The 144,179-nt window shown below is 36.5% G+C and overlaps 1 pseudogene; it reads left to right on the top strand.

Moving 5' to 3' along the window:
- The first annotated feature begins 60,581 nt into the window (after nt 1-60,581).
- On the top strand, nt 60,582-62,419 carry LOC132494149 (zinc finger protein 343-like; annotated as a pseudogene).
- The last annotated feature ends 81,760 nt before the right edge of the window (nt 62,420-144,179 follow it).

Genomic DNA, 144,179 nt, shown 5'->3' with positions numbered 1-144,179 from the left:
GTTCTCCAAAAAGCAGTCTCCCAGAGTTGAGCATAGACTGTGGATGTTTATTAAGGGACTCTTTAGAGATCAACACTGTAGAACGAAGGGTAAAGAGGCAAGATCGGGCACAGAGAGAACTGTGTTGTAGCTAATCACCCAAGGAGCTCTGAAAGTGAAATATGTCATCTGACTTATTTAGCACTGCGCTGAAATGGCCAAGCCATTATACTTCCATAAAGGTAAGTAGTTAGTTGTGCCCTACACCTAAAAAGACATGATCTAGAATTTTCTATGTGAAATGTCACAGAATGATTGAAAGGAATGAAGACTATGTATTTATTAGTCTAAAATATTCCATTTTGTGTAAACTTTGCTTTTTAGAAACACAGTTTTTATTTTTCAAAGTATGCAACCATTTACTCATTTGCATAAAAATTATTTTTAATTAAAACAAAGATTCAGTGTTATCCAGAAACAAAAAAGAAGTTAAGAGTTTGCCAAAAATAAAGGAATAAACCTTGAGGAAACATCTTTGTTTTAGAGCAGATATTTTACCAGAAAATGGTCTGGTATCCTAACCTTTACCATAAGAAATTAGTAAAATTTTGTGGAATTAAAAAAATAATAATATGGAATTTTATTAAAAAGAAAAAAATGTGTTTTTCCTCTTTGTCTTTTATTCTTTCCTGTTGCCGAATCAAAGCTGAATGTTAATTTTATCTCTATAAGAGATGACATTTGTGAAAATAAGAAAACAGTGTCTAGGTCCTTCTCCCCCAAAACACAACACTTTTATTTGAAAAGTCAAGGTGACATTCCTCTCCAGATAAATTATGTATGATTTTGGAAATATTCTCTCATTTCTTGCAAGATCTGTAAGTTGAAAAATGTGAAAATAAAATTTTCTTGTGATATCAGTGAGCACTCAAGGTCTCTTCAAAATAAATGTGGCTATTGAGAACAACCTATAATTATGGCTGGCACTTTGTTTATTGTAAAAATATAACTAAGTAGGTATTATAATATACGGGGACATAGGATAATATGCTTTCTGAGGATCACAGACCAGGATAGTTTAATATTCCTTAAGAGTCAGGGAGAATAACACTTGATGTTGTTGTCGTCTTGCTTTGTAAAACATATTTATCCTGTCAGAGTAATTTTAAATCTTATTTCATTCTCTTTACCTTCTACAAGGCCTCTAACCAGCATGCTGCTAGATAATAGCTTTACATCTCTCTGCTCTGCCCTGCAGTAGAGAAGCTAATAGATTTGGTGGAATCCTGTTTTCTCAGTTTCCCTCTTGGATTCAGTCAGTCTCTCAGGATCTATACCCTTAATTCTAAACTACTTGGTAATCCCTCAATATTTGAGTTTTGATCCACTCAGAATTGCTCTAATGGAAAAATGAAAAGCTCTGTAGAAATAATGGAACTGGTTGATCCCTCTCCTCCCCATATCTTTCAAGGAACATATGTGCTGAAATAAACTGGTTTTATGAAAAAGTTGCTGCAGAGATTCAAATCAGTAAGTTATTAGATGTTCAGTGAATGTTTCTTTTGGAAAAAATATGTAAATACTGCCAGATGCCACTGTTTTAGGCAGCATTTTGCTGGCACTAAAGAAAACCCCTGGGGCTCTTTTCATGCTATGTCTTATTGGCTCAGCAAAGAAACCCTAGCTTTGCTTTGTTACTTTTTAATAGTTAATGGTCTGTATATTGAGACAATATTGAATATTCATAGCATACACAGAGACCGAAGATGTGAGAATAGAATTATGGTTGGGGAACGAAAAATGGGAAATGTGTATAGATTAGAAAAATATACTAAAAATACACATACTGAATGTATTGTTTCCATAGCACATGAAACTAACTGCATCAGCCCCCTGGATATTTACTTATGCACAATTGAGATGTGGGTAATGAGAGGAGAGGAAGTTATTTGAATAAAGAGAAAGTAGAAAATAATAACAAGCAGTATGATTTTTATGACAGTTGGCAAGAGCTAGTCTCTGGGGTAAGGCTGAGGAAGATTTGGGGCTTCGAGTAAACAACATCCTAACAGCTTACACACACCATCCAAGGCTCATGACAAGCTTCTGGGGAAGAGGAAGGGCCACTCAATATGGGATCTTATGTTTCCTTGAGGAGAACAATTTATCAATGTAAGATGGGGTAGTGGCAACTGAAGAGAACAGAGGATCTTCAGAAGGGCTTGGGGTCTGTCATCACATGGAAAACTAAGAGAACTTGAAAGGAGCCAAGCTCCAGAATCACCAGGAGCATATCCTACTGGTACCAGTAGACAAATGCTAAGTCCCTTGGAATGAGTAACTAAGCTGGGCCACGTGAACATCACATATTGTATTTCAAATTGACCTGAGAATTAGAATGAGGGAGAAGGGACCAGAGTCCCTGTCCTACCCATTCCATCTCACAGCAAGCAAATAAAACAGCAGATAATTCTCATAGCTAATGGCTCACCAACACTTCACAAAATGAAAGTGCTAAGCAAAGACTGAAAACATTCCACGATTAACAAAAATAATGGGACACCAGCAGAAAACATCCTAGCAAGAAAAGTACAAGGCAAAAACAACTTCAAATGCAAATGTGAGATGAAGTATAAACCAGAAAGTCTTCCCTTAACCAAGCTGGTTAAGAAGTTTCACTTGTTTTCCAGTGAATTGGAATTGGAAGTCAGTATCAAAACAAATAGCACATCTGCTGTGAGCCATGATATATTGATGTATATAATAAACACTAAGCAGTGTGCATTATGAAATGTGGATTCAACTATCCTAGCAAATCTTTTTGTTTTCATCAAAAAGTTTCAAAAGTAAGCTGCCAAATACTGCTTTACTGTTGTGCATTTACTGTTGTGCATTTATTGTTCATTCTGAAAAGAAAAAATAATTGATATTTTAATACAGAGGATGTTTTTATATAAAGAGACCTACACTGTATAAACCCCACTAAACATTTATAGCAAATTATAGAATATGAAAAAATATGTAAGGCTCTAACTTATAAATGTTTAGTAGGAGTTTTTAACCTATTTGAATGTGATATATATATATATATTATATATAATATATATATTATATATATATATTATATATAATATATATGCAGTTAACAGAGTAAAATTAAACATAATTTAACATGGCAAACCTAATTGTACTATTTCTAATGTTACTTTGCACTTTCTCCCTTAGAGGAAATGAATATGGTTGATAGAGTACCTGAGGGACGTGAGTATATCCTGTCTGATTATCCAGTTTGGACTCTCCGTTGTCCTTGTCCCACACCTGATTTTCTTTTTTTTTCTTTTTCTTTTTCTTTTTTTTTGCGGCATGCGGGCCTCTCACTGTTGTGGCCTCTCCTGTTGTGGAGCACAGGCTCCGGACACGCAGGCTCAGCGGCCATGGCTCACGGGCCCAGCCGCTCCGCGGCATGTTGGAATCTTCCCGGACCGGGGCACGAACCCGTGTCCCCTGCATTGGCAGGCGGACTCTCAACCACTGCGCCACCAGGGAAGCCCCCACACCTGATTTTGATCGAAGGCCAGCCCTCTTCATTAAGTTGCTTACTAACAAGTATATTAAAATTTATATCTTGTCAGCATTTCCTCAATATTTAATTGCAGCCTAATCACCAACTCAAATTTAAGACTATTATTTTTTATTCAATGTGTCTAGAAAAAAACCCTGACAATAGTTATTTGTGAATGGCATCTTGCATTTTTGTTAATGTCCGCTCATCTTTCTCTGAAAGATGCCATCTGTTGTGTGCCTTTGTCCCTATCCAGATGCCTGGTGTCTTTCCAAAACAGCCTTTGAAGGTGCTGTGGTGGGTAGAGTGAACTATGGTTTGTACTTGGCTCATTTCGGGAGCAAGAATGACTTCCATCTTGGATATGAGTTGGAAATGATCCTCAAATAGGCAGTCATGGACACCTTGAAGCTTCACTAACTCATATTTTTCTGCTACTTGGGGATTTAATATTTAACCACTTCAAGCTCATCATTAGGGTACACAGCGATTACAGTCACACTGGTTGTAAGAGGGTGAGAAAGCACTCGTAGCTTTATACTGTGACAATATTTGGTGTACAACACCCATTTTCAATTACGGTCCAATGAAAAGAGTTGGTACATGGGTCCAGAGCTTCTTTGTAACAGAATTCTAAAGTTTATGCCAGCTCCCAAGGGGTCATAAAAGTTGGCTAAATATTTGTCTGGATTGTACTTACCCCTATCTATGGCATGTTCTTCTTCAAATTGTTCTGCCGTGGAAGAAGGGAACTGTTGGTCTCTTCTCTCCTGTGTATGGCTTGTTAGTTTCTGAAATTTGATTAAACTGAGTATCTTTGTTTCCTCAGCTCTCTGTTTCATGTTTAAAAACTACGACTTGGTAGCGTACCCAGTTTTTTCTAGTGTTTTGGAGAGAGTAATACTCATTTGTGACTCTGCACCTGAATCGTAAACAGAACTCCTATCACAGTTATTTTAAAGTTCTTTTCTGGTAATTCTAATATCTGACCACCTGTAGATCTGATTATGTGGATTTTTTTCACTTGATTGTGTCACATTTTCTTGCTTCGTTGTATATCTTATGACATTTTACTGTGTTATAGGCATTGTGTAAATTTTTCAGAGCAGAATTCATACATGTCCCTTGCTAGGCTCTCAAGACTAGAAGAGGAGCCCATACATTCCCATACTTTATGCTTTATATCTCAGCCACCAGCTGTATGAGATTGTATGAGATCTCACCAATTGTATGAGATCTCTCTGATTTTCCAGCTTTACTTTTAGTGTTTTTTTTTGTGTGTGTGGGGTCCCTGTGGGGTCCTATTTGCTCTTCAAACCCATTCTCATTGTTCTGCATCTTGGGACATATCTCTCCACTCTACAGCTCTTTTCCAGACTTTTAAGGGCCACTGAAGTCCAGTGAAGGCCTGGTATTCCTCTGGGGGGAATTCTTTCTGACCCCTGTGCACTGTTCAGCATTTAGTGAATGGACACAAAAGTTATAACATCACATTTTTAACTCATAAAGGAGCTGAGGACACAAATCTAGATGAACAAAATTTCAGAAAGTGGTAAGTCCTTCCTAGAAGAGACCCACTAGTGCTTTCATGACCCCCATCAGCTGCTGTACTATCTCCTCAATTACACAACTGGAAATAATTATGCATAGTTATACTTTCATTCCCTAACCTCATGATTACAAGAACCGACTCTGAGTCCATTTCCACACTTATGGTTCCATTGAATGAGCTCTGACAAGGTTATCAGGGCCCTACATGTTGATAAATGCAACAGGTATTTTCAGTCTTCCTTCATTACTTTTTAGTCATATTTGATATTATAGAATATTTCTTCTGCATGAAATACTTTCTTACTTAGCTCCCTGGTTATAAATTTCCTCCTTATTTTATCTAAACTCTCTAGCTAGTCGTTCTTATTTCTTTTGCAGATTTACTCTATCTACCTGTTATGAAATATTATTCAAGCTCATTCAGTAATATTCTTCTCTCATTATATACTATCTCCCTAGGCAATCTCATCTCTGTCCATGGCTTAAATTATCACTATATACAGATCACTCATGAATGTAAATTTTCATCCCAGAGCTAAATTTTCAGCCCTAGATAGATTCATTCAATAGTCCACTTGACATTTCCATTTGAAAGTCTCAAAAGCACTTTTATAAAAGAAACATATGTTAAATTGAACTCCCATCTTTTATGCCTTTTTCTTTCTAATATTCTCTCCTTCATAATCAAAATGCACAAATCAGAAATGTAACTCTTCTTTGACACCTTTCTTATATAAGCCAGTCCTAAGTCTTATTGATTTGCCTTCCTAAACTTTAACTGGTTTGTCCACTTCTTTCTAACTGTACCACCGGCTTCCTAATTAAAGCAAACACCATCTCCAGCTTGGATCACTGTAATAGCCTCTTAAGTAAATTCCCTGTTAATCATCCTAACCTTTCAAATATGTGTTCTACGCTCTTACCAGACTATTTATTTTTCCTTTCTTTAATATGTTATTGGTTTCTTTATGCATGTATGCATATGTATAAATGTGTGCTAAAGTATTGGGGCTGGCCAAAAAGTTCGTTCGGGTTTTTCATTTTACAAAAAACCTGAATGAACTTTTTGGCAAACTCAATATAAAGAAACTAAATATAAATGATTTTGTTTTCTACCACAGTCTTTTTCTTTATAGCTCTTATGAATTTCCTCCCTCACCCTCCTCTCCATACACATCAGTCCTGTATGCCCTCAGGTAACCCATGTAGACCTGCTAGTATGCATAAAACTTTCTTATTTTCCATGTTCATGTGATCACTTACAAACAATATGCATACACATATCCATATACACACATATAAACACATAAGTTTTTTGCCATTGTTTTATACAACTGTGATTATATCATAATTTTCTGAATTTTTCATTCTACTAAATAATAACTTGTGAATATTCCTATAAGTCCATGATATCTACTTCATATTCTTATAAGCTCCATTATTTTCCATGATTAGGATATATCACAATTTTTCTAGCTATTCCTCTATTGAAGGGGATTCTCTTTGTTTTCATGGTTTCCCTCAGAGTGACCTTTCAGAATGTGAACCTGACATGTCTACCCACAGCCTACCCACCCTAACTCACATAACCCTTTAATGGCCAAAAGTCCCTATTTCTTCTTGCCCTTACCTATTGACCACCACACTTTACTTCACAGGATGCACTCCATACTCGGTAATTTCATTTCCTTGAACTATTCCATCTCCCTCTCCCACATGGCTTTGGTAGTACATGCTGTTCCCAGTGGCTGGAATAAATGCATCTCTCTCTCAATCTATCTCTTTCACTCTCTTTCTCTCTCTGTCTCTCTCTCTCTCACACGCACGCACACACACACACACACACACACACACACGTTTGCTTTATTAATCCAATTTTTTCCTTCAGACTTTTAGCTCAATCATCATTTCTTTTCTTTCTTTCTTTTTTCTGCCCCTCAGGAAAGGCCTAGTTCTCATTATCTCTTCAGTTCCTTGGAGCAGCCAACTCTTCAGGCTTAGGAAATAAAAATGAAACCATAAAGGAGAGTAGCATCTGCTGGATTATTTATGCCCATATCATTTCTTCAATTCCTTAAATAGGTCATTTACCCAGTTAAATGATCCTGTAGCACCATGCAGCTGTCTGTGGTAATTAATATTGGAACTTTACATTGATTTATCTGATTATTCATTTATGTTAATGTCCTTGAGGAGACAATGATTTCTATGAGTGAAGTTTTGTTTTGTCTGATTTTTTGGTAATTTTTCTTATCATTGCATTGGACCACCAAGCACCTAGCACAAAATGTTGTATATAGCAGTGTTCAATATATATTTGACAAATGAATGAGTATAAATGCACACAATGAAAACAGTAAACTATACAGAAGAGCTAAGAAACAGGACTATTGGAACCACAAATTTATATTTAGACTAGAGGTATGAGAGACTATAATAAGAATAAGCTGGCCCTAAAATTTTACACAGTTGCCAAAGCAGATGTGGCTTTTAATGGCAAAGTAAAAAGAGAAACATTAGAGAAGATATGTATGTTCCTAGAGAAAGAAGCTTCTTTCCCAGCACTTAGCTCCCAAAGAAATAATTTTACCCAGAATTCTTATTAATAATAAAAATTTTAAGGAAATATTTTCTCCATCCACTTTTTGGGGGACTTGCATCTCTCTGATATAACAACAACAAGAGCAATAACAATTAGAAGAAAAACGTATGTGGCAACCACTCTGAGATTATGCAAGTGTTTTTTTTTTCATCAGTATCTTATTCAACCATTTCAACAAGTCTATGAAGGAGGTATAATTACTATCCTCATTGCAATCAGGATTCTGCATCTGAAGTACACAGAAGCCAAGATCCTAAAGCTAACAAGTGTTGAAGATGGTATTTTTTAACTTGTCAATTTGTGGTGTCAAAGCAATCGTTAGTAATGGTGAAGAAAACAGATAGCATATATAAAGTAAATTCATAAGAAATCCAAATATGGCTTGCTCTCTAGTTCCCATTTCCTTTCTGCCCAAACTTCTTTTCTAAATATAATTAAATAATAAGTAGTTGAGGGACTGGTCTATATATCCCCTTTATTTCTTCAACTTCATATACTGATTGCAATCATTATTAAAAAAGTAAAATGGGGCTTCCCTGGTGGCGCAGTGGTTGAGAGTCCACCTGCCAATGTAGGGGACACGGGTTCGTGCCCCGGTCCGGGAAGATCCCACATGCCGCGGAGCGGCTGGGCCCGTGAACCATGGCCGCTGGGCCTGCACGTCCGGAGCCTGTGCTCCGCAACGGGAGAGGCCACAACAGTGAGAGGCCCGCATATTATAAAAAAAAAAAGTAAAATGGAAATATGAATGTAATATGAAAGAAGAGAAAAATAAGGTAGTCTAAATGATTCACACTGTAGTGAAATGTATACATATTCCTACTCTAAAAAATATTTTGCTTGATAATTCCTAACTTACATCTAGTACAATAGAGAAAATTATTGAATCACCATATAAAATGCTTCACTTGCTCTCTAAAATAATTAAGGATAATTTGCTTAAATAACGATTTTTGCCCTACTGTAAAATCTATGAACCTAGAGAAAGAACTTTGAGATATAGATGTCCAATGCAATGATTAGACAAATAATTATAATAATATTAGCTATGTATTGTGTTTGTTGTGTGGTAAGGACTAAACAATTTATTTGATCCTTTCAACAAGCCTACAAAGAATTTATGTATTATTATCACCATTTCAAGGTGATGGAAATTTGGGTTTAGGTCACAGAATTAATACATATGTAGGACATACAGTTACAAAGCTAAAACTTAAATTCTGTAGGCTGACTTGAGAACACAATCTCATAAACACTGCCAAAGGAGTGGAAAAAAACAGCAAAAAGCTAGAGAATGAAATTCCTCAATGACTCTCAGTCAGCTTCATCTCTTATCTTTCTATAAATCACAGTTTATCTCATAGTCTGATTATAAGTCTCACCTTCCTGCAGCTATTACCACAAATTGTCCTGCCCTTTAAACACTTCTCTACTATTCCAATATCATATATTACTTTTTTATTTTGATTATTACAATGGTGTTACCCTTTTGTTTAAGAGGAGCAAGTATGTGTAGAAATATCAGTGGACTCCTAAATGTTAAATAAGTTATTTAAATTAGAAATATAGACATAGATTTCCAAGTAAAGGTTACATTATTATATTAAGAAACAGCTAAGGCAAATGTTAACAGTGGAGTAAACAAAGTAAGAAAAAATTCAGGATGTGGAATCTGGCCAGAAGAGTAGACAAAAAGCGAGAAAGCACTGAAAAATGGAGAAAAAAATGAAATTTCAAAAACTGGTGCTTGTATTGCTTTTTTAGTTTACTGACTACTTTCACATCATTATCTCTTTAATGTAGCTGGTTTGCTTTTTACAGGTGAAGCAAATTCAAATCACCGTTGACTTGTCCATAATAAAGATTAAAACAATACATGATTTCAGGCCTTCAAATCCAGATGATTTAGTAATTTCGATAGGGTTCAATTCAACAAACATGATGTAATATATACTCTACAAAACATTGTATACAGCATTGCCATAGATGATGATGATAATAATAATAATAATAATAATAATAATAGATATAGAACCTCAGGAGCTCACAATCACATAAATAACTCATGTAAATAAATTATTTGATTCAAAGATCATCATAAAGTTCATAATAGAAGTGGAAAATATATTACGGAGAAATAAGAGGCATATGAAAGTTCTTTGGGAAGGCATCTTAGGGAGTGTAAATGTGAGGGGACATGAGAAAAAAATTGCATTACTTACACGGAGGCAAAGAATTATTCTAGGCAGAAGTAACAACTTGAGCAAAGAGCCAGAGGCAAGAAAGGGGAACAAGGTTTCAGAGGATAACCTGAAAGGCAGTACGACTAAAAACACCTGGGGCTTGAGAGTATAATCAGATTTGGGATTGAAAGCTAGAGAAGGGACAAAATGTGGAGGCTTCGAATGACAGGCTGAGGATTTTGAACTTGACATTTTGCCCAGAGCCAGCCCCCGGCTTACTTTTGTAAAACTCAGTAGAGACAACACAAATACTAAGGAAGAATTAGAATGGAAATATTTCTACCCACTTTACGATTATCCAACTATTGTCCAATGTTTAATGTTTCAGAACACACCTTTCCATGGCTTTGAAATGTGACCACAAAGAAGCTGACAAGCATATCCCTTAATACTGCCAAAGCTAAATTCCTCTAGTGTTATTTGTTTTGGAAAAGTGGGATAATCAGATGAAGGATCTAAGACACTTGTTATTGAATGACAATACATAATGAAATTCCGAAAGTCATCTTTTTCTGGTTAAAAAAGTCATCTATACAAAATTCACTGTTGCTGCCAATTATTTAATAAATGTTGGGGGTGCAACTAATCATTATGAAAAATCCAGAGCTTAAAAATCTGCTAAAATGAAGACACAGTGCATTATCCATTCCCATGTGTCATACCCCCTAATAGCCTGAACAAAAACAGCTGTGAACATAGTACAAAAAGCAGAAACCTTGAAGGGAAGAATACCTAAATACTCTATCTTACTTCATACTTCTTTGTGATTGAAGAAACTAATTTATGAGTAGAGAAGAACTAAAAATGGAAAAGGAAACCTAAAGCTTTTGAAATATATTTTGAGTAATCTACTCGGTCTTTATTTAACAAACACAAATAACCCTTACAGAATGCTTGACACAGTTCTAAGAACTAATATTATTTTGCCTCTTCAAGGCCAGCAGGAGGACCTTTCCTTCCAGTCACCTAAGATCACGGGATGACTATCCCATCATCTTTGCCATATTCTACTGGCTTGAAGGAAGTCATAGGTTCTGACCACACTCAAGGGGAGGGGATTATACAAAGGCATTAGTCATTGGAGGTAATCTTAGAATTCTGCCTACCCCAAGTATGTTGTCCTAAGATGGTTTCTCAGTCTTTTATGTTTAGAAACTTCCCGAGATGAAAAATAAATGTTTTCCAGTCCCTATTTTTGACATTCCTAAAAAGGATTATCACATCTTTTTCTCTCCCTTAGTATAAAAAATTGTATGTCCCTTCAATCCTTTTTTTATACGATTGATGTATGAATCCTCTTCAGATTTTAGATGTTGCCAATAATCATTACAGAGGAAAAAAGTGTTCAAGAAAAACAGAAATGAGAATTACTTTTTCAATTTTCTAATCCATGTATCTTAATCACATGTATTGAGATATAGTTATGTTATTTAAACATATAATTCTAAATATATCTTCTATTATTGCTGTATAGCCAACATATAATCAGTCAAGATTTAAAGTCTCAAATTCTGCAATCTCTAATTAACAATTTTAAAGCTTGCTTTTCCTGAATAGTACTTCAAAGTAGGGACACAGAACACACTTGAAAGCCACTATAGTATATGCCCCACCCAATGTTGACTGTCCTAATATTACTCTACCAGGATGGCAGTCATCTGCTCCTCTTATGGCAAAATATTACCTTTGAGAAATTTAGTCTCTTGATTTTGACAAAACTAGCCAGGAAAAGAGTTTCAACAGAACAGAAATAGACTGAAATAAAAAGGGATAAATTCAGGGATGGGGCAGGAATTGTAGCCTCGGAGCAGCACTAAACTACAACAGTAGCAAAACGAAGACAGTATTGGAGACGGAGGTATAGAATCTAGGAAGAACAGGCTCCTAGTCCATATCTTTTTCCCTCAAATCTAGCACTTCCCCACTTGGCTTCTTTTAAGCCTGAGATCTCCTGAAATATCTAACATACTGTAAGTGTTTCTGTGTAAACTTCTAGCAAGACATTGTAGGATCCCCATATTCTGGCTCAGATCTACCCTTCCAGCCAAAAAGCCCTCAACTCATTACCAATGCTCTGTGTTCTAGCTACACACATCATGTACCATTATACAAATAGGCCTCAATCTTCTCATCTGTAAAATGGTACCAATCTAATAAGTCACCTACCTTATTTTGATTTGCATTCTACATTTCCATTCCAGGGATAATAAGAATCAAGTGAGGTTACAGCAGCATTCCTGCTTCAGCAACCAGGTTTAGAATTAAACTTTATAGAAAGATAACTCTTATTTCCAGTGCAAATGTGTTGAACCTTGAAAGAAGAGGAGAAAAACCTATTATTATAGGTCAAAAGAAGAAGTTCAGAGGAAAGCCTGAAAGGATAGCTAGAAGAAGCCCAAAAGCAACCAAAATGCAAATAAAGAATATTTGCTGTGTGATGGGCTTGTGCTTGTGACTAGCTTCCTGTTGAGTAACGTCATAAATTATAATAAATTATGCTAGCTGATATAATTAAGATATGTTAAACTGGATTATGAAATATATATATATATATATATATATATATATATATATACACACATATATATAAATAGGGAATTGGAAGAATTAGGGATATATTTGCCTAGACAGTCATGAGAAATTCAGCAGAAAGAATAAGCACTTGAGCACTTGATATCTTGGAAAGAGCCATCCAGTCCAATCAATGCCCCATTTTTCAGGTGAGAAACTCAACACCAAGAAAGTTGAAAATTGCTTGAGATCACATAGCTGAAATTAAATTTGAAGTAATACATATAAAACGATAGAGCAATACTCAATTCTAGGAACATTGCAAATACTCAACACGTGCTAGCAAGGGCTGCTTTTATCAGTACTATTATTATTAATGGTTATACAGTTGCTCTGTAATCCTGTGTCTAATTCCCAAAATAATGTTCTTTTCATCATGTCTTATAATTGTTTGGCTGGTCCTGCTTATACACTAAACTTCTTTTAATATTTGTTTAATACTTAAAATTGTATCTAACAGTTTTCTCTCCTACTCTACCAGAGTCAATATTCAATCCATCCTTTGCAAAACTCCTGTATCTGTATTGCAAATAAATTTAAAACAAGACAACTTATCAAGGTTAATATTGTTTGAAAGGGATTTATTTATTATTTCCACTCTGCATTTATTATTTATAATTAAAGAAAGTACATATTTGGGGTAAATGACAGCTTTCCCATGACAGAATTATTATGGATTTAACCCAAAGTAAGAGCTAGACTAGGTTAAATTTAAGTATTTTTATTTAAAATGATCAGCATTTGTTATCCCAATGAAAAGATGCTCAATATCTAGATTTTTTATTTCTCTTGTGGAGAATAATAATCCATTAATATTCCACACTTAACAAATTTAACTTTCAAACATATGGTACCTTCAAAATTAAAATTCCAATCTGCAAAGAGTGATAGAAATCAATAAAAAGGAGAATGCAACCAAAGTTACCAAACTTTGAACAGATTCTTTTTTAGTTTATTAAACCTCAGCTGAAGAAAGTAGAATCTAAATTGTCTACTATTTAAACTTAAATAGAAAGCCCAACATAGCTCAGTTTAAAATTATATTCACCCTTCAAAACCAATTATAATTGGTATTTTCCATAAAAAAAAGAATAAAAACTAGTTTTTAGCTGGGACCAATTGTATACCAGACACTTTTCCATATATTCTAATTTAATCTGATTGACAACATGTATGAAAAAAACTGGACTCAAAAATGTTAAGTGTCTTCACAGAACTAGAACAAAAAATTTCACAATTTGTATGGAAACACAAAAGACCCCGAATAGCCAAAGCAATCTTGAGAAAGAAAAATGGAGCTGGAGGAATCAGGCTCCCTGACTTCACACTATACTACAAAGCTACAGTAATCAAGACAGTATAGTACCAGCACAAAAACAGAAATATAGATCAATGGAACAGGATAGAAAGCCCAGAGATAAACCCACACACATATGGTCAACTTATCTTTGATAAAGGAGGCAAGAATATACAGTAGAGAAAAGACAGCCTCTTCAATAAGTGGTGCTGGGAAAACTGGACAGCTACATGTAAAAGAATGAAATTAGAACACTCCCTAACACCATACACAAAAATAAACTCAAAATGGATTAAAGACATAAATGTAAGGCCAGACACTATCAAACTCTTAGAGGAAAACATAAGCAGAACACTCTATGACATAAATCACAGCAAGAGCCTTTTTGACCCACTTCCTAGAGAAATGGGAAGAAAAACAAAAATAAACAAATAGGACCTAATGAAACTTCAAAGCTTTTTCACAGCAAAAGGAAACCATAAACAAGACGAAAAGATAACCCTCAGAATGGGAGAAAATATTTGCAAATGAAGCAACTGACAAAGGATTAATCTCTAAAATTTACAAGCAGCTCATGCAGCTCAATATCAAAAAAAAACAAACAACCCAATCCAAAAATGGGCAGAAGACCTAAATAGACATTTCTCCAAAGAAGATATACAGATTGCCAACAAACACATGAAAGAATGCTCAACATCACTAATCATTAGAGAAATGCAAATCAAATCTACAATGAGATATCATCTCACACCAGTCAGAATGGCCATCATCAAAAAATCTACAAACAATAAATGCTGGAGAGGGTGTGGAGAAAAGGGAACCCTCTTGCACTGCTGGTGGGAATGCGAATTGGTACAGCCACTATGGAGAACAGTATGGAGGTTCCTTAAAAAACTAAAAATAGAATTACCCTATGATCCAGCAATCCCACTACTGGGCATATACCCTGAGAAAACCATAATTCAAAAAGAGTCATGTGGGAGCTTCCCTGGTGGCGCAGTGGTTGAGAGTCCGCCTGCCGATGCAGGGGACGTGGGTTCGTGCCCCGGTCCGGGAAGATCCCACATGCCGCGGAGCGGCTGGGCCCGTGAGCCATGGCCGCTGAGCCTGCACGTCCGGAGCCTGTGCTCCACAACGGGAGAGGCCACAACGGTGAGAGGCCCGCGTACCGCAAAAAAAAAAAAAAAAAAAAAAAAAAAAAAAAAAAAAAAAGAGTCATGTACCAAAATGTTCATTGCAGCTCTATTCACAATAGCCCAGAGATGGAAACAACCCAAGTGTCCATCATCCGATGAATGGATAAAGAAGATGTGGCACATATATACAATGGAATATTACTCAGCCATAAAACGAAACGAAATTGAGCTATTTGTAATGAGGTGGATGGACTGAGAGTCTGTCATACAGAGTGAAGTAAGTCTGAAAGAGAAAAACAAATACCGTATGCTAACACATATATATGGAATCTAAAAAAAAAAAAAAAAAAAAGGTTATGAAGAACCTAGGGGCAAGAGGGGAATAAAGAGGCAGACCTAGTAGAGAACGGACTTGAGGATATGGGGAGGGGGAAGGGTAAGCTGGGACAAAGTGAGAGAAAGGCATGGACATATATGGACCAAATGTAAAATAGATAGCTAGTGGGAAGCAGCCGCATAGCACAGGGAGATCAGCTGGGTGCTTTGTGACCACCTAGAGGGGTGGGATAGGGAGAGTGGGAGGGAGGGAGATGCAAGAGGGAAGAGATATGGGGATATATGTATACGTATAACTGATTCACTTTGTTATAAAGCAGAAAGTAATACACCATTGTAAAGCAATTATACTCCAATAAAGATGTTAACAAAACAAAACAAACAAAAAAAGGATTTCTGAAATCATTAAGAAAGATTATGGTTGATCTATTCATATTAGATGATGCATTAAGCTCCCATTGCAATAGACCTCTGCACACCTCAGAGTTTTGTGCTTATGATTTTCTTTAAAATTATATGTGTGGCAAAAAAAAAAGTGTTAAGTGTCTTAACACAAGTTAGTAAGTAATGTAGTTGGAATTCAAACCTAGGCCTTGTGCCACCTTTGAAATTAAACATTTTAATTACATGTTCTTAAAACATTTCTCTCTTTAAAGTGGAATATAATCATCAGTAATTGCTTATAATAGTATTCAAAAAAAGGTTAATAGTGACTGTACCTTGAGTATATCTATTCCACCATACACTATAAAATGTGTTTTGTATAGTAAGTACATGACAAATAGTTGTGTGTGTGTGTATGTGAGAGGCTGAGTGTTTTAATGAGTCCTTGAGGGAGAAATTTATCACGAAAGATTTTAGAATCCTTGTCCTTGATGCTAAGGAAGGGAGCGAGATAAGCAGTTGGAAATCAGCACAATGCTTATCCTTTTATGTATTTTATTTATTTATTTGTCCAAGAAGATTTTAACATTTCTCTCAACTTGACTTAAGCTTTGGACACGCCTTTTTGTAACTCTAGGACACTGACCTCCATTTTCTTAGAGCATTTACTTTAGAAAAGCTTGTCATTATAAGCCATTTCTTTGCCCATTTGAGATTTAAATCTTTTGAAAGTCTCTCCAGTTTTTCGGGCAAGGGATGTCTTTCTCAAGGACCTGGGAGGCATCCCTTTGAAATGTGGTCATCAAGGAAGATACTCCCACTATCTCCCAGTCCCTGTGAGAGGGTAGGAGCCTAACTTTCAGTGGGTGTCTTGCTCCAGTTGTAAAACTATCTTTTGTCAAAGATAATATGCTTACTTTTCCCTTGAGTGAAGCCAGTTAGGAAACACACATGGCCTGTGTTCTCCTCACCTCTCTGTATAAGAGTTCTCCCATCCCTGGTTTCAATGGAGCTGAATTCAGACTGAGCTCTAGTCTCTTTCCTCTCTTGAAATTGCCTTGAATAAAGCCCTTTTTGCCTGGTGCAATTTTTGTTCTGGCAAAATAGGAAACTTCATTTCCCAGAATCTCTTGTCAGAAGAATTCTGATTAGATGCCACCAGTGAAAGGAACTCATCTAAGATTTTCAATGCCGTAGGAAAGCTCTTCTGGCTGCAGCAGGCAGATGCATGGCCTTTTGGTCAGAGATCTGGCTATTCCTCTGTGAGTTACCTACTTCAATGCAGTAACATACTGTGACCACTCTTGGTAATTTCCTGGTGTGGGGTAGTAGTAGCAACTTTCTGATTTGATGACTTCATAACAGGACCAAAACCAAACACTGTACTTTGTAGACCTTTGTCACAAGATCAGTTCATATGATCTGATCGAAGGACATTCGAAGCCATTGAAGTAACGAATACATCTGAAGGTAGAACTAAAGCAGTGATCCTCAAACCTAGCAGCATATTGGAATTATCTGTTGAGAATTTTAAAATACAGATAATTTGGTCCAACCCAAATCTAATAAATACAAACATTTAGAGGATAATCACTGTGGAAAATGAACTGTTAAAATGCTTACCAGGTAGTTTTGATGTACATAGTCTTTAAGTAGCAAGTCAAACCATTGAATTAAATTTTCTTTTCATTTATTTATTTTAAGAATACAAAAAAAAATACCAAACCCATAAAAACATATCAACTTTACTCTAGTTAAGTATTTACAGCAAGTAAGGTAAATTCCAGGACTTTGCTTGGCTATGGAATTCTGCATTGCTAGTATTAACACAGAGGTATCATTTTTTTCTAATTCAAATTTATCCCTTCTTGGATAGCCAGAGATTGAGATTTCATTACTTTGAGAAAAAAAAGTTCTTGATTTGAGTTAATGTTGCAGCTGTTTTTTTTTCATGCATACAGTAAAAAGTATGAGAAACTATAGTAGGCCAGGCTCTATTCTCTTTAACTATGATAATCTAGAATCATTGCTCAAAAACATCAGATCTATATGCCTCAAATCGTCAGGAATTCAGCCACTCAAAATTCTGCTGACTCTAAATTTCTACTTTCAGTGACAATACAATATGGGGAGGAAGGCATACTACACACAGGCAGGTGTACATCTCCTAACACGCCATGTATCCCAATCCCTGCCTGGATTATTGCACAGTCAACAGCACCTTGGGGACAGTGACCACTCTCAGCCCTGGCTCAATACTTTTTCTACCTGTTTAATGAATCTGTGAAAATCATTTCTATATATTTTACAATTAAGGCTCTTCATGATGAAAACTCAGAAATGTGCCAAGTACACAGAGACGCTAAATGGAGTGAAGAGAATTGGCAATAATTTGGTACAGGTTGTGAGGAAAGAAAACTTTTACTCTACAGATCCAGTTAAATGTAATTTAACAGATGCCCTTCTGTAAATATAGTAACTTTTCATTCTGCCATCTGTGCTATAACTTGCTGAGTAAAACCATGCATTTCCCAAAGGTTTTACTCCATTTACTAGAGGTTACCCTTGTGGGGTTTGCATGTAGGCTTTCTCTGGATTCCAGCTGTTTTTCATTCCGCAAGCATTCAACTTGTGAAATAGGAGGATCAAAGGTCAAATTTAGTTAGTTTGAAATGTCATACCTAAATAAGATCACATAGAGCCTCTGCTTCTCCAATCCCTTTTTTTGTTAAGTTAAACTTTTTAAAAAATTTTGAGATAATTATATCTTCACATGCAGTTTGAGAAATAAGTCAGAAATACTATGCACCCTTTATGTGGTTCCCCCTAATGATAACATCTTGCCAAACTACCACAATCCCATTTTAACATTTGTAATAAAGATCACTTGTTAATAGATTATAGGATTCAACTTACCTACCAAATCTGTTAGTACAGAACAAGAATCAAATGTTTTTCACTGATGTACAATCGCTGAAAACAGAGTGACCATTGTGACTCACTCATTGTTGGAATAACCGGTCTTTACTACCCAGAGGGCTGCGTCACATAGAGGCAAGGAACCAGGTTGTAATTAGATTTCAATTTCTTCACTAGGTAAGGTCCTGCGTATTTCTATAACTGATGACTAAAAATACCATTGGAATTAGCTCAACCTAACATTCAATCTCTGAAATAAAACTGGGACCCATTTTTATTCCTTTGCTCAACAAAAAATTGTTTTAAATGATTTGTTACGAATTCCAAAATAAGTAATCCATACATCTGTATTTCCAGTCTTTGGAACACAGATTTTTTTTTTTTAATTTTATTTTACAAATTAAATCAGTTATACATATACATATGTTCCCATATCCCCTCCCTTTTGCGTCTCCCTCCCACCCTCCCTATCCCACCCCTCCAGGCGGTCACAAAGAACCGAGCTGATCTCCCTGTGCTATGCGGCTGCTTCCCACTAGCTATCTACCTTACGTTTGGTAGTGTATATATGTCCATGCCGCTCTTTCACTTTGTCACAGCTTACCCTTCCCCATCCCCATATCCTCAAGTCCATGCTCTAGTAGGTCTGTGTCTTTATTCCTGTCTTACCCCTATGTTCTTGATGACATTTTTTTCTTAAATTCCATATATATGTGTCAGCATACAGTATTTGTCTTTCTCTTTCTGACTTACTTCACTCTGTATGACAGACTCTAGGTCCATCCACCTCATTACAAATAGCTCAATTTCATTTCTTTTTATGGCTGAGTAATATTCCATTGTATATATGTGCCACATCCTCTTTATCCATTCATCTGTTGATGGACACTTAGGTTGCTTCCATGTCCTGGCTATTGTAAATAGAGCTGCTATGAACATTTTGGTACATGACTCTTTTTGAATTATGGTTTTCTCAGGGTATATGCCCAGTAGTGGGATTGCTGGGTCATATGGTAGTTCTATTTGTAGTTTTTTAAGGAACCTCCATACCGTTCTCCATAGTGGCTGTACCAATTCACATTCCCACCAGCAGTGCAAGAGTGTTCCCTTTTTTCCACATCCTCTCCAGCATTTATTGTTTCTAGATTTTTTGATGATGGCCATTCTGACTGGTGTGAGATGATATCTCATTGTAGTTTTGATTTGCATTTCTCTAATGAGTAAAGATGTTGAGCATCCTTTCATGTGTTTGTTGGCAGTCTGTATATCTTCTGTGGAGAAATGTCTATTTAGGTCTTCTGCCCATTTTTGGATTGGGTTGTTTGTTTTTTTGCTATTGAGCTGCATGAGCTGCTTATAAATTTTGGAGATTAATCCTTTGTCAGTTGCTTCATTTGCAAATATTTTCTCCCATTCTGAGGGTTGTCTTTTGGTCTTGTTTATGGTTTCCTTTGCTGTGCAAAAGCTTTGAAGTTTCATTAGGTCCCATGTGTTTATTTTTGTCTTTATTTCCATTTCTCTTGGAGGTGGGTCAAAAAGGATCTTGCTGTGATTTATGTCATAGAGTGTTCTGCCTATGTTTTCCTCTAGGAGTTTGATAGTGTCTGGCCTTACATTTAGGTCTTTAATCCATTTTGAGCTAATTTTTGTGTATGGTGTTAGGCAGTGATCTAATCTCATACTTTTACATGTCCCTGTCCAGTTTTCCCAGCACCACTTATTGAAGAGACTGTCCTTTCTCCACTGTACATTCCTGCCTCCTTTATCAAAGATAAGGTGACCATATGTCCGTGGGTTTATCTCTGGGCTTTCTATCCTGTTCCATTGGTCTATCTTTCTGTTTTTGTGCCAGTACCATACTGTCTTGATTACTGTAGCTTTGTAGTATAGTCTGAAGTCAGGGAGCCTGATTCCTCCAGCTCCGTTTTTGGTTCTCAAGATTGCTTTGGCTATTCGGGGTCTTTTGTGTTTCCATACAAATTGTGAAATTTTTTGTTCTAGTTCTGTGAAAAATGCCATTGGTAGTTTGATACGTATTGCATTGAATCTGTAGATTGCTTTGGGTAGTAGAGTCATTTTCACAATGTTGATTCTTCCAATCCAGGAACATGGTACATCTCTCCATCTACTTGTATCATCTTTAATTTCTTTCATCAGTGTCTTATAATTTTCTGCATACAGGTCTTTTGTCTCCTTAGGTAGGTTTATTCCTAGATATTTTATTCTTTTTGTTGCAATGGTAAATGGGAGTGTTTCCTTGATTTCACTTTCAGATTTTTCATCATTAGTATATAGGAATGCCAGAGATTTCTGTGCATTAATTTTGTATCCTGCTACTTTACCAAATTCATTGATTAGCTCTATTAGTTTTCTGGTAGCATCTTTAGGATTCTCTATGTATAGTATCATGTCATCTGCAAACAGTGACAGCTTTACTTCTTCTTTTCCCATTTGGATTCCTTTTATTTCCTTTTCTTCTCTGATTGCTGTGGCTAAAACTTCCAAAACTATGTTGAATAAGAGTGGTGAGAGTGGGCAACCTTGTCTTGTTCCTGATCTTAGTGGAAATGGTTTCAGTTTTTCACCATTGAGGACGATGCTGGCTGTGGGTTTGTCATATATGGCCTTTATTATGTTGAGGAAAGTTCCCTCTATGCCTACTTTCTGCAGGGTTTTTATCATAAATGGGTGTTGAATTTTGTCAAAAGCTTTCTCTGCATCTATTGAGATGATCATATGGTTTTTCTCCTTCAGTTTGTTAATATGGTGTATCACGTTGATTGATTTGCGTATATTGAAGAATCCTTGCATTCCTGGAATAAACCCCACTTGATCATGGTGTATGATCCTTTTAATGTGCTGTTGGATTCTGTTTGCTAGTATTTTGTTGAGGATTTTTGCATCTATGTTCATCAGTGATATTGGCCTGTAGTTTTCTTTCTTTGTGACATCCTTGTCTGGTTTTGGTATCAAGGTGATGGTGGCCTCATAGAATGAGTTTGGGAGTGTTCCTCCCTCTGCTATATTTTGGAAGAGTTTGAGAAGGATAGGTGTTAGCTCTTCTCTAAATGCTTGATAGAATTCCCCTGTGAAGCCATCTGGTCCTGGGCTTTTGTTTGTTGGAAGATTTTTAATCACAGTCTCAATTTCAGTGCTTGTGATTGGTCTGTTCATATTTTCTATTTCTTCCTGATTCAGTCTTGGCAGGTTGTGCATTTCTAAGAATTTGTCCATTTCTTCCAGGTTGTCCATTTTATTGGCATAGAGTTGCTTATAGTAATCTCTCATGATCTTTTGTATTTCTGCAGTGTCAGTTGTTACTTCTCCTTTTTCATTTCTAATTCTATTGATTTGAGTCTTCTCCCTTTTTTTCTTGATGAGTCTGGCTAATGGTTTATCAATTTTGTTTATCTTCTCAAAGAACCAGCTTTTAGTTTTATTGATCTTTGCTATCGTTTCCTTCATTTCTTTTTTTTTTTTTTTCTTCTTTTTTTTTTTTTGCGGTATGCGGGCCTCTCACTGTTGTGGCCTCCCCCGTCGCGGAGCACAGGCTCCGGACGCGCAGGCTCCGGACGCGCAGGCTCAGCGGCCATGGCTCACGGGCCCAGCCGCTCCGCGGCATATGGGATCCTCCCAGACCGGGGCATGAACCCGTATCCCCTGCATCGGCAGGCGGACTCTCAACCACTTGCGCCACCAGGGAGGCCCTCCTTCATTTCTTTTTCATTTATTTCTGATCTGATTTTTATGATTTCTTTCCTTCTGCTAACTTTGGGATGTTTTTGTTCTTCTTTCTCTAATTGCTTTAGGTGCAAGGTTAGGTTGTTTATTCGAGATATTTCCTGTTTCTTAAGGTGGGATTGTATTGCCATAAACTTCCCTCTTAGAACTGCTTTTGCTGCATCCCATAGGTTTTGGGTCGTTGTGTCTCCATTGTCATTTGTTTCTAGGTATTTTTTAATTTCCTCTTTGATTTCTTCAGTGATCACTTCGTTATTAAGTAGTGTATTGTTTAGCCTCCATGTGTTTGTATGTTTTACAGCTCTTTTCCTGTAATTGATATCTAGTCTCATAGCATTGTGGTCGGAAAAGATACTTGATACAATTTCAATGTTCTTAAATTTACCAAGGCTTGATTTGTGACCCAAGATATGATCTATCCTGGAGAATGTTCCATGAGCACTTGAGAAAAATGTGTATTCTGATGTTTTTGGATGGAATGTCCTATAAATATCAATTAAGTCCATCTTGTTTAATGTATCATTTAAAGCTTGTGTTTCCTTATTTATTTTCATTTTGGATGACCTGTCCATTGGTGAAAGTGGGGTGTTAAAGTCCCCTACTATGATTGTGTTACTGTCGATTTCTCCTTTTATGGCTGTTAATATTTCCCTTATGTATTGAGGTGCTCCTACGTTTGGTGCATAAATATTTACAATTGTTATATCTTCTTCTTGGATTGATCCCTTGATCATTATGTAGTGTCCTTCTTTGTCTCTTCTAGTAGTCTTTATTTTAAAGTCTATTTTGTCTGATATGAGAATTGCTACTCCAGCTTTCTTTTGGTTTCCATTTGCATGGAATATCTTTTTCCATCCCCTTACTTTCAGTCTGTATGTGTCTCTAGGTCTGAAGTGGGTCTCTTGTAGACAGCATATATATGGGTCTTGTTTTTGTATCCATTCTGCCAATCTGTGTCTTTTGGTGGGAGCATTTAGTCCATTTACATTAAAGGTAATTATTGATATGTATGTTCCTATTCCCATTTTCTTAATTGTTTTGGGTTCGTTATTGTAGTTCTTTTCCTTCTGTTGTGTTTCTTGCCTAGAGAAGTTCCTTTAGCATTTGTTGTAAAGCTGGTTTGGTGGTGCTGAACTCTCTCAGCTTTTGCTTGTCTGTAAACGTTTTAATTTCTCCATCAAATCTGAATGAGATCCTTGCTGGGTAGAGTAATCTTGGTTGCAGGTTTTTCTCCTTCATCACTTTAAGTATGTCTTGCCACTCCCTTCTGGCTTGTAGAGTTTCTGCTGAGAGATCAGCTGTTATCCTGATGGGGATTCCCTTGTGTGTTATTTGTTGTTTTTGCCTTGCTGATTTTAATATGATTTCTTTGTGTTTAATTTTTGACAGTTTGATTAATATGTGTCTTGGTGTATTTCTCCTTGGATTTATTCTGTATGGGACTCTCTGTGCCTCCTGGACTTGATTAACTATTTCCTTTCCCATATTAGGGAAGTTTTCAACTATAATCTCTTCAAATATTTTCTCAGTCCCTTTCTTTTTCTCTTCTTCTTCTGGAACCCCTATAATTCGAATGTTGGTGCGTTTAATGTTGTCCCAGAGGTCTCTGAGACTGTCCTCTGTTCTTTTCATTCTTTTTTCTTTATTTTGCTGTGCAGCAGTTATTTCCACTATTTTATCTTCCACCTCACTTATCCGTTCTTCTGCCTCAGTTATTCTGCTATTGATCCCATCTAGAGTAATTTTTATTTCATTTATTGTGTTTTTAATCGATGCTTGATTCGTCTTTAGTTCTTCTAGGTCCTTGTTAACTGTTTCTTGCATTTTGTCTATTCTATTTCCAAGATTTTGGATCATCTTTACCATCATTATTCTGAATTCTTTTTCAGATAGACTGCCTATTACCTCTTCATTTGTTAGGTCTGGTGGGTTTTTATCTTGCTCCTTCTCCTGCTGTGTGTTTTTCTGTCTTCTCATTTTGCTTATCTTACTGTGTTTGGGGTCTCCTTTTTGCAGGCTGCAGGTTCGTAGTTCCCGTTGTTTTTGGTGTCTGTTCCCAGTGGCTAAGGTTGGTTTAGTGGGTTGTGTAGGCTTCTTGGTGGAGGGGACTACTGCCTGTGTTCTGGTGGATGAGGCTGGATCTTGTCTTTCTGGTGGGCAGGTCCACGTCTGGTGGTGTGTTTTGGGGTGTTTGCGGACTTTTTATGATTTGAGGCAGCCTCTCTGCTAATGGGTGGCGTTGTGTTCCTGTCTTGCTAGTTGTTTGGCATAGGGTGTCCAGCACTGTAGCTTGCTGGTCGTTGGGTGAAGCTGGGTGCTGGTGTTGAGATGGAGATCTCTGGAAGATTTTCGCCGTTTGATATTATGTGGAGCTGGGAGGTCTCTTGTGGACCAGTGTCCTGAAGTTCGCTCTCCCACCTCAGAGGCACAGCACTGACTCCTGGCTCCTCAATTTGGGATGATTTGTTGTCTATTCATGTATTCCACAGATGCAGGGTACATGAAGTTGATTGTGGAGCTTTAATCCACTGCTTCTGAGGCTGCTGGGAGAGGTTTCCCTTTCTCTTTGTTCTCACAGCTCCTGGGTCTCAGCTTTGGATTTGGCCCCGCCTCTGCGTGTAGGTCGCCGGAGGGCGTCTGTTCTTCGCTCAGACAGGACAGGGTTAAAGGAGCAGCCTCTTCGGGGACTCTGGCGCACTCAGGCCGGGCAGGAGGGAGGGGCACGGAGTGCGGGGCGAGCCTGCAGCGGCAGAGGTCGGCGTGACGTTGCACCAGCCTGAGGCGCGCCGTGCGTTCTCCCAGGGAAGCCGCCCCTGGATCCCGGGACCCCGGCAGTGGCAGGCTGCACAGGCTCCCGGAAGGGCGGTGTGGACAGTGACCTGCGCTCGCACGCAGGCTTCTTGGCGGCGGCAGCAGCAGCCCCAGCGTCCCACGCCCGTCTCTGGGCTCCGCGCTTTCAGTCGCGACTCGCGCCCGTCTCTGGAGCTCCTCCACGCGGCGCTCTTAATCCCCTCTCCTCGCGCACCAGGAAACCAAGAGGGAAGAAAAAGTCTCCCGCCTCTTCGGCAGCTCCAGAGTTTTCCCGGACTCCCTCCCGGCTAGCTGTGGCACATTAGCCCCCCCCAGGCCGAGTTCTCGCCGCCAGCCCCAGTCCTCTCCCTGCGCTCCGACCGAAGCCCGAGCCCCAGCTCCAGCGCCGCCCGCCCCGGCCGGGGAGCAGACAAGCCTCTCGGGCCGGTGAGCGCCGCTGGGCACCGCTCCTCTGTGCGGGAATCTCCCCGCTCTGCCCCACCCAGGTATGTGGGGAGTTTCTTGCCTTTTGGGAGGTCTGGGGTCTTCTGCCAGCGTTCAGTAGGTGTTCTGTAGGAGTTGTTCCACGTGTAGCTGTATTTCTGGTGTATCTGTGGGGAGGAAGGTGATCTCCGCGTCTTACTCTTCCGCCATCTTACCCGGAAGTGGAACACAGATTTGTAATAAGTCTTTTTGGATGTTTACAATCAACATATTAAAAAATAGTTTTTTATTTGATTTTTTAAAATCTTCAAATTTCAAGGAGTCAAATAATTTTTAATATATATATATATGAAATAAATGCATATAAAATATAAGTACTTATCTATAAAAGAATTATGACACTGACAAACTATTTATTCACAATATGTATCATGGAATATTACTCAGGTAATTCAGAATGCAACTTACATTTTTCAAGCACATAAACTAGTTTTCTTGGCTTTTCTTGTTTTGTCCATCAATTACACACATTTTTATTTTTTTTCCATTGTGCCACTATAAGAAAGAAAAATAAAAGTAAAATATACATTAGTAAATTTCGCTCGTTAAAAACTCTGGGAATTAAAATAGACTAAAATTAAGATGCATGATTCCTTCGAGATTTAGTATAATAATTCGATAAGCCATAAAGGTGAGTACTTAAGCTTTGGTATTAGTCAATAGATTGAAACGATTGGCTAATTGCAGGGAGAATGCTTGGATCACTGGAAGACTTCATTATTCCCTGCATTAGCTTTCTATGGCTAAATTACTGCAAACTTGATGGCTTAAAACACCACAAATTTGTTATTATCTTATAGTTCTGTAGTTCAGAAGTCTGAAATGTGTCTCACTAATGCTGGCATGGAAGCATTCCTTTCTGAAAGCTTGAGGGGAAAATCTGTTTCCTTGCCCTTTCCAAGTTCTCGAGGCTGCTTACATTCCTTGTTCATGGCCCTCTTCCTCCATCTTGAAAGCCAACAACTATGGAGTTGAGTTCTCAAAGCACATCACTCTAAATTCTTCTGTAATCATATCACCCTCTGTCTCTTCTACATCCTTCTCCACTTTTTAGGACCCTTGTGATAATCATCCAGGATAATTTTCCCATCTCATGATCCTTAGCTGCAAAGTCTCTTCTGCATGTAAGGTAACATATTCATAGGTTCTGGGGATTAGAACCTTGACTTCTTTGGAGCACCATTATTTTAACTACTGCAGTCCCTGAACTGTATGCATTGCTCATTAATCCAACATGAATTGAGTGCCTATTATAAGCAGAGAGCTTTAGGGGATTAAATAAATCTATGCTATAGTCTTTGTGCAAAAGTAACTTCCAGTTCATTTAGGGGAAAAGGGCTTCCACTCAGAGAAAGGAAAATGATCCAATAAATGTCTTCACATTTAAACCTGGAGTTATACTTGACACTTTTCCTATTCTGTGCCCAACTCCATCTATTCAGTCAACAAGTCTTATTGATTTTACCTCCTAAATATGTCTTCAATCCTCTGCCGCTACAACCCTGACCTTACAGTATTTGCACTGCAAGGCATTAAAGACAGGAATGCTGTCTCTCTTCTTGACAGATTGACTGCAGTAAGCTAAAAGACTATCATTGATCAGGAGGGTTATAAATAGTGTCTAGGTTAGGGTAGCTGGAATAGAAATTAAAAGGAAGGCATGACTTCTGCCATAGATTATATCACATTATACAGTGTATTTGTGAGGAACTACTGGGGGTTTTTTTGTTTTTTTTTCCTGTATAAAAACCCTTTTAAGTAAATTAATAATCTTCTGGAAAAGAAATGTCAGTGTTAAATACCACAATGATTTAAAAAATGATTGTGCTCTTATCCTAGTTTAGGAAATGGAAATGTGCTGCAAAGACAAGCCTTCAAGCCAAGTTCTGACAGTGCTGTGGCTCTTTTATCCCATTTTGGAATAATCTAACCAAGTAACTGTAGGCAAATACAATTGATATTCGGCATTTCTAATTTTATTAGCTGGGAACAAGCCTTAGCAAACTAAAAGCACATGCAAAACAAAAAAATATGATTTTCTTAGCAAGGTGTTATTGGTAGAATTGTGCCTTCCCAACAAATTTATATGTTGAAGACCTGACCCCAGTACCTCAGATGTGACTGTATTTGGAGACAGAGCTCCCTCTCCTGTTTGGGTCACCACACTAGGGGTGTGGGTCCTGGCCAGACCATATCTCAGCCCCTCCTACTCATCTCAGCGTGGCTTCTTCTTTCTATCCTTAGCTGTGTAAAATCTTTTCGCTAGTCTTCAGGTCATTCTCAGAGATAGTTGTTCCATATGTAGTTGTAGTTTTGGTGTGTCTGTGGGAGGAGACAAGCCCAGGGTCTTCCTACTCTGCCATCTTGTCCCTGCTCAATCAGAGCTTCCACTTTTGAAAGGTGCTGAATGAGCAGGAGAGAATGGCTGCCTTACAAATTGTTCTTTGTATATGTCAAACAATGAAACAGGTTAGGCTTTGTAAATCTTTTACTTTACTCATTCTTTTTAGCCACTGCTGTATATAAAATAGATAAACAATAAGGACCTACTGTATAGCACAGGGAACCCTACACAATACTCTGTAATGGTGTATATGGGAAAAGAATCTCTATAAAAGAGTGGATATATGTATAACTGATACATCTTGCTGTACACCTGAAACCAACACAACATTGTAAGTCAACTACACTCCAATAAAAATTTTTAAAAATGGCCTTATAACTGCATCCCATTCAGTAGTAGTTTTTAAAGTTTTCTAGTATATTAATTTCCTGACTGCCATAAAAATTCCACAGACTGGGTGGCCTAAACAACAGAAATTTAAATTCTTACAATTCTAGAAAATAGAAGTCTGAGCTCAAATTTTTGATAAGGTTTTTGTTCTGAGTCCTCTCTTCTTGGCTTGTAGATTGCTCTCTTCTCCCTCTGCCTTCACGTGACATTCCCTTTGTGTCCTAATTTCCTCTTTTTTTCAGGACACTAGACATATTGGATTATAAGCCACCCTAAGGATCCCATTTTAACTTAATTACTTCTTTAAATACTCTGTCTCCAGATTATTTTAATTTTCAAATGTCATTACCATAAAAGAAGAAGAAAGAGTAATAAGAAAATTTCAGGAAATAGGTAATTTGGTGGAAACATCTGGGGAAAAAGGTGCTTTAAAGGGTTTAATGACCTTTCATTCCTTCGCTAAGTGTAACTAATATTTGTTCAGTACATGTTATACTCCACACTGTCCTACATACTTCACATTTAATTTTAACAACAACCTGTGAGATAGGTATTGCTATTATTATATACATTTATAGATAAGGCCCTCATCTCCAGTCTAAATGTACAGAGGCAAAAACTGAAAAAGCAAAAATATATTCAAGACAAAGAACTTGTCCACGGAATCTGCACTGGTCTTTTTGAACCTTTTTGCCTACACATTTAATTTGCCACTCAGATGGCAAGAACCACCAGTGTATATATGTCATCAACAATTTATACTTAATTCGTCCAACTTGCATTCTCTCCATTACCAAAAGTATGCAGCCAAACAGTTTCCACCTCCATTTGATATTTCTGTTTTAGAAACAACAGGCTGACACTAACCCACACTTACCTGGGTGCAAGTGCTCCATATTGTAATCCTTGCTAGAGGTATCAAAATATACGAAAGATAAGCATTCAATTATTTTTAGTTATTTAATTTCCTTTAGGACCATGAGACTGATAAGAAAAGAGTCTTATTTGGAAATTCTCCACATCTTGAAATTGTGAATTAAAAGTAAAAATGTTGGGCTTCCCTAGTGGCGCAGTGGTTGAGAGTCCGCCTGCCCATGCAGGAGACACGGGTTCGTGCCCCGGTCCGGGAAGATTCCACATGCCGCGGAGCGGCTGGGCCCGTGAGCCATGGCCGCTGAGCCTGCGCGTCCAGAGCCTGTGCTCCGCAACGGGAGAGGCCACAGCAGTGAGAGGCCCGCGTACTGCAAAAAAAAAGTAAAAATGTCAATTGTTTAGCAAGATTTCACAATATTTATGTATATACACACACACATAAACCTTGGAAATGATACACAATATCCATGATTATCTTCAATCAAAACAAATTTCAAACTTGTTCTTTTATCACAGAGGTTTATTCTATAATGATGACATATGACTTCATGATTGGTATGGGAAGAAGGTAAATAACAACAATTAGTCATTTGGCTTTAGTCTGAATCTTTATGTTTTATTCATTCCTCTGACAAACTGGTATGCTATCTCTTTGCTAATAATAATTATTTAATTTACTATTCAGTACTTTAACTTTCATGATGAGAAATATGCCTTCTTGATTTTTTGTTAGTCCTAGGTTTCTACCTCTAACTCCTTCATTTTAAAACATTTTGAGATTTGTCAAGCACAGAGAAAATATAGAAATTATATAACAAAGAATGAGATACTGAATTTCTATTCTGTTTGCTATTATTATTTCTAAATATATATTCTTTTCCTTAGAGGGAACTAGTATCCTGAAATATATGTTTATCATAGACATGTATGTTTTCCCACTATTAATCTACATGTATATATGCATAAATATATTATTTTATCAAATATAACACACCAAATATAAGATATACCATCATGTCGTGTACTACCTAAAATAAAAACACTCTGAAATTAAATATGACTTAAAATCTCAGAATTCAGAGATGCCAATGTGAAAAATATATCTTATTTTTATGATGGATGGAATATATTATGGTCTGTGTGTTTAATTTTTTCATGCTATCTTATATTTTTATCACATCATTTATCATCCTGTTATATGATTTTCAATTTGCATTTTCTCTGTACATTACACTCATGAAACATATTCTTATCTGCATTCATATACTTAAACCGATTTTATGAAAATATTTATTAATTCCTTTAAGAACGAATAGTTAAACATTTCTTGCTTTTTCTCTATTATCAGCAGTGCTTCAACAAAGTTGTTCTCCATGCTCCGTTGTGCACATATTTAAGATATTTTCTGGAGTACAAACCTAAAAAAAAAAATTGCACATTTTCTCCACTGAACTCCCAGACCAAATAAGGTCACATTCTGAGGTACTAAGGATTAGGACTTGAATATGTGAATTTTTATGGGAAACAATTCACTCCATAATAGTAAGACTAGGCTTACTTGTACCTCCTTGTCATCCTCCCTCTCCTATACCAGGGCCCAAACCAGTGGCCTTTGAGCCCTCTTAGAAGGAAAGAACACAGTAGGTTGAGTTTGCAGACATCCACTGTCACAGTGACAGTAGCCTTTATCATGTAGGTTTGACACCCATTCTGGGATAACTGCCCTTGGGAAGACGCCCAACCAGGTACAAATGATATCAATACGCAGGTACACACACAAAAAAGAGCAAAAAGTAAATGCACCTCTTGATTTTTCTAGATAATACACAATTGTTGATCAAAGTACAATAATACTTATTTGTATCTTCACTGATTTTTAAAATCAATCTTGTCAATCTTGATAGAAATTTGGATATTTTGTAAATAAAACAAATTTTGGATTTGATTTTTAATTTCCAAATATGTGGAGATTTTAAAAAACTTTTTACTCCTCTATGTTTTATAATTTTCATAACACATTTTGCATCTGTTTATGCATCCCTTAAATAATTGTTGGAATTTTAAGCTAATTTTACTGCTTTTGTCTCTTTACCTCATGCCTGCTTTATAAGTGATTGATCTAAACCTATTATATATTTACCTTTTCCAGTGAGACTTTTATTTTTGTATGTTTTCCTACTACTAATTAGTGGCATTTCTTTTCAGCTTAAAGAAGTCCCATTAACATTTCTTGTAGAGCCAGTTTAATGTTGGTGAACTTTTTAATCTTTTGATTATCTGGGAAATTCTTAATATTCCTTCAATTCTGAATGATAACCTTACTGGGAAGAGAATTCTTGGTTGAAAGTATTTTTCTTTTGGCACTTTGAATATGTTATGCCACTCTATTCTGGCCTGTAAGATTTCTGCTGAAAAATCTGCTGATAGCTTTATGATGTTTCCTTTGTATGTAACACATTGTTTTTCTCTTGCTACACTTAGCATTCTTATTTATCTTTAACTTTTACCACTTTAATTGTAATGTGTCCTGGTATGTGTACTTTTGTGTTCATCTTATTCAGAACTCTCTGGCCTTCCTGGTTCTGGATACCTGTTTCCTCCCCCACATTAGGGAAATTTTTAGCCACTATTTTTTCAAATAATTTTCTGGCTTTTTATCCCTCTCTTCGGGAACCCCTATAATGTGAATGTTATTCCACTTGATGTTGTCGAAAGGGTCCCTTAAGATATCTTCATTAAAAAAAATAATTTTTATTTCTTTATATTTTATTTTGTTGGTCTGTCTCGGTGAGTTCCATTTCTTTGTCTTCCAGCTCACTGACTTGTTCTTCTACCTCATCCAATCTATTGTTGAACCTCTGTAGTGTATTTTTCAGTTCAGTTATAACTTCTGTTCAGTATTTTTAAAATATCTTCTATCTTGTTGTTGAAGTTCTCACTGTGTTTGTCCCTTCTTCTCCCGAGTTTGATAAGTATGTTTATAAACCTTTGAACTCTTTATGAAAAAGATTGCTTATCTACATTTCATTTATTTTTTTTCTCAGGTTTTATCTTATTCTTTTGATTCAAACATATTCCTCTGTCTCCTCATTTTGCCTAATTCTCTATATTTGTTTCTGTAAGCTACCTCTTTTATAAGTCAGCTACCTCTCCCAGTCTTGATGGAGTGGCCTTATATAGGAGATGTCTTATGGGGCTCAGAAGTGCAAACCCACTTGGCCACCAGAGCCAGGAGTTCAAGGGCTGGCCCTTATGTGGGCTGTATATGTTCTCCTGTTGTGTCAGGGCTGCTGCTGTGTGCTGGGGGGTGGGGCTGACCTCTGGAAAGGCTGTGGGCCTGGCTTCAATGGCTGCCAGGCACTAGTGGCAAGGGTTATCACCTGGTCAACTGTGAAGCCTGGCTAAGACCTGGGAGGGAGCAAAGCTCTCACTGGAGTGTGTCCACTGGCAGTAACAGGTTAGATGGAAAGTTCCAAAATAGTGACCACCAGCACAGGTAGTAGCAAGTTAGAGATTTAAAAATGGCTCCTGACACCATCTCAGTCTCCAGGGAGCATCCCAACTGGTTCCTGCCTCTTTGTCAGATGCTTCAAGATTAGTAAGTAGATCTCCTTTACCTATGGTCCATGTGCTTTTCAATCCATTGTTTTTGCACAGGTTTTCAGGTCAAGTGAGTGCATGCTTACTCACGCACTTTGAGTGGATTTTCCATTCCCTGTAGTTCTGTAGTTTTCCTGGACTTATTCCCTGTTCGTTTTCAATACCAGCTATTATAGAGGCTCATCTCTCCTGTGCCAGATTTAAGGGTTGGGGTGCCTTATGTGGAGCTCGAATCTCTCACTCCTCAGGAGAAATAACTCTACCTTTGTGATCTTTCCTACGTGTGGATTGCTGAGGCTGGTGTGTAGTTTTTTTTCTTTAGCATGACTATATCTCTGTTTCTCCTATACATCTCAATGCTGTCTTTTTACCCTTTGTTGTGGAGACTCTGCTCACTCAGTTCAGATGTTACTTTCAAAGGGAATTATTCCATATGTAGTTGTAAATTTGTTGTGTCCATGGTAGGTGAATTTGAGATTTTCCTATGCTGCCATCTTGAATACTCCTTTTACTTTTTCAATCTTTATTAATTTTTGTGGGTATCTATGGATTAAATATGAATATAATTTATTCTTGCAAAAATAATTTCTATCCTGGCCCACACTTAAAAATTTTTCACTTTCAGATATAGCTGTCTATTAGAAGCAATAACATTGACATTTCTACTATGGATCACTTTTTCCACATTATATTTGCAAAGAATATAGCTTCCTAAAAAAAGGAAACTTATTAAATGTTTACTTATTATCTTAACTGTAGGTCCAATACCTCTCAATGGTTTAAGAAGAAAAGAGAAACTTTTTATCTTTGTTTTTGAAAGAAGCAATGATTCCATATTTGAATTTATTTTTTAGAATTAACATTTTTGGGGAAAAAAGCAAATCTTTCCCACTGGCTCTGTGGGCCAATTTCATATTCAGAACATTTTACATAGATTGCTCCAGAAATTTTCAATAACTAACTGGGGGATATTATTTATTGTTCTGCTAAAAATAACCAGATGTTACTCATAATATCTCAGCATTTATTGAGGGCATAAAGGTTATCACAATTAAGTGCTGAAAACAACTGAATTTGAAAATATTTCAAATTTGAAAATATTTCTATTGGCAAAATTCAGTAGTTCAATAACTGAACATGAAAGAAATGCCCTATTTTTCTTTCTGAAATATTATAAACATCCTGACAAAGTAATTTGGAATAAATTTAACCTTAAAAACAAACAATGATAATTCCAAGTCAATATGAAAGCTGATTACAAAATATTTATATTACTCTCTTGCCTATATTTACCTTTTGCTCTTTAGATATTTTTGGAAGGGACTACCTCAAATTGATTTGCTTTCCAGAAATAATAAACTGTTATGTAAAATACTGTAAACTGTTATGTAAAATGCTGTGTTTATGGTTTTTTCCTAGTCTTATTTTGCTCTGTATTTCATTCTAAATAGTTTCTATTGCTATGTATTCAAGTTCACTAATATTTTCTTCTACAGTGGCTGATCTGCTTTTAATATCATCTATTGTATTTGCTATTTCAGACAGTATTTTTTCTATCTCTAGAAGTATGATTTAGATCATTTTTTATATTTTTATATTCTTTGTTCAACATGTTCAATCTTTCCTCTAACTTCTTGGACTATATGTAGTTCAGGTTATAGTTGTATTTTTATAATAATTGCTTTCATCTTTCTGTTTACTAGTTCTATCATCTGTGTCATTTCTGGGTCTGTTTCCATTGATTAAATTTTCACCTCCTTATGGATTGCATGCTTCTTTACATACAGATCATTACATACAGCTGCTGTGAATTTTGTTTTCTTGGTGTTGGGTATTTTCATAACCCTATAAACATCCTCAGTCTTGTTCTGAGTCACAGTTAAATTATTTTGAAAAATGTTGAGCCTTTGGAGGTTTGTTTTTAAAATCTGTTACATGAGACCAGAGCAGCCATGAGTTTAGGACTAATTTTGCCAAACTACTGAGTCAAAACCCTTTTGAGTACTGTACTTAATACCTTGTGAATCATGAGGTGTTTTGGTGGTTTTTTGTTTTTTTACATTTTGGCTTGTAGCAAAAATAATAATTTATGATTCTGGTTTTGTTTCAGATTAAGTGGCAATGCAGTTGATCCTTGAACAACCTTGGAGCTAAGGGGGCCAACTTTCTGTAAAGTCAAAAATCTGTGTATAACTTTACAGTCAGCCCTTCATATCCATCCATGGTTCTGTGGATCCAATCAACTGTAGATCCTATGGTACTATAGCACGTATTTATTGAAAAAAGTCTGATACAAGTGGACCCATGCAATTCAAACCTGTGTTGTTCAAGAGTCAACTGTACAATTCTTACTGGTTGTTTCACTGGCCTGGGATGGTTTCCTCACCATTACCTGCTGATCATTTCTCAGCTAAGGGCTCTAAGGTGACCTTTTTGCAGATCTCTGGAGCTCTCTCTGTATAGCCTTCTCTTCTATGGTATTCTGCAAAGCAAACTCTAGTGACCTTGACACCCAGTTCTGACTTTCTCAACTAAGCAAGACCACTAGGATCTACCAAGGTTTCCCCTACCTCTGTTGCAGCCTGGAACTTGCTTCAGGAAATAAAATGGGACAGTTGTATGACTTATTTCATTAGTTTCTGCTCTCTCAGGGATTATTCTCTGCACTACATGATATTCAATGTCTAAAAAAACATTGTTTCATATTTTGGTTTTCAGTTGCTTCAGAATAGAGTATAAATAAAGCCCCTTTTACTTCACCTTGGTCTGGAGAGAAAGAATATTAACAGTGACTTGACAATATCTCCTATGATCCTGCCATAATATGAAGCAATCATTTGTTGAAATTATGTGGTTCTTTAGATTCTAAATAATTACATTTTTACCACAAGAACTTTTAAAGTTTCTTTTCTTCATGTTGGTTACATGTCCCCGACATCTTCTAATTTTAGTTCACTATGGATATTGTCTCTGTTGGGTTCCTGTTACTTTTTAGTTCAATGCACTACAGCCACTCTCTTGAAACCTGCATAATCCATAGGTAAAATATTACAAAGAGTTTAGGTAGTTTGTTATTCTGTCCTTCTAAAACTACTGCTTTTCTCTTGCTTCTCTATCACACAATTATTCCTTGTTACATTATGTTAACATTTTAATTAGTTTTTTATGATATTTTAAGCCAAGCGTAGGCAAACTACCACTCAGAGACCAAATCTGGCCTTCAAATTTTTTGTAAATAAAGTATTATTGGAAGGCAGCCATATTCTTATGTTTACATATTGTTCATGGCTGCTTTCGCATTTCAATGGGAACACTGAGTTGCTATGACAGAGAAATTTTCACTTTATACAAAATGTTTGCCAACCCTGTTTGAATATGTAAGTAGTGTGTGTGTGTGTGCATGCGCACACGTTTGTATTTATTTTTCACATATCAGAGCCAAAATTGTTTTGAGAGTTAGTATCGATGTATCTGAATCCAAATTTCAGCTCTAAAGCTTATCAGCTATTTGATTTTGGCCAAATTATTTTACCTGTTTCAAACAACCTAAATTCAAAATGGGAATATTTATACCTTTAATACTTATAATTAAGAATAAATGATAAAATGTGTAGAAAGTGTTTCATTCACAGTACACATTCAATAAAGACTCTTATTACCTCCATTACTAGAACGAACCTCATGAAAAACAAAACAGAAAATATATATGTTTCATCATCATTAGAAGATTGGAAGTTTGTCTTCTTTCCTTTATGTCTAAGTGTATGATGTTAACCTCTAAATTCTTAAGTTCTTGTAAGAAGCAAGTTTCTCATAGAAAATATTAAATATGGACCTAATGTTTAGATTGAGACATTTGGGCAAATTAGATGACTTATAGCTGTGGGATATTATGAAGAGTCTCCCTATAAGCCCAGATATGATTTATAGCAGGAATCATGTTTCAAAAATCCTTTGTTTAAATGTAGAGTAGTCTTCCCTCTCCCTCTTTTTTTTTTTAAACTTTATTTATTTATTTATTTTTTTGCAGTATGCGGGCCTCTCCCGCCGCAGAGCACAGGCTCTGGATGTGCAGGCCCAGTGGCCACGGCCCACGGGCCCAGCCGCTCCGCGGCATGCGGGATCCTCCCGGACCGGGGCATGAACCCACGTCCCCTGCATCGGCAGGTGGACTCCCAACCACTGCACCACCAGGGAAGCCCCCTCTTCCTCTTTTTTTAAGGTTTATTTATCGTTCGGTGTACATTGTGTTAGATACCCAGAGACATAACAAGTGAAAATGTCATCTGTGAGCTGAGCTATATCATATCCATGCCCACACCATTTTCTGTACCATCACCCACCTTCACCTTTTAAGTGCTAAAAATCCATTCTCATGTTTGAGTTATTTAAGCAGGACATTTCCCTTAATGGCACCTTCTCTCTGTGTGAGAAAAGATGGGTAAAACTGCCCTAGTCATGAGTATCCTCTAGGTCCCTTGGGACTCAAAAGACTTTGAAAGTATTTCTCTCTACAGTTCTGAAGAAGAAAGGTTTGGGGCAGGCCACACGGGCACCTGTTCTTCCTCCTGGCACATTTGTTCTGCAGTGCACAGAAGACTGGAAGTTTGATGTTTCCTTTTCTTTGTAAATGTGATGCTCAGGTGCTGATGGCTGAGCTTTTAGCTTCTGTATCCAGTCTAAAGTGCCAACAGGGAGACCATGAAAAGCTAAATTGAGAATTGTAACTTCAGAATACTGAAATCATTTGGTGGGGAAAGCTTTATTTTCTCCTATGCTGCTTTACTTTCCAATGTTCTAAAACTGTGTGCATGACATGATGTCAGGCATACTCTGAAAAATATATTTGTAGAAATAAAGACAATATTTTAAAATATACATTTATATTGCTTACGTATTTGGATCCAGACTAAGAGAAAACAAGAGAATGAATAGGCTGATTTGTTTAGGGATGGCGACTTTTTTTTTTCTTATTTTGAAATGCCTTACTATGTTTCATAATTTAAAAAAAATACTTCACAAAGTGTACTTTTAAGATGAAATGATAAAAGGTGAAATTGTTTTCTAAAGAAACATTGTACTCTATATTGTGCATATAACTTTAAAATACCAATTTAATTTTTATTAATAGGATTTATTTTTAAAGTTTTCTTTTTAAAGTTTTCTCCTCAGTTTCAATTCAGCCTGTTCATAAATCCTTGGAAAGTAAAATTTGATACCTATTTTTTTCACTACAAGCCAAAAAAAAAATCTTGACTTTGTTTCTTTAAAATATTTTACCAATTAACTGCTCACTTATTATTGATTTAATGAATGGGAGGATATCTGGGGTTCTGTACCAAAACCCATAAGCCTCAGCCATGGCTGTTCATTGCTTTCAATCAGGGATTATTAGATTCAGAACCCAAAGGGATGTTAATAGACTAGTAATTCCCTTGTCTTGCATCTTGTCAGAAAATCAGCAATAATAGCCAAGGTAGAAGATGTGGCTCTGCATGTAGCATATACTGAAAACACCTTTGGCACGTGAACTGTTACAGTTCAATGCAATTTAGTTGCAAAACAAACAAACAAACAAACAAAAATGGATATAATCCAACTGGGAATTAATAGATAAAACAGTGTCTCAGAAAAGAAACAGGGACTCCCTTGGCCACCAAAGGTACGTCTTTAGTATTCCATTCAGCTCCGGCTGATGAGTTTTAAGAACAAAACCAAAGCTGAACCCATTCAGGACAGTGAGGGCATTTTGAAAGTATCATTTTGAAAAATAAATGTGGGAACTAGGCATGTGTAACCTGAAAAAGATTAAATGACAGGAGGAATAAGTTGTTGCCTTAGTCTCAAATATTTGAAGGATTACATGTAGCATAAAGTTGAAAACTGTTCTTTCTGGCTTCAAGATTGTAAAATCAAGATCACATGGCAGAAGTTTAGGTAAATGAATTTGTACTCAATAAGAGTTAGAGGTGCTTCCCTGGTGGCCAGTGGTTGAGAGTCTGCCTGCCGATGCAGGGGATACAGGTTCGTGCCCCGGTCCGGGAAGATCCCACATGCCACAGAGCAGCTGGGCCCATGAGCCATGGCCGCTAAGCCTGCGCGTCCAGAGCCTGTGCTCCACAACAGGAGAGGCCACAACAGTGAGAGGCCCGCGTACCACAAAAAAATAAAAATAAAAATAAAATAAGAGTTAGAATTCCTCTGCTAGCCAGGGGCAAAAACTGTAGGCTTTGATAAGTAGTAAGTTCCCCATCTCTATTAGATCATCTCTTGTCAGGGATATATGTTCAGAAGAACTGAGAGATTGTCAGCTACTTTAGATTCTTTGAGATCCTTTCAAACTCATGGAATATGTAATCTTGAAATCTGTTCATCAGAAAAAAGCAAAAACTTAATTTATTTCTGCATAAAGTCACAGGCCCTGATTCTTCAGGTTTTATGCTTATTCCACCTTCAGTAGTAGAAAGGCACTAAATAAGGACATAATCACAGAATGAATGTCAATCTGATTGGATCTTGACTTTTAAAAATGTAATTTTTTGACTTTTCAAAAAACTCTGTTTTTGTGATACAGTAAAGGGTGAAAAGGAAAATTGAAGGGGAGCTGGAGGCTTTAAAGGAGAATAGAGGCTTGGATAGAGCAGCACCTCTATTCACCCCATGATGCTGTTGAGCCTAAGGTTGTGGCAGATATTGGTAAAGAACTTTGATTCTGAAGTCATAATGATATGAATTCACATTCTAACTTTCCTTTTTCTCACCGTGTGTCCTTAAGCAATGTGTCTCAGCAGTCTTAACCTCAGATTTTATTCATCTGCAAAATTGAAGAAGAAAATGTATTTCTGTATTGTTATTTTAAAAAAATGAGATATAACTTATAAAGGGCTTGGCACTTTTAGTCCTCAATTATTATTGCTATAGTACTCTTACACATGAACTATACGTGCCTTTATACCAATAAATTCTCAACTTTGACGATACAAATACAGTATTTACATTGGTGTGTGTGTGTGTGTGTGTGTGTGTGTGTGTGTGTAGACCAGATCAACAATTATGAATTTTAGTGCATGTAGAGAGTGGAAATATACATTTTTTTTTTTTTTGCTGTTGGTAAGGGAACTTGAACCTCTGCTAATCAGCAAGGAATAATCATCTAAAAGAATTACCCTATCTAAGTAGAAAATAAAACGATATTTTTCATGTTCCCAAATTATGTTGAATGCTTGTTTTCAATTATTTTGAGCCAAAGCATTCAGATTAAAGAAATGCATTTGTATATATGGCTAACCTCATCTTCCTGAGAAAGAAATGCTGGTTAAAAGTAGATATGATTACTTTTCTTTGAGTTTGTTCTTCCGTTCAATCCATCTACAAGTTCCTGTTTCAGTCGTTTACTCAGTGGTGAATGGTGCTCTTTCAACTGACAGAATACGTTCTAAATTACAGTTTCAGCAGCATCAGCAAAACTGACAATACGGGGTTTCCCTGGTGGTGCAGTGGTTGAGAGTCTGCCTGCCAATGCAGGGGACACGGGTTCGTGCCCCGGTCCGGGAAGATCCCACATGCCGCGGAGCAGCTGGGCCTGTGAGCCATGGCCGCTGAGCCTGCGCGTCTGGAGCCTGTGCTCCTCAACGGGAGAGGCCACAACAGTGAGAGGCCTACGTACAGCAAAAAAAAAAAAAAAAAAAAAAAAAAAAAACCTGACAATACAAATCAGATGATTGTTAAAAAAAAAAATCTTATATAAATTTCCAACCTCCCCCCAAAAAGGGTTAAAAGTTTGATGAAATAATGTTCTGTTATATGTAAGTCCTAATGAAAAACCATAACATCTGTCTTTTTAAAAAGTATTTTCCCGTGCCTAATTAAGCAGCGTTGTTTAATTTAATAAATTATGAATGATCATATTACAGGGGATTCTAAAATGGCTAAGACCTGCCCTCAAGAAGCTAGTCTAGTGAGAGGGGAAGATAATTTACAAATATATACAGTTCAAGATATTATATCAGAAGGGGAAAAAACTAAGCAAAGTTATACAGATTCAGAGAAAGGAGGCAATGCATTTACTCAGTTAATTTAATGGAAGACTTCACGATGGAGGCAGCATAGGATGGACACATGAAAGAGTGTGAAATGTAGAGAGAGATGAAGGAATGCACTCTAGGAAGAGTTGAGTCTGAAAAAGGGCTTTAATGGAGAACTCTGTTTAGGTTACATCAACCATTCTCCTGTGGCTAGAAAGACTTTGGGAAGCCTGGAAAATTAGTGGTCCATACCAAACCCCTCTCCTGATTTAAGTAACATTCATCTCTATCATTAACCTTATTTACCAGGCCCGTTGAGGTTTTATTTTAGCTCACTACCCACCCTCTTCTCTTAGAGCACCCCTCCTGTGCTTACTCTACACAAACATAACCACTCCTCCCTCTCTCCCTCTCTCTCTCTCTGTCTTATTTATTCTCTCATTTTCTCAAATGAGAAAATGGGTTTGCAACTGATCTCATAAGTTCAAAAAACTTGGCTTGAGCTTCTCCCAAAACTAAGATTCCTTGCATAGATCTCGGTGGTACAAGGCAAAGACACAGGGGCTCTTGGGGAGCTTGCACCTGAGATATCTCTTGGCCTTCAGATAGAAAAAAACCTGCATTCTATTTCTCTTGCTGCACTGTATTACTTGCCTTTAAAATTTTTATACAAGAATGCCCTGAGTTGGTATATCTATGAAGAAGCCAGGCTTCATTTCAAAGACTTCAACAAGATTTTGAAAGTATGATAATCAGTTTATGATAATACTAAATTGGACACAGTATTTTTCTGAAATGTAGGGAAAAAAGTCAAGACAGGATTGAAACATGAGAAAAGTAGTCCCATATATGGAGAATGAATTTTGGTGGGAACATAGTCATGATATTATGCTTAGCAGGCAAAAGTGTATGTGTGTGTGTGTGTGTGTGTGTGTGTGTGTGTGTATTTGGAATAACTGTCTAGGAATAAAAACAGTAGAAAAACAAACACATAAACACAAAAAAAGTCTGAAGGTATAGTTGACCACAATTTAAATCAAAATATATAAAATTGTAAAGCTTTATGACATTTCGCAATAATCATAATCTCTGTGAGAAAACCATTTCTGGATAAGAAGCAGAAAAATTATTTGCTCTAGTTGTATTTATAAGCTGTTAGTGCTAGAGTATAAAATTCTGAAAGACTGCTATAACTAGAGAAAATAGGGTAAGAATTGATTGTCACAATGGAAAGATGGAATGGTCCATGTAAAACTAGATGTCAGATAGGAACTCTCTCTCTACAAGTGAATAAGAAACTAGCGTAACATTTTTATATACTAACAGGGGATTTGAAGGTACTAAACTTGACCATAATCTTTCTCTGCTTAGGAAAGAGAACAAGTTTCAGGACAGACACCATAGATGTAAGGAAGGTCTAAAGTGAATGAGCATTCTTTTCATGCCGAGTTACCAGCAAGTGCTTAAAGCCTCTTGGTTTCAAGCAGTTCTGAGATTCTATAGATGAAATCCTGATATCAGTGGGCTTTTCTCCTCCTGAAAAATACATGAGGAAAGTTGAAAATTTCTCCTTCAAGCAGAATACAGAAAAATCTGGTAGAGAGGGGTTGATGTTCAGTGTGAGAAATGGATGCCTTCAAACTAAGGGATGGAATTAAAGTCAAGCTTCTACTGAGCGTGAGTCACCATGTAAGTGCTGGGGATACCAAAGGAATGAGGCACAATTCATGCCTTCAAGATAGTTGAAGAAAGGTTCAGTTCCCACATCACTATTTTTAGGTAAGCAGATACTACAGTTATCTTAATATCTTTTGAAAATTTTTCCATATTTTACAAATCTATCAACTCACATTTGACTCAGTACTAGCTTTCTTTTTTTCTGTAAGCCAATACCTTTATTTTACATTATAAAGATTATGGTGACACATTTTAGATTTTGTGCACTGGGTGTCTAGATAAGAAGAATAAGTATCAAATTGGGAAAATTTGAGAATTTGGTGGGGAGAATTTACATTTGAATAAGTCTGTGTCTAATCAATGTCACCAACTGCTGTTTGGAAGTGACTGACAATGTGAAACTTAAAAGTGCAAAAATCAAACATGACAACAGCTCAACCAAATAAACCAGGAAAATACTTTTGTTTTTCTGGTGGATAACAGAGAATTAACTTTTTGAGTGAAATCTAGAGAAAGAATTGGCATAGCTGAAAAAGGAGAAAAAATGGTGGCAAATCCAGTTAATTAAGTAGTTGATTAGTTATTTGCACAGAGGTATGGTTTGGTTTGAAATGTTAAATACAAGAATTGTAATAAACATTCTATTTTGAACTTCCGTGGTTTCTTTGAAATGTAAGTGGAAAATATAGCTGTTTAAACATAAACTAATTATATAATAGCTAACTAGAAAATAATGATTCAAGTTGAGAAAAGACCACTGAAAATACAAGGATGAAGCTCTTCACAGAACACATGAGAGTCATACATCAGACTCATTTTTTTTCAGTTTCATTTGTTTTCTGAGTCTCTTCAAATCATTAATACATTTACTACAGTAATTCTTCTTAATGCTTTGTTTATCTTAATGGGCACTACTTGTGCCTTTCTAGAGCCTTGTAAGAAGCCAAATATTCATTTAAAAGCCATGGTAAACTCATAATCTTTTTCCTTCCCTCCTCCCTCCCTCCCTCCATACCGTCCATTCTTTCTTTCTTCCTTCCTTCCCTCCCTCCCTCCTTTCTTTCTTTCTTCACTTTCATGATAGCTGCAGCTTATCCAGTTTTAATAAACTTTCTTTTCTTTTCATTATTTTGAGATAAACAGGAAGGCTCACTGGGGATTTCTCAAAGGCCAAATTACAGAGCAAGTTTTGGAAAAACAAACTTTAAAAGCAATGCATCATATATGGCATCATATATGCCTGCCAATGTATCCAGCAAAATAACTTTATAATTATTATATATTCATGGTTATTTGTATTGTTAGATTTAAGAATAAAAAGACATGTGAAGACACATAATTATACTTATTTTAAAATCAAGTCATTAAATATTTAGTTCACTGATTCGTTTCTCAGGTGTAACATATCAAGTGGAAAAATTACACACAAAAAAAAGAAACAAAATCACTTCCTTTCAAATAGCACATAAAAATAATTACTGTGATTCATAGACTGCAAATTCTGTGACAGGCATTGTGATAAGCCCTCTACCTCTCTGTTCTTACTTGATTCTCTCACTTAGTAAAATAATTATTGGTTTACTCATTTCATGAATGAAACTTTTCAAATTTTAAACTGAAATTCAGATTGGATTTAATATCAAGCTAATGTATTAATTCACCACCACATTCAGCTAAAAGGAATAAATGAAGTAGCTTAAAATAAGGATTTCATTTGTTATCATAGAAAAAGAAGTCTGAAAGTAGGCATTTTGGGACTAGTACCATGGCTCCCTGCTGAAATCAGGATTCGGGGCTTTGTTTTTTCTATAAACCCATCCATGACTACTGTGCCCATTGTTTCATAGTCAAAAAAATATTGCTTAAATTCTAGAATTTAGTCTTCCTTTCAGACAGAAAAAGGAAAGGGCAGAATTTGGCAGTTTCTTGCCAACTGAGTCCATGTCCCCATTTTAAGATCCTTTCTCCAGCTCTTTCTAAAAACTTCTACTTAAGTATCAGCAGCCAGAGATGTATCACATAGTCAGATGTAATTGCGAAGAAGGCTGGGCATTTTGCTACTACAGAAAATATCAGGATTCTAGTAAAAAAAATTTTAAAATAAAGGGAAACAATATATTTTGTAGGAACCAGGAGTCTATATTTATAAAAGAGCAGAACTAGGATTTGAAGCCAGGTTTTCTAATGTCAAACTCAGGCCAGATAATCACCACATTACAGAACTTCCCTTAGTTGCTCTGGTCTCAGACACATGATAAAACTGGAATGGAATGGAATAGAATTCACCCTTTTGTGAATCTAATAACTGTCACAAATGTCTGTATATCTACAAGTAGGGAGTGGAACAATTGGGGAAAGCTGCATAAATATAGTGGATCATAATGGACATATGAAGAACTTCTTTTTTTTCCATTTTATTCTCCTAGAAGTCTTATAAAATATTTTCTCTTTGCCAGACTGACCTTAGTTGACTGAACTAGTTTTACTGTCAAAGAAAACATGTCAAGAATGAGAGAAATATTCTCTTGTAGGTGAAAGATATAATTTATTTTAGGTCCTTTCATGAAGTCCAGGGAAACTATAGCAATGTTAATTTATTAATATTTCCATTCCCAATTTTTATCAGGCATAGAAGCATATTTCTGCAAAACTATAGGAGCAAGGTTACTATAAATGCTCAAATTGCTCTGGTTTTAGTGTTTGATTCCTTTGCCCTACAAATCCATATTCCTGACCTTGATCAATCCCTAAATCATGGTGGTATTGAAATCATTACAGGATCATTAGGGGCTATTTGTTTTTTCTTGACCCTTGCTTATAAAACAAGCCTCTTACATGATGTATTGAAAAAGTACACTAAGTAGCAAAAAAGTCATGTGGAATTAAGTTAGGTAAATGTATCCTGACTGCAGATAAATACATTTAAAAGAAAATAATTTATTTTTTTAAGAAAATCAGTTGTAAGGAATATTGCAGTTTAGAAAATCAACTTCTGGGATTCAGGGAAGATGGTGGAAGAGTAAGATGCAGAGATCACCTTCCTCCCCACAGATACATCAGAAATTCATCTACACATGGAAAAACTCCTACAGAACACCTACTGAACGCTGACAGAAGACCTCAGACCCCCCAAAAGGCAAGAAACTCCTCACATACCTGGGTAGGGCAAAAGAAAAAAGAATAAACAGAGACAAAAGGATAGGGACGGGACCTGCACCAGTGGGAGGGAGCTGTGAAGGAGGAAAGGTTTCCACACACTAGGAAGCCCCTTCGCGGGCGCAGACTGCGGGTGGCGGAGGGGGAAAGGTTCGGAGTAGCGGAGGAGAGCGCAGCAACAGGGGTGCGGAGGGCAAAGCGGAGAGACTCCCGCACAGAGGATCGGTGCCGACCGGCACTCACCAGCATGAGAGGCTTGTCTGCTGGGCCACTGGGGTGGGCGGGGCTGGGAGCTGAGGCTCAGGTTTCGGGTTTCAGTGGGAGCGCAGGGAGAGGACGGGCTGGCAGCGGGAAGAGAGCCTGAAGGGGTTAGTGCACCACGGCTAGCCGGGAGGGAGTCCGGGGAAAAAGACTGGAGCTGCCGGAGAGGCAAGAGACTTTTTCTTCCCTCTTTGTTTCCTGGTGTGCGAGGAGAGGGGATTAAGAGCGCTGCTTAAAGGAGCTCCAGAGATGGGCACGAGCCGTGGCTAAAAGCGTGGACCCCAGAGACGGGCGTGGGATGCTGGGGCTGCTGCTGCCGCCGCCAGGAGGCCTGTGTGTGAGCACAGGTCAGTGTCCACGCCCCCTTTCTGGGGAGCCTGTGCAGCCCGCCACTGCCAGGGTCCCGGGATCCAGGGACGGCTTCCTTGGGAGAGCGCACAGCGCGCCTCAGGATGGTGCAACGTCATGCCAGCCTCTGCCACAACAGGCTCGCCCTGCACTCCGTGCCCCTCCCTCCCCCCATGCCCCTCCCTCCCCCCAGCCTGAGTGAGCCACAGCCCCCGAAGCAGCCGCTCCTTTAACCCTGTCCTGTCTGAGCGAAGAACAGATGCCCTCTGGCGACCTACAAGCAGAGGCAGGGCCAAATCCAGAGGCGGGGCCAAATCCAAAGCTGAGACCCGGGAGCTGTGAGAATAAAGAAGGTAAAGGGAAATCTCTCCCAGCAGCCTCAGAAGCAGCGGATTAAAGCTCCATAATCTACTTGATGTACCCTGCATCTATGGAATACGTGAATAGACAACGAATTATCCCAAATTGAGGAGGTGGACTTTGAGAACAAGATTTAAGATTTTTTCCCGTTTTCCTCTTTTTACAATGACTTATCCCAAATTGAGGAGGTGGACTTTGAGAGCAAGATTTACGAGTTTTTTCCCATTGTTCTCTTTTTCTGAATGTGTATGTGTATGCTTCTGTGTGAGATTTTCTCTGTATAGCTTTGCTTCCACCATTTGTCCCAGGGTTCTAACCGTCCATTTTTTTTAATAATTACTTTTATATTTTAATAACGCTATTATATTTTATCTTACTTTATTCTATTTTACTTTATCTTCTCTCGTTCTCTTTTTCCTACCTTCACTCCTTCCTCCCTCCCTTCTTTCTTTCTTTTTCTTTCTTTCTTTCCTTCCTCCCTCCTTCCCACCCTCCCTTCCTCCCTCCCTTCTTTCTTTCTTTCCTTCCACCCTCCTTTCTTTCTTTCTTTCTTTCTTTCTTTTTCTTCTCTCTTTCTTTCTTCTAATAATTCTTTCTTTCTACTTTTTTCTAGCTTTTATTCTGAGCCAGGTGGATGAAAGGCTCTTGGTGCTACAGCCAGGAGTCAGTGCTGTGCCTCTGAAGTGGGACAGCCAACTTCAGGACACAGGTCCACAAGAGACCTCCCAGTTCCACATAATATCAAACGGTGAAAATCTCCCAGAGATCTCCATCTCAACACCAGCACCCAGCTTCACTCAACGACCAGCAAGCTACAGTGTTGGACACCCTATGCCAAGCAACTAGCAAGACAGGAACACAACCCCAACCATTACCAGAGAGGCTGCCTAAAAACATAATAAGGCCACAGACACCCCAAAACACACCATCAGACGTGGACCTGCCCACCAGAAGGACAAGATTGAGCCTCATCCACCAGAACACAGACACTAGTCCCCTCCACCAGGAAGCCTACACAACCCACTGAACCAACCTTAGCCACTGGGGACAGACACCAAAAACAATGGGAACTACGAATCTGCAGCCTGCAAAAAGGAGACCCCAAACACAGTAACATAAGCAAAATGAGAAGACAGAAAAACACACAACAAGTGAAGGAGCAAGATAAAAACCCACCAGACCTAACAAATGAAGAGGAAATAGGCAGTCTACCTGAAAAACAATTAAGAATAATGATAGTAAAGATGATCCAAAATCTTGGAAATAGAATAGACAAAATGCAAGAAACAGTTAACAAGGACCTAGAAGAACTAAAGATGAATCAAGTATCAATTAAAAACACAATAAATGAAATGAAAAATACTCTAGATGGGATCAATAGCAGAATAACTGAGGCAGAAGAACGGATAAGTGAGGTGGAAGATAAAATAGTGGAAATAACTGCTGCAGAGCAAAATAAAGAAAAAAGAATGAAAAGAACTGAGGACAGTCTCAGAGACCTCTGGGACAACATTAAACACACCAACATTCGAATTATAGGGGTTCCAGAAGAAGAAGAGAAAAAGAAAGGGACTGAGAAAATATTTGAAGAGATTATAGTTGAAAACTTCCCTAATATGGGAAAGGAAATAGTTAATCAAGTCCAGGAGGCACAGAGAGTCCCATACAGAATAAATCCAAGGAGAAATACACCAAGACACATATTAATCAAACTGTCAAAAATTAAACACAAAGAAATCATATTAAAAGCAGCAAGGGAAAAACAACAAATAACACACAAGGGAATCCCCATCAGGTTAACAGCTGATCTCTCAGCAGAAACTCTACAGGCCAAAAGGGAGTGGCAGGGCATATTTAAAGTGATGAAGGAGAAAAATCTGCAACCAAGATTACAGAGCAAGGATCTCATTCAGATTTGATGGAGAAATTAAAACCTTTACAGACAAGCAAAAGCTGAGAGAGTTCAGCACCACCAAACCAGCTTTACAACAAATGCTAAAGGAACTTCTCTAGGCAAGAAACACAACAGAAGGAAAAGATCTACAAAAATGAACCCAAAACAATTAAGGATATGGGAATAGGAACTTGCATATCGATAATTACCTTAAATGTAAATGGACTAAATGCTCCCACCAAAAGAAACAGATTGGCTGAGTGGATACAAAAACAAGACCCATATATATGCTGTCTACAAGAGACCCACTTCATACCTAGAGACACATACAGATTGAAAGTAGGGATGGAAAATGATATTCCATGCAAATGGAAATCAAAAGAAAGCTGGAGTAGCAATTCTCATATCAGACAAAATAGACTTTAAAATAAAGGCTATTAGAAGAGACAAAGAAGGACACTACATAATGATCAAGGGATCAGTCCAAGAAGAAGATATAACAATTGTAAATATTTATGCACCCAACACAGTAGCATCTCAATACATAAGGCAAATACTAACAGCCATAAAAGGGGAAATAGACAGTAACACACACATAGTAGGGGACTTCAATACCACACTTTCACCAATGGACAGATCATCCAAAATGAAAATAAATAAGGAAACACAAGCTTTAAATGATACATTAAACAAGATGCACTTAATTGATATTTATAGGACACTCCATCCAAAAACAACAGAATACACATTTTTCTCAAGTGCTCATGGAACGTTCTCCAGGATAGATCATATCTTGGGTCACAAATCAAGCCTTGGTAAATTTAAGAAAATTGAAATTGTATCAAGTATCTTTTCCGACCACAATGCTATGAGACTAGACATCAATTACAGGAAAAGATCTGTAAAAAATACAAACACATGGAGGCTAAACATTACACTATTTAATAATGAAGTGATCACTGAAGAAATCAAAGAGGAAATAAAAAATACCTAGAAACAAATGACAATGGAGACATGACGACGCAAAACCTATGGGACGCAGCAAAAGCAGTTTATAGCAATACAATCCCACCTTAAGAAACAGGAAACATCTCAAGTAAACAACCTGACCCTGCACATAAAGCAATTAGAGAAAGAAGAACAAAAATCCCCCAAAGTTAGCAGAAGGAAAGAAATCATAAAGATCAGATCAGAAATAAATGAAAAAGAAATGAAGGAAACAATAGCAAAGATCAATAAAACTAAAAGCTGGTTCTTTGAGAAGATAAACAAAATTGATAAACCATTTGCCAGACTCATCAAAAAAAAAGGAAGAAGACTAAAATCAATAGAATTAGAAATGAAAAAGGAGAAGTAACAACTGACACTGCAGAAATACAAAAGATCATGAGAGATTACTACAAGCAACTCTATGCCAATAAAATGGACAACCTGGAAGAAATGGACAAATTCTTAGAAATGCACAACCTGCCAAGACTGAATCAGGAAGAAATAGAAAATATGAACAGACCAATCACAAGCACTGAAATTGAAACTGGGATTAAAAATCATCCAACAAACAAAAGCCCAGGACCAGATGGCTTCACAGGCAAATTCTATCAAACATTTAGAGAAGAGCTAACACCTATCCTTCTCAAACTCTTCCAAAATATAGCAGAGTGAGGAACACTCCCAAAACTCATTCTACGAGGCCACCATCACCTTAATACCAAAACCAGGCAAGAATGTCACAAAGAAAGAAAACTACAGGCCAATATCACTGATGAATATAGATGCAAAAATCCTCAACAGAATACTAGCAAACAGAATCCAACAGCACATTAAAAGGATCATACAGCATAATCAAGTGGGGTTTATTCCAGTAATGCAAGGATTCTTCAATATTTGCAAATCAATCAACGTGATACACCATATTAACAAATTGAAGGAGAAAAACCATATAATCATCTCAATAGGTGCAGAGAAAGCTTTCGACAAAATTCAACGCCCATTTATGATAAAAACCCTGTAGAAAGTAGGCATAGAGGGAACTTTCCTCAACATAATAAAGGCCATATATGACAAACCCACAGCCAACATCGTCCTCAATGGTGAAAAACTGAAACCATTTCCACTAAGATCAGGAACAAGACAATCCTGCACACTCTCACCACTCGTATTCAACATAGTTTTGGAAGTTTTAGCCATAGCAATCAGAGAAGAAAAGGAAATAAAAGGAATCCAAATCAGTAAAGAAGAAGTAAAGCTGTCACTGTTTGCAGATGACATGATACTATACATAGAGTATCCTAAAGATGCTACCAGAAAACTACTAGAGCTAATCAATGAATTTGGTAAAGTAGCAGGATACAAAATTAATGCACAGAAATCTCTGGCATTCCTTTACACTATTGATGAAAAATCTACAAGTGAAATCAAGAAAACACTCCCATTTACCATTGCAACAAAAAGAATAAATATCTAGGAATAAACCTACCTACGGAGACAAAAGACCTTTACGCAGAAAAGTATAAGACACTGATGAAAGAAATTAAAGATGATACAAATAGATGGAGAGATATACCATGTTCCTGGATTGGAAGAATCAATATTGTGAAAATGACTCTTCTACCCAAAGCAATCTACAGATTCAATGCAATCCGTATCAAACTACCACTGGCATTTTTCACAGAACTAGAACAAAAAATTTCACAATTTGTTTGGAAAAACAAAAGGCCCCGAATAACCAAAGCAATCTTGAGAACGAAAAATGGAGCTGGAGGAATCAGGCTCCCTGACTTCAGACTATACTAGAAAGCTACAGTTATCAAGACAGTGTGGTACTGGCACAAAAACAGAAAATAGATAAATGGAACAGGATAGAAAGCCCAGAGATAAACCCACGCACATATGGTCAACTTATCTTTGATAAAGGAGGCAGGAAGTGGAGAAAGGACAGCCTCTTCAATAAGTGGTGCTGGGAAAACTGGACAGGGACATGTAAAAGTATGAGATTAGATCATTCCCTAACGCCATACACAAAACTAAGCTCAAAATGGATTAAAGACCTAAATGTAAGGCCAGAAACTATCAAACTCTTAGAGGAAAACATAGGCAGAACACTCTATGACATAAATCACAGCAAGATAGTTTTCGACCCACCTCCTAGAGAAATGGAAATAAAAGCAAAAATAAACAAATGGGACCTAATGAAACTTCAAAGCTTTTGCACAGCAAAGGAAACCATAAACAAGACCAAAAGACAACCCTCAGAATGGGAGAACATATTTGCAAATGAAGCAACTGACAAAGGATTAATCTCCAAAATTTTTAAGCAGCTCATGCAGCTCAATAACAAAAAAACAAACAACCCAATCCAAAAATGGGCAGAAGACTTAAACAGACATTTCTCCAAAGAAGTTATACAGACTGCCAATAAACACATGAAAGAATGCTCAACATCATTAATCATTAGAGAAATGCAAATCAAAACTACAATGAGATATCATCTCACACCAGTCAGAATGACCATCATCAAAAAATCTAGAAACAAGAAATGCTGGAGAGGGTGTGGAGAAAAGGGAACCCTCTTGCACTGCTGGTGGGAATGCGAATTGGTACAGCCACTATGGAGAACAGTATGGAGTTTCCTTTAAAAACTACAAATAGAACTACCATATGACCCAGCAATCCCACTACTAGGCATATACCCTGAGAAAACCATAATTCAAAAAGAGACATGTACCAAAATGTTCATTGCAGCTCTATTCACATTAGCCCAGAGATGGAAACAACCTAAGTGTCCATCATTGGATGAATGGATAAAGAAGATGTGGCACATACATACAATGGAATATTACTCAGCCATAAAAAGAAACGAAATTGAGCCATTTGTAATGAGGTGGATAGACCTAGAGTCTGTTATACAGAGTGAAGTAAGTCAGAAAGAGAAAGAGAAATACCATATCCTAACACATATATATGGAATTTAAGGGAAAAAATGCCATGAAGAACCTAGGGGTAAAACAGGAATAAGGACACAGACCTACTTGAGAATGGACTTGAGGATATGGGGAGGGGGAAGGGTAAGCTGTGACAAAGCGAGAGAGAGGCATGGACATATATACACTACCAAACGTAAGGTAGATAACTAGTGGGAAGCAGCCGCATAGCACAGGGAGATCAGCTTGGTGCTTTGTGACCGCCTGGAGGGGTGGGATAGGGAGGGTGGGAGGGAGGGAGATGCAAGAGCGAAGGGATGTGGGAACAGATGTATATGTATGACTGATTCACTTTGTTATAAAGCAGAAACTAAAAAAAAAAGAAAGAAAATCAACTTCGAGTGTTTACTTTAAAAAATATGAAAAATGTGGTCAATAATGAATGCGGTCAATTCGAAAAGTAATTTATTTTATTCTAAAAAAAAAACCTGAGAAATCTCTCAAGCACATGTTAAAACATTAGAAAGCTATTAGTGGTATTCATTTAAGCCACTGATATTGTTTTTATTTATTTATTTATTTATTTATTTTTATTTTTGTCTGTATTGGGTCTTTGTTGCTTTGCACAGGCTTTCTCTAGTTGCAGCAAGCGGGGGCTGCTCTTCATTGCGGTGGACGGGCTTCTCATTGTGGTGGCTTCCCTTGTTGTGGAGCATGGGCTCTAGGGGCGCGGGCTTCAGTAGTTGTGGCATGTGGGCTCAGTAGTTGTGGCTTGTGGGGCCTAGAGCGCAGGCTCAGTAGTTGTGGCACACGGGCTAGATGCTCCGTGCCATGTGGGATCTTCCCGGATCAGGGATCGAACCCAAGTCTCCTGTACTGGCAGGCGGATTCTTAACCACTGTGCCACCAGGGAAGGCCGAGCCACTGATATTGTTTAAGCACCATTTTTCTGTCAGGCAATAGACATATCCTAACAGAGACAATGATTCTAAGTTATATAAGTTCATATCTACTCTACTTATATACTAAATTCTCAGAAATTTTCTATAAAATACATTACAAGGAAGGGTTTGAGGCAAGACACATATGCTATTCCTTGTAGTTATGTTCGTAGCACTTAGCATAGTGGCTGGCGTAAAACAGAAATTCAATAAATATGAATAAATTAATAAATAAATATATTAAATTGGTGACAGGAAGTCTGAATGGACATATTAAATGATATTTAAAAGAAGCACAGGATAGCCTAGTTGTTTCCATTTTATGTCTGTTTTATGATTTCAGCTGCCATATATCACCTAATGTTTAATCATGTTTGAGTACAAGTTACATATGCACATATCTTGAAATTTTTTCTTCTTTTTATTTAGTTCAATAAAACTATTCAACTTATTGAAATGAAACTAACTTTAGATTTTATTATATTCTTGTTCAGTTTAAGGACAACAGTCTTTATGTCTTCTCTCTTTGCTTCAAAACTTCTAGATAAGACAGGAGTAAGACAGCTGTGTATCTGTTGCCTACAATATTGGGAAGATTTATTTTCCTTACCAATTAACTGTCATATCAGATAAATAGGCTGAGAGCTTATCCATGATAAATGTACTCTGTTTAATGCAATGAGACAGTCTCTTAATTTGAGCACCTAGCATAGTGTCAGCAAAATCCCCTCTGCTGATTTAATTAGCAAGAGCTCATTGTTAATTAATTTGCATTTAAACATTGGAGTCTCACAGATGAAAAAATATAATCCACTTGCAAAATGAAAAAAAGTCCAGTAATAAAACAGTCTGCATGGTTTTTAAGAGTGTGTAAATGTGTTAAACAGTTAATGAATTATTCAACACTGTACATTCTTGGAAGATATACATATTTTAATAAGCCTCTCAAATTTGACTTTCATACCATCTTACATGATTTTATCCCAAGTTGTTTTTATTGAATAGTGTTCATTAGAAAGAAGTATTCATCAGTTTACCATATTTTGCAAATGAAGAAACTTACCAGGTTTATTTGTCAGGAATTCTTAGTGTAGTTTTTGTTCTAGAAGTCCTTCTATTGATAAAGATCTTTTAAACTAACTCATTTTACTGCCCTATATAAGGTAAGCAAAACATAGTGGAAATCTCCTCATTTTGGTTGTGCTTTTATCCAGAAGCTACTTGTCAAACAATTATATAGAGCCCAATTTTAAATATGTGTCAACACTCTAAGCTATTTTAGTATGCCTCACTTTTGAGCTCCTGGCTTTGACAAAGCTCAGTAAGAAAGAATGCTGGGTGTACAAAACTTTACTTTATCAAATTTTTTTTCAGAATGACAGAAAACATCTCTTATTCTTTATACTGGCAAAGTGATATTGGGATGTATTTGGATGGTTCTAGCCATTCAATGCCAAGAAGAAAGGTTATTCTTGTTTTTGTTTTTAATTTTGCTTGAAAAAAATTAAAGGACAACCTCAAAATAACTGTGTTTAAGTATGTAAAGAGCCGTCACATCTCAGAGGATAGAGATGTACTCTCACATCAAAGGATCTGAAAAGCAATGCACCAAGGGGTTTGCAATGGATATCTCCAGGTAGGAAGAATTTGGGGTGTCTCCTTGCTTTTTCTTTTTGTGTATCTACATTTTCTGCAATATACATGTTTTGTCTTTTGGAATAATATAGGTTTTCAAAAAGGCATAATCAGAGACTTCTAGAGCTAAAGGGCTGTGGAAGAATAAGTGAGTGTCTAAGTGGTACTATTTCAGAGCACAAGATCTCAGTATATTTTACCCTCAAATCCTCCTTGGTGATTATATCTCTGTGTTGGTTGCCATTTCTAAGTCGACTATTAAAAGGTCAACTAGTAGTGTAGATATGTCAATGCTACTCTCTCACTTCGTCCCAGCTTACCCTTCCCCCTCCCTGTGTCCTCAAGTCCATTCTCTATGTCTGCATCTTTATTCCTGTCCTGCTCCTAGGTTCATCAGAACCATTTTTTTTTTTTTTTTACGTTCCATATATATGTGTTAGCATATACTCTACCAAATGTAAAATAGCTAGCTAGTGGGAAGCAGCCGCATAGCACAGGGAGATCAGCTCGGTGCTTTGTGACCACCTAGAGGGGTGGTAGAGGGAGGGTGGGAGGGAGACACAAGAGGGAGGGGATATACAGATACATGTATATATATAGCTGATTCACTTTGTTATACAGCAGAAACTAACACAACATTGTAAAGCGATTATACTCCAATAAAGATGTTAAAAAATAAAAAAAAAATTAAAAGATCAACTGGAACCAGTTAATGTCATAGTCTATCCTGGTGTAGAACATGGACCTGTGGGGAATCGGTACTAAAAACTAGGAGCAGGAATTCAGAGACATCTTCAAGAAAAAAGATATATCTGGGAAGGTGAAGATGGTTTAAGATGGGAAATAAGCAAATGCCAAACTTTGTCCACTTAGTTTGCCTGAATTCAAAAGAGTTTCAAGGAAAGTCAATCCAGTGTACTTAACACTAGCCCAATGCTGTAATACTCCAATTTATTTTATTTTAATTTTGGAATTCAGTTTCTTGCAGTAGTTTACGGTCCCTATTAGGAACACTAACTCACTTTGTATAATGAAAGAATTTATTGTATAAGGCCTACATGAAGCAATGTTATGAAGTTATGAGGTAGCAGGTAACAGATTGATAATCTATGGGTTCAGTGTTTTGGTTCTGACTCTACTACTATAGTAAGGTATACAGTATAAATTTTCTTAAATGTCACTATCTATTATTTATTGGTAAATTTACAAGATGGAAATATAAAGACCATCTATTACTTTAATCAAGAGGAAGTGGAAAAGGAATATTTGAAGCTAGCCCAAATTCTTCCCATAGATTTATGGTTGACAGGTAGTGAGGATGTGAGAGCAGTTGAGAAGGCTGACCACATACGGCCATTTCTCTGATTTGATCAAGGGGGCCTAGGACAATAATGGCATGAAAAGCACTGAATGTGCTTTCATAGAATCCTCTGTGGCCTACTCTAGGCCATCTTCCATCCTTGTTTACTGGCTTTATTCTACAGTTGGCAGAATAACATGTAAGCAAAGCTCCTTAAAAGATACTCACTGTATCTAGATTATATGTTCCTACAGATACAAGATATTACTATGTCAATTTAAAATTAAAACAAACACATAATCAATCAAACAAGCTGAAATTTCTTAGCTAATTGTTAAGAAATGGTTTACCCTGTCCCCTTATTTCTCTGCTCTGCATGGGCTCAGTTTCTTCTTATATAGTGGTTTGGACCCGCATTAGAGGGTTTATGTTGAGACAGATAGTACATCATTTGATGAAGGTCCAGACACTGGAACCAGATTGCTTTGTTTCAATCTTTAGCCCTGTCTTTTACTCTAAGACTGGAAAGTAACTTAACCTCGTCATGTTTCAGTTCCTCATCCCTCAGATGGAGAAAATAATAGTATTTACTCTATGTATATATGTGTATATATATAATATATGTATATTTTTATAGAAAATTTAGGATAGATTTCACATGGAAGGTACTGTGTGTTAGTGTTGCAAGGATCTTTGTCCAGGATCCCTATGACTCATTCTTAAATATTAGTAAACTTTATTCCTTTGCAGATATTCTGTTATGAGAGCGTGAACACTAGTTTCATTCTTTATTTTTACTTTATTTCATTTCTATTCATTTCAATTTGACCTACCTTCCACCTATTCCCATACCCTCATCTCTCACCAGCCCCACCAGCGATCACTCTGGTACCCTAGCTGAAATTCTGGTGCAACATCCATATGTCCTCCAGTACCTGAAATATATGTAAGCTGCTCTTTATATTTAATCCTCAAGTCTTGTGCCAAAATTGACATTCATTTATTATTGTTCACCTGCAAAGAAAACCACTAGTCTTTACCCATTCTGTAATGATACATCTGATATGTTACTCTCTAGGTGGTTAAAGGTGAATAAATATCTTAATTTCTCTTTATCAAGCAGAGAGCCCTCAGTAACCTAAGAGCTGTTGCAGCAGCAGCAGCTTTTCCACAGTTGTTTAGGTCTCATAATTGAAGTTACTAAACTTAAACTACCTCCATACTAGGAAATAAATTGTGCTCCAATATTTTGAGCTCCTTGATAAATGGGCAGTGGTAATAGAAGAGTCCTTATTAGCACTTAGCCTACTGACAGACCATACTTGGTACTTAATAAATATTTAAGTATCAGAACTGTAGAATACAAAACACACTGATTTGAAAGGAAGCTGGATGAAGTGGTTCAAATACTGCTCATTTTGATGCTCTTCTTTGTTTTATAGGCACAGTTATAGGTGTGGAAAACAAAAGTTATAATAGCCGGTCTTTTCCTTTGTGGAATTCACTGCTTAGATTCACTAAAGTTTCTAAAACTCACTCACAACACAGAAACACAGCACTATCACAAAACATCCTGACAAGGCTATGAAGCTTGTTGCACTTTGTGAACATGGGAAGAAAATGTCACTATTTCATTATTTACCTCCCATGATACCAACCAAGGTCAAAAATCAGTCTTTTACGAATGCTCTACTGTACACTTTTCTCCTGAGAAAATAAATAAATAAATAAATAAATAAATAAATAAAATAAATCCTGAGTTCCTCCGATTACTTCTTATCAAATAAATGCTTCAATTAGCATCAAAATCTTCAAGGAGCTATGAACGCAATAAAGCATTTCCCTTTGGACAAATTATTTTATTTTTGGATAAAAGGAATTCCAGATCTTGCAGGGTTTTGAAAAAATCATAAGGTTTATTGAAATTAGACCAGATTTTTCTGACGCATGTTTTCAAGGCAATTGAAGATATTCCTGGAAAAAGCATTTCTGAATCAAATAATTTCAGAAACACTACATGCCATGCCCCTACCTTGGAGCTTGAGAGTGAACTTAGACATAAAGCATCTGAGAAGAGTTTTAATAAAGAAGCGTGTGTCAGATGAATTAGCCAAATGATTCTCAAACTTACCAGAGCACAGAACTCTCTTTATTCCTTTCCTCTTGTTTGTAGTTTGAGTACCACTGATATTTTGAGAATCATCTTGCTGAACTCATATTAATTCTATGAAACTCAAATGCTGAGAAGATACATTTTACTTTTTCATAATACCCATAGAGGATTCTAGGGTGAACGTTTAGACTCTAAAATGATCTCTAGCATTTAGTACTAGGAATGCTTACTGGCTTGGCTCCTACATAAAATATAAAGAAAATTTTTTTATTATTTTCAATATTTAATTATGCCCCTCTGTGTGAAGAGTGTTGTCACTGTGTAGTCTGAATGCTAAAACATCATGGGGGTGGGGGTGTAACCATGAGTAAAGAAGTGAAAAACAGGAAAAGAACATAAAAAGACTTTTTTTTCTTCAGATCATCTATTCACTTGACTTTCATACCTTGAAAGAAAGTAGGAGCACCACAGTGAATACTATCTTTGAAAAAACAAAAACTGTTTCAAACAATCTGTACATCCAGTGAAACTGTGTTTGACTGGGTCTGTCCAAATGCTATCAGCTAGGATCCAAGACTGAGGCTTACTTGTGAGTCAATTGCCAGTGTCGGGTCCAGATTAATTTTTATTGTTGTGAGCTTCTTGAGTCATCATTTTAAGTCTCACTGCATCATTTAAACCAACAGAGACACCATCTCTAACTTACTTTAAAAAGTTATCTTATTTCTACAATTCATAATATGTTGTATTCATCACCCTCTTTTCTATTCAAATGGTAAATATCCTGTTCCTTTCAAATTGAGAAACAACAAACAAACTCTGGCCTTCTGTGTGCCTAGTCTCTGCTGGAAAGGACTTTCTCAAGGGTGACTGAGAAAGTCTTTTTGGATCACATAGTCAATGATCAAGTAAAAATATGAGGAGGAAAATTTGCTACGGTGACTCCTGTTCTTTTGATTGTCACATGGACCTATCTCATCCCGTTTTTCTCCTGCTCACAAAAGGAAGGTAAAACTTTGACACTGTATTCTAAAATAATATTGCTAAAGTTAAATATTAGATGGTGCTAAAGACTTAAGAATACATTTTAATGGCTGAAGACAAAAACTAGCCATTTGTGATAGTCATGGTAAAGAGAAGAAAAAAGAATTGGTAGCACAAAAGATTCAAAATGCAAGTTCTTTTATTTATGAACAATTCTAAACTTTCCCTTTATTTTTTTTCCACCAGGAATACTTCTGCTGCCAGTTAGACTATAAAAGAATAGGGAAAAGCTTTGTTCCAATGTAACAAGTAAAACAGACAAAATAAAATAAAAATCATACTTTTCTACGAAGGTACAGCAGAGTGGTGGATTTAAGAAGCAAAATAAACTGAATTCTATAGAGAAACCCTTCAGAGAGCAGGAGGGCAGCTGCCACCTCCATCTTGGCGTCATTGCTAAGTTTGGATTCAGACTCTGATGCCAGGACTGAGGACAGGGCAGGCCAGTGGAATGGACTATAAGTTGGAAGAACTCCAACTCAGCTAAGCAGTTATACCTCTCCACCCACGCCACTCTCGTGTTTAACTAAGAAACCTGGTAAAAAAGCCTGGTAAGTAAAGAGAAGTCACCTAGTCTTGGGCATTCTCCAAATGATTGGATTCAAGGACTTTGTGAGATCAAAAACAGTAATGAAGCAAACCTATCTGAAAGTTCAGCCAAGTCTTGCAGCTCAAATGCAGACAATCATATAAAGCTAGCCGAACAGAGCAGATATCAGAAGAGAGCCAAGAAATCGATTCATACTTGTATAACCCATTGGTTTCAACAAAAGTGCCAATGCGATTCAAAAGGGAAAGAAAATCTTCTTGAAGAAATGTTGGAACAACTTGACATCTATATGGGAAAAAAATGAACTGACCTCTGTCATACACCAAACACAGAAAATGAAGTTGAGACAGAGCATACCCTTAATGGAAAAGTTAAAATTATATAACTTATAAAAGAAAGCTAGGTGATATAGCAGACTGCCTCTAACTCAGCATCCCTTACCATTGTCACACTTGCCGTGGGATAGACTTTGCAAGCATGTCCCCAAGACTTTAGCCTCACCTTTCTCCAGGTAGAACATTCAGGGGACCAGAATAATGGCCTTAGGGCTCTTGAAAGCCAGGAGAGAAGAAACATTCGTGTCATTCCATGATGTGGACTTCACCCAGGAAGAGTGGCAGCTGTTAAGTCATGCTCAGAGGACACTGTATAGGGAAGTGATGCTGCAAAACTACAGCAACCTAGTCTCCTTGGGAATTTCATTTTCCAAACCAACACTTGTCATTCTGATAGAGTACGGAGAAGAGCCCTGGAAAGAGGAGAGAGGACATCAGCCCAGCCCCTGTTCAGCAGACCCAAAGCCAGAAATTCCACCTTATTCCTCCTCTGTTCTGGTCTTCTGTGGTCAGCAATTACATCAACATGTGCTGCATGATCATCACCTTCCAATCTGTCCAGGCTTGTTTACAGGAACCCTCCAAAGAGCAGATCTCTGCCCAGCAGATCAGAAGCAGCAGCTGCAGCTATTCTCTTATGAAAGCTTCTGGGGTGACAGAGTGGAAGGTGAAGACAGAGAAGGTGGCTCCAAATCTTTGTTTGGGAGGACAAGGGAGAGAGTTACTTCAAGAACTTTCTCTAGCCCATCTGAAGAACAGCTATTAAGCTCAAGGGAAAGCAAGACAGTGATGCAAATAAGGTTCAGGTCATCTGGGAAGCCAAAACCTTTAGAAACAGATAAAGCATTAAAGTGGGTAGAAAGCTCGGGATTTGAGGTAGTCATTTGTAGAAATTTTGGGCTTGGCTTTAACCAGAAATCGACTCTCTTTAGTCGTCAGAGGACTCTCTTAGGAGGAAAGCCTTATTTCTGCAGTGAGTGTGGCTGAAGCTTTAGCTATAAATCAACTCTCATCACACACAAGAGATCACATAGAGGGGAGAAGCCTTACCTCTGCACAGAGTGTGGGCAAACCTTCAGCCAGAAGTCAAACCTAGTCACACACAAGATGGCACAGTCTGGGGAAAAGCCCTTTGCATGTGAGGATTGTGGGCGAAGCTTTAGCCAGAAGTCAATCCTCGTCAGACACCTTCGAACACACTCAGGGGAGAAGCCCTTTGTGTGCCAGGAGTGTTGGCAAGGCTTCAGGGCTAAGTCAAACCTTATCACACAACAGAGGACCCACTCGTGGGAGAAGCCTTACGTCTGCAGGGACTGTGGGAGGCTTTTTTGAGATAAATCCACTCTCAGCAAACACCAGAGATTTCATTCAGGGGAGAATCCTCATTTGTGCAATGAATGTGGCTGGAGCTTTAGTCAGAAGTCATATCTCGTTAAACACAAGAGGACACACTCAGGAGAGAAGCCTTTTGTGTGTAGGGAATGAGGGCAAGGCTTTCGACAGAAGTCACAACTCATCAGTCATCAAAGGACACGCTCTGGGAAGAAGGCTTATGTTTGCACTGAGTGTGGACAAGGTTTTAGCCAGAAAGCAAATCTAGTCAGACACAAGCTGACCCACTCCAGGGAGAAGTCCTTTGAGTGCATTGAGTGTGGGCGAGGCTTTGGCCAGAAGGCAGCCCTCCTAAGACATCCGAGGACACACTCACGGAGAAGCCCTATGTATGCAGGGAGAGTGAGCGGGGCTTCACTGATAAGGTGACCCTCAGCACTCATCAGAGGACACACTCGGGGGAGAAGGCTTATATTTGCAATAAGTGTGGGGAAGGCTTTTGGCTGAAATCACTCCTCATTAGACACAGGAGGACTCACTCTTTGTAGAGAAGTTTTATGCCCAGGGAATGCAGACGAGGCTTTAGCAATAAATCACACCCCATCAAGCAAGAAAGGACAACTTTAGGGGAAATCTTATGTGGACAACGAGTGGTCTTCAGAGATACGAACTTTCACCAGAAGATAGGAGAAGACCTAAATATATAAAGCAGTGGTTCTCGGCTAGAAGCAATTTTACCCCTTAGGTAACATTGGTGATGTTTAAAGATACTTTCCGGTAATCACAACTGGGAGACTGCTACTGGCATCTAGTGGGTAGAGGCCGAGGATGCTGCTAAGCATTTTACAGTTCACAGGACGGCTCCCCACAACAAAGAACTATCCGACCCTAAAACACTTGGCCCCTCTAAGGCTAGCTCTGGCTCCAGGGCCACCTATTGGCTTGGCGGAAGGTTTCTTAGACTATGCTTCAGCTGAGAGCCTTCCTCCCCAGCCTCCTTCCTTCCCCTTCTCCCCCATGTCTAGATCTGAGGCCTCTCCTTGCCTTCTCTGCCTCCCTTTCCATTTTTTTCCTCAAATATGATTTTCCCCAAAGTCTCTTGAACATCTAATCCTACCTGCTTTCTCAGAAAACTCCAACTGAAACAATTACAAAGAAAAAATGGTAATTTTATAATGAAGCAACTTGGCCTATATCACCTTAACAAAGTTAGCCACAGTCCTCCTACTAGGATTCATTGGAAAGGACACCATGTCATTTTTTTTTAATATTCCTGCCAAAGAATGTGTAACCTAAATATTGCCATAAGAACTAGACAAACAACACAACACTGTAAATCAACTATACTTCAATAAAAAGATGTTTGTTTTTAAAAAATTTCCAGACAAAAATGAAATAGACAAACAGAAATTTTAAAATATTCTATGAAACTACTGCCCTGCAAAAATATCAAGGCCAGGAAAGACAAAGAAAGGTTGATAAACTGCTTTATATTTTAGGCAACTACAGACACATGAAAACTTAACACAATGCTTGGTATATGATTGGATTGTGGACAGAAAAACATGTAGTTACAAAAGACTATGGATTAGAGAATAGTGTTTAATCAATATTGGGTCAGTGATAAATGCAGTGTAAGGTGGTCATGGAAGTCATGCCCTCAGTCTGGAAGTGCACAGGTGAATTTTTAGAGGTAAAGGGGCCCAGCGACGCCAACATATTCACAAATTGCTCAGAAAAAAATGGTCTCAAAGTGTTCATAGAAAACAAAATGTATATAAAATACAAATACATTTTCCAGGAGGAAGGGAGGAGAGAGAGTGAGCAATCAGAGAGAGAGAGAGAACAAATGGAACAAATATAAACCATTGGTTAAGTCCAATTAAAAGGTATACAATAATGCCTTCTACTTTTCGTACAATTTTCCTCTAAGTTTTTTATTATACCAAAATAAAAATATTAGCACAAAATAAAAAGGAAGGGAGGAAGGAAAGAAGGAAGGAAGTGTAAGGACGAAAGAAAGAAAGGAAGGAAGCTCTTGTGTTGTTAGGTTGGTTGGTAGTTGGAGTACTAATCACAGTTAAAATTGGACTTGCAACACAGCCCAGAATAACTCAACTCCTGCAGAAATTAGAAAGATTAGCTCATATCCTGTCAGATAAAAGAAAGGGCTTACACTCTCTTGAAATATCCATACGATAGTCTCTAACCATTCTTTTAAAATACACAGTGTTCTGAATATAATTATAAATTAACAGATATAGAATAAAGTAGGAAAATGTAACCTTATTCAAAAGAAAATAATAGAAGTAGACCAAAAGATCACCCAGTTATTGGAAATGGCAGCAAGGGCTTTAAATCAATTATTATAACTAATTTAAATAATTTGAGGGGGGGAAGATATTTCAAAAGGAAAATCAGAACTCCAAGAAAAGAACCAAACATGAATTAAAATATGCAACATCTGAATATTTTTCTCCGAATCTGCCAATGCAGTAAAATTAACTGTCACTTTTCTTCCATTTCTTTCTGAAATAACTTTCATGGAGATTCAAATGAGTGATTTAAATGAACCCAGAAATAACATTAGAAGGGAGTTGTTGCTTTGAAAGTTACTCATCACCTCATTCTTTAGAACTGGGAAAACCAGTCACTAAACCCTGATCTAGTCAACCATATTATGAAGAGGCACTAAATTTAAAATTTTTTCTCATATTTTGGACTCTAAATAAAAATTACACTACTTAACTCTGCCACTTGCTTCCGAAGCAGATGCGCTTCTGTTATTCTTATTTAGAAATGTTTTTAGTTTCAAATTTTAAACAGGATATTTGCTTTGTCTTAAGGCACTTGCCTAAGTAGTTTTCTTTTTCATAAATTATTTTTTTTTAAACTTACATCATCTTCTAGCTTGAGCAAGAATCTTCTGTCTCTCTTTTTCTGTCTCTCTTTGTCTCTGTATGTCTGTCTCTTTCTCTCTCTCTAATGTATTTAGACCAACCCTCTCTCCTAATTTAGTAAATATAACATCTTAGTTCTTGCAACTTCAATTTCAAATAAGCAATGAACCACTATAAATTTTCATGGTGGACCCATTCTCATTAATCAGTATTCCCATATTAAATTAGTTATGAAAACATTAAACTGGCTAGATGTGATCCACTTATTATTGGGATTAAAATGAGTGAAATTTCTAGGGAATTATTAGCATTTATTATATAAATTGACCCTGCAATAGATATAATATGATCAAGATGTTTTGGGCAACTGTGATTTATGTTCCTTTTCTAGCTTTCTTTGACATCAGAGAATGATCTGAATCAGTCTCAGTTCACTGTGTTAGTGTAAAACAAATAACATTTATTGGTTCGGGGTTATTAAAATTTGTTTCCCCTTTTGGCAGTGTGAGCTTATTTGACTTAACTATATGACTTTATTTTTTGTATATCTCAAATAAAACTTTTTAGGCAAAGGATTTTACTTGTGATTTCACACACACACCCCCCACAAAATCTACAATTTCATATAAGATTCCTGTTAAGAATACTTTCCTTGGAAAAGTTTGGCATTAAATGAGCAGCAAGTACATAAGAACTTATAAGCTTTATGTAATAATTCAACACGTGCAATCTTGGGTCATTCTATGATCTCTGCTCAAGTTCAAATACACACTGCCTTAGGAGTCTAACGTTTGGAATTAAAAGCAAAATGTGAGGAGTGAGCCATAGGTGGTGCTAATCTGGAGTTGTGTATGTGAGAAGTGGGTAGTAAGTTTGTTCACAATATCTGCTTGTCAAACTTTTCTCTCTGGAGTTTCCTCCAGCAAGAGCAGAAGGAATCTGGATAGAGGAATTTCTTTCTAAACATTTGGTCCTCAGATAAACGTTTAAATGGATTCCTCATCTGTAAAAGCTAGTTAAGGGACAAGATCCTCTGTCAACTTCTAGATGCCAGCTATGATATACAATAGTAGGGAGGCCATAGGAAAATATTTAGAATAATTAAGGCAAGCTGCCTTTCTGGGCTGGGGGAGTACAAATTGACAGATTTGGATATTGATGGATTCAGTTACTTCCTACTTCTCTCACCTTCTTAAAACCAGTTAACTTAATCACAGTTGCTGTTTCTATGCAGTACCTTGGCAAATAAAGACAAATAAACTGCCATAGCAGTAAAAACAATCTTCAAAATACAGTGGGAAGATTCATAGGAATCATCTTGGTTCAAATTTTGGCTCTGTTTTTTAATCTGCTCCACGAGGTTGGACTTCATTGGCTCTCTCTAAAAGTTTAATTTCCTTATCTTCAGTGTTATTAAGGTTAAAATGATACTATATAAACTAGAATTATGGTAATCAGCCGTTTAAAAAATACTCTTTTCCCTTTGCTGTCTCCTATTAGTAGGTCCCCCTCATTTAAATAAACAAGAAACTTAATCGGTCCAGGGCAGGGGCAGCTTCAGGTTCTTTTATGACCTTGATCAAGTCATGTAACTTCTCAGAGTTTCTGTCTTGCCACCTGCAAAACCAAGATAATCATAGTTGACACCTGCTCACCATGCTGTGAAGATGAATGTGGTAACATCCACAAAGTAGGCTGCACTCTTGGAGAAGCCAAGTACCACTTGCAATAAAAATAACAAGTATAACATTAAAAAATATTTATTTCCCAGGTACTCTCTAAAGAGATTTGGGTGTCTGTTGCCCAGGACACTTTGGCCTTTAATTAAAAACAAATACCTGCCAGTTTTCATTTAAGTCCATTTTAGCAAATTTTTACTGTTTTGTAACATACCTATTGAGTCCTTGTAGATTAACAAAAAGCCACTGGGAAAAAGCACTGTACCTTGCCGGCAGGAAATGGGAAACCCCACCAGGGCAACTCTGTGCACAGTTACCATTCAGCCAGTGGCACTTCTCACTGTGATTTGATAAACCTTGCACTTAGCAAAGACTAAGCATTTTAATTGGGAGATTTTGCAGGAATTTTTGATTACACTCTGTCTGAGAGCAGTATGTGCCAAATATACCTGGTGTCATGAATCTCTTAGTGTTACATTTAAACAGATCTATCATTGTCTTGCCTCCTACTAATATCTAGGGGACCTTTCTACATTGAATTTGAGGTTTTGATTTATTACCATACCTCTAGGAAAAGTACTGTTGACATTAGAATGTTTTTTAATGAATTACTTATTTAAGAGATGAGCAAAACATTGTGTCCAAGTGCATGATATGTGCTTATTAAGGAAGCCAGCAGGTTTTATAATATGTCTTCAATTTTAAAAATGCCTCAGCTATCATTTTCTAGGTATGGCTTTCTACATATGACCCCCCCTCTTTTTTTTTTTTTTTTGCTGTACGCGGGCCTCCCACTGCTGTGGCCTCTCCCTTGCAGAGCACAGGCTCTGGACTCACAGGCTCAGCGGCCATGGCTCACGGGCCCAGCCGCTTCCGCGGCATGTGGGATCCTCCCAGACCGGGGCACAAACCCGCGTCCCCTGCATTGGCAGGCAGACTCCCAACCACTGCGCCACCAGGGAAGCCCTACATATGACTTTTTAAATGATAACTGGAAGTGTTTCTCCTAGTCAGACTTGATTTGTGAACATGTTCTACTGAATGCTGAATGACTCAATAAAACTCATTTAAAGCACAGTCTCTATATTCAGGGGTAGAAAGCTGGAAGAAAACCTTTATCTGAATGTCATTCTCTGGATTGAAAGAGAAAGTGTAATATAAATAACCCTCTAAATGTGTTGGTGGTCAAGTTATTACCTAGTGTGTAAAGAGGAAAACTATTATTTCTATTAAAAGTCAGCGCCAAATAATAATAGGAGTAGGAAAAGATACAGAAAATTAGAGAGAGAGAAAAAAAACAGTTTTTCAGTAGAATTCTTTGTGCTTTTAAGAACAGAGTCTATTGAAGATACATATCAGTGATGCGCAAAATTCAAACAATGCCTGTGCTTCAGTTTTCTGCAGACTCAAATGGACTTTTAACATATTCTCTGTAAGATTTGAATGTTACTTTAAAATAGAATGATTTACCAAAGACTCTGTTTTTCTTACATAAGAAAACAAATTAAGAGGATAAGAGAAGAAAAGGGATCCTTACTTATAGGACTGAGCAGGTTCAGAATGTTAAAGGCAAGCTCACACTCAGTAAATCTCAGAGGTGCAGTGGTGATGGCCTCCCAGTAGAACCCTCCCCTTCTGTCATGCCTCCTATCCATCCTCCACAGAACTGTTAGGCTACTAATTCTAAAGCATGTTGACTACCAGCTGTTTTACAAATAAATGCATTCAAAGCCTTCCATGATCTCAACTGCAGTTGATCTTATGATTTTTCTGCTGTTCCATTGTACTTAGTTGACTTTCCTGTCTAAATGACCTACTAACTGAATTATCTTCAAGCTTCCTGACTTACATCCTTTTTCTCACATTTCCCATGGCATCGACAAAGTTTTGAATTTTTCTGTTTCCAAGTTTAATGTGTGCTATTTTTTCTTTAATTATTATTCTGACTACTTCTGCCCCATAAGCCATAGTTAATTTTTCTCTCTTCATAACCCTCATAGCAATGTATCTGATCTTTCATACAATGTTACATTATATCCTCTACTATACATTACACCATCTATGTAGATGATTCCTACTCTCCACTAGGCCTGATATTTTGTTCCATATGTTATAAAAACTTCCTGAGGTCAGAAATCAATTTGTGGTTATGCCAGCTCAGGTACAGCTACCTCCGAGAGCACATTACATTTAATGAAAGCCATATAACTCATTGAATAAATACAAAGGGGAATATTTTAATCCTAATTTCATCAATTCTTCTTTCATTTGGTACAATTTTATATTTTATTTTGTTTGCATTTTTCTTCACTTAGTTTTGTTGAAAACGACAAACTTGCTTTATAGTCCAGACAGAGGAGATAAAAGAAAGTACAGAAGGCTAGAAAAGTAGGCTTCAGAGTCAGCAGGATCCAGGTATTAGGTGATTAGGACCAAAAAGGCAATTTCACAGCAGGAACAACCCAGTTAATATACTGCTGCTCAGAAGAAATGGAAACCAAACAGTTTTCTACTGAATTGTCCAGTTCTGAGAAAGGGGAATCTAATTGGTCTAACTGGTCTTCTAGGCTTGTCTTGGGGAAGATGTAATTACTATTTACAGTGTGTGTCTGAAACACTTCCAGTAGTGAAGACATAGTTGTAGTAAAATAAATGAGAGGGCTATTAGGAAGGAAAAATAGAGGCTGTCAAAGACAGGCACACATCCATTACTGAAGATTCATTACGCGGAGACATTAGGTGAAGTGTGGGAGATGATTGTCATTATTTTTTATAATCTGTAATTAATGAAGGTGTTCTTGAAGTGTTTTGTTAAACTTCATTGTGATGCATTAGACTAAGAGTGTGTTTACTGCACAAAGGGAATATCTTGCATAATTTTCCACATGATTGCCACAAAATACCCCCAGGTATGATATAACATCATTTACTTTTTCTATAATCAGATTGTGGGTCACCATATATTCAGAGGTATCAAACTTTCTGACTCTATGTATAATATGTTGGATGGTGTGGCTTTGAAGATCTTTAAATACAGGCATATTTAAGAATGAAATAGTAACTGACTCAAAAAGAGGATGAGATATGATGTGCCTCTAAAAGGAGATATTTCTTCTGGCAAAAAGCACATATCTAGTCAAAGCAGCAGACTACGTGAATTCTAGGACTGGCTGGGCTTCATGACAAGACATCCTATGTTGCATGAAGCAAAATAACATATTTTTCTTGCAGTATACACTTGGTTAGCACTCCCTACCACCTTTACTCCAGAAAACAGTTCAGACTGTAAGAAACAGTATTAACACATTTGTTGCCTGGCTAAAAAACTTTCACCAAGTACCTACTCCTTTTTTGTAGGAACAGGAGTATCTGGCCAGATTCTGAGAATAAAATGAGCAAAACCAGAGTTGCTACCTCCCAGCGGCAGTATTTGTAAGAGAAAAGTAAACTGATGACTTCAGTGATTATAAGACCCATTATTTCCAGTGATTTATGAGAACCCAGAAGAGGGCTCCCAAGAAGTAAAGGAGAAGCAGAATGTGGCATCAATAACTTCTAGAGAAGATGATGCTTGAGTAACTTATTTAAGTACGTTTTGGGATATTTCAGATGAAGAAGGTATGCATGTATGTGGGTAGGGTTGGGAGGAAGTGAGGACAGATAGACACTAGACGTTGAAGTACATGTCTCTCCTTCATTGATGGAAGGAAAAATAAATTCTGCCACTTTGTCCCTGAAAATGAGCTAAATGAGTTAGAGTCAAAGTTGTCTTTTTAAAGGTAACTCACCGGGTAGGTGTTGGGGGGTTACTATGCTATCTTCAGAAAAAGAGATTTGCCACAGTAAGGAAGCAATCTGGTTTGTGCCCATCTAAAATGAAACTTGATGGAATATGGGAAGGCTGCTGCTGTTGACAGCACAATGGAATATTTCTGCCTCTAAATAAACAATAACAAAGATAGTACAAAAAAGTCAGGAACAAATAAGAAGTTGTCATAGTAATGATAATGAAAACTTTGAGTCTGCACAAATGGCCAAATGATTGTTTTTTATTCATCCAAGCTAGACTGTTGTCTTTGAAAAAATTTTAATAGTTTATCTACATAGATAGCTTATAGCCAAAGTTTCTTTGGTTTTATACTGTTTGGGTTCTCAACTAAGGTTTATCAGCCTCATTTAAGACAGAAATGTTTTTTTCAACCATCAACAAAGAAATGAGGATGTTGAGACAGTCTCTCCTTTGTATTTGAGGCAGTCAAGTGGAAAGAAAGGCACACAGAGTCACCAAAGGCCTGTGCTACAGTTGAACCAGGAAGAAATACCAAGGTTATAATTAACATCTGATGTCAATATCATCACCCCAGATCTGAATTTATCAGTGAATCCATGCCAGACCTTCAGTGCCAGATGGTCAGCTGACCTCTGTGATTGGTTATTTCCCTCTTAGATAATAGCACATTTCATCTTTAGGCCACTTTAATCATTAGGAAATCCTTCCATGTTTTGCTTGCAATTATCTGTTGAACCTACCATTTAATATTTTAATTGCTTAAGATATTGCTTAATTATTCTTCTGATTGCTTACCCTTCCAATGCCCATATATGGCAAAAATAGTTCATAGTTATTTCCTACCTAGGCTAAACAACTCCCAGTCCCTTCAAATGGTCTGCATGTGACATCATATGTGTTCTCTTCACCGGCCTCATTTAGAATATGCTACATTTCCTCTATATTTTTCTTAAAACACAAGATCTTATGAGACTTTCCCTAGTCTGAAATATGTGTCAATGTCCCTTAGTACTTTAGAGACCCTATTAAATTTGGGAAGTAATAAAGATACAAATGTTTCTTTTACTTGTATTGTCTTCATGCAATTGTCATCACCAATAACCCAAATCTTTTCCCAATCACTTGCACACTCAGGTATAGGTTTATGCTTGTAGACGTGGGAGAGGAGATTCAAATGTTAATGCACTGGACTTCTTTTTCTTTTTAGGTTTCACCTGTCATGAAATGTTTCCCTGATGTTTGAGTATTGGCATAAGATACCAGAAAACTCAGTCTGCAGAGAGATCCATGTATAAATCCTGTTCTATCACATCACAGCTCTGTGACCTTCAACTAACTATTAACTTCCCTAATTCTCAATGTTTATATCTACTAAATGAAGACCACTTTCAAAAAATTGTGTTAATATTAAATGAAAGGGTGTTTGGAAAATATGAAGAATAGGTAGTGCCTTGTTTATAGGAAATGCTCTATGAGTGTTACAATGTTGCAAGGAGGACATCTAATTCACATCTACTTTAAAAATAATGGCTTCTTTCCTAGACAGTAAGTGCTAGGAATAAGAACTTCAAAACTGAAATGTTGGGCTTCCCTGGTGGCACAGTGGTTGAGAGTCCGCCTGCCGATGCAGGGGACACGGGTTCGTGCCCCGGTTCGGGAAGATCCCACGTGGCATGGAGCAGCTGGGCCCGTGAGCCATGGCCGCTGAGCCTGCATGTCCGGAGCCTGTGCTCCGCAACGGGAGAGGCCACAACAGTGAGAGGCCCGCGTACCGCACAAAAAAAATAAAAATAAAAATAAAGCTGAAATGTCTTGCCCAAGTTTATTCAGCTACCTAAAATAAGAATAAAATCACAACCCTAATTCCCTGTATCGCATCTTGCTTTCTTTAAATTATACAGATCCATGTATAGGTATAACAGAATCACTTTGCTCTACACCTGAAACTAACACAACATTTTAAAAATAAAACATAAAAATAAATGACACAAGTCACTATTACAGATTATACCCTTGTTTCTGCTGATATAAATAAATGCAAATCAAGGAAAGTAGGTATTGAATTTAGGAACAAGTATATATCATAACAAATATTCTTCTGGATTCATTTCAAAATACCTCTGTGCAATAAAAATCTAAGGTACTGCTATCTTAAAAATGCAAATAATATTTTAAATATTAATATGGACACAATACTAAGCTTGAACTGTGTTTATTTCTAGAAAATCCCAGAGGTACAGACAGCATCTGAAAGGTTATAATACAGTTTCCCTGTGTCTTAGCCAGATCTGTGAGTTCTTGGTCATAAGAGTAATTCCGGGATGTGAGATACAGTTACATACAAACAAACCCACATAAACATGTGTCTCTACCCTAGCAGAAAAAAAGATTTAGACACTGTGGGGCTTTATTTATTTAAATATTCCAGGATTGTGGTGATTATATTTTTAAAATGAACTTTATTATTTTGTGGTTAAAGTTAGAGGAGGATAATTAGCCACAGCCCTTAAATTCTCCCCATGCTCTAAAGTTGAAATCGATAAAAATATGGAGGGAGGATGTAAATGCTTTATCTCACCTTTCGTTTATGAAATGCTCCTGCTTACTCAGCCTCACTGATTCTCTTTTCTCCAGCTGCCATTTGGCTTCCCAGAGCCAAATGACAGACTTCCAAACAGACACCTGGGAAATTCAGCCTGAGCCACTGTATAACCACAGAGAGTGAGTTTATCGTGTGCCATGTCTTGACACTGTGACAAGCTACTAAAGGACCATTGATTAGCCCTTAGCGTTTGGAGAGCTTGAACTCCACTGTAAAATCTGTCCTGTTGCTCTAAGTTCAGTAAGAGGTCATTAAGAATTTGATATACCAACAGCATCACTAAGGCACCTAACAGTACATTTCCAGGAACTACAGGACATCTTAAAAGGCTGTCGGCATGGCTTTCTGTTGAAGACTCTAAACTTGACTAAATGGAATTGAAATAAAATATAAAATGGGGAAGCAACTAAAAGGTAATAAAGGGCAGATAATAACATATACTTTCTACAAATATCTTGATATTTAGTGCCTTTCCTTGAGAAAGACTTTAGATGTAAGAGCTATTCTTATTTAAGGTCTATCTTCCCTAGAGACTCAGATCTCCTTGTAAAACAAGTATGTTCATTTTGTTAACCACTGTCCCAACACCTAGCACAATGCTTGGCACAGAGTGGGCACACAATAGACATTTGTTTAATGAAAGAATGTTGCTAGGCATCCTGTCTTGGATGGAGACATTTGTGTAGTGTAGCCAATAAAGATTATTCAAAGGTCACAGAATTCAATGATTCTTCTTATGATTTTTGAGTTGGTTACTATTCCTTCCAGGCTGGAACAGTCTTCTTGTATTCAGAGCTTTCAAGTGTTCAGAATTTTAGAGTATTTTGAAGAGGTACACCAGAAGACTAACTTCTGATAGTGGCATTGGGACTTGGACTAATGAATACTTTTTTATAATATTTTGTTGCATTTCATGGTTTGTAATAATATTCCTTATCTGACCTACAAGTTCCCCAATGTCTATAAATCTTGATTTTGGAGGGCTATATATGTAATAAAAAACCTTAATTTGTTTTAATTTTCTAAATCTTCCTCAATTGGAACATGCATTTATAAGTTATTTAACTCTTTTTTTCCTAGCTTCATTAGGATATGACTGAGAAGTAAAATAGTATATGATTAAGGTGTCCAACATAATGTTTTGATATTTGTATATTGTAAAATGGTTACCACAATCAAGTTAATTAACATAACCATCCCCTCACATAGTTGCCTTGTGTGTGGGTGTGGGTGTCCGTGTATGGTTAAGAACACTTAACATCTACTCTCTCAGCAAATTTCACATATAAAATACATTATTATTAACTATAGTTAACTATGATACACATTAGGTCTCCAAAATCTGTTCACCTTATAACTGAAATTTTGTACCCTTTAACCAACATCCTTCCAACCCCACAACCCCCATCCCTGTTAATGGGGGAATATTAATAGAATATTAATTCTATTCTCTATTTCTATGAGTTTGACTTTTTAAGGTTCCACATATTAGTAAGATCATGCTTATTAAGTGCCATTTGTGTTCTGGGAAATGGAGATGTGATAATAAGTAAGGCACAGCTTCCACATCAAGGAACTCAAAATTTAGAAAATAAAACAACAATAACAAATAACACTTGAATGTTGCTCATAATGTACCAGGCACTTTTGGAAGAAATTTACATAGATATCTCATTAAGTGTTCATAAGATCCTATGATGTAGAAAATATTATATTCATTTTACAGATACATGGATTGATACTATATAAATATCATATGCATAAAAAGGCAAGTAAATATGCACAATGTAATAGGATATGCTCTGTAGTAGATATTTGTAAGCTCAGGCAATACTTGTTTTATTTATGTGAAATGTCTATGCCATGAAATATGACTCAGAGTTTGCCAAGCAGAGAACTAGAGTGGAAAGATTATGTTTCTGGAAAACAAAACAAACATTTACAAAAATACTGAGATTTGCTTCTGCATCAGTCTCAGTACCATCATCATCATCATCATTATCATAGCTAATATTTATTGAGAGATCACTGTATTTCATGTTAGTCATTAAATATTTAAGGAGGATGAACCCTTTTATTCTTTACAATAGCTGAAGATGTCAATACCATATTTATCAATATTTTACAGGTAAAGAAATAAAGACACACAAAGAGGACCCTAAGTTACACAGCTAATAAGTGGCAAAACAGAATTTAAACAAGGATGTCTCTCCCTAGAGAGCCCACACTCTTAACCATTAAATATACTGACTCTTATGAGGGACATAACATATTTGGGAAATGGCAAATAACTATGGTTGTGATGTTAAGATAATAATAGTAGATGAAGAATATAAAAGTCTTAGACTGTACAGTCTTTGTGATGCCATTATATTTAGACTTGTGGAAATATTGAGCCTTTGATGAATCCATGAAACAACATTTGTTTTCAAAAGATCACTCCTTGGGGAATTGATTCAGGTAGTGAAGATATTTGAGGAAAAGAAATATACTTGGAGAAAAGAATAGTCTAAGACAAGAAGGATGAGAGTTTGAACCAAGGAGAACAGTTATGGGAATAGAAAAAAGAAGAAATTTAAGCCTTAGTAAATTAAAAATATAGTGGAGCAGATGTGATAATCAATTTTCTGTCAAAGAGTAGCCAAAAGGAAAAGGAGAAAGTTTCTGACTTGGACAAATTGCGGAGGGAGGGGCCATCAGTAAACACAGGGAATGCAAGGGAAGAAACAGGTTTTAATGGAGGATAATAATTGCAACTTTGGAACATTAGCAAAATTACATTTCCTGAGCTTCATTTTTTTTGGAAAATGACTTCAAATTTCTGACTTCAAATCCACCCTTGCTGTCACTGTGAAATCATTTTGTTATGCTATTTTTTCTATTAAATATGACCTAACTTTGAAGTAACTCTATTGGTACTGGTCTTCCCATTCTGAAACTTAATTTAGTATGCAGTCCTCAAGTTGGCTTGGAAACGTTATTTTCTTGTGAACGAAATAGTTTTATTTTCCTTTAAAGGGAATCAACAGTTTGTAAAACATGCACAGCCAGGTGAGTATGGGTCTTACATATTTTGTGTTGGAAATAAACATGTAAATTAGATAAGCATTTCCCTCATCAACTCATCCAATTTTTCTTCAAAAGCATGTTGCAATGTTGAGTTTCCTGTATATAAACAGTTTATCACAGACATCTTATGGCTCTTAGAGCAAAGTCATTTTTTAATTTAAAGCTAATAATATAGCTTAAACATTCTTTTAAGATGAAAAATCCATGCTGTAGGTTCTGTTATTTTAATTTTCTTCATAGAGGTAGATTTTTCCTTTCCTGTCAGATCCTTTTGTGGCCTGGTTTGGTTTAATTTGCAGAAGTGCCATACCAAATGATTGGCTATAAAGGTGTCTCTTTTCCTTGTCTCTCTTGTGTTAATAGCAATCACACCAGCAGTCTATTTTATTTTCTTTATCTTTGTAAATATAAAAGGGACTTTTACTTACCATATAAAGTATTTTGTATTTTCCTTCTTTACAATTTCTCCCTTCAAATGGTACAGAAGCTCCAAGAAAGCAGTTGTTTTATTTATTGTACATATGTCTCTACTTGCAGAGCAGAGAACAATTCTTAGCATATAATAAGCCTTAATAATTCTTCATTGAATAAATAAAAAATGAAGCATGGGTGAATCTGTAAATCCTCTTCCAAGTTTTTGTTTTGTTTCTGGTTATTACTTATTATATAAAAACTAATTTTGGACTTATAAAAAAGTTGCAAATACAGTAAAGTATCTTAGATACCTCACCCAGATTCTCCAAATGTTATAACTTATACAACCAGAGTACAAATATCAAAATCAGGAAACTTACCTCGATACAATTCTATTAAGTAATCTAATATTAAGTAATAGTAACATTAAGTAATCTACAGACCTACTCAAATTTAGGAGTGGTCCCATTAATGTCTTTTTTTTCTGATATAGGATCTAATTTAAGATCTCAGATAATATTTAGTTTGTCATGTCTTTCTGGTCTTTTTCAGTCTGGGACAGTCCTCAGACTTTGTTTGCATTGATAACCTTGACATCTTTGAAGAGTACTGACTAGTTACTTTGTACAACGTCTACCTATCTGGGTTTGTCTGATGTTTTCGCATGTTCAAATTCAGATAATATGTTTTGGGCTAGATTGTCATGGGAGTGATGCTAAACCCTTCTTAGCGCATAATATCAGAGGATTCATGATATTGAAATTTCTTGTTTTTTGATGCTAATTTTGAACCCTTATTTCAGAGAGGTGGTGTAAATCAGGTTTCTCCGCTGTAAGGTTACAATTTTTCCCTCGTAGTGAACAAATATGTTGGAGTAGATACTTTAAAACTATGAGTGTACACTTTTTCTCATCATGTTTGCTCCCTAATTTTGGCATTCATTCAGGAACATTTTCTACAATAAATATTACTCTGGTGTTTGCCAAATGATAATTTCCTTTAGTCCTTCTGCATTTATTAGTTTGAGTTCTAATTAGTTTGAGTTTGAGTTCTGCATTTACTAGTTTGAGTTCTCAGTAAGGCTGTCCCTTTATCTCATTTATTAATTCAATTACCAGTATAGACTCACTAATATTTTTTTTATCCAATGGGTTTTAATCATTACTCTACTTTATAATTTTGCTCAAATTGTCCCAGATCCAACCACTGGCTTCTGTGTAATTTCAAATAGCCTGAACATTTTTTTAAGCACATTCTTGTGCCACAAAAATATTAATACTTAGACTTATGTTGTACTTGCCTTGCCCCAACCCTGCAATCTGTCAATTTTCCCAAGGAGTTCTCTCTTATATAACAGTGATATTTAGAAATCAAAACTCTGTGAGTTCATTGCTACTGGAATGTCATTGTTTTTAGACCCTTTCAAGCAACATAGCTGGGAAATGAATATACCATCAACATGGAAATACACATATTTATACTATTCATACACATATTTTTACTATTTCTATATCTGTATCTGTATCTATGACATTCTCATATTTCTGACTCTAATCCAACACTGAAAGGTTCATTCAAGTCTTCCTCTTTCCTTATTTGTAAATTCTTTCCTGAATAGCAAGTTCTATACAATATATTTATGTTTTTCAAACCTAGAACAGACGGTTTCAGAATTGTTAACCTATATTCCTGTGAAAAACAAATTTATCAACTAGAGCACAGTATTTGTGTACAGTTATTTTGAATTTCTGTCAAAATCCTGTTTCTAAAATTAACTTCATTTGTTCCACCATCCCCTAGTGAGTTATAAGTATGCAATATATTTAGTGTTATTTGTTGCCACTTGTATTTCATTTTATCTTCCAATTCCTTCCTGGTTGGTTTTAAGTACATTATTTTGGTAGTATGTCAAATTATATCATGGTTTGAAAGTAAACATATATAAAAATGTATGATCAGGGAAGCATTACTTCTCCCATATCGTGTACCCTGTTTCCATTTCCCCATTTTTTTCACCCCATTCCAACCTATGCCCTGTAGGTAATATATTTTTTTAGTTTCTGGGTTTTCCTACTTGTATTTATTTAATTTTTTGCACACGTTTATTTAATTTTTGCACACATGTATGTTATATACATGATATATCATATACATGCACTTCCTTACATTAAAGGAAACATTAAAGATACTCTTTTGCACTTTGATTTTTTTAATTTAACAATATATGCTAAAGTTCACTCACATAAGTTTGTAGAGATCTTCCTCCTTCATTTTTATATAGCTGCATAATACTCCATTGTGTAAATGTATTATAGTTTACTCAACCACTCTCTTATGTAGGACATTTAGCTGTTTGCAAAGTTTTGCAATTACAAAGGATTGTATAATAAATGATAGTACATATATATGTTTGTATTGTTGAATCTGCAGGATACACTCCAAGAAGTGGATTGCTGGATCAAGTGGCAAGTGCATATGTAGCTTCTAAATTTCCCATGAGAAAGTGTTGTTAACAGGTTTTATTCCCAACAGCAGTGCATAAGAATGCTCCTTTGCTCACTGGTTTCCAATAGAATATGTAGCCACTTAAAAAATTTTTGCAAATCTGATATGTGAGAAATGGTGTATCAATAGTTTTCTGATTTGAATTTCTTTAACTGAATTTGAATGTCTTTTCATGTGAGTCAGGACCATTTTATTTCCTTTTTTTGTGAATTATCTATTCATGAATTTTTCTATTTTTCCATGTTTTTGTCCATTATTTCTCAATTTTTTTGAAATATTTTGCAAAGATTTTCTCCCTTTGTCAATTGTCTTTTGACGTAGTTTATAGTGCTTCTTCTGCACATATAATTAAACAAATTATATATTCATATTTATCAAAATTGCATTGCCTCTGAAAATTAAATCAAGTTTAGAAAGACTGTCTTTACTTATATTTTCCCCCTGGGGCTTTTATGACTTTAATTTCTAACATTTAGATCTCTGACACATTTTGAATTTATTCTTATGTATGCTATACTAAAGGTGACATTTCAGATCACAGGAACAAAGATGGAATTTTAAATAAGTGATGGCCAGACAACTGGGTATCTTTTTTTTTTTTTTAGCGTTATGCGGGCCTCTCACTGCTGTGGCCTCTCCCATTGCGGAGCACAGGCTCCGGACGCGCAGGCTCAGCGGCCATGGCTCACGGGCCCAGCCGCTCCGCGGCATGTGGGATCCTCCCGGACCAGGGCACGAACCCATGTCCCCTGCACCGGCAGGCGAACTCCCAAACACTGCACCACCAGGGAAGCCCTGGGTATCCTTTTTTAAAGAGATAAAATTAGATCTGTACTAATACAATTGAAATTAGTATATTTTTCTATTCATGGACCAGTACTACACTGTTTAATCACAGAGTCTCTGTAATATGTCTTAATATCTGGTTTGTCTGTTTTAATATCCTTATTTTTAGATTTTCTTTTTTCAGTGTTTTACTGGCTATTCTTGACTGTTTATCTACATGAACTTTTGAGCCATCTTATTGCACATAACATCTTTATTTTTTTTAAGTTGTATTAAATTTATAAGTCAGCATAGGGAGAAGTGATATCTTCTTAATATAAGTCATTCTAAGAGGAAGGGATGTTTTACTATTTGTTAAAGTCAACTTTTGGTTATTTCAGGAGCACTTTCAAGTTTTTCACATTTGGGTTTTGTCTGTAATTCATCTACTTCATGGAACTAATCAACATTTCCTTTGTGGCCAATTATATGATCATTTTCTGTGAGTGCTGCATGAGGACCCAAGAAGAGGTTATATCTCTCTTATTAGGGCATAAAGTTTGACTTATCTATAAGAGCTATCCCACTTATATTATTTAGGCTACTTTCTACTGTATCTGATGTCAAGATCACTACCAATGCTTTCTCATTTTTTCCACTCACCTTTTCCATAGCTTTAGTATTAGACTTTCTAAATCATTTTGTTTTAGATGTACTCTTGTGTACAGAGCATAGTTGGACCTTGCTTTGTAAGTCCAATGGAAAAATATGTCTTTCAATGGGTATATTACATTATTTATTTGTGTAACATATATGTTTCATCCCAATTCAGTCATAATATTTTATAATTTTGTGCATTGTGTTACATTTGCTATGTTTCTCTAGAAAATGTGTATTCATTGCTATTTAATTTACAAACTTTTGGGAAGATATTTAGGGAATTTTTGTTCTAGTCCTGATTTTTGTATTTATACCATTAAAAAAATTTCCTTGGTTGTCTGCTATCTTATTTAATGTACTAACTGCTTTGTCAGTTTCAATGTAATCATTTAACTTCTACTTACTGACTAATCAATGAGTTTTTTCTGCTTTCCTCTTTTTCTCTCCCTTTTCTTCTATTTTTCACTTGTGTTATTTCTACTTTTTTACAACACATCATATTTTTTTACATATAATGTATTGTAGGCACCAATTCCTCCAAAGAAACTGGCCAAACGTACTCAACTAGAAGGCATATTTAGTGAATCTTCTTATTTTTTTTTACTTTTAAAGGTGTTCTAATCCAAAATACAATATTTTCCATAATACTTCTTTATATGTATGTGCCATACCAAATATAGTTCTGTATGTACAAGGGTATCTTCTGTATCCTCAGGCCAATAATTATTTAGTGCAATTAATGTTAGTAGTAACTTTCACTGAAAGAATGTTTCAAAAAAGTTTTACTAAAAGTGGTCATTATTTTACTCGTATTCTTCTATTGTTCTCATTTGCAACCTTGTTGTTGCCTCCTGTCATATTGAAAGTATTTTTGTGAACTCTAGTTTCAAGTTTTCACTAAATAGACATATTTTAGTGCCTGAGTCCAAAACCCAATTCTAATTTCTTCAACTCCTTGTAAAAATGGTGTACTGAAAAGCCACTTTTGAGATAGAATCTGGTTCCAAAATTTGTATGCTTTAGAGACCATGGAAGAAAGTAATTTCTAGGTTTTTACTTACTCATAAAGACTGAAATGGGAACACTTGTGAAAGTTCTTTAATTTAAAAATTTTAATCCTGTATATATTTCTTCATATATTTCAGTCCAGAGATACCAAACTCATTTTAGCTGTCAAGATAGATTTTATCTCACAGGTTTCAAGTTCCTCGTTTACAAAGTAGAGATACTGATAATACCTGCCCTTTTTTGCTTCTGAAAATATTGCAGCAATGAATGTTAACTTGAAGAGTGTTTGTAAATTATTGAAAACCTGATCCATTTTCTTCCCCATATTGTGAGGATTACATTTGATAGTGTGAAAGTGTTTTTAAAAATGGCAAGGTTCTATACAAATGTGATTGTCTGTGATCTGTAGGTCAATTTAGCTGGATGACACAGTCTGTATGGTACCAGAATCACCAATTTAATATCATAAATTTAATTTGGAATTGTAAATTTCATTTATAGTTTGATTCAAATAAACAAGCAATTTTTAAATAAAACCTGATCTATTTATTGATAGCTGGAGTGTATATCCTGTGGAACAATTATACACACACACACACACACACACAGAACAGAAGCAGAATATTAGGCCACATTAACATGACTTCAGAGCAAAAATAAATTTAAGCTGTGATTTAATTTACCAGTCTTTTTTTAAAAATTAATTTATTTTTATTTTTGGCTGTGTTGGGTCTTAGCTGCAGCATGCGGGATCTTTGTTGTGGCACATGGGCTTCTCTCTAGTTGTGGCACGGGCTCAGAAGTTGCAGCACGCAGGCCTAGTTGCCTCGTGGCATGTGGGATCTTAGTTCCCCGACCAGGGATTGAACCTAAGTCCCCTGCACTGGAAGGCAGACTCCCAACCACTGGACCATGAGGGAAGTCCCAATTTACCAGTCTTTAAACCTAAATCTAGAACTGATATTTAGCTGGTACACAAAAGAACGATTATGATAGTTTTCTAAATGTTGAAATTTTTTCATCATAAAGCTACGGTGCTGAGTCCTCAAGAGCCCCACCACAATAGCCTGATTCCACCTTCCTAGAATATCCAAGGACCCAGCTTCTAAGGATTAGACCTTAGACCAGCAGGGTCTTCCTGGCCCCTCTTCCAGTGCTAAAGCAGCTATTGTTCTCATTGATTGATATCATAATTTCCACCTTTTCCTAACTCTTTTTGAGGCAAAAGATGATGGATGGATCAGATTTGGGTTGGTTCTAATCTTGATAATTTGATCTCTCCTCTCCTCTCCAGCTTCTGTATCTCTTATCCACCAGGATCTACTCTTAGAGGCTAGTAGTAGTGGGCTACTGCAATATGTCTTGACTCTGGGCTACTCGCAGTTCCTCTAGTTTTAGAATACTTTTTTGTCTTCATCTGACTAACTCTTTTCATCCTTATCCAGCATAGACATGCCTCCTCCTGGAAGTTTTTACTGACACTCTGGCATATCTGGAAGATACTCCTGTGTATTCTCCTAACACCATGTATTTTTTCCATCTATATCGCTGTTACACTACATTGAAATGGCCTAATTTTGTGTGTATCTTTCCTTCTAGATTCATGTTTCATAGGCAGGAGTTTGTTGTCCAGTGCTTAGCATATGGTGTCACAAAGAAAAGAATAAATATAGTTAATACATGGAGGCAAAGTATATATCAGGCCCTCTGATAGGTTCTTTATAAAGTTTACCTTTTGAAATCATTCTTTTGAAGAAAAATAAAAATTCAGAGAGATGAACTAATTTTCTTGAGTGCATAATCCCTAGACTTGAACTGGAGTCTCTCTGACTCCAATATCATTATTCTTTCAGCAATATCACACTGCCTTTCTAGTGACTTGCAAATACATCCTTTTCTATTTAGCTTCTAAAGGCACTGAGCATTTGTGTATGTCTCAATATCCAGTTTGCTTTTCTCCATTGAAATCTGAAGAAAAAGTCTAACCATTTGTAAAGTAGCTTATCCTATATTGAATTCTTGGAACACAAATGGCATACTGGATTCAGCAATCAAAATCAAAATTGGCTTAAAGGTTAAAATTCTCTTTGTCAATAGTTAAAATTTTGAGACTCTTACTCTTGAAAGCTTTGTGTTTCTATATTCACTTATGTTTTTTCTTTACTGCATCTATGCAGTAATCTTTAACGGTGTAGCTTTTTAAAAACAGTTTACAATTTTCATGCTCATGCAGAAGAGTTACAGTCTCTGCACTTTAATAGAAAACTGTCTTCATAATTTGTCTCCCTATCTTGTCTTTATCAACCTGAATTCTGTGGGAAAAAATATTAAATTAATAGCATAGGGTGGCTTGTGATCTCACCGATTATGTTGTAGTTTCTCCTACTTTTTATAAAGGAAAAGTATGTTGTGAACACAATAAAGAAAGCCTCATACACATTAAGCAGGTAGGCATGCAGATTGGGAGACAGTGTGTTGATTCCAAGATCTATAAAATTGCATGTTGAATTTGGGCAAGTTATTAATCTTGCTGAGACTTTATTTTCCTCATTGTTAAGAAATATTGGAATAATCAACATATAAATATAATATTTAAACTACATAAGATTTTATATAAAATGTAAAATAATTAAAATTTAAATATATAACTCAGGAAGGAAAATATTTATAAAACTCATAAAGCTTAAAAAGATTAATCAAACTTAAACTTAATAAAGCCAGGGTTTGGGGACTAAGGCTTTGCCACTCTAATGCTAACAAGCATTAAAAATGTTCGATTTTTGCTCTCTCTTTTTTTTTTTCCCCATCCAGTTTCGTATGTAACAGACTCATATAAAGCACAGTATGTAAGGTGTTAGCCTTTAGTAAAAAGTATCACAATGAATTAAGAAATCAATGTCTCTCCAGTAGAATATAACATAAGCTGAGTGTCATTTGGTCCAGGATGGGTTTGTGTGATCACTGTTATGTCTTCAGCACCACAAACAGGGACATGGCAGGTAAGAGGTAAGTATTTGGTGAATGCTGTTTTCTGTTATTACTTTCAAATAACCTATTTTTTTAGGGAAGTTTTAGTTTCACAGCAAACTTAAATGAAAGTTATAGAGATTTCCCATATACTCCCAGCCCCAACATGCGTATAGCCCTTCCACTAACAACATCCCCCACCAGAGTGGGACCTTTGTTACACTGATAAACTGACAGTGACACATCATAATCGCTCAAAGTCCGTAGTTAATATATTAGAGTTAACTCTTGGTGTTGTACATTCCATGAGTTTGGAAATATGTATAATGGATTGCATATAACATTATATTATTGTACAGAATAGTTTCACTGCCCTAAAACTCCTCTGTACTATGTCTTTTTTTTTTAGGGGTCTTTTTGTGTGTCTGTGTGTGTTAGTTTCTGCTTTATAACAAAGTGAATCAGCTATACATATACATATATCCCCATATCCCCTCCCTCTTGCGTCTCCCTCCCACCCTCCCTATCCCACCCCTCTAGGTGGTCACAAAGCACCAAACTGATCTCCCTGTGCTATGTGGCTGCTTCCCACCAGCTATCTATTTTACATTTGGTAGTGTCTATATGTCCATGCCACTCTCTCACTTCGTCCCAGCTTACCCTTCCCTCTCCCCGTGTCCTCAAGTTCATTCTCTACGTCTGCATCTTTATTCCTGTCCTGCCCCAATGTTCATCAGAACCTTTTTTTTTTTAGATTCCATATATATGTGTTAGCATACAGTATTTGTTTTTCTCTTTCTGACTTACTTCACTCTGTAGGACAGACTCTAGGTCTTTTTGACCTTCCCTTTCCCCTATGCCCTGGAAATCACTGATCTGTTTACTCTCTCTGTAGTTTTGTCTTTACCAGAAAGCCAAATAGCTTGAATCATACAGCATGTGCCTATTCAGATTGGCTTCTTTCACTTAGTGCTATGCATTTAATTTCCTCCATGTCTCTTCATAGCCTAATAACTCCTATCTTTTCAGTGCTGAATACTATTCCATTTTCTGGATGTATCACAGTGTATTTATCCATTTACTTACTGAAGGGCATCTTGATTACTTCAAAGTTTTGAAGTGTTATTTAGTGTTATTTAGAAATAACACTGCTATAAAATCCATGTTCATGTATTTTGTGGATATAAATTTTCAGTTCATTTGCATATATACTCTGGAGCACAATCAGGATCATATGATAAGAGTACATTTCATTTTGTAAGAAACTATCACACTGTCTTTGAAAGTGGCTGTAGAATTTTGCATTCCCACCAGCAATGGATGAAATTGCTGTTTCTCCACATATTTGACATCTTTGACATCTTTGGTGTTGTCAGTGTTCTGGGTTTTGGCCATTCTATTAAGTGTCTGGTGGTATCTTTTTGTTTTAATTTTCATTTTCTATTGACATATGATGTGGAGCATATTTCCATATGTTTATTTGCCATCTATGTACCTTCTTTGGTATGACGGCTAGTAAACTTTTGGGTCCATCTTTTAATCTGGTTGCTCATTTTCTTATTATTGAGTTGTAAGAGTTCTTTGTATATTTTAGATGATAGTTCTTCATCTCATGTGTCTTTTGCAAATATTTTCTCCTTATCTGTGGCTTGTCTTTTCATTCACTTGACAGTGCCTTTTATGAAGCAGAAAATTTTAATTTTAATAAGTTCAGCTTATCAATTCTTTTTTTCATGAATAATGTTTTTGGTGTCAAATCTAAAAATCCATCACCAAACACAAGGTCATCTAGGTTTTGTCTATGTGATATTCTAGGAGTTTCCATTTAGGTCTCTGATTTATTTTGAGTTAATTTTGTAAAATGTGTATGGTCTGTGTCTATCTTCTTTTTTTTTTCCTTTGTGCATGTGGACGCTCAGTTGTTCTGGCACTGTTTGTTGAAAAGACTATCTTTGTTCCATTGTATTATCTTTGCTCCTTTGTCAGAGAACAGTTGACTATGTTTATGTGGGTCTATTTCTGAGCTCTCTATTCTGTTCCATTAATCTATTCATCTATTCTTTCTCCTAATACTCCACTGTTTTAATTACTGTAGCTTTACAGTAAGTCTTGAGGTTCGGTAGTGTTAGTCCCTCCAACTTTGCTCTTCAATATTGTGTTGGCTATTCTTGTTATTTTGCCTCTCTCTATATATTTTAGAATCCATTTGCCAATATCCACAAAATAACTCCTTGGATTTTGATTGGTATTGTCTTGAATCTATATATCAAGTTGGGAAGAACTGACATTCAGACAATATTGAGTCTTCTATTTGTGAGCATGAAATAGCTCTCCATTTATTTAGTTATCTTTGACCTTGTTCATCAAAGTTCTGTAGCTTTCTTCATATGGATCTTACACATATTTTGTTAGATTTACACCTAAGCATTCTATTTTGGGAGTCATTAAGGTAAATGGTCTTGTGTTTTTAATTTCAGTTTCCAGTTGTTCATTGCTGGTATTTAGGAAAGGGATTTGATTTTATATACTAACCTTATATCCTGCAACCTTGCTATAATTGCTTATTATTGTTGACCCCTTCAGATTTTTACACAGACAATCATGTCATCTGCAAAGAAAAGCAATTTTACTTCCTTCTTCCCGGTCAGCATACCTTTAATTTCCTCTTCTTGTCTTATTAGCTAGGACTTTCAATATGATGTTTAAAAGGAGTGGTGAGGGGCCATCCTTGTCTTGTTCCTGATCTTAGCAAGAAAGCCTTTAGTTTCTCACTATTAAAAATAAGGTTAACTGTAGGATTTTTTGATGTTCTTTATCAAGTTAAAGGCATTCCCCTCCATTCCTAGTGTACTGAAATTGAATGTGGTTTTATTCATCAATATATCAATGCCACAATATAGTAACTGTCAAAGGACAAAATTTGTCAAGTAACAATTCCTAATATTTTGTAACTGTTTACAATTCATAAACATGCTCATATTCATTTTCTTATTTCATCTTGGAGGTACCATTTGCAATACAGTAAACAGATAGTATCATTTCAAATTTAGTCAAGAAGGAAATTAATGGCCAGAGATGAAATATATTTTAATGATTCACAAAGATTGAAAGATACCAATTATGAAGTCCAAGTAAAGCCTTTGTATTACAATCTGTAAGCATTCCTTTTTTCCTTCTTCCCCTTCTTTCTTCCTCCTTTCCTCCCTTCTTTTCTCATTCTCTTTCTTTCTTTCACGTCTTGCAGTAACTGAGTGAATGCTATTTAATTACCATGTTTGTTTCTAAAGACTTAAGAAAAACATTAATTGAGGGTCTCTGCCTTCAAGGACTCATCATCTCCTGATTGATACAGATAAATGAAATAATAACAATATATGTTAATAAAACATCTAGTTAAGGATATCATATTGAACACACTTTTATTTCTTCTCTATCACAATAAATTTAAGTATTATTAAAGGGATACAGATATACAAATGCTCATAACTGAAAAGGAAACAAAGAAAGATTACTTAGCACTAAAGGTACTTCTTTTTGTTGATGTTGTTAAGATAGGAAGGAAAATAATTATTCCTATATCAGGGCAGAGGTATCTAGAAAGTATTCCTCTCTGGAATATTCAGAATGCTTTTAGAGAGAGACCTAGAAATGCTCATACAGAGGGATCCAGAAAATAGAAAAGTGGGTTGTTCAGGCAAACTCTGCAGAGGATAAGACTTAGAGACTGAATATCATGCAAGGAAGAGAAAAATGTGAGGTTGAACACACAGGGAAAATCACAGTTTTGTATCTGGCACAGTCCTCTTTTGCATAACCCTTCTTTTTTGAAACAGAAGACACAAGAGTAAATAGAAATGTTACGTTAGATACTATAGGTTAGCTAACTCTATATTCTTTCTCAACTTTCTTCTTTCTTTCTGCCCCTACTCTGAGGCCTGAAAAACTAGATATTCCCCCTTCCAGCCTCTAAAGCAGCATGAGTGGCCACATGAAACAAATCAGGCCAATACATTTTAGCCAGTATGACCAAAGTAGATGTCTGTAGGAGGCTTCTAAAATGATGTGGTTCATGAAGCTGCAGCATCTACCAGGAGACAAAGGCCAAAACAATTAAGGAGCTACAGCCTTTGACATTGCTAAGCTACTAAACCAATGACAGCAACTGCTTACTTCCAGAATTTCTGTTATGTGAAGAAAACCTCTATTTGTTTAGGTCACTGACAGTTGTGTTTTCTGTTTCTTGCAGGCAAAGCGTACATAGCATGTGTAATGAGTCAGTGGATACTGAAAAGAAAAAAGAAGATATAATTAATAGAGAAATACTTTGATGGTTCAAGATACTGAGGTGTCATTTCAGAATACAAATGAAGAGAGATACATTTTCCACTGAGAAAGGAAGAATACTGTGAGCATGAGTATAGGTTCATATAAGAGGCTGACAAGTAAGGAGGGGCAGACTATTGAGAAATCTCTCACCTGAAACTTCAAATTTCTCCATGAGGAAGGATACAAGATCATTTGATATGTATGTGCATCCATGTGTGTGTTCTTATATCTACTTGTTTGCTGAGAAATATAAGAATTGAAGGAATAATAAACTTTGGAGTGTTTAAATGAGAACAGAGTTGACTAGAATAATACAGAGAGATCAAGCACAATATTGGATACATAGCTATAGTTTGAAAACATGACCTGATGCCAGTGTTTCTCCACCTCTCTTCTCCCTCTAAGTAGCCTTTTATAGATTTTTTTTACTTGCCCTCCTGATAAAATTTAAATATTATTATATACTCTGTGTATACATGATACCTTTTGAAGGGTGAAAAACCATGATAATATCTAATTATTTGCTATTCTCTCCCCCGCCTAGAACCAATTTTCATTGGAGTAAATAATGATTCAGAGGTTGAACTCTGCAAGATAGGTGAGAATAAATAGGATCAAAAAGGTGACAGATAATTAAAGGACTGTATCTTTGTTATTGTGGCCATATGGTGTAGTGAAAGGAACATGACTTTGGAATCACACAGGTGGACATGTTTTTCTATTCTAATTATATAACTTATGTCCTGTTTGAATTTGGGTGTTTTGCTGTACCTCTATAATCCACAGTTGTGATAACATATAAAGTGCCTAGCACATAGTTGTTAAAAAATAGTACATGGCATTATTTATTTTTGATGCTATCATTTTGCTATATTGAGATAATGGTTGAAAAAATAACAGATTTAATAGACTGAGATAAAAATAAAGAAGTCGAGACATGAAGGATAATAAAGAAGTAAAGAAGTAGTAAAAGTAATAAAGATGAAAAATTGGTTTGTTTTGAGTACAATGTTGGAGTGTAATATTTCCTATGCCAAGCATTTTGGGTTAATGGCCACGTTTAGGCACATCCCAGGGTATAGTTTGCAAGAGTGGATGTGCAGGGCATTGGAGAAGTGATCAAGAGATGTTAGTATTAAGATATAAGGCAGATGGTCAACATGAATATTGAAATCATCCAAGTCCAGGGACAAAGGCTCAGTATAGATAATGAAATAAACCAGGAGATTTGTGGATGATATTGATAAAATAATGATATACAGAAACATAGCAGGATGACATGCCATTCAAAAAATCATTTTTACACATGAGGGAAGAGGTATAGTGAATAGGAAGTGGTAATAATGGCCTGGGGAATACTGATGTTTCCTCCACTTAGTGGGGTTATGTTATGTAGGGAGAGGAAAAATTAGCAGTTAAGAGCAAGTATTACAGCTCAAATGCTCCTACACACTGTGTATCTAACAACAAACAACTTATTAAAGTCTTCTGAACATCAGGTTCTATAAAATTGGGGTAATAATATCAAAATTAGGAGATATGGTTCTGATAAAAAAGGCAGTTCTATGAAATGCTGAGCAGAGGACTGGACACTGGTAATCCCTCAACAAATGACAGCTATTTCTATTATTATCCTTGACTGGGAAAAGATAGAAAGATACAGTCCTGGAGAAAGGTAAGTTTCAGTTAAAATAAGGAGTAGCAAGAAAGAGTCTATATTGCTCCAATCATATCTGTGGAAAGCAACTTGGAAACTGTCATTGCAGCATCCTGTGGCAATTACCTATGGTTTAAAACACTGGTTTATAAGCAGGAGAAAAAAATGAAATTACCTCTCAACTGTGAAGCTTAAAACAGATTCCCAAGTGGAATTTCACAATTCAAATTTTACAATTGCATTTTCTCCCTGTAGACATTTCATCAATACCTTCTATTGCCATGCCTCCTGGTAGACTTTCATCAATGAAGGTAAATTTTAGCCAGTTATAGAATGATGCAGGAGAGCAGCAATCAAGGAATCTTACAGGTTTTGTAAATGGCACAGCCAGTTTCATAATTTCTAACCTGCTGCATTTTACTCAATTATTTGTAAAGAAAAGACTACTGTGAAACAACTCAACTGTTAATATAATAATGATGGCAAGGTAATAACATGATAGAGATGGAGAGAAGATGGATTTTAATTAGATTTGAACTAAATGAAACTAAATGTTTAAATGAACTGAAAATTATGGTATTGAGTACATATTTCAATTTGTTATGGCTCACAGATTCAAGGCTTGATTTAAAATCCAAGTTGACATGTGAAAAGACCATAGGAAGTCCTTATCATATTATTTAATGTGCTAAATGAAATTTTGCTACAGACTTTAATATTAATTGGTCAGCTAAGGCAAGAATTTTTCATATATATAATGCTGTGGTTTATAATAAGAAATACATGCCTGTTCCATACCCTGTTCCTGGCATAGAGCTCCTAAAACCCTTGGAATTTCCTAAGTGATAAAAGTGATAAAGGTTTCTTGATATTCATAACAAACACCTTTGAACCACACCTGAGTTTATGTTAACAAGGTGACTGAGGTGACTTTTGGAAGCTCTTAAGAATGGGAGCTAGTTGCCAAGGAAACCAACCAACCAAGTAATTACAGAGTTGGAACTTTCAGACCCATTCCAACCTCCAAGGAGGGGAGAGAGGCTGGAGGTTGACTAGATCAACAATGACAATGGCCAGTGATATAATCAATCATGTCTATGTAATGAAGCCTCCAGAAAAATCCAAAAGGAGAAGGTTCAGAGAGCTCCTGGGTTGGTGAATACCTGGAGATGCAGGGAGACTAGTGTGGCCAGAGAGAAGATGGATGCTCTGTGCTTCTTCCCACATACCTTGCCCAATGCATCTATTGCTTCCATTTGGCTGTTCCTGAATTATGCCCTTGGTAATAAATTGGTAATCTAGTAATAAATTGGTTTCCTGAGTTCTGGAGCCACTTTAGCAAATTAATCAAACCCAGAGAGGGGGTTGTTGGAACCTCCAATCTAAAACTGGTAGTTCAGAAGCACAGGTGACCACCTGGACATGTGATTGGCATCAGAAGTGAGGGTGGGAGGCAGTCTTGTGGGACTGAGCCCTAAACCTTTGAGAACTGAGGCTATCTCCAGGTACATAGTGTCAGAACTGAGTTGAACTGTAAGACATCCAGCTGGTGTTGGAGAATTGCTTGGTGGTATGAGGAAAAACCCAGAAGTTGGAGATGTCAGAATCGCAATATCCAAAATTAAGATACAACATTTTCTAAACGTGAATAGTAAAATAACACATTGCACAAACTACATCCATTAAATATGAGTTTTATTTTACCTCAGAGACAAATAATCGCTTTTTACAAGAAAATCAAATTTGTACTTTTTTTTTTTCCTTTTTTTTTTATTAGTTTCTGCTTTATAACAAAGTGAATCAGTCATACATATACATCTGTTCCCACATCCCTTCCCTCATGCATCTCCCTCCCTCCCACCCTCCCCATCCCACTCCTCCAGGCGGTCACAAAGCACCGAGCTGATCTCCCTGTGCTCTGCGGCTGCTTCCCACTATCTACCTTACGTTTGGTAGTGTATATATGTCCATGCCTCTCTTTTGCTTTGTCACAGCTTGCCTTTCCACCTCCCCATATCCTCAAGTCCATTCTCAAGTAGGTCTGTGTCTTTATTCCCGTTTTACCCCTAGGTTCTTCATGACACATTTTTTTTTTAATTCCGTATATATGTGTTAGCATACGGTATTTGTCTTTCTCTTTCTGACTTACTTCACTCTGTATGACAGACTCTAGGCCTATCCACCTCATTACAAATAGCTCAGTTTCGTTTCTTTTTATGGCTGAGTAATATTCCATTGTATATATGTGCCACATCTTCTTTATCCATTCATCTGATGATGGACACTTAGGTTGTTTCCAGCTCCGGGCTATTGTGAATAGAGCTGCAATGAACATTTTGGTACATGTCTCTTTTTAAATTATGGTTTTCTCAGGGTATATGCCTAGTAGTGGGATTGCTGGGTCATATGGTAGTTCTATTTTTAGTTTTTTAAGGAACCTCCATACTGTTCTCCATAGTGGCTGTACCAATTCACATTCCCACCAGCAGTGCAAGAGTGTTCCCTTTTCTCCACACCCTCTCCAGCATTTATTGTTTCTAGATTTCTTGATAATGGCCATTCTGACTGGTGTGAGATGATATCTCATTGTAGTTTTGATTTGCATTTCTCTAATGATTAATGATGTTGAGCATTCTTTCATGTGTTTGTTGGCAGTCTGTATATCTTCTTTGGAGAAATGCCTATTTAAGTCTTCTGCCCATTTTTGGATTGGGTTGTTTGTTTTTTTGCTATTGAGCTGCATGAGCTGTTTATAAATTTTGGAGATTAATCCTTTGTCAGTTGCTTCATTTGCAAATATTTTCTCCCATTCTGAGGGTTGTCTTTTGGTCTTGTTTATGGTTTCCTTTGCTGTGCAAAAGCTTTGAAGTTTCATTAGGTCCCATGTGTTTATCTTTGTTTTTATTTCCATTTCTCTAGGAGGTGGGTCCAAAAGGATCTTGCTGTGATTTATGTCATAGAGTGTTCTACCTATGTTTTCCTCTAAGAGTTTGATAGTTTCTGGCCTTACATTTAAGTCTTTAATCCATTTTGAGCTTATTTTTGTGTATGGTGTTAGGGAATGATCTAATCTCATACTTTTACATGTCCCTGTCCAGTTTTCCCAGCACCACTTATTGAAGAGGCTGTCCCTTCTCCACTGTACATTCCTGCCTCCTTTATCAAAGATAAGTTGGCCATATGTGCGTGGGTTTATCTCTGGGCTTTCTATCCTGATCCACTGATCTATCTTTCTGTTTTTATGCCAGTACCACACTGTCTTAATTACTGTAGCTTTGTAGTATAGTCTGAAGTCAGGGAGCCTGATTCCTCCAGCTCCTTTTTTCGTTCTCAAGATTGCTTTGGCTATTCGGGGTCTTTTGTTTTTCCAAACAAATTTTGAAATTTTTTGTTCTAGTTCTGTGAAAAATGCCAGTGGTAGTTTGATAGGGATTGCATTGAATCTGTAGATTGCTTTGGGTAGTAGAGTCATTTTCACAATATTGATTCTTCCAATCCAGGAGCATGGTATATCTCTCCATCTGTTTGTATCATCTTTAATTTCTTTCATCAGTGTCTTATAATTTTCTGCATACAGGTCTTTTGTCTCCTTAGGTAGGTTTATTCCTAGATATTTTATTCTTTTTGTTGCAATGGTAAATGGGAGTGTTTTCTTGATTTCATTTTCAGATTTTTCATCATTAGTGTACAGGAATGCCAGAGATTTCTGTACATTAATTTTGTAACCTGCTACTTTACCAAATTCATTGATTAGCTCTAGTAGTTTTTCGGTAGCATCTTTAGGATTCTCTATGTATAGTATCATGTCATCTGCAAACAATGACAGCTTTACTTCTTCTTTTCCGATTTGGATTCCTTTTATTTCCTTTTCTTCTCTGATTGCTGTGGCTAAAACTTCCAAAACTAGGTTGAATAAGAGTGGTGAGAGTGGGCAGCCTTGTCTTGTTCCTGATCTTAGTGGAAATGGTTTCAGTTTCTCACCATTGAGGACAATGTTGGCTGTGGGTTTGTCATATATGGCCTTTATTATGTTGAGGAAAGATCCCTCTATGCCTACTTTCTGCAGCGTTTTTATCATAAAAGGGTGTTGAATTTTGTCGAAAGCTTTCTCTGCATCTATTGAGATGATCATATGGTTTTTCTCCTTCAACTTGTTAATATGGTGTATCACATTGATTGATTTGCGTATATTGAAGAATCCTTGCATTCCTGGAATAAACCCCACTTGATCATGGTGTATGATCCTTTTAATGTGCTGTTGGATTCTGTTTGCTAGTATTTTGTTGAGGATTTTTGCATCTATGTTCATCAGTGATATTGGCCTGTAGTTTTCTTTCTTTGTGACATCCTTGCCTGGTTTTGGTATCAAGGTGATGGTGGCCTCGTAGAATGAGTTTGGGAGTGTTCCTTCCTCTGAAATTGTTTGGAAGAGTTTGAGAAGGATGGGTGTTAGCTCTTCTCTAAATGTTTGATAGAATTCGCCTGTGAAGCCATCTGGTCCTGGGCTTTTGTTTGATGGAAGATTTTTAATCACAGTTTCAATTTCAGTGCTTGTGATTGGTCTATTCATATTTTCTATTTCTTCCTGAGTCAGTCTTGGCAGGTTGTGCATTTCTAAGAATTTGTCCATTTCTTCCAGGTTGTCCATTTTATTGGCATAGAGTTGCTTGTAGTAATCTCTCATTATCTTTTGTATTTCTGCAGTGTCAGTTGTTACTTCTCCTTTTTCATTTCTAATTCTATTGATTTGAGTCTTCTCCCTTCTTTTCTTGATGAGTCTGGCTAATGGTTTGTCAATTTTGTTTATCTTCTCAAAGAACCAGCTTTTAGTTTGGTTGATCTTTGCTATCGTTTCCTTCATTTCTTTTTCATTTATTTCTGATCTGATCTTTATGATTTCTTTCCTTCTGCTAGCTTTGGGGGTTTTTTGTTCTTCTTTCTCTAATTGCTTTAGGTGCAGGGTCAGGTTGTTTGCTCGAAATGTTTCCTGTTTCTTAAGGTGGGATTGTATTGCTATAAACTTCCCCCTTAGAACTGCTTTTGCTGCATCCCATAGGTTTTGGGTTGTCCTGTCTCCATTGTCATTTGTTTCTAGGTATTTTTTAATTTCCTCTCTGATTTCTTCAGTGATCACTTCGTTATTGAGTAGTGTATTGTTTAGCCTCCATGTGTTTGTATTTTTTACAGATCTTTTCCTGTAATTGATGTCTAGTCTCATAGCATTGTGGTCGGAAAAGATACTTGATACAATTTCAATTTTCTTAAATTTACCAAGGCTTGATTTGTGACCCAAGATATGATCTATCCTGGAGAATGTTCCATGAGCACTTGAGAAAAATGTGTATTCTGTTGTTTTTGGATGAAATGTCCTATAAATATCAACTAAGTCCATCTTGTTTAATGTATTATTTAAAGCATGTGTTGCCTTATTTATTTTCATTTTGGACGATCTGTCCATTGGTGAAAGTGGGGTGTTAAAGTCCCCTACTATGATTGTGTTACTGTCGATTTCCCCTTTTATGGCTGTTAGTATTTGCCTTATGTATTGAGGTGCTCCTATGTTGGGTGCATAAATATTTACAATTGTTATATCTTCTTCTTGGATCGATCCCTTGATCATTATGTAGTGTCCTTCTTTGTCTCTTCTAATAGTCTTTATTTTAAAGTCTATTTTGTCTGATATAAGAATTGCTACTCCAGCTTTCTTTTGATTTCCATTTGCATGGAATATCTTTTTCCATCCCCTTACTTTCAATCTGTATGTGTCTTTAGGTCTGAAGTGGGTCTCTTGTAGACAGCATATATATGGGTCTTGTTTTTGTATCCATTCAGCCACTCTGTGTCTTTTGGTGGGAGCATTTAGTCCATTTACATTGAAGGTAATTATTGATATGTATGTTCCTATTCCCATTTCCTTAATTGCTTTGGGTTCGTTATTGTAGGTATATTCCTTCTGTTGTGTTTCTTGCCTAGAGAAGTTCCTTTAGCATTTGTTGTAAAGCTGGTTTGGTGGTGCTGAACTCTCTCAGCTTTTGCTTGTCTGTAAAGGTTTTAATTTCTCCATCAAATCTGAATGAGATCCTCAAATTTGTACTTTTTAATTGAGATGTAGTTGATCAATTTTACTATTACATGCTGAGGCTACAATTTCCCAAAGCAATCTGGTCTCTGAGAAGCACAGAGTGCAGAAATTCAAAGATTTGAATTAATAACTATTAGAGACTTTGGGGCATTTGTTGCCTAATAAACATAAAGGGAGAAATATGATAAATCACCACTGTATAGATAATAATACTAAAGTAAGTCAACTATTTAGAAATGTTCCTAATATAAAATTTTAGTATACAGAAGCTACAGACAAATCCTTCAAAATATAAGAAATATGTAAAATTTTGTTATCTGAGAATATTATTCTGTAAAATTATATTTAATGCCTTAGGACAGATTATTAGCAAAGGCAAATGGCTATCATGCTGGCAAGATGTGACCATGATCAGTTAATTGAACATTGGAAGAAAGTGTCCATGAAAAAAAGAAAAAATTTAAGACATGTAAATATGCAAGAGAGGGATTGTATGTAGTCAGAGCTGGCAGTATCCATTAGGTACTCTCCAAGGGTGAAAAGGCTCTTTTTCTTCTCTATTACTAGATCTTTTGGCTTTGGTGGGACAGTATACCCCAATTTAAGGAATGTGGGTATTAATCTATTTTTTTGCTGCTATTAAATGAGGGTTTCTCAAACTCAGCATTATTTGCATTTGGGGACCAATACTTTCTTATGGAAGGTGACCCTATACATTATAGGATGCTTAGGTTCATTCCTGGCCTCTACCTAGTCATGAACGCCAAAAGGCCTGTAGACATTGCCAAATGTCCCCTCGGTGTGACTGATATCACCTTCTGTGATAATATGCTAATTTTAAGATCAACTTGTCAGTTTGTACAAAGTAGCCTTTTGGGATTTTCATAGGGATTGCATTGAATTTATAGATCAAATTGCAAAAATCCCTATCCAATGAGTCTTACAATCCATGAACATGATGTACCTCTGTTTAGTTAGATCTTGTTTAATTTCTCTCAGCAATGTTTATAATTTTTCATGTACTGATCTTGCACTTTATTTGCTAAATTTATTCTTGAGCATTATGCTAGTTTTGATGCTATTTCAAATCCAATTGTCTTCTTAATTTCATTTTCAGAATGCATTATTCTAGTTACATAACAACGTAATGATTTTTATATATTGATCTCTTATGCTGCAGTACCACTAAACTCACATATTCATATTCTTGTAGAGTCCTTAACATTTTTTGCTTATAAGATTATGACTTCCTTGACAGCTTGAGGGGGCTACTGCACCACAGCTAGCCAGGACAGAGTCCCGGAAAAAAGTCTGGATCTGCCAAAGAGGCAAGAGACCATTGTTTTAGTGTGCACAAGGAGAGGGGATTCCTTCCCCGTGTGCCCACAGAAGGCAGAGCACTGCCTAAGTGAGGTCCAGAGATGGGCATGAGCCACAGCTATCAGCTCCCCAGAGACAGGCATGAAACGCTAATGCTGCTGCTGTCACCAAGAATCCTGTGTGCAAACACAGGTCACTATCCACACCTCACCTCCTGGGAGCCTGTGCAGCCTGCCACTGCCAGGGTCCTGTGATCCAGGGACAACTTCTCTGGGAGAACTCACAGCGCGCCTCAGGCTGCTACAACATCACGGTTGCCATTGCCAACCTGCATTCCAGTTAGGACTATCATATCCCACCCTCTCCCTGGCCTGACTGAGCAAAAGAGCTCTAATCAGCCGCTGTTTTAACCCCCTCCTGTCTGGACGGGGAACAGATGCCTGAGGGCGACCTACACACAGAGGTGGCACCAAAACCAAAGCTGAACCCCAGGAGGTGTAGAAACGAAGAAGAGAAAGGGAAATCTCTCCCAGCAGCCTCAGGAGCAGCAGATTAAATCCCCACAATCAACTTCGTGCACCTTGCATCTGTGGAATACCTGAATAGACAGCAAATCATCCCAAAATTGAGGCGGTGGACATTGGGAGCAAATGTAGAATTGGGGTTTGCTGTCTGCAACTGATTTGTTTCTGATTTTTATGTTTATCTTAGTTTAGTTCTTAGCACTTGTTATCATAGGTGGATTTGTTCATTGGTTTGGGTGCTCTCTTCTTTTATTATTATTTTTTTTATTTTAATAATTTTTTTTTTTTTTTTTTTTTTTTTGCATTACGTGGGCCTCTCACTGTTGTGGCCTCTCCCATTGTGGAGCACGGGCTCCGGACGTGCAGGCTCAGCGGCCATGGCTCACGGGCCTAGCCGCTCCACGGCATGTGGGATCTTCCCGGACTAGGGCATGAACCCGTGTCCCTCGCATCGGCAGGTGGAATCACAACCACTGCGCCACCAGGGAAGCCCTATTTTAATAACTTTTTAATATTTATTTTATTATTTTTTTCCTTACTTTTTTTCTCCCTTTTCTTCTGAGCCATGTGGCTGACAGGATCTTGGTGCTCTGGCCAGGTGTCAGGCCTGAGCCTCTGAGGTGAAAGAGCTGAATTCAGGACATTGGACCATGAGAGACCTCCCAGCCTCACGTAATATTAATTGGTGAGAGCTCTCCCAGAGATGTCCATCTCAATGCCAAGACCCAGCTCCACCTAATGGTCAGCAAGCTCCAGTGCTGGATGCCCCATGCCAAAGAGCTAGCAAGACAGGAACACAACCCCACCCATTAGCAGAGAGGCTGCTTAAAGTCATACTAAGTTCACAAACACCCCAAAACACACCACCAGACATGGCCCTGCCCAACAGAAATACAATATCCAGTCCCACCCACCAGAACACAGGCACTAGTCCCCTCCACCAGGAAGCCTACATAAGCCATTGAGCCAAACTCACCCACTGGGGGCAGACACCAAAAATAATGGGAACTACAAACCTGTAGCCTGTGAAAAGGAGACCCCAAGCACAGTAAGTTAAGCAAAATGAGAAGACAGATAAATATGTAGCAGATGAAGGAGCAACGTAAAAACCCACCAGACCAAAGAAATGAAGAGGAAATAGGCAGTCTACCTGAAAAAGAGTTCAGAGTAATAAGAGTAAAGATGATCCCAAATCTTGGAAATAGAATGGGGAAAATACAAGAAACGTTTAACAAGGACCTAGAAGAACTAAAGAGCAAACAAACAATGATGAACAACACAATAAATGAAATGATAAACTCTCCAGAAGGAATCAAGAGCAGAATAACTGAGGCAGAAGAACGGATAATTGACCTGGAAGATAAAATAGAGGAAATAACTACCACAGAGCAGAATAAAGAAAAAAGAATGAAAAGAATTGAGGACAGTCTCAGAGACCTCTGGGACAACATTAAATGCACCAACATTCTAATTACAGCAGTCACAGAAGAAGAGGAGACAAAGAAAGTATCTGAGAAAATATTTGAAGAGATTATAGATGAAAACTTCCCTAACATGGGAAAGGAAATAGTCAGTCAAGTCCAGGAAGGGCAGAGAGTCCCATACAGGATAAATCCAAGGAGAAACACACCAAGACACATATTAATCAAACTATCAAAAATTAAATAGAAAGAAATAATATTAAAAGCAGCAAGGGAAAAGCAACAAATAACATTCAAGGGAATCCCCATAAGGTTAACAGCTGATGGTTCAGTAGAAACTCTGCAAGCCAGAAGGGTGTGGCATGACAGATTAAAGTGATGAAAGGGAAAAACCTACAACCAAGTTACTTGACCTAGCAAGGATCTTATTCAGATTTGATGGAGAAATTAAAACCTTTACAGACAAGCAACAGCTAGAGAATTCAGCACCACCAAACCAGCTTTACAACAAATGCTAAAGGAACTTCTCTAGGCAGGAAACACAAGAGAAGGAAAAGACCTACAATAACAAACCCCAAACAATTAAGAAACTGGTAACAGGAACATACACACTGATACTTACCTTAAATGTAGATGGATTAAATGCTCCAACCAAAAGACACAGACTGGCTGAATGGATACAAAAACAAGACCCATATATAAGCTGTCTACAAGAGACCCACTTCAGACCTAGGGACACACACAGACTGAAAATGAGGGGACGGGAAAAGATATTCCATTCAAATGGAAATCAAAAGAAAGCTGGAGTAGCAATACTCATATCAGACAAAATAGACTTTAAAATAAAGACTATTACAAGAGACAAAGGACACTTCATAATGATTAAGGGACCAATCTAAGAAGATATAACAATTGAAAATATTTATGCACCCGACATAGGAGCACCTCAATACATAAAGCAAATGACAACAGCCATAAAAGGGGAAATCAACAGTAACACAATAATAGCAGGGGACTTTAACACCCCACTTTCACCAATGGACAGATCATCAAAAATTAAAATAAATAAGGAATAACAAGCATTAAATGACACATTAAACAAGATGGACATAATTGATATTAATAGGATATTCCATGCAAAAAAACCAGAATGCACTTTCTTCTCAAGTGCTCATGGAACATTCTCTAGGGTAGATCATATCTTGGGTCACAAATGAAGCCTTAGTAAATTTAAGAAAATTGAAATTGTATCAAGTATCTTTTCCGACCACAACGCTATGAGACTACATATCAATTACAGGAAAAAAACTGTAAAAAATACAAACACATGGAGGCTAAACAATATGCTATTAAGTAACCAAGAGATCACTGAAGAAATCAAAAAATACCTAGACACACATGACAATGATAACATGACAACACAAAACCTATGGGATGCAGCAAAAGCAGTTCTAAGAGGGAAGTTTATAGGAATACAATCTTACCTCAAAAAAAAAAAAAGAAAATTGCAAATAGCCTAAACTTACATCTAAAGCAATTAGAGAAAGAACAAAAAAAAACCCCCAAAGTTAGCAGAGGATCAGAAAAGAAGTAATAAAGATCAGATCACAAATAAATGAAAAAGAAATGAAGGAAACAATAGCAAAGATCAATACAACTAAAAGCTGATTCTTTGAGAAGATAAACGAACTTGATAAACCATTAGCCAGACTCATCAAGAAAAAAAGGGAGAAGACTCAAATCAACAGAATTAGAAATAAAAAAGAGGAGGTAACAAGTAACACTGAAGAAATATAAAGGATCATGAGAGATTACTTCAGGCAACTATATGCCAATAAAATGGACAACCTGGAAGAAATGGACAAACTCCTAGAAAAACACAACCTCTGAAGACTGAATCAGGAAGAAATAGAAAATATAAAGAGACCAATCACAAGCACTGAAATTGAAACTGTGATTAAAAATCTTCCAACAAACAGAAGTCCAGGACCAGATGGCTTCATAGGCAATTCTATCAAACATTTAGAGAAGAGCTAACACCTATCCTTCACAAACTCTTCCAAAATATAGCAGAGGGAGGAATACTTCCAAACTCAATCTATGAGGTCACCATCACTCTGATCCCAAAACCAGACAAAGATGTCACAAAATAAGAAAACTACAGGCCAGTATCCCTGATGAAGATAGATGAAATATCCTCAACAAAATACTAGCAAACAGAATCCAACATCACATTAAATGGATCATACACCATGATTAAGTGGGGTTTATCCCAGGAATGCAAGGATTCTTCAATATATGCAAATCAATCAATGTGATACACCATATTAAACAACTGAAGGATAAATACCATATGATAATCTTAATAGATGCAGAAAAAGCTTTTGACAGAGTTCAACACCCATTTATGATAAAAACTCTCCAGAAAGTAGGTATAGACGAAGCCTACCTCAACATAATAAAGGTCATATATGACAAACCCACAGCCAACATCATTCTCAATGGTGAAAAACTGAAACCATTTTCTCCAAGATCAGGAACAAGACAAGGCTGCCTACTTTCACTACTATTATTCAATGTAGATTTGGAAGTTTTAGCCATGGCAATCAGAAAAGAAAAAGAAATAAAAGGAATCCAAATTGGAAAAGAAGAAGTAAAACTCTGACTGTTTGCAGATGACATGATACTATACATAGAGAATCCTAAAGATGCTACCTGAAAACTACTAGAGCTAATCAATTTATTTGGTAGAGTAGCAGGAAACAAAATTAATGCACAGAAATCTCTTGCATTCCTATACATTAATGATGAAAAATCAGAAAGAGAAATTAAGGAAACACTCCCATTTACCACTGCAACAAGAAGAATAAAATACCTAGGAATAAACCTACCTAAGAAGACAAAACACCTGTATGCAAAAAACTAGGAGATACTGATGAAAGAAATTAAAGATGATACAAACAGGTGGAGAGCTATTCTAGGATTGGAAGAATCAATATTGTGATATGTCTATACTACCCAAAGTAATCTACAGATTCAAGCCAATCCCTATCAAATTACCAATGGCATTTTTCACAGAACTAGAACAAAAAATTTCACAATTTTTATGGAAACACAAAAGACCCTGAATAGCCAAAGCAATCTTGAGTAAGAAAAACGTAGCTGGAGGAATCAGGCTCCCTGACTTCACACTATACTACAAAGCTACAGTAATCAAGACAGTATGGTACTGACACAAAAACAGAAAGATAGATCAATGGAACAGGATAGAAAGCCCAGAGATAAACTCACACACATATGGTCACCTTATCTTTGGTAAAGGAGGCAAAATATACAATGAAGAAAAAAGTCTCTTCAATAAGTGGTGCTGGGAAAACTGGACAGCTACATGTAAAAGTATGAAATTAGAATACTTCCTAACACCATACACAAAAATAAACTCAAAATGGATTAAAGACCTAAATGTAAGGCCAGACACTATCAAACTCTTAGAGAAAAACATAGGCAGAACACTCTATGACATAAATCACAGCAAAATCCTAATTGCCCCACCTCCTAGAGAAATGAAAATAAAACAAAAATAAACAAATGGTACCTAATGAAACTTAAAAGCTTTTGCACAGCAAAGGAAAACATAAACAAGATGAAAAGACAACCCTCAGAATTGGAGAAAATATTTGCAAATGAAGCAACTGACAAAGGATTAATCTCCAAAATATACAAGCAGCTCATGCAGCTCAAATGAAAAAAAAGAAAAAACCTTATCCAAAAATGGGCAAAAGACCTAAATAGACATTTCTCCAATGAAGATATACAGATTGCCAACAAACATATGAAAGGATAATCAACATCACTAATCATTAGAGAAATGCAAATCAAAACTACGGTGAGGTATCACGTCACACCAGTCAGAATGGCCATCATAAAATATCTACAAAAAATAAATGCTGGAGAGGGTGTGGAGAAAAGGAAACCCTTTTACATTGTTGGTGGAATGTAAATTGATACAGCCACTATGGAGAGCAGTATGGAGGTTCCTTAAAAAAACTAAAAATAGAACTACCAGATGACCCAGCAATCCCAGTACTGGGCATATACCCTGAGAAAACCATAATTCAAAAAGAGACATGTACCAGAATGTTCATTGCAACACTATTTGCAATATCCAGGACATGGAAGCAACCTAAGTGTCCATCGACAGAGGAATGGATAAAGAAGATGTGGCACATATATTCAATGGAATTTTATTCAGCCATAAAAAGAAACAAAATTGAGTTATTTGTAGTAAGGTGGATGGACCTAGAGTCTTGTCATACAGAGTGAAGTAAGTCAGAAAGAGAAAAACAAATACCGTATGCTAACACATATATATGGAATCTAAAAAAGGAAAGATGGTTCTGATGAACCTAGGGGCAGGACAGGATTAAAGACACAGACGTAGAGAATGGATTTGGGGACATGGGGAGGGGGAAGGGTAAGCTGGGACGAAGTGAGAGGGTAGCATTGACATATATACACTACCAAGTTTAAATAGATAGCTAGTGGGAAGCAGCTGCATGGCACAGGGAGATCAGCTCAGTGCTTTGTGACCATCTATTGGGGCGGAATAGGCAGGGTGGGAGGTAGATGCAAGAGGGAAGGGATATGGGGATATATGTATACATATAGCTGATGTATACATATATATGTATACATCACTTTGTTTACATCAGAAACTAACAGAACATTGTAAAGCAATTATACTCTAATAAAGGTGTTAAAGAAAAAAAGATTATGTCTTCCTTGAATAAAGAGTGTTTTGCCTTTCCTTTCTAATCTTTATGACTATAACTTTACTTGATGGCCGTATATCACTGGGTAGACCTTCTAGTACTAACGTTCAACAAGAGTTGTGAGAGAAGAAATTATTGCTTTGTCCCTGAAATTAGAGGGAAAACATTCAGTCTCTCACTATTAAGCATGACGTTAGTTGTAGGATTGCTGTAGATGTTTCTTTTTTTAGTTTGAAAAAGTTGCTGTTTATACCTAATGGCTTGCTAGTATTTATTATGAATGGATGTTGAGATTTTTCCATTTTTTTCTGGGTCATTTGAGATTTTCATGTGTTTTCTATCTTTTATTCTATTAATACATTGCAATATATCAATTGACATTCACATGTCGAATGTACCTTGCATTCCTGGGATCAACTTTATTTGGTCATAGTATGTAATCCTTTTTATATGTTGCTGGATTTGATCTGCTAATTTTTGTTAAGGGTTTTTGTACCTATGTTCATGAAGTATATAGGTCTGTAGTTTGTCTCATTTTGTGGATTTTCATGTTCTCTTAATATAAATTTTTAAAAATGGTTTCTCCTGAATCTTCTGATATATTTTATATGGGATTCATATTATCTCATCCTTAAATATTTGTTAGAATTCACCAGTGACACAATCCAGGCTTGAAACTTATTTGTAGGAAGATTTTTAATTACAAATTTAATTTCTTTATTCAAAATATCTATTTCTTCTTCAGATAGCTGTTATGTTTTTCTAGGAATTTATCCATTATATAAGTAGTGTCGTGTGTTAAAATGAAGTTGTTCATAACATTCTCTTACAATTTTTGAAATTTTGGTAATGATTTTAGTAAGGCCCTCTTTTCATTGCTGGTTTTAGTGACTTGTATGTTCTCTTTTTTACTTTGGTCAGTCTAGCTAAGGTTTATCAATTTAATTGATCTTTTTAAAAACTGACTTCTAATTTCATTGATTTTCTATATTATTATCTTTTTAAATAAATAGGTATTTCTTTTCTTTTTTGATATTTGCTCTTATATTTATTATTTTCCTACTTACTTTGTATTTCTTATTTTTTTTGCTCTTCTTTTTGTTACTTTCTGAAATGTTAGCATACATTATTGCTATTAGATACTTCTTTTCTAATATAGGCATTTATAGCTGTGAATTTCCCAACTTCACTTTTCACTTGGTATGTGATCATGAATGAATTACTTAATACTTTATGTGTCAGTTATCTTGTCTGTATATGTCATAAGGATTTTTTGAATTATTAAAGGGCTTAAAATTGTAACTGACATGGAGAGTGTCCTATATGTGTTAACTTTTAATATTATTTTTGTTTGGAGGATCTGCCATTTAAATTCAGGCAATATAATAAAATAAACTGTTTGGTTGACATGATAGAAGAGTTTCAAAACTAGTTAAAGTTAATTTTTGACAAGTAAAAATAAATCTTGAGAAAACACAGTATCATCACTTAAACTTCTGAACTCCTCCTTTTATTAAATAAAAGGCACAGGCTTTAGCCAGAACTTTTTTTTACATCATTCAAATGAATGTTCTTCAATTTAGTCAACCTCGATAGATGGGGAGTTATTTCAATGATATGAGATATTTCTAGAACTCCTCAGTAGGATATGTCACTGGAAACTGGAAAAAATTACTTTGAACAAACTCAGTAAATGAACTTTTTCATTCTTCACAGATAGGTGATCAACTTTTAAAAGCAGCTAATTGTTTCTAGTTGCTATATAAGGCAGATTATGAAGTTCATCGTAATATGGTTTTTAATGAGATGAGATAAAAATAATGATTCATTTTTCTCTCTACAAGATGGTAACTTGTAAGGTGAAGTTTTATAAAATGTCTTGAAGATGCAGTCTTGGGAGATGACTAGTTAAGACATTAGTGATCACTTAATTTTATCTGGGTTTGGAGAAATGTTTAAATCAGAATCAAGCAAATAAACTAAAAAATCTAACACTATAGTGAAACAGCTAAATGTGACCCTCATGCATTTATGGGCTAATCCTTTAGAAATACACATTATACTGTTTGAGTTCTGTGTGAGTTAAATCCTATTTGACTTCATCCACAGTCAGATATTATTGAGCTATTTTGTCTAGGCTTTCTCATGTTAACTGAAATCATGCTGAGTTTATGGAAGACTCAACTGAAAACACAGGATTCCAGGTGAATAGCGGTTGACAGTTTTTTCTGCTCCAAGGCAATCAGAGATACCTCAATAGTCGTGGTTACTTAGAGCTTATGTTCAGGATAAGTAACTGTAAATCTGCTTCTTATTCTTTCCTTTTTGATCAGTCTCCTTCGTCTTCTAGTCTACATGTATTTTCTATACATGAGTTGTTATTCATAGTTTCTGCCATTTCTCATCTTTCTCATCTTTTCTCATCGTCATTTCACATCTTTCTAATCTCATCTTTTTTAAAAAAATAAGTGATTCCTAGGCTGCTGCAAAACTGGTGAATTTCCAGAGTTCCAAAAAAGTTAATTCTGACAGTTTATGCCACTTCTTTGTTACTTTTATGGGGGAGAAGTAATTCTTTTTTTTTTAATTGAAATATAGTTGATATACAATGTTAGGTCAGTTTCAGGTGTGCAACATGATAATTTGACATCTGCACACATTATGAAATGATCACCATAATAAGCCTAGTAACCACCTATCTCATTCAAAGTTATTACAATATATGTTGCCATTGCTTATGCTGTAATTACATCCCTGTGACTTATTTATTATATAAATGGAGGTTTGTAAATTTTAGTCCCATTCACCCATTTTGCCAATCCTTCAGCCACCCTCCCTTTGACAACCACCCATTAGTTTTTGGCATCTATGAGTCTATTTTCAGTCTGTTTTGTTTGTATGCTTTCTTTTTCAGATTTCACATATAAGTGAGATCATGTGGTATTTGTCTTTCTCTGTCTGACTTATTTCACTTAGCATAATACCCTTCATGTCCATCCACGTTGCTGCAAATGGCAAGATTTCATTCCTTTTTATGGCTAATATGCCATTGTATACATATACCATTTCTTTATCCATTTATCTGTTGATTGACGTTAAGGTTGCTTCATATCTTGGTTATTGTAAATGCTGCAATGAACATCAGGGTGCATATATCTTTTTGAATTAGTGGGTTTTTTTCCTTCTGGTAAATAATCAGAAGTAAAATTGCTGAGTCATATGGCAGTTCTATTTTTAATTTTTTGAGAAACCTTCATAATTTTTCCATAGTGGCTGCATCAATTTATAGTCCCACCAGCAATGCATGAGGGTTACCTTTACTCCACATCCTCACCAATACTTGTTATTTGTTGTCTTTTTGATGATAGCTATTGTGTCAGGTATGAGGTGGCATCTCATTGTGCTTTTATTTTGTAGTTCTGTGGTGATTAGTTATGTTGTGTATCTTTTCATGTACCTATTGGCCATCTATATGTATTCTTTGGGAAAATATCTACTCAGGACCTCTGCCTTTTTTTTTTTTTTTTTAATGTTGAGCCTTCCTTTAATTTATTTATTTTTATTTCTGATGTGTTGGGTCTTCGTTTCTGTGCAAGGGCTTTCTCTAGTTGTGGCAAGTGGGGGCCACTCTTCATCGCAGTGCACAGGCCTCTCACTGTTGTGGCCTCTCTTGTTGCAGGGCACAGGCTCCAGACGCGCAGGCTCAGTAGTTGTGGCTCATGGGCCTAGTTGCTCCACGGCATGTGGGATCTTCCCAGACCAGGGCTCGAAACCGTGTCCCCTGCATTACCAGGCAGATTCTCAACCACTGCACCACCAGGGAAGCCCCCTCTGCCTATGTTTTAATCCAGTTGTCTGTTTGTTTATGATGAGTTGTATGAGTTCTTTTTATATTTTGGGTATTAACCTTTTATCAGATATATCATTTACAAATATCTTCTCCCATTCAGTACATGACTTTTAAATTGTGTTGATAGTTTTCTTTGCCGTGAAAAAGCTTTTTAGTCTGATGCAGCCCCATTTGTTTATTTTTACTTTTGTTTCCCTTGACTGAGAAGACATCCAAAAAACAATGCTAAGACATATCCAAGAGCAAGTTGCTTATGTTCTTGTCTACGAGTTTTATGGTTTTAGGTCTTACATTTAAGGCTTTAATCCACTTGAGTTTATTCTTGTTTATAGTGTGAGAAACTAGTCCAGTTTGATTATTTTGCATGTTGCCTTCCAGTTTTCCCAACATCATTTTTTGAAGATGCTGTCTTTTCCCCATTGTGTATTCTTGTCTCCTTTGTCACAGATTAAGCAACCATGAAAGTATGGGTTTATTTCTGGGCTCTCTATTCTATTCCATTGATCTCTGTGTCTGATTTTGTGCAAGTATCATACTGCTTTGATTATTTTAGCCTTGTAGTATAGTTTGAAATCAGGAAGTATAATAAATCTAGCTTTGTCTTTCTTTCTCAAGATTATCTTGGCAATTCTGGGTCTTTTGTGTTCCATTACATATTTTAGAATTGTTCTATTGCTATGAAAATTGACATCAGTATTTTGATAAGAATTCCATTGAATCTATAGATTGCCTTAAGTAGTATGATCATTTTAACAAGATTAATTTTCCAACCAATGGGCATGGTGTATCTTTCCATTTGTTTGTGTCATCTTCAGTTTCTTTTGTCAATGTCTTATAGTTTTCTGAGTACAAGTTGTTTACCTCTTTGGTTAGATTTATTCCTAGGTATTTTATTCTTTCTGATGCAATTGTAAATGGAATTTTTTTCTTAATTTCTTTTTCTGATAGTCCATTGTTAGTGTATAGAAAAACAACAGATTACTGCATATTAATTTCATATCCTGCAACTTTACTGAATTTATTTATTAGTTCTAATGTGTTTTTTTGTGACATGTTTAGGATTTTCTATGTATAGTATCATGTCATCTGAAAACAGCGACAGTTTTACTTCTTCCTTTCCAATTGGAATTCATTTTATTTATTTATTTTTTGGTCTGATTTCTGTGACTAGAATTTCCAATGCTATGTTGAATAAACATGTTGAGAGAGGGCATCCCTGTATTGTTTCTTATCTTAGAGGGAATGCTTTCAGCTTTTCACCACTGAGTACGTTGTTGGCTGTAGGGTTGTCATGTATGGCCTTTATTATTTTGAGGTATGTTGTCTCTATACTCACTTTGTGGAGAATGTTTTTCCTGTGAACAAAGGCTTTAATTTGTTGAAAGTAGAAATTTTCCCAGTGAAAAACTTGCTATCAATTACTGCTGGAAGTAACAGTTTGAGCCAGATGTAGACAATAAAACATCAGCCAAAGTCTTTACTGAGATATTGGAAATCATCAGAACAGAATTATTTGTCCCCCACATATAGCACCCACACGCCACTTAGTGCTATATTGAACATGGATATGGTGGTTAGAAAAGAAATAGTCATATAACACCCATGGCTAAATGCAGAGGAGCAAAGTTAAAAGCCAAAAATAGTGAAACTTTAAAATAGAAAATCTTGAGTCTCTGATGGTGTCATTGAGAAACTGAACCGCTGATGCCAGTAGTAACACACCTCATTACCTCATATCATATAAGGAAATGATACCCTCATATGTAAATACACTCATAGTTGGGCTTTTTTCACTTACAATAAACACTTTTGTAATCGCTACAACTATGAAATATTAGATTCATTTTCTTTTTTTCTTTGGTGACACTGTCCTTGCTGCATCACACATGTGCTCAATCCAGTTACTCTGGGCTTAATGGAGATAAATAAGAAAGGGCCTGTAGTCATTGAGCTCTTAACTATGTGTCTGCCTAAGATCTTAAAGCCAGTTCTCCTTCATTTATCCCCGACACCTCGTATTGAATAAATACAATGTTATAATTTTCAGAGTTTCTAGATAGAATCTGAGGTTCAAAATTATGAAGTAGCTAGTCCAAGGGTACACCACTAATGAGTACAGAATGTAGTACTGAACTCATGTATGTTTTGCTCCTACTTTTAATCACTGTGCAATATTATTTCCTAAAATCAATGATCCATTTTGTTATACAAGGTTAAAGAGACTGAAATTTAAGTAATGTGCAAGACTTGATTTGCTCAGGATTGATGGAAAAAGAGGGGAAAGTGGAAAAGACTTTTTCTAAGACAATATATGTGTTTATTGTAGGTGGTCAAGTTCATTGTTTATGCATACTTCTATAATTTTCTATATAATAGCTTCTTTATACTCTCTTGAGAAATAATGGTAACCAAAGTGCCAAAATTTATCCCTAATGGAATTTAAAATGGCCAAGTAATGCATGTTTTAAATTTTTTGGAGGACTACTTCAAGGAAAATACTAACAAGTTGTTAAGAGGCCAATTACCGGGCACTTTGCTAATTAGATTTATTGAAAACAGTGTGTTTCTGTTTGTTTTGAAAAATAGTATTTGTGGAAACATCTGAACATAACGACTGCAGCAATCAAATGTTCTTGAGTTAGAGCTCCCACCATCTTACCTTCCTTCCCACCCCCGGAGCTGTGTCCTAATTTCAGGATTTTGTAAACTACAGAATCTGCATTTCAAAGAAATGTGAGTGGCTGAAGTCTGGCCAGTTCCGCTCCACTCCTTACAATTATGAAAATAACAATTTGATAATAAGAAGCCTTTACATAAATGAGTTAAATAGCTTCCAATATATTCAAGAGAACTATCTCATGCTCTTCATCTTTAATGAAAAAAAGAGGAAATGCTTGAAAACCTCACAGTGCTATTGTCTGTGTGCTTCTCACCATTCTCCTGACCCTCTCTCACTTTCTTTTCCTTTGAGAACATATTTTCTTCTTTCATTATGAAATTGACAATAGGTAGGTAGGAAAATAGTGAGCTGAGTATTCAAATCATTATTGTACACAATGTCAGCAGGCTTCAGAATAGCTAGTGTTATACTCAAAGAGGAACAAACACAAAAGCATTTTTCTAAGCAGATTTAGACCAATAACATACTTAGGGAAGGGAGAGAAAATAGAAAAAAGCATTAGAATTAGGGGCATGAAAATTGACTTTCTTTAAATATTTATCACTCCTAACTCTTCAGCCCAATAAGAATAGATATGCTGACTTTTGTCCTTTTTTTTTTTTTTTTTTTGTGAGAAGTGTTTTGTTTTTGTTAGGAATTATTTGACAACATCTGCAGTTTTTATTCCTGAAGTTAGTATACTCCTTAGTTCTGGCAAGAATAAACCAAATAAGAGACAATACTAGTTGCTTTTTATGTCATTGCCTTTGTCTTCAACTCAACTTCATGATGAAAAGAAACTCTGTTTACAGATGATAGAATAAAAATATATGTTTAAATACTTTCTAAAGGTTATACAACCAGAAAATGTTGAAGCCAGAATTCAGCTTAGGTCCTGTTGATGTCATTACTGCTTCTCTTTCTACTAGGGGGCATCACAAAAATGTTAAAATACTTGAGTATTGCAAGAGAAGGAAAATAATGTTTTAGAAATTGGATTATTTTTCCCCTTGATCAGATGGATCTGTTGAATGCTTGTTTGGTCAGATATTCAAGAGGAAGACCTCTTTTCTTTTTTTTCTTTTTTTTTTTTTTTTTTTTGCAGTACGAGGGCCTCTCACTGTTGTGGCCTCTCCCGTTGCGAGCACAGGCTCCGGACACGCAGGCTCAGCGTCCATGGCTCACGGGCCCAGCTGCTCCGCAGCATGTGGGATCTTCCCGGACCGGGGCACGGACCCGTGTCCCCTGCATCGGCAGATGGACTCCCAACCGCTGTGCCACCAGGGAAGCCCAGACCTCTTTTCTATTACTTTCCACAAAAAAAATAACAGAGTAGAGTAAAAGCTAAATGAACCAAACAAAATCAATTACTATCAGCACTAAATTGTTCAGTGTTAACCAAAGATGGATTAGGTATTCAAGACCCGGAGGAAATTTAAATTGACCTCATACTTGTGTAGGAGTTAGATAATATAGAAGAGGGAAGCCGTTGTATCATAAAAAATGATTCTTTTATTCAAGAGAGAAACTCCTAATTTTTTTAAACACTTGATAATTTAGTACTTTATCTTGAACGCTTATTGTTTGTATGTATAGTTAGAAACGTATGGAGAAACACATGTTCTATTAAATTGATGTAGCCTTTCACCAACAGAAAAGTGGTTTAATGGGAGGTATAAAATCAGAGTCACAATAGAGTGCACAAGTGGACAAGACCATAGGCGTCAGCTTTGAGTCGGATGAGAGTCAAATCCCAGTTCTCTCTGGGTTGGTTTTCTCACTGTGAGCACATTGCTTGGTTTCTCAGCCTCAGTTTATTTTATCTATAAAACAATGGTAATGGTGCCTATAGAAATACTACTGAGAAATAAATTAGAACACACAAGTAAATATTCAAGATCTAGTGCTAAAGTTCTTGAATATAGCCTGTGTATTAGTATAGTATTTAGTACTTGTGGGTGTTCAGTAAGTGTCTGTTTTTTACATTTAAATGAGACTTTTCTAGAGAACAAAAATTAAAATACATTTCTTGGGTATTGAGCAACCTGCTCAGTCAATGATTTGAGGAATTAGAGAAACTATTCAAGAATAATTAACTTTTAGAGCATAGATAATGCAAGGAATTTCAAGTCTGCTTCCTGGTGCTCGCTGCTTCATGATAAGCACCATCTTAGTGCTACTCTAATGAAAAAGAACTATCATGAAATGTATCAGGTGACATAACCTAGCCAAGATTTCCACCTGTTTTCCTTTCTGAGTTAGTTTTCTGTGTTCAAGTGCTTGTTGATCTGGCTGTCTTGAAACCTGGCATGAGTTTTAAGGTTGCATATTCAACCCTGCTTGAGTGTGGGTTTACAAAGTAACATGCTAGTATTTTAGCTATTTATTCCAGTTTTTCCCATTTGGTTTGGGTAGCTGTTCATAAAAGGAGGTTTGCAAGTGAGGGAGGGAGGGTGGTGCACTCTTCTTGATGCAGTGAGAACAGGGGATGGCAGCTGATGTGGCACTTACCCTTCACTGCACAACTGTATGCAACACCTGAGTGGGTTCCACTGAAGCTCCCAGGAAAAACCGACCACGAGTGACTACCATCATACTGTTCTTACAGCCCTCATTTGAAATTTTCAACTTGATACTGTGCAGGAATGCCCAGCTGCCAGCAAATGACATGACAGAAACACAAGGCAGAGCCAAGGAACATCTTCTACTCTAGAAGCACCATGGGACTGTAGGTCTGAATTTTTCATAAAATGCTACAAGAGTTGAGAGTTGCAGACACATTGTAGCACACTCAAGGGACGATTGCCAGGATTAGAATCGTGTCATGTGATAAATCAATGCAGGGACTTAGAAATAAGGATATTTAATCTACAGAAGTAATTATTAGTCAGGGATGTAAGTATGAAAATTGCCTGCATATTTGGAAGCAGTAGAAAATCAAAGAGAAATTAGAATTTGTTCTGTGTGGCTCCAGATTGTAGATAAACCCAGCATTACTTGTTGAAAGGTAAGGTAATTCTAGTTTGAATCAAGAGAGAGCATCCTAATGTTTAGCATTCTCCAAATTAAAGTGTGTAGTCACAGGAAACAGAGAATTCTCCATTACGGGAAGTATTCAAGAAGCACCAACACAATGATATAGAGCATATTCAGTCTTAGATGAGTACCCTCCAATAATTAGTCATTAATTAGCCAACTAATGATGAAGTTAGGACAGTACACCTAGTTGGCCTGCTTCCATTTGCCTTAGAGTAAATCCTCAGGCTTCAGGGTCGGTTGTTTAGTTCATATGTGTTCCTAGTTCAATGGGACATTGTATAGGCTCTGTGTTGCTGCCATGAGGTAGAAAGAGAATTATAGGTGAGACCAAAATCTTCACTGAGATGGTAGGAATATTAACACTACTCTTGCACCACTCCCAGGAGACTAACAGCTACTATGTTTTTCGATTTAGTGAGAAGAATATGTTCTTAGTCCTCATTCTTCCCATGGTTAATCATATGACCAGTCTTGGCAATAATGAAGCCTTATCATTATAGAACAGAATATATTTTTGTTCCTCATTTCCAATTAACAAAAACACCTTGATTTCATTCCTGAAATAATTCTGAATCCATCTGGGTTATTTCACTCTTCTTAATCTCTATTACCACCCTTCAAAATTTAGCTTTTTAATTACTATGTTCTGCAATTTTATAATAGGGTTCTGATTGTCCTCCCTGCTTCCCATTGTACCCACCTTATTAGATTTTTCACTGTGCAGCCTTAAGGAGCTATCTAAATTCAAATATAATCCTTTGCAAAACCCTTCAGTGGTTCTATACTTTTCATAATAGTGATTTCCAAAATTTCTAGCTGAGGAATCATTTATTCCACACAGTTACATGCGAGACTCTAATATTTAAATAATGACATTTTTCTATGTAATTAAATGTTTATATACCATAAAATGTTAACATTTGCTTATTATAAAACTAGTTACTAATTTACTTTTAAATCATTTTAATTTTAATAAAATTTTTAAACTGGCTATTCCAGATAACAGTTGTATTTTATATAAATTTATTTCTCTATTTTAAATTAGATATATACTATCTAGAAAACCTTGATTACCAGACATTGTGAATCATATTTCCATTGTAAAATGGGATACTAAAATGCATTCTAATCATAAATATTATGAATGTAATACTTATGTAATGTCTAAGCAAGCAATGCTCAGCTTGCTTGGGCCAGAAATATGAAAATAAAAATAAATTTTTTATTTATTTTATTTTATTTAAAAAATTAAAGTAGAAAGTACTTTCTTGAATTAGTCAATTTTTCATTTAGAGGGAGTTGATGAATAGATTAACAGCAATTGTAGTTTATTTTTCATGTTGGATGTACCTCTCCAAATATACCATATAATATTTTTGCATTCCCAAGAATATAATTTAAAAATCTGAGAATTTATTGCTTATTTTTTAAATTAATGCACTCAAAATTGTAAAAGTCAAATCGTTAAATGAGCCCAAACCTTGCTCGAATTTTCTCATTGAATTCTGAATCAATGAGAATTGAATTCAAGGTGGTATCTTTGCAACACAGGATTATCTAATCAAGTTTACTTAGCTTGTTAAAAATAGCAAAGCATGCAAGTTGGTATAATCATGTTAGATCAGTATTCCAATAATGAATTTTCTTTGTCATGAAAAAATAGTGATTTCTTGTCTCATTAGAAAAATTTGTACCATCACCTTCCCTCAGGACAGCCAATGAAATTAAGTATAAAAATGGACATTCTGCAAACCACTTCCTGTTTCATTAAAAATGAATTTGGAATGTCAGCAATTTAAAAACTTAATCAATTCACATTTGTATGGCATAATTTGACATGTTTTTGGTTAATGCTGTCATCACCTTAATTTACTAATGCTTATCTGCCTAATATCCCATGACTGTCTGAACACATTTCAATAGCAGATTAAGTATGAGCTGACACTCCTTTAAATTTCTGCCATTGTTTTTACACCATCAATACAATTGTCCTATGATTTTCCATAGTTGAGAGTGTATTCAAAATTTATCTAAATACTCAGAAATATTTTCTCTTGTATAAGTGCCAAATCCTATGAATAGACACAACACATCTAACTCTCATGAAAATAAACTAGAAATATTTTGATTGAACTACATTCCCCAAGCTATTTCATAAAATATATTAGATGCACAAATCATTTCATTTAGGTCTCTTTGAAAAGCAACACACCCAATTAGCCAACTATATCTATCCTTTGTTCTACCTCATTCTTCTTCATGGAGTCTCCAGTTGTATTGCATATTTATCTGTCTACTTATATCAATATATTGTCTATCGCCTCCTCTAGCATGTAAGACTTTGTCTCATTTTCTGTTGTATACTTTGAATCTAGAAAAGTTCTGTACTTGCGATGGAAGATCAGTAGGTATATTTTTGAAAGAATTAATGAATATTTATTTCTAATTTCTTCTTTGAACTAAATGATGCTAATTGATTTTAATATTGATTTTTAATTGACTTCATTATCTATAATATTTGTAAGCAATGTCAACATCATAGAATCTAGTCAACATTTCTTTCTGAAGATATATGTCTCTTCCTTACACATGTGCATATATAACATTAAATTTTCTTTGCATTATTATTTTTATAACAGAGTAACTGAATTTAGGCTGAAAGCAAAAGAGTTATTTTATGCTTATTATGTTTTGTTTCAATATAGCGTAATTTGGCAAGGATCATAGGATTATTTTGCAAAATCACTGTAAAATTTCACCTTGTAAACATGGGCAATATATCTATTGTAATAATAATTAAATCTATATAAAATAATTCTTTTAATTCTTCATATGTTTTTGTGATCTTTTGTGATTACAGATACTATAAGGGTAAATTTTTTAAATGAATAAAAAATTCTGACTTCTTCTTAAGTAAGTACGTGTCCTGGTTCCACAAGCTGAATTGGGAATATAGTGCAAACTCCAACAATATCCCCCCATAGAAGTGGGATGTATAATTCGTATTTGATGGAGAACATTTGACAAGACCTCTACCAAAATGTCATAGAAAAACAAACAAACAAACAAACCTAGAACCATTTCCTTCAATAAGTATTCACAGTATTCCTACCGAGTTCTCCCTCTCTTTGGTTACACCCACATACAAAAACAAAGGACAGAAAAAAAAAAACAAAAACAAAGGACATTTAGATTACAGTTTGGTGAAGAAGACAAACAGGTTTCAGGTAAGGTAAAATTAGTGACAGAAGATTTCCACATAATAAAATAAAGAAAATAGATTACATTAAATCTCTTTTAAAAATCATCTAGGTAAAGAAAATTAGGAACAAATAAAAGGAGTAGAGTTTACATGCAGAAGAACAGTAAAAAAATACTAAGACAGAAAATTAAATCCTCTAAGAAGAGTATAACATTTCACAGACTCATGAAGAATTGCTGTAGAAAAATTTACTGAGAAAATTAATTCAATATGACAAGATCTCAAAGAGTTGAGGATGAAACAACAGAGAGAAATATAAATTGCAGAACTAAAGAAACAAGTTGACGAAAAAAATAAATCTATCAAGGGCTTCCCTGGTGGCGCAGTGGTTGAGAGTCCGCCTGCCGATGCAGGGGACACGGGTTTGTGCCCCAGTCCGGAAAGATCCCACATGCCATGGAGCGGCTGGGCCCGTGAGCCATGGCCGCTGAGCCTGCGCGTCTGGAGCCTGTGCTCGCAACGGGAGAGGCCACAACAGTGAGAGGTCCGCGTACCACAAAAATATATATATAAAAATAAAAATAAAATAAATATATCAAGAACTTATATATAAATGGATGAGATAATTCAAGATTGAAAATCATGTTTCTTCTGTAGAAGAAAAGATTGGTTTTTTCATTAAATGAAGAAAAAATTCACTTAGAACAGTGGAAAAGAGAATGAAAGATATACATGGTCCAAAATACTCCCACAGAAATATAATTAATAAAAAATAATAATAGAAAGATAAGATATTATGATTAAAAAATGGTTTCCTGAAACAAGAATTGGATCTGAATATTTAAAGGACTAGCTTGTGTTAGACAGAAAAAAATTATCCAGAATGAAAAAATCAAGCCATGCTTTGTTACATTGTTGAATGTCAAACATAAAAGAAAAACAAACAGAAAAGAACCAAAGAAGTACAATTTAATCAACTGTAATGAGGAAGAAAACATGGCTGGACTTTCACTTCTAACACAGCAACGTGTAATGACTATAGATAGTAGAAATGTCTACAGCATTCTGAGTGGGGTACAAAGAGCATCCTGATGACATTAAACCTGTTGTATGTGTCTGTAATACTTGTTACATCTCTATATTGTACTTGTATTATATCTGTTGTATAAAGACAACAGATGAGCATTTGTAGATTTCAAAGCAACCTCCAAAATTGACTTAGTGACAAAATCCAGCCAATAGACAGTGAAAAACCTACAATCAAAGGCCTAACTATATTCAGAGGGAGAAGCCAAAGACCAATATCTCAATAGCTGAGACAAAGTGTGGCAACCATTTTGTACCTGCCATAGTCAATTAAGAAGAAGGAATGTGATAAATCAAGGACTGCAACTCCTCTGATCCCTTCCTAATGGGCATCGAGGATGAGGTTTTGGTTAAGTCCAAAGAACAATACACTTATGTTAAGAATTTAGTTTGGAGGAACTGGTTTATAAAGAATGGTGTGAACATTTAACATATTTACATGTAAAACAAAGAAAATAATATATTGTTGGAGAAATATGTTTATAGAGGAAAATAAAAATGGTCTAAATCTCAACAGTCTAAAGAAATAGAATAACTCAATTGGAGGCCAGGAGAAAGGAAGAGAATAAAGAGAGAATTATTATAGCAAAGAGTTAAACCATGTAATAATGAATCACATAGCTAATTGTGACTTCTTTTAAAATTCTTCAGAACCTTATAGAATGGTCACTTTGAAATAAAATATTCCATTTGAGATGAAAAATTATCTAAATCTGTACTTCCCAGTACAGAACTACACATGGCTACTAAGCAGCTGAACTGTGGCTGGTCTGAAATGAGATGTCTTATAAGTGTAAAATACACAATAGATATCAAAAGCCTATGAAAAAAACGACAAAAAATATCTCATTAAACACTTTTATATTGATTAAATATTGAAATGATAGTGTTTTGATATATCAGGTTAAGTACATATATTAAAATTAATTTCACCTCTTATTTTTTTATACTGTTAATATGTGGTTACTAGAAAATCTACAATTATATATGTTCCTCACATTATATTTCTATTGCACAGCACTGACTTAAAACATTTGATTTACTTTATAAAATATAATATATATTTTAGCTGGTAGGTCTGCATTTTAAATTTTTGGATACATTATTCAACATAAATATAATAAAACAAAATAAATATTAATAATGTTAATTCTTTTCTTTTTGAATTTTTATTTGAAATTCAATTGTTTTCAAACTTAATATGATTGTTCTGTAATACTATGCCAACATTTTAGTGATTGAATACCACTTAGAAATCTATTGGTGAGAAGCAAAATTAACAGTACTTTAAATCTGTGTCATATTCTTATTTAACTTTTTGAATTTCTTTACTGATTTCAGAATGCTTATTGATCTGCTTCTTTGTTTTCTGTACTTTATTTCAAGGAAAATGGTTCCCATCATTATTATCTCATTATTTCTGAGATACTGGCTGTATTAAAATCTCATTAACATTTACAACTATGGTTTGAACTCTTTCTCTCAGCCAAATTCTCAAAGGAAAAAATATCTATTTTTATATCACTTATCCTTTCCTTAGAACCCTGTGGTTGAAGTGCTGTGAACCTCCTTCCCTTCCACCCAATGCTTTAATAAAGCAATTGCTTTAAGGTCATGATCAAAGTAATTGTCCTCATTTTCTTTGATGCTCATTAAGGTCTTATTGTTTTAATATTTTGTTTCCTACGTTTTGTGCCAGCCTTTTTCTGCAAGAATCCATTCTTGTCTATGCTGCTTCCCCAGCACAAGTTCCATAGTTTTAGTTTCACTCATCTCATCTAAGATAATGACCTGTAAATCTCTGTCCCAGCCCTGAATGCCATCCATCAACTCATGTGACACAGTTATGGAAAGAGTTAAGGTACCAGGCTAGAAAATGTATTTCCTTTGCTGGATTTAAAGCTTTACTAAAAATAGATATGGCAAGGTATTAAATTTAAAATTTTACTTTGTACATTTCCCTCCCCTAATTTAAAAACAAAAGACAGGTTTTAACCTCCACTGAGTTAGGGAAAGTGCTTTGCAAAGAGGAGAGCAGATCCTTCAAGGTCATCAAGTTGTTGCCCATAAGCTGCTCTTACAATACTCAGAATTTTGCAGATATAATTAAGGTATAATTAAGATCCTATATTGTGGATGTGAGAAAACCATTTAGCCTTCAAGACTGGGGTATAATTTCTAACTAGACACATGACTAGGGGTTAGATCATACAAAGAGCTAAACTAGAGGGTGCGTAACAACTAGAAGATCCTAAAAAAATATAGATTCAAAAGTCTTTTTCTGAGACGTCTAAGAAAACAGATGAAACTTTAAAGTGACAAGGTAAAAAAAATTTAGAAGAGCCAACACTAGTGACTAAATTTCAAACACTGAATCTTTCCTTTTGACACTGCACAGAGGCATGTTTCCTCTTGGGATTTCCCACATAACATACAAACTCTGCACTCATTTTCTTAGAGTCATCTTTGAAAGCCTAATATTTTACCTTTCATTTTATCAATTTTTATACTATTGCCTTTTATAATGCTTTCTTAAGTATCTCCAGTCTAAGGCAATTATGATCTGTAGGACCCGAATTTCAACACTACCTTGCAATCCATCACTCTCAATTCATTTCCAGATCATAATCCAAAATAGTCTTACTGGTTCTAATTATTCCTAAAAGGAGGGGGTTTGGAGAGCTTCCAGGATGCGGAAACAGCCATATAGCACTGCACTGGGCCCCAAAACTCCATGAGGACAGAAACTTCTTTATTTAGGACCTTGCCCTACATATCTGTTCATGATTGTATCCTTTAATGGTCTTTTTAATAAACTGGTAATCTAGTAAGTAAAATGTTTCTCTGAGTTCTGTGAGCTGCTCTACCAAATTAATCAAAACTGAGGAGGAAGCCATGGGAACGTCTGATTTATAGTCAGTCATTCAGAAGTAGAGGTAAAAACCTGGGCTTGTGGTTGGGGTCTGAACTGGAGGGCAGTCTTGCGCCACTGAGCCTTTCATTGGGTAAATAGTATCAGAATTGAGTTGAATTGTAGGACACCCAGCTGGTGTGAAAAATTGTTGGTGATGGAGAAACCTCCCTCAGGCATTGGAAACTGGGTGCAGAACCCTTTCAGAAGTTATAAAAAGTACTTTAATTAAGAAGACCTAGCAATGGAATCAATACTATAATTCCAAAGTTATGACATGTAAAAAAGATACTTTGAGGTGTCTGCTACAACAAAGATATTTTATATGAGAATTTCTCTGATTTCTATTGAGGATAGAATCATAATACTGCTCATGCAGTTGTGATTTTTGCTGTACTAATGGAAGGAAATTATAAATATGAATTAAAGGTTAGTAAAAATAAAGATATAAAAATATCGTTATCCGAATTCATGGTTCTCCTGATTCTTATGCAAGGATCCTGTGTTAAGAATGTCCGTTCTTGGGCTTCCCTGGTGGCGCAGTGGTTGAGAGTCCGCCTGCCGATGCAGGGGACACGGGTTCGTGCCCCGATCCCGGAGGATCCCACATGCCGCGGAGCGGCTGGGCCCGCGAGCCATGGCCGCGGAGCCTGTGTGTCCGGAGCCTGTGCTCCGCAACGGGAGAGGCCACAGCAGTGAGAGGCCCGCGTACAGCAAAAAAAAAAAAAAAAAAAAAAAAAAAAAGAATGTCCGTTCTTGGGGAGGCGAAAGACAGCGGAAGAGTAAGATGTGGAGATCACCTTCCTCTAAACAGGTACATCAGAAATACATCTACACGTGGAACAACTCCTACAGAACACCTACTGAACACTGGCAGAAGACCTCAGACCTCCCCAAAGGCAAGAAACTCCCCACGTACCTGGGTAGGGCAAAAGAAAAAATAATAAACAGAGACAAAACAATAGGGATGGGACCTGCAACAGTGGGAGGGAGCTATGAAGGAGGAAAGGTTTCCACACACTAGAAACCCCTTCGTGGGCGGAGACTGCGGGTGGTGGAGTGGGGAAGCTTCAGGGCCACGGAGGAGAGCACACCAACAGGGGTGCAGAGGGCAAAGCAGAGAGATTCTCGCACAGAGGATCGGGGCTGCCCAGCACTCACCAGCCCGAGAGGCTTGTCTGCTCACCCACCAGGGCGGGCGGGGCTGGGAGCTGAGGATCGGGCTTCGGTTGGAGCACACAGAGAGGACTGGAGTTGGCTGCGTAAACACAGCCTGAAGGGGTTAGTGCACCACAGCTAGCCGGGAGGGAGTCCGGGAAAAAGTCTGGAGCTGCCGAAGAGGCAAGAGACTTTTCTTCCCTCTTTGTTTCCTGGTGTGCGAGGAGAGGGGATTAAGAGCTCTGCTTAAAGGAGCTCCAGAGACTGGCGCGAGCCACGGCTAACAGCGCGGACCCCAGAGACGGGCATGAGACGCTAAGGCTGCTGTTGCCGCCACCCAGAAGCCTGTGTGCGAGCACAGGTCACTCTCCACACCTCCCCTCCCGGGAGCCTGTGCAGCCTGTTACTGCCGGGGTCCCGGGATCCAGGGACAACTTCCCCGGGAGAACGCACGGCGTGCCATAGGCTGGTGCAACATCACACCGGCCTCTGCCGCCGCAGGCTTGCCCCTCATCCGCACCCCTCCCTCCCCCCGGACTGGGTGAGCCAGAGTCCCCGAATCAGCTGCTGCTTTAACCCTGTCCTGTCTGAGTGAAGAACAGACGCCCTCTGGCGACCTACACGCAGAGGCGGGGCCAAATCCAAAGCTGAACCCCAGGAGCTGTGCGAACAAAGAAGAGAAAGGGAAATCTCTCCCAGCAGCCTCAGGATCAGTGGGTTAAATCTCCACAATCAACTTGATGTACCCTGCATCTGTGGAATATATGAATAGACAACGAATCATCCCAAATTGAGGAGGTGGACTGTGAGAGCAAGATTTATTATTTTTTACACTTTTCCTCTTTTTGTGAGTGTGTATGTGTATGCTTCTGTGTGAGATTTTGTCTATATAGCTTTGCTTTCACCATTTGTCCTAGGGTTCTATCCATCTGTTTTTCTTTTGTTTGTTTGTTTTACTAAATATTTTTTTAATAATTATTTTTTTATTTTAATAACTTTATAGTATTTTACCTTACTTTATTTTCTTTTATCCTCTTTCCCTTTCTTTCTTTCTTTCTTTGCATTCTTTCTTTCTACTTTTTCTCCCTTTTATTCTGAGCCATGTGAATGAAAGGATCTTGGTGCTGCAGCCAGGAATCAGTGCTGTGCCCCTGAGGTGGGAGAGCCAACTTCAGGACACTGGTCCACAAGGGACCTCACAGCTCCACACAATATCAAACAGTGAAAATCTCCAAGAGATCTCCATCTCAACACCAACACCCAGCTACACTCAACGACCAGCAAGCTACAGTGCTGGACACCCTATGCCAAACAACTAGCAAGACAGGAAGACAATGCCACCCATTAGCAGAGAGGCTGACTAAAATCATAAAAAGTCGATACACACCCCAAAACACACCACCAGACATGGACCTGCCCAACAGAAAGACAAGATCCAACTTCATCCACCAGAACACAGGCACAAGTCCCCTCCAATAGGAAGCCTACACAACCCACTGAACCAACCTTAGCCACTGGGGACAGACAACAAAAACAATGGGAACTACGAATCTGCAGCCTGCAAAAAGGAGACCCCAAACACAGTAACATAAGCAAAATGAGAAGACAGAAAAACACACAGCAAGTGAAGGAGCAAGATAAAAACCCACCAGACCTAACAAACGAAGAGGAAACAGGCAGTCTACCTGAAGAAGAATTTAGAATAATAATAGTAAAGATGATCCAAAATTTTGGGAATAGAATAGACAAAATGCAAGAAACATTTAACAAGGACATACAAGAACTAAAGATGAAACAAGCAATGATGAACAACACAATAAATGAAATTAAAAATACTCTATAAGGGATCAATAGCAGAATAACTGAGGCAGAAGAACGGATAAGTGACCTGGAAGAAAAAGTAATGGAAATAACCACTGCCGAGAAGAATAAAGAAAAAAGAATGAAAACTACTGAGGACAGTCCCAGAGACCTCTGGGACAACACTAAACGCACCAACATTCAAATTATAGGGGTCCCAGAAGAACAAGAGAAAAAGAAAGGGACTGAGGAAATATGTGAAGAGATTATAGTTGAAAACTTCCTTAATATGGGAAAGGAAATAGTTAATCAGGTCCAGGAAGCACAGAGAGTCCCATACAGTGTAAATCCAAGAGGAAACATGCCAAGACACATATTAATCAAACTGTCAAAAATTAAATACAAAGAAAACATATTAAAAGCAGCAAGGGAAAAACAACCAATAACACACAAGGGAATCCCCATAAGGTTAACAGCTGATCTTTCAGCAAAAACTCTGCAAGCCAGAAGGGACAGGCAGGACATATTTAAAGTGATGAAGGAGAAAAACTAGCAACCAAGATTACTCTAGCCAGCAAGGATCTCATTCAGATTTGATGGAGAAATTAAAACATTTACAGACAAGCAAAAGCTGAGAGAGTTCAGCACCAAACCAGCTTTACAACAAATGCTAAAGGATCTTATCTAGGCAAGAAACACAACAGAAGGAAAAGACCTATAATAACAAACCCCAAACAATTAAAAAAATGGGAATATGAACATACATATCGATAATTACCTTAAATGTAAATGGATTAAATGCTCCCACCAAAAGACAGAGACTCGCTGAATGGATACAAAAACAAGACCCATATATATGCTGTCTACAAGAGAACCACTTCAGACCTAGAGACACATACAGACTGAAAGTAAGGGGATGGAAACAGATATTCCATGCAAATGGAAACCAAAAGAAAGCTGGGGTAGCAATTCTCATATCAGACAAAATAGACATTAAAATAAAGACTATTAGAAGAGACAAAGAAGGATACTACATAATGATCAAGGGATTGATCCAAGAAGAAGATATAACAATTGTAAATATTTATGCACCCAACATAGGAGCACCTCAATACATAAGGCAAATACTAACAGCCATAAAAGGGGAAATCGACAGTAACACACTCATAGTAGGGGACTTTAACACCCCACTTTCACCAATGGACAGATCATCCAAAATGGAAATAAATAAGGAAACACAAGCCTTAAATGATACATTAAACAAGATGGACTTAATTGATATTTATAGGATATTCCATCCAAAAACAACAGAATACACATTTTTCTTAAGTGCTCATGGAACATTCTCCAGGTTAGATCATATCTTGGGTCACAAATCAAGCCTTGGTAAATTTAAGAAAATTGAAATTGTATCAGGTATCTTTTCCAACCACAACGCTATGAGACTAGATATCAATTACAGGAAAAGATCTGTAAAAAATACAAACACATGGAGGGTAAACAATACACTACTTAATAACGAAGTGTTCACTGAAGAAATCAAAGAGGAAATCGAAAAATACCTAGAAACAAATGACAATGGAGACACGATGACCCAAAACCTATGAGATACAGGAAAAGCAGTTCTAAGAGGGAAGTTTATAGAAATACAATCCTACTTTAAGAAACAGGAAACATCTCGAATAAAAACCTAACCTTGAACCGAAAGCAATTAGAGAAAGAAGAACAAAAAAACCCCCAAAGTTAGCAGAATGAAAGAAATCATAAAGATCAGATCAGAAATAAATGAAAAAGAAATGAAGGAAACACTAGCAAAGATCAATAAAACTAAATGCTGGTTCTTTGAGAAGATAAACAAAATTGACAAACCATTAGCCAGACTCATCAAGAAAAAAAGGGAGAAGACAAATCAATAGAATTAGAAATGAAAAAGGAAAAGTAAAAACTGACACTGCAGAAATACAAAAGATCGGGAGATGCATGAGGGAGGGGATGTGGGAACAGATGTATATGTATGATTCATTCACTTTGTTATAAAGCAGAAACTAATAAAAAAAATATTGAAAAAAAAGAAATACAAAAGATCATGAGAGATTACTACAAGCAACTCTATGCCAATAAAATGGACAACCTGGAAGAAATGGACAAATTCTTAGAAATGCACAACCTGCCAAGACTGAATCAGGAAGAAATAGGAAAAAGGAACAGAGCAATCACAAGCACTGAAATTGAAACTGTGATTAAAAATCATCCAACAAATGAAAGCCCAGGACCAGATGGCTTCACAGGCAAATTCTCTCAAACATTTAGAGAAGAGCTAACACCTATCCTTCTCAAACTCTTCCAAAATATAGCAGAGGGAGGAACACTCCCAAACTCATTCTACGAGTACACCATCACCCTGATACCAAAACCAGACAAGGATGTCACAAAGAAAGAAAACTACAGGCCAATACAACTGATGAACATAGATGCAAAAATCCTCAACAAAATACTAGCAAACAGAAGCCAACAGCACATTAAAAGGATCATACACCATGATCAAGTGGGGTTTATTCCAGGAATGCAAGGATTCTTCAATATACGCAAATCAATCAATGTGATACATCATATTAACAGACTGAAGGAGAAAAAATATATGTCATCTCAACAGATGCAGAGAAAGCTTTAGACAATATTCAACACCCATTTATGATAAAAACCCTGCAGAAAGTAGGCATAGAGGGAAGATTCCTCAACATAATAAAGGCCATATATGACAAACCCACAGCCAACATTATCCTCAATTGTAAAAAACTGAAAGCATTTCCACTGAGATCAGGAACAAGACAAGGTTGCCCACTCTCACCACTCTTTTTCAACTTAGTTTTGGAAGTTTTAGCCACAGCAATCAGAGAAGAAAAAGATATAAAAGGCATCCAAATCAGAAAAGAAGAAGTAAAGCTGTCACTGTTTGCAGATGACATGATACTATACATAGAGAATCCTAAAGATGCTCCCAGAAAACTACTAGAGCTAATCAATGAATTTGGTAAAGTAGCAGGATACAAAATTAATGCACAGAAATCTCTGGCATTCCTATACACTAATGATGAAAAATCTGAAAGTGAAATCAAGAAAACACTCCCATTTACCACTGGAAGAAAAAGAATAAAATATCTAGGAATAAACCTACCTAAGGAGACAAAAGACCTGTATGCAGAAAATTGTGAGACACTGCTGAAAGAAATTAAAGATGATACAAATAGATGGAGAGATATACCATGTTCTTGGATTGGAAGAATCAACATTGTGAAAATGACTCTACTACCTAAAGCAATCTATAGATTCAATGCAATCCCTATCAAACTACCACTGGCATTTTTCACAGAACCAGAGCAAAAAATTTCACAATTTGTAGGGAAACACAAAATACCCTGAATGGCCAAAGCAATCTTGAGAACGAAAAACAGAGCTGGAGGAATCAGGCTCCCTGACTTCAGACTATACTACAAAGTTACAGTAATCAAGACAGTATGGTACTGGAACAAAAAGAGAATGATAGATCATTGGAATAGGATAGAAAGCCCAGAGATAAACCCACGCACATAGGGTCACCTTATCTTTGATAAAGGAGGCAGGAATGTACAGTGGAGAAAGGACAGCCTCTTCAATAAGTGGTGCTGGGAAAACTGGACAGGGACATGTAAAAGTATGAGATTAGATCATTCCCTGACACCATACACAAAAATAAGCTCAAAATGGATTAAAGACCTAAATGTAAGGCCAGAAACTAACAAACTCTTAGAGGAAAACATAGGCAGAACACTCTATGACATAAATCACAGCAAGATCCTTTTGGACCCACCTCCTAGAGAAATGGAAATAAAAACAAAAATAAACACATGGGACCTAATGAAACTTAAAAGCTTTTGCATAGCAAAGGAAACCATAAACAAGACCAAAAGACAACCCTCAGAATGGGAGAACATATTTGCAAATGAAGCAACTGACAAAGGATTAATCTCCAAAATTTACAGGCAGCTCATGCAGCTCAATAACAAAAAAACAAACAACCCAATCCAAAAATGGGTAGAAGACGTAAATATACATTTCTCCAAAGAAGATATACAGACTGCCAACAGACACATGAAAGAATGCTCAACATCATTAATCATTAGAGAAATGCAAATCAAAACTACAATGAGATATCATCTCACACCAGTCAGAATGGCCATCATCAAAAAATCTAGAAACAATAAATGCTGGAGAGGGTGTGGAGAAAAGGGAATACTCCTGCACTGCTGGTGGTTATGTGAATTGGTACAGCCACTATGGAGAACAGTATGGAGTTTCCTTTAAAAACTACAAATAGAACTACCATATGACCCAGCAATCCCTCTACTGGGCATATACCCTGAGAGAACCATAATTCAAAAGGAGTCATGTACCAGAATGTTCATTGCAGCTTTATTTACATTAGCCAGGAGATGGAAACAACCTAAGTGTCCATCATCGGATGAATGGATAAAGAAGATGTGGCACATATATACAATGGAATATTACTCAGCCATAAAAAGAAACAAAATTGAGTTATTTGTAGTGAGGTGGATGGACCTAGAGTCTGTCATATAGAGTGAAGTAAGTCAGAAAGAGAAAGACAAATACCGTATGTTAACACATATATATGGAATTTAAGAAAAAAAAATGTCAAGAAGAACCTAGGGGTAAGACAGGAATAAAGACACAGACCTACTAGAGAATGGACTTGAAGATATGGGGAGTGGGAAGGGTAAGCTGGGACAAAGTGTGAAAGAGGCATGGACATATATACACTACCAAACGTAAAATTGATAGCTAGTGGGAAGCAGCTGCATAGCACAGGGAGATCAGCTCGGTGCTTTGTGACCACCTAGAGGGGTCGGATAGAGAGAGTGGGAGGGAGAGAAATGCAAGAGGGAAGAGATATGGGAATATATGGATATGTATGACTGATTCACTTTGTTATAAAGCAGAAACTAACACACCCTTGTAAAGCAATTATATACCAATAAAGATGTAAAAAAAAAAGTCTGTTCTTGAGTGCTGTGGTAAAGTAAGAAGTTTCACTAACATTCTGTACACACTGCGTAAATTGTAACTGAAAAGTCTTACTTTGTCAGTTAGCCAGAAAAAAAATCAATTAAAGAAGGCAGCAATTTCAGTTAGTACATGTTTACTCTGTTTTTTAATACCACTAGAACATCGACATTATGATTCCAAGTTTCATTATTTTTCCTCAGACTATTTTCAAAAAGAGATTAGGGTTATTTAAGCTTATGATGAGAGACATGCAACTGTACTGTTTAAATGAAGACCTGAATTGAAAATCCATACGACCAGGTGTGATATTGTTATTTATAGGACGTATATACTTGGTCCTCTTCTGCATTTCCTGGCTCACAGCTTTTAAAACCCTTAGAATTTCCTGAGTGGTAAGAGCAATGGAAGCATTCTTTGTCATAATATATAGTCTTATTCTCAGCTTCTAAAATCTGCTTCAGAGCCATAAAAATGAAATGGATAACGTGTTACTCATAAGTCCTTTCCATGACTGAGTTTATGTTAATGAGGGAAGGTGACTTTTGGAGAGCATTTAAGGGTGGGCCTGGTTGCCAGGGAAACCAACAATGAATAGAGAGGTAGAACTTTAAGTTCCACCTGTTGATTTCCTGGAAGGGGAGAGGGGCTAGAGGTTAAATCAGTCACCAATGACCAATTTAATCTTGTCTATGTAATAAAACTTGTATAAAAACCCAAAGGGGGATGTTTGGAGAGCTTCCAAATTGGTGAACAAGTGGAGATTTGGGGAGAGTGGCTCAGAGCGAGCATAGTAGCTCTGAGCCATTTCCTCATATATTGCTCTGTGCATGTCTTCCATCTGCCTTTCCTGAGTTGTATCCTTTTATAATAAACAAGTAATCTATTTCTCTGCATTCTGTGAGCCAATTCTAACAAATTAATCAAACTTAAGGAAGGGGTCATGGGAGCCTCTGACCTGTAGCTAGTTGGTCAGAAGTACAGTTAGCAAACAACCTGGACTTGTAGTTGGCATCCTGAGGTGGGGGGAGTGGTCTTTGGTACCTCTGATTTGTAGTCTGCTGGTTAGAAGAACAGGTAATAACTTGGACTTGTGACAAGGATGTGAAGTGGAGGTGGGGGGCAGTCTTGTGGACTGAACCCTTAACCTATGGAATCTGATGCTATCTCTGTGTAGATACTGTCAGAACTGAGTTGAATTCTTGAACACCCTACTGATGTACTGAGAATTTCTTGCTGTTTGTGTGGAGACTCCCCCAACCCCAACATTGAAATTGGCTCCAAGAACCTAATGTACCAGGGATCATGAATAGAAAATTTTATCAGAAACCTAAATATGTTCCTAGTAATTTCTATATTCTTTTATGTTATAGAAGTAAGTTCTACTCTTTTAGGCTATGACAAATAAAAACTTATTTTTCTTAGATTATACTTGCATTGTTGTTCTGACACAGTTACTTTTTCACAATCACATATTTTAATTAAAGCACTGAATTCATAACTCCTCAAGGGAAAAAATATGAATCTACGAGATAGCACAGATCTTAATCACCAAGTCATATTTTTACATGTTATAAAATCATAAAAATTTACTTTGTTTCAGATTTTTGAATGACCTAACAGAAGAATTTGATGCTGTGATACACTAAAAATGAAATATTCTTTGTTACCTTAATCTTTCAGCAATTCTTGCTAATCTGTAGACAATACTGAATATTGAATCCCAGGTAAATTTAAGCTTGAGCTACTCTGCTTCATTGTCAAGTGATCACCTATTAGGAGAAAAATCTTGCACATGTTGGCATATGAATTTAAATGAAACTTCCTGATGATTGCTGAAAGTTAGAAGCAACACCTGCTGCCTTTTTGAAATAATTTGTGTCTTTTCTTGGTTTTCTGTGGGCCCTGCCTGTTTAATGAGCTACAAACAGATGCTTGGATCAGATGTCACCTTACACAGCTGGGGCTGTTGAGTCAACAATCACATTTCTGCTCCATTCGTCTCTCCTTGTTGGCACAGCTGTTCTTTTCAGTACACTGAGTTTGAGGTTATGGTGTTGATGATTCCACTGAGCTCGGTTTTCTTTGGGGTTGAAATCTCACCATATGCAGACAGACCATCAGCCTCTTTTCTTGGGCTGATGCGACTGGTTCACACTCTCCTGGGACTCTGTACTTACATATCTCAGTAACAGAGCTCATGAAAAATAATACTTTCTCAAATAAGGCAAAATATTAACAATTAGAGACAATAGATAAAGGGCTTTCATGAGTTCATTGTATATATCTTTCAAATTTATCAGTGATATCATAAAAAGAGGAGACCCATAAATGGGGATTGGAGCTGTAGGGAGAAAAACAATCTCCATAAGCATTGTTCCAACCCACGAGTGTCTACTGGACCCAAACACACCAGCACCAAGTCATTTTTTTTTAACCAAAAGAGCTATGAAAAGCATAAGTAATCCAGAACAAATTTATTTCAGAGACATGTAAATTTCCAAATGGAAAACCACTTTTGTGTTGGTCCTTTTCCCCTCAGGCAAAGAAAGAAAGAGAGGAACAGTTGAAAATTCATTGAAATCAATCACTGTATTTTACATTCAAACATAAAGCTAAAAAGGATGTTGGTACTTTTCTGAGATGATTTAATTTCCAGCATTATATACAAATCTGATGAAATAAAGAGAAAGTTATATAAAGATATCTGTTCTTACGACCTAGAAGAAAGTTTACGCTCAGATATAGATTCCCATTTGAATGAATGATTAGTGAAGTAGATGTAGGAGAAGGATTTATTTTCAAAAAAGAAAATCCCTTACTTTCTAAGTTTGGAAGCCAAAATTCTTTTTAATATAAATCCTAAATAATGGATGAAAAAATTAATGAAGAAGCCAGAAGTATTCTGTTAAGAAATTTGGGAAAGGAGCAGAACACAGTAGAAAAAAATATTTGAGCCAATATCTTAAGACAGTGTTTCAGGCCCTTTATTCCAATACTCACTTTTTTTAGGGCTTTATAAAAATCACTTAACCTCTCTTTTGAGTCCCCTCAGCTGGCCTTATATGGAGTTTTTGTAGAGATAAAAGGAGATAAATTATGGAAATCTGCTTTGAAAATTGCAAGGTACCATAAATATATTGAATGTCATTATGAACACTGACCAAGAGGAGTTCCTTATTTATTCATGTTTTTTTTCCCCAAATAAACACATATCTCTCAGCTCCCCACCCCCAAATATATAAGTGCTGCTTGAATGGAAAAAAAAGTGTATTTATTGAATGCCTACTAAGTTAACGAAATTGTAGTAGGTATTTTCTTGGGGAGAGGGGAGAATTGGTGAAGGCTGAGAAGACAGAGAGTGCATATATCTTTAAAGGATTCAATTGCTGTCACCAGATTTCTTGATTTGCTCCCTCCCCTGCAGTCCAAGGTCCCAAGAACAATTAACCTCAACAATCTAAGGACCTGTGTGGGGGCCAAGTGAGCAAACACAGTAGGTGATAAATAAATTTAGTCAAAAATATAAAATACACCATACGAGAAGTTCAGATTTTGTGACCCTGTTTGTCACCATGACTTTGAAAATGTTCCCAAATGAGTTGGCAGACTAGAATTGGCCTTTCAGCAATCCATGAGCCCGAAAACTGCAGTCTTCTGATGTACTTCAGGATTTTCGAGCTGTAATATTGCCAGTCAACAACTCTGGTTAAACTATATAATACGTGAGTTTAGAGGACATCTGCAAAGCATTAATAACTAATTTAAAAAGAAAGTAATAATGGCAGGGGGAAAATGTTCTAAAGAGGAAAATAAACAATAATAACACCAATATCAAAAAGCAATCCCATAGAGTCATACAAATTAGAGGAAACTAATGTCAAAATCGAAGATGGCATCGGGCTGAGAAAAACTGAAAAATATTAATGAACAACCAAAAATCTTAAGTGATAAGAGTGCCTTGGGGGGACTTTCAAGATGGCAGAGGAATAAGATGTGGAAATCACCTTCCTCCCCACAAATACATCAAAAATACATCTACATGTGGAACAACTCCTACAGAACACCTACTGAACACTGGCAGAAGACCTCAGACCTCCCAAAAGGAACAGATGCCTGAGGGCGATCTAAATGCAGAGGTGGGGCCAAAACCAAAGCTGAACCCCAGGAGCTGTGCAAACAAAGAAGTGAAAGGGAAGTTTCTCTGTGCAGCCTCAGGAGCAGCGGATTAAATCCCCACAATCAACTTGATGTACCCTGCATCTGTGGAATACCTGATTAGACAAAGAATTGTCCCAAAATTGAGGTGGTGGACTTTAGGAGCAACTGTAGACTTGGGGTTTGCTGTCTGTGACTGATTTTTTTCTGATTTTTAATGCTTATCTTAGTTTAGTTTTTAGCGCTTTTTATCACTGGTGGATTTGTTTGTTGGTTGGGTTGCTCTCTTCTTTTATTATTATTATTTTTTAATTTAATATATTTTTAAAATTTATTTTATTATTATTATGTTTTCTTTCTCTTTTCCCCCCTTTTCTTCTGAGCTGTGTGGCTGACAGGGTCTTGGTGCTCCGGCCTGGTGTCAGGCCTGAACCTCTGAGGTGGGAGAGTCGAGTTCAGGACATTGGACCACCCAGAGACCTCCCAGCCCCACGTAATATCAATCAGCAAGAGCTCTCCCAGAAAACTCCATCTCAGCACTAAGACTCAGCTCCACCTAATGGCCAGCAAGCTCCAGTGCTGGACGCCCCATGCCAAACAACTAGTAAGACAGGAACACAACCCCACCCATTAGCAGAGAGGCTGCTTAAAGTCATACTAAGTTCACAAACACCCCAAAACACACCACCAGATGCGGCCCTGCCCACCAGAAAGACAAGATCCAGCCCCACCTACCAAAACACAGGCACCAGTTCCCCCCACCAGGAAGCCTATACAAGCCACTAAACTGACCTCACCCACTGGGGGCAGACACCAAAAATAACAGGAACTACGAACCTGCAGCCTGTGAAAAGGAGACCCCAAACACAGTAAGTTAAACAAAATGAGAAGACAGAGAAATATGCAGCAGATGAAGGAGCAAGGTAAAAACCCACCAGACCAAAGAAATGAGGAGGAAATAGGCAGTTTACCTGAAAAAGAATTCAGAGTAATGAGAGTAAAGATGATCCAAAATCTTGGAAATAGAATGGAGAAAATACAAGAAACGTTTAACAAGGACCTAGAAGAACTAAAGAGCAAACAAACAATGATGAACAACACAATATATGAAATTAAAAACTCTCTAGAAGGAATCAAGAGCAGAATAACTGAGGCACAAGAACCGATAAGTGACCTGGAAGATAAAATAGTGGAAATAACTACCACAGAGCAGAATAAAGAAAAAAGAATGAAAAGAATTGAGGACAGTCTCAGAGACCTCTGGGACAAGAGCAAATGCACCAACATTCGAATTATAGGGGTCCCAGAAGAAGAAGAGAAAAAGAAAGGGACTGAGAAAATATTTGAAGAGATTATAGTTGAAAACTTCCCTAATATGGGAAAGGAAATAGCCAGTCAAGTACAGGAAGTGCAGAGAATCCCATACAGGATAAATCCAAGGAGAAACATTCCAAGACTCATATTGATTAAAGTATCAAAAATTAAATACAAAGAAAAAATATTAAAAGCAGCAAGGGAAAAGCAACAAATAACATTCAAGGGAATCCCCATAAGGTTAAACAGCTGATCTTTCAGCAGAAACTCTGCAAGCATGAAGGGGGTGGCAGGACATATTTAAAGTGATTAAAGGGAAAAATCTACAGTCAAGATTACTCTACCTAGCAAGGATCTCATTCAGATTCCACAGATAAATTAAAACCTTTACAGACAAGCAAAAGCTAAGAGAATTCAGCACCACCAACCCAGCTTTACAACAAATGTTAAAGGAACTTCTCTAGGCAGGAAACACAAGACAAGGAAAAGACCTACAAAACCAAACCCAAAACAATTAAGAAAATGGTAATAGGAACATACATATTGATAATTACCTTAAATGTAAATGGATTAAATGCTCCAACCAAAAGACATAGACTGGCTGAATGGATACAAAAACAAGACCTGCATATATGCTGTCTAAAAGGGAGCCACTTCAGACCTAGGGACACATACAGACTGAAAGTGAGGGGATGGAGAAAGACATTCCATGCAAATGGAAATCAAAAGAAAGCTGGAGTAGCAATTTTCATATCAGACAAGATAGACTTTAAAATAAAGACTATTATAACAGACAAAGAAGGACATTACATAATGATCAAGGGATATTCATTTTTAAGATTTAAAACTATCTGACATGTTTGCCTTCTAAGCAAGTTTAGTGCTGCTATATAAGCAGCACAGGGAAGCTGGAAGCAGCTTTAGAAATGTGGAAATAATGAGCCTTGATCCTTTTCTGCCATAAGGACATCAGGGAATCTTCACCTCCCTTTTGCATGGCTGGAGGAAAGAATTTCATCTGGCACTATTAAATTTCTTTTATGTCTTCTCTTCTTTTCCTGGTTCCTCTTTCCTTTTCCTTTTTTCTTGTTTCTCTACTTCAGGCCAACCATTGTATCCATAACATCTTATGGAAAAACCCAAACGAAATTTTTGGTCAACCCAATATCACAGTTATCTATTGTTAGGAATGCTCAGTGGTGCCAAGCCATACAATTCATGGAAATTGAATTGCCCCTTTTTCTGCTATCAGATATTTTTCTGTAATAGTGGTGCATTTCTATGGAACTGGGCTTCATCTCTCAGTACTGCATAATACATTCTGTTGGCTCTAGTTAGAAAGAGATTGGTTTGTCTTTTCTTATTTACATATTGTTCATTTTTCCCCACTGGCATCTGCTTTCCTCAGACACATACCTTACCTGACCAGCAATGCCAACTTTGTTCACTATTCTCCTTTAGGTAAACCATTTCATTTCTTTCAGTAGGTCTAACATGACCCACCTTACGCCAACTGAAATTTGACCTTTCTTGGCATGTGTATTATTTTTCTGGATTTCCAAGTAACATTTAAAAGTCAATTCATCCAAAAGAAGACCCATCATCCCTTTATTGTCACCCCCATTCCGTGCCAAGATTAGTACTTTAAATTCTTGATTTCAACTGGCAATAACATTAGGGAGTCATGCCTCATCCCTTTTTTCTTTTTTTTGATATGTTTTCTACAGCCAAACTTCAAGTCCCAGAAATTCTACCTTCCTAATATTTCTCCTACCTTCTCCTCTTCTCTCTTTCCACTGACTTTTTGTCTAAAGTAAATCATCAAAACTTTGTGATTCTTGAAATGCCTCCTAAATCTCTTTCCTTTCTCTAATTTTTTCTCCCTTTCAACCCATCCTAAACATGATTACCAAACTCATCTTTCTGAAGCTTAGTTTTGCTCTCATCCTTTCATCTGCTCCTTGTTGCCTATAGGAAAAAGAAACAACCAAAAAAGAAATGTTCCACAACCTCACATCTGAATCTAACCACCATCTCCCACAGTATTTCCGGGGTTCTAAGGGCTTATGTTTTCTTCGTCAACCTTGCTCTGTTGTCTCATCCTTTTACTTTAGCTGTTCTCTTTTCTCAGACCCAGATTAACCCAAATAAAACAGTTACTTTTCCCTTAACTGCCTATTTCCCAAAGTTTCCCTTCCATAAAGCATTATGCTACTGAAGTTTCAAAGGATTATTGAAATAAGAAATAATAGCATATTTAATTAAATGACATATTGCTATAGTTTGAATACTTGTGTCCCCCCAAAATGCATATGTTGAAATCTTAATGCTCATGTGATGGTATGAGGAGGTGGGGCCTTTGGGAGGTGCTTAGATCTTGAGAGTGGATCCCTTGTGAAGGGGATTAGTGCTCTCATAAAAGACCCCATTAGTGCTCTCATAAAAGATCCCTTGTGAAGGGGATTAGTGCTCTCATAAAAGACCTCCCTAGTCCCCTTTCACCATGAGGACACAGCAACAGGGCCCTGGCTATGAAGAGAGTTCTCACCAGAGTGTGACTGGTGAGGACTGGAACCTTGATCTTGGATTTCCCAGCTTCTAGAGCTGTAAGAAATAAATTTCTGTTGTTTATAAGCTACCTAGTCTGTGGTATTTTGTTGTAGCAGCCTGGATGGACTAAAACACATATCAAATTATCTTTTCGAGGCTCCACAAATGATTTATTGAATACCTTTGTTCCTAGTAACCTGGCCCCGTGTTGCATTTCTGAGACCATATCTAAGTTAATCTGACACCTCTGTTCTCTAAGCCTTACCAACCCTCTCAAAAATAAAATTCCTCACATTTTCTTCTAAGTATAAATTTAGCCTTTGTAGACTGTCGTCCAGATGGGACCGTGGGCAGGGTAAGCAGGTACCCAACATTTTCACAATAGAATTCAAGTTCCCTAGTCCTTCATGATCCAGCATCCACCTACCTATCAACTCTTTTCTTCTCTCAGCAACCCTCTCATATGGCCTTCCTACAGTGAATACTAAAATGGCTGCATTTTCCTGAAAGCATCATGCTTTCTTTCCTCTGTGCATTTACAATTGCCTTGCCTTCTACCTGTAACATGATATACCGTTTCCTTTCTCATGTTGTAACCAGCTCAAATATCATCTCCTAAAAGACTTTCCTGATCACCTACCCATTCTGACTCTGCTTAACTATCTATTCTCTCTGTACCCGTAGTGCCCTGGTCATGCATCAACTCTAATTAATGTCTTCTTGCTTATATTCTGTTAAATAATGTAGACTGTGATTGTCCCTGGGAGATGAAACTATGTTTTTAATTTTATTGATGTGACTCCTCAGTTCCTACCTAGCAGAGAATAGACAATCAATACATGTTTTTGAATGAACGGTTATTAGGGTTTTGATTTGCCTAATAGATTGGACCACCGAAAGCAATTTGATGACCTATTCCCAAATATTTGTGAAAGAGAATTAAAGCATGTATTATACTATACTATTTCATACTTGAACAGAATGTGAGGACTTATTCTCTCATGTTTGGTTGACATTATCATATATGTACTATTCACTCCTGACATTTTTAAAATTGGCATCATAATATTGAAATAGTAGGTAAATCGATCATATTAATGGTTACTGAGGTTGGCAAACATCATCTTATGCCTTTGTTTTCACTATGAAATAAGCAAGTGTGAAAAGTTGCTTTATAAAACATAGGAAGTTAGGTTTTTAGCAACATTTGGAAAGAAAAAAAGTGTGGTTTGCAAAGTGATAATTCACTGAGTTGATTTCATTGTCATTTGAATAACTTATTGTTGCAGCTTTTAATTTCCCTTCACAAAGCCATATTCTCTGCTTAACAGTGGTATCATTTAGTGCTTGGAACAGTTGCTCCCTAGACATTTGTTTCAACATAAACAATTAAAAGGCAGCTTTGGAATGTTCCCAAGCTAGCTATAGGATGTACTGGGAAAGAAGTTTAGTATGTTCTATGAAGTCCCTTTCCCCTTCGTAAAGTTACACATCCCAGCAAATATGCTTTACAAAATCATTTTTCCACTCAGAGATCTAAGTGCATCTGTCCAACATACATTTGCATTTTCCTCCCATTGAATTTGTTCTAGAGGCTCATACAAATAGCATCTCATCTGGTATCTACAGGAAACAATCCAATACTTCTTAGGAGTTTGGCTTCCCAAATGCTGGCTTCTAGCTCTTTTGGCAGTAATATGATGGTCCAGTGCTTATGAGCACAGTGACATCCAAAATTCTGCTTCTGTTAGGTAGACACTTGTTAATTCTCCCTAATATATCTGGGTTTCAATCTCCTTACATCACAGCTGGAGCCCTTGATGTTTTTATGCTGATGGCCTGACCCTAGTCTTGCTGTTCCTTTTGTCCTCCATAGAAATGTCAAGGAACTAGACATGGAGATCAAACTTTGAAACTTCACAAAATAAGTTTTATTAACATATTAACACTTGCATGGCCGAAGGATCCACTGGGTTGTGCCTCATAAATTGTTCTATGATGAGGGTTTAATGTGTCTGAGAAAAAATAAAGAAAAGAAAAGAAAAACAATGTACCCCACAGTCTTCAGTTAAGCTCATTTGTCAATTTAATGGAAGTCCTTTCATTCTGAGATAATGTCTTCTCCTACACTCTTTGTGTTAAAATATCCTTTGTCCTATGAAATGATGATGACAATAGATGGGAGTTAATAAATTTTAAATGTCTTTACTTGGAAAAAATCAAAATTTAAAAAGCTTGTTTTTCTCCCCAGAAAACTATTTTGGAGATGTTTACTTGTCTGTGAGATTCAGAAGATTAATAATCACTATAAAAAGTTTCAATAAATCTGGTAAGAAAGCTAACTTTTACTGTATTTTGGGCACTCTCTAGCAGTTTACATATTTAATATATATTAATTCCTCTAATGTTCACAATGTTCCTGGAGATACTATTTTATAGATGAGGAAACTGAGGATTAGAGGAGTCCCACTATAGCTAATTTAGCCAAATATCTACTTCTTGACCCCCCTAATAAATTTCTTCCCAGTATTTTAGAAACTTCAGTAATTAGAGTGATTAATGTTAAAGAATATCTAGTCTAGACTTTTCATCTTACACATAAATAACTGGAGACAGAGAGATGCTAGGGTCTGGCCTGAGGTGAGAAATGGAGATAGAGATAGAAGCAGAACCAGAGTTCCATTGTCCATGGTGTCAACTCACCTGGTGTAATGGCCTGAAGTGCAGGTTCAGAGGTCTGAACACAGGAAATATGAGGGCAGTAGAAAAGAAATAATGTTTGAAATATACAGAAAGAGAATCTGGTATATGGAAAATTCCATAAGCATCCAGAGTGTGAACTTTGAAGCAGAGGACTTAATTCACATGGTGGCCTGTTCAACATGGAAGTTCAGGTTTGCTAAGAATATATCCAGTGATGATGATGAAGCATATACAATTATAAACATAGTATACTTTGGTTGGAATACCCTGAAACAAAATAAATCAGAATCCCTGTATTTCTTGCAATACACAGTGTGTGTACCTGTGTGTGAAGTTGTATTTTATCCAGTTCATCTTACAGTATCTGATGCATCTTGTCCTGATAAAATAGAGTGATTCTAGTAAAAAGGCAGGCAATATTACCAGGGTGTAGTGAAATAACCTAAATTGAAGTGTTCCTGGGATAAGCTCCTGTGCATATTCATCAATAAATCAATGTGATTAGTATAAGAGGTATGTCAGGTAATTTATTAATAAAATAATATGTCATGTTTTTCTGAATATTGTAATAGTTTTGGCATTTCTCATTTAAAAATATATTTTATTTAGTATTCATAAAATTCCTTAAGAAGAGAATGAGCAGTTGTAAAAGTTTCAGGTCTATAAATCTGGATCTGCTCCTAAAGGAGAAAATGTAAAATAAAGTATACAGTTTCCTTCCTTGTGGATTAGCAAGGGGCAAGAAAGTGCCTTGTCATTATAGACACATTGAAGAACAAGGTAACTCCTCTTAGATAAAAGGGAACAGTTTTCACTTACATAGAAGGAAAAATTGGAAACAGTGGATACAGACTTGGGAAGTTCTAATTTTGGAGCTTATAAATTTGTAAGAAAATATCTCTCTGTGTTGGGCTTCCTCAAGTAGCACATAACTTGTTATCAATGGCATGGGGTATTCCATGGACCAATAAAGCCCAGTGAAATTCAGCCAGCCAAATGGGACTTTCTCTTGATTATGGTTTCCCAGGAACCATGATGTATACTAGTAACAGGAATTGAGAACACAAAGATTGATTCCATGGGTTGATTTTAGAACAATAATTCTATCACATCAATTAAAATATTATCATATACAGGAAAAACAATATATTGCACCTTCTGAAATTTTCAGTAAAATTATGTTAATCAGGTCATTTAAACATAATTTATACTGGTAATGGCACAAAAAGAGACTTATAGATCAATGGAAAAGGACAGAAAGCCCAGAAATAAATCCATGTGCCTATGGTCAATTAATCTATGATAAAGGAGGCAAGAATATACAGTGGAGAAAAGACAGTCTGTTCAACAAGTGATGCTGGGAAAACTGGACAGCTACATGTAAAATAATGAAATTAGAACCCTCCCTAATACCATACACAAAAATAAACTCAAAATGGATTAAAGACCTAAATGTAAGACTGGACACTATAAAACTCTTAGAGGAAAACATAGGCAGAACACTGTTATAAATCACACAAGATATTTTATAGGATCCACCTCCTAGAGCAATGAAAATAAAACAAAAATAAACAGATGATACTTAATTAAACTTAAAATTTTTTGCACAGCAAAGGAAAACATAAACAAAACAAAAAGGCAACCCACAGAATGGGAGAAAATATTTGCAAATGATGCGACCAACAAGGAATTAATATTCAAAATACACAAATAGCTCATGCAGCACAATAAAAAAAAAGAAACCAATAAAAAAATAGGCAAAAGATCTAAATAGACAGTTCTCCAAAGAAGACATACAGGTGGCCAAAAAGCACATGAAAAGATGCTCAGCATTGCTGATTATTAGAGAAATTCAAATCAAAACTACTGCGAGGTATCACCTCACACTGGTCAGGATGGTCATCATCAAAAAGTCTATAAACAATAAAGGCTGGAAAGGGTGTGAAGAAAAGGGAACCCTCCTGCACTGTTGGTGGAATGTAAATTGATGCAGCCACTATGGAGAACAGTATGCAGGTTCCTTAAAAAACTAAAAACAGAGCTACAATATGATCCAGCAATCCCACTGGGCATATATCCAGAGAAAACCATAAAATGAAAAGCTACATGCACGCCAATGTTCATTGCAGCGCTATTTACAATAGGCAAGACATGGAAGCAACCTAAATGTCCATTGACAGATGAATGGGTAAAGAAGATGTGGTATACATATATATACACTACTATATATAAAATAGATAATCAACAAGGACCTACTGTATAGCACAGGGAACTCTACTAAATATTCTGTAATAACCTAAATGGGAAAAGAATCTTAGAAAGAATTGATACATGAAAAAAAATTTATAGCCATACACACTTACTTCAGAAGCCTTTTGTTTTCCCTTGTGGTCTCTATCTTTACTTGAACCCAGTGATTTCTTCAATATCTCCTTTCAGAGTTGATAGAATCACAGGACAATCTACTCTTCTTGAAAAATTAGAACATTTTTAGTAGTGGATCTACAGTTTTTAGCCCACACTATACAAGTTACTAAACTAGTTTCATCTCAAGGCTCTCAAGCAGAAGTACAAAGTACTATAAGTTGGCTTCAAGCATTTTATTGTTGACTGCTCCTTGATGTTTTGTGCTGTCGTTGACCATGAAAATGAAACAACACAAACAGAAATTTGACTTTCATATTCACTGTATCACTCTTTACACAACCAAAAATGGTAACACCTTTTAAAAAAAATTTTATTGGGGTATAGTTGATTTACAATGTTGTGTTAGTTTCAGGTGTACAGCAAAGTGAATCAGTTATACATATACATATATCCACTCTTTTTTAGATTCCTTTCTCGTATAGGCCATTACAGAGTATTGAATAGAGTTCCCTGTGCTATAGAATAAGTTCTTATTAGTAAACTTTTTTTTTTTTTTTTGCATTACGTGGGCCTCTCACTGTTGTGGCCTCTCCCATTGTGGAGCACAGGCTCCAGATGCGCAGGCTCAGTGGCCATGGCTCACGGGCCCAGCTGCTCCACGGCATGTGGGATCTTCCCGGACTGGGGCACGAACCCGTGTCCCCTGAATCGGCAGGCAGACTCTTAACCACTGCGCCACAAGGGAAGCCCACCTATTTTATATATAGTAGTGTGTATATGTCAATCCCAATATCCCAATTTATCCCTCCTCCCCTTTCTCCCTGGTAACCATGAGTTTGTTTCCTACAGCTGTGCAGCAACATGGACAGACCTAGAGACTGTCATACTGAGCGAAGTAAGTCAGACAGTGAAAGACGAATATCATATGATATCATTTATATGTGGAATCTAAAAAAAGGTACAAATGAATTTATCTCCAAAAACAGAAAAAGGAGTCACAGATGTAGAAATGGGAACATCTTAATGTCTGAGTCTTAATCTCTACAATATACTTTTTCTGCATGTTATAACATTATTTCATGTTTCATCTTAAATGAAGTATATGATCATTGTTTGACATGGAAAGAATAAACTTTATATTGATAAAAGTCATAAATAATATGCATTTTCTTATAAAATGAAAGTTGAATAATAATATTTCTATGAAAGAGATAATTTTGAATTAAGCTAATAATAGGGCTTAAACTTATTTGCTCTTTTATCAAATGCACAATTTTCATGCACTATATTTATAGTTTACTTTGACTTTTAATGTGACAAAACAGAGACAAAAGATACATTTACTTTTCAATTGAAATTGTAGTGAGAATGTTAGATGAGTACACATAAATAAAAATAAAAACGCAAATGGCAAATGAGCACAAATGGGCATTAGATATATGAAAAATACTTGAACTCACTGATTATTATAGTATAAAATAAAGTATAAATCATATATGCTTTTTACTGATCAGATTAGCCAAATTTAAGAGGACTGGCAGCCAGTTATGGTTAAAAAGCTGGGAGAAATAGAAACTTGCAAACACTTCTGGTTTGCTGGTAATGTAATACAGAACTTAGAGAGGGTAATTGGGCAGTATGTATAAAATTCTAAATGGGCACACCTCTACCACAGTAATTCCACGTGTTGGTAATTATTCTGACATAGTAGCCATAGTGAGGTTTTATTTGCACTATGGAACTTACAAGTTATCACTGTATATTCAGAAAATGTAAGGTTTTTAACTTCTTCCCTCTGTGAAGGAAAAAGTGAAATCAATTTAGTTTTGATATAAGCCACCCATCCAAGCTTTAATTTTCAAGGGCAAGGACTACTTTATTATTTATTTATTTATTTATTTATTTTGCGATACGCAGGGCTCTCACTGCTGCGGCCTCTCCCGCTGCGGAGCACAGGATCCGGACGCACAGGCCCAGCGGCCATGGCCCACGGGCCCAGCCACTCCACGGCACGCGGGATCCTCCCGGACCGGGGCGCGAACCTGCACCCCCCGCATCGGCAAGCGGACTCCCAACCACTGCACCACCAGGGAAACCCCAAGGATTACTTTAAAACTTTATATTTTTTAAAAAATATATTTCCTTCTGCCT

This window comes from Mesoplodon densirostris, chromosome 7 (genome assembly GCF_025265405.1).
Source record: "Mesoplodon densirostris isolate mMesDen1 chromosome 7, mMesDen1 primary haplotype, whole genome shotgun sequence".
NCBI classification, from domain to species: domain Eukaryota; kingdom Metazoa; phylum Chordata; class Mammalia; order Artiodactyla; family Ziphiidae; genus Mesoplodon; species Mesoplodon densirostris.
The sequence above is the reverse complement of the archived record's forward strand: the minus strand, read 5'-3'. Positions and strand labels throughout refer to the sequence as shown.